The 143,183-nt window shown below is 47.6% G+C and overlaps 4 protein-coding genes across 8 annotated transcripts; 2 read left to right on the top strand and 2 right to left on the bottom strand.

Annotated features, from left to right (window-relative positions):
• Window positions 1-31,397: 31,397 nt before the first annotated feature.
• Window positions 31,398-39,091, bottom strand: NECAP1 (NECAP endocytosis associated 1). 3 transcript variants are annotated; one of them, XM_030538136.1, is made up of 9 exons: window positions 38,890-39,091; window positions 38,016-38,036; window positions 36,560-36,660; window positions 36,300-36,404; window positions 35,868-35,949; window positions 35,298-35,406; window positions 35,004-35,190; window positions 34,309-34,414; window positions 31,398-33,971 (listed from the first exon to the last, which is right to left on the bottom strand). In XM_030538136.1, exons 1-9 carry the CDS (start codon window positions 38,985-38,987, stop codon window positions 33,923-33,925), a joined length of 858 nt encoding a protein of 285 aa, XP_030393996.1. In that variant the 5' UTR covers window positions 38,988-39,091; the 3' UTR covers window positions 31,398-33,922. The 3 variants fall into 3 exon arrangements, with proteins under 3 accessions (XP_030393996.1, XP_030394004.1, XP_030394011.1); XM_030538144.1 differs by lacking the exon at window positions 38,016-38,036 and having other exon boundaries at window positions 38,890-39,090; XM_030538151.1 differs by lacking the exons at window positions 38,016-38,036; window positions 38,890-39,091 and adding an exon at window positions 37,375-38,000.
• Window positions 39,092-48,121: 9,030 nt separating this feature from the next.
• LOC115644516 (C3a anaphylatoxin chemotactic receptor-like) lies at window positions 48,122-49,401 on the top strand. The gene is given in 3 exon segments (XM_030548999.1): window positions 48,122-48,628; window positions 48,630-49,117; window positions 49,119-49,401. Coding segments are annotated over 3 exon segments (1,278 nt in total).
• Window positions 49,402-57,692: 8,291 nt separating this feature from the next.
• LOC115637156 (C3a anaphylatoxin chemotactic receptor-like) lies at window positions 57,693-65,292 on the top strand. The gene is made up of 2 exons (XM_030538125.1): window positions 57,693-57,773; window positions 60,952-65,292. The coding sequence occupies exon 2, from the start codon at window positions 60,964-60,966 to the stop codon at window positions 62,146-62,148; it is 1,185 nt and encodes a 394-aa protein (XP_030393985.1). The 5' UTR covers window positions 57,693-57,773; window positions 60,952-60,963; the 3' UTR covers window positions 62,149-65,292.
• A 7,208-nt stretch (window positions 65,293-72,500) lies between these two features.
• On the bottom strand, window positions 72,501-115,129 carry FOXJ2 (forkhead box J2). Of its 3 annotated transcripts, none has more exons than XM_030538116.1 (11): window positions 113,846-115,129; window positions 92,907-93,262; window positions 92,405-92,479; window positions 90,570-90,638; window positions 90,071-90,211; window positions 89,383-89,578; window positions 78,613-78,942; window positions 77,057-77,158; window positions 76,303-76,503; window positions 75,568-75,666; window positions 72,501-74,964 (listed from the first exon to the last, which is right to left on the bottom strand). In XM_030538116.1, the coding sequence occupies exons 2-11, from the start codon at window positions 93,237-93,239 to the stop codon at window positions 74,876-74,878; spliced, it is 1,635 nt and encodes a 544-aa protein (XP_030393976.1). In that variant the 5' UTR covers window positions 93,240-93,262; window positions 113,846-115,129; the 3' UTR covers window positions 72,501-74,875. The 3 variants fall into 3 exon arrangements, with proteins under 3 accessions (XP_030393976.1, XP_030393956.1, XP_030393964.1); XM_030538096.1 differs by having other exon boundaries at window positions 89,383-89,581; window positions 113,846-115,127; XM_030538104.1 differs by having other exon boundaries at window positions 89,383-89,581; window positions 92,907-93,259; window positions 113,846-115,127.
• Between the last annotated feature and the right edge of the window lie 28,054 nt (window positions 115,130-143,183).

The raw sequence follows: 143,183 nt of genomic DNA, 5'->3' as shown, positions 1-143,183 counted from the left end.
TCCCACTCCCAAACTCCCTTCCAGAGCCTGCACCCCTCACCTCTTCCTACACCCCTACCCCCAGCCCAGAGCCTGCACCCAAAGTCCATCCCAAAGCCTGCACCTCTCACCCCCTCCTGCACACCCACCCCCTGCCCCAGCCCGGAGCCTTCACCCAGCACCCAAACTCCATCCCAAAGCCTGCACCCTGCACCCCTCCTGCACTCTAATCCCCAGCCCAGAACCTGCATCCAAGATCTCCCCCCCAACCCCTCCCAGAGCCTTAGGCAGGTGGGGGCAGAGTTTGGGGGGACAGAGTTGGAGAGTGGGTTCTGGGAACCACCAAAATTTCTACAGACTTGCCACCCATGCAGAAGGGTGCACCTGTGGTCAGTGGAGCCCTTTACAGCAGTATTACTCAATAGGCAGCCCGCAGGCCCACCAAGTGGCCTACCAAGACTTCTTGTGTGGCCTGCCAGCTCACCTTAAAACAATGTTTATAATTACATTCATAAAGAGTGATGAGCTGCCTATAATTTGCATGTGACTTCCTTAGTAAGTAACTGAAATTTTTTCCCCCAGCACAAATTAAGCACTGGCTGGGCACCCAGCTTTGAAGGCAGCGCTGCTGCCAGCAGCAGTGCAGAAGTAAGGATGAGATGGGATGGGATGGTATTGCCACCCTTACTTCTGTGCTGCTGCTGCTGATTGTGCTTCCTTCACAGCTGAGTGGCCGGAGAGCGGTAGCTGTTGGCTAGGCACTCAGAGGTGCCAGGTATATGAACTGCCAAGCCTAGAGGTGCTGGGGCTCAGCCCTGGAAGCCCAGCACAAATTAAGCACCACTTACTGCATCTTAATTTCTCTCTGTAGCATCAGCTACAATTGAGCTAGGATGCTACCCATATTTTCATTAATGATGGAAATGGAACCAAATATGAATGTGAGTGGGAGTAAACGTCTCAAAGCCAAAAGTGAAAACTGAGATTTTAACCCAAACTGGACCACGAATTTTCTTTTTATTATGCCACCTCATTTAAATGCAAAACCTTTGTGTTTAATATGCCAAACCATTGTATCTATCTGTAAGGTCGTCAAAGTGAGGGGCCACTTTGAATCAAAGCACAAGAACTTCAGTGTGGCCTATCCTCCTAGCATTGTTGCAACACATGACAAAATTGAAAATCTGAAGTCTTTGTATCACACTTCAAATGTCATTCTCACAGCATCAGCGACTGTACAGGAAAAAGCAACAGCTGCTTCTTTTTGGATAATGTTGGTACTAGCTAAAAAGAAAAAGCCTTTCCTAGGTGTTGAGCTTGTGAAGGAGTGCGTGGTAGAACTGCTGGAGGAGTTTTTTTGCCAGAGATAAAAACAAAGATGACATTGTGAACTTGCTGCTGAACTGGAATTAATATGCAAATTAGACACTATCGACTTAGGCTTGACTAGAGACTGGGAATGGCTGAGCCATTACACACATTGAATCTATTTCCCCATATTAAGTATTCTCACATCTTTTGTCAAACTGTCTGTAATGGGCTATTTTGATTATCACTACAAAAGTTTTTTCTCTTAATTAATTAGCCTGTTAGAGTTGGTAGGACAACTCCCATCTTTTCATGTTCTCTGTATGTATATATATCTCCTCACTATATGCTCCATTCTATGCATCCAATGAAGTGGGCTGTAGCCCACGAAAGTTTATGCTCAAATAAATTTTTTAGTCTCTAAGGTGCCACAAGTACTCCTGTTCTTATTGTGAACCATGTGAAGCAAGTTCCCCTGTCTGATTCCACAGCAGTGTGAAGACTGGAGGCAATTTATGAGGATTGTCTGCCAGCACTGCTTTCCAATTTAAAAAATGTCTCTTGCAGTGGATGAATCAAGCAATTTAAGTGACACTGCCCAGCGACTGCTGTTTGTTAGATTTTATGAGGGTGAAATTTTCAAGGAAGAATATTTGTGCTTAATACCATTAGAAATCTACACCACAGAAGAGATCGTTTTTGAAAAGGTAAAAGGCTTTTCTGGGGAAAAAAATGGTTTAGATCTGCAGAAAGTAAACTTGCTGGTTATAGATGGAGTTCCCTCCATGACAGGGAAAGAGAAAGGCTTTGCTTCATGTTTGGCAGCGATCATCCAGGGCCATCCTTGGGCATACGCCGCATATGCACCCAAAAATTTGGGGCACCACTGGGCTGCAGGGCCCAGCCTGTTCCACTTGTGCTGTGCTCTGACCCCGCTGTCCCTACCCATACGGAGGCTGGCCAGAATTGTGTGCAGTTTGCACCCAGTGTCTTCCTCGGTGCACATGTGCAGAGTGAATCAGGACAACCAATCAGCAGCACGGTTGGGAAATTAAAAAAAAAGGGGGGAAGTGGAAGAAGCCCCCTGGCCCCCCCCCCACCCCCCCCCCCACTGCTCACTCCCTTCAGCTCACACGCTGGCTGCAGGGCTTCTCTCTGCCCCCTGGGAGCTCAACAAGGTAGATGCTGGCATGGAGCTGTGGGTGCCGGGAGGGAGCCATGCATGCTGAAGAGCGACATCTCCTCTCAAAGCTGGGTGTGTGTGTCGGGGGGGACCCTGGCCAGAGATTCCATCATTCCCCCATGCAGATTAACACAACGGCCAACAGGGCATGTGCCTGGAGTTGCCCTCCCCAGCCAATATGGGACCCCCCAGAAAACTTGGCATCCAAGCAGACAGCCCAAGCCATAGGGTGGAAGAAGCCCTGAGCTCGCTGGTGTGCCCTGGCAGAAGCCATGCCAGGTGGGCGGGCAGTGGAGTGAAGAGTGGCACCAGGCAGGGGGTGTTCCTGGGGCTCCGCAGGCAGGGATGGTGGCTGTGACCCCTTAACACACTGAGGTCAGCGGCGCTGGCTGGGGATCACCTTCAGTGGAGCCCCTGTCTTCCCATAACCGTCCCTCAATATCCCCCCTCAGGTAACTTGCATAGGGCCCCATAAATCCTAAGGAAAGCCCAGGCTACATCCTTCATTAAATACCTTTCACTGCATCATTCACCAGACTGTCCTGAGAGGTAACTTGTCTGGGGACTTGAAAAAAAACCACAATGATGAGATTAGTGAACTACATGCACTCAACTTCTAGCTTTCAATATTGTCTTTTTTAAGCTCTTTTACAAGACGCTTCAGTCAAATTCCTGTTGCAGCACAATGATGTTCATTGGTTAAGTAGGGGGCATGTTTTAGAGAGGTTTTGTGTGCTTCAAAAAGAAATAGAATTTCTTTTGAACCATAAGACCAACAGGCTCACAAGTTTCTGGAATTAATGAATGATGTCCTTTCTAATTCACAGGTAACTTTTCTGTGCGATATTATGATTATTTGAATTTCCTCAATTTGCAGCTCCAAGGCTGTGCAAGCAGTGTGGGGGATCTGTTTGAAAAAGTGTGTCTTTAGGAGAAATCTTGTAATCTTTCAGACAGACTTAACAGGAAAGATGTTGCACTTTCCTATATTGTGTGTTATTGCTACAGATGAAACTTCAATGAAAACAATGAAAAAATTCCTAAGCAATCTGATCAACATTTTTAAAATGCGATTTGAGATTTTTCAACTTCCAAAGGATCTGTTTTTATTTGTTCATGATATGTTTGTTCTCTCTCTTTGCCAATGGACCTTGCCCATCTGAAGCAAAGAACATTCTTGATTCAATAGATGAAGGTCCCTTTCAATTAGAAATTGTAAAGCTCCACAGCTCAGATGTCTTATTTATTTATTTAGCATATGCAATTCAGTTAAGCCAAGCCACAATGTTCTTAACAGCAATGTTCAAGGCACAAAGACCTCCAGGAAGTTGAGTCATTTTGCCGTCCTCAACAATGTGTGTCATGGTTTGTGGCTGCCCACATTGACAAAGTGGACTGTCTCTAAAACATCACCGAAAATGTCTTGAAGGCAAAATTCAGAGAAGTGGGACTTTTGTGGTTTCTGGACTCAATATGCTGACCAGTTTCAGAATAGCCAGAATCTGACCATTTACCTTTTAATGATATTCAGATCAAACTACCTCTGTGAATCTGGGTTTTCCACCATGAATATTATTTTAAAAAACCCACAATCATCTGATAGATGAGCATCTTCACCAGGGGATGTGCCTTGCCCTGACCTCCTACAAACGACTCTTCACTCTTCACAAAGCTTGCTAGAATAATAGAATCATAGAAGATTAGGGTTGGAAGAAGTTAATCACTTCCTTTGATCTGCTGGCAATGCTCTTTTATTTATATTCCTTTTCTGCAAGGTATTGTTTTTCTCCCTTTTCCTTCTCTCAGTCCTTCCCTCTGTTTAAGGCCTCATGTTACTCTATTTTGATTCAATGTCCAGCACAATCAGGCCACAGTCCTGACTGGAGCCTGTAAGAGATCCAACAAAACACTTAATACAAATAATAATGATGCTCCTGAGTAGGGGCACGTCTTTCTTTCTTTCTTTCTTTCTTTCTTTCTTTCTATTGGGTGGTAAAAGGGGAATTGAGATTTATTGAGTCACAGAGAAGGAGTTTGCAAGGAGACAATAACTGCATCAGGAGTTTAATGGAGTGAGGGAAAGAGGATCAGGAGGGCTTGCTCAGGAGGGAATATCAGATAATGGCTCTGGGGGAAGAGGAACAGGGCTTGTTTCAGGTGGATGGGGACATGCAGTTCGTTTTCAGGTTCATGGGGAGCTTAGGGTAGGGCGGGGGTTATCAGTGCAGGGGAGGTAGGAGAGGGCTCGGGAAGGTGCAAAGATTAGATATTAGAGGAAGAGGATGAAAGAGTATGAAAGAGCAGGGCCGGCTTTAGCCAGTGCGGGGCCTGATTCGTGGGGCATTTACTCTCCGGGCTGCACTTTGGAATTCTGCGCTCTGGCGGTGGTAGCAGGGCCGTGGGGTTGCGGGGCTTCGGCTGGGAGAGCGGGGCTGTGGGGCTCTGGCAGGTGTAGCAGGGCCATGGGATTTCCCGCCCTCCGACCTGCGGAGTGGCGCTGTGGGGTTGCGGAGCTCTGGCCACGGGAGTGGGGCCACGGGGTTGCGGGGCTCCGGGGTTGCAGAGCTCTGGCCGGGGTAGCGGGACCACGGGGTTGCGGGGCTCAGCCGGGAGAGTGGGACCGCAGAGTTGCGAGCCTCTGGCCGGGGTAGTAGGGCCGCTGGACTTTCCGGGCTGGGACTGGGGGAGCTGGACCTCGGGTTACGGAGCTCTGGCCGGGAGAGTGGGGCTACAGGGTTGCGGAGTTGCAGCCAGGAGAGCGGGGCTGCGGAATTGCGGGGCTCTGGCTGGGAGAATGGGGCTGCGAGGCTCTGAAAGGTGTAGCGGGGTGGCTGGACTTGCTGCCCTCCGGCCTGGGGAGCGGGGCCATGGGGTTGCGGAGCTCTGGCCGTGGGAGCGGGGTGCAGGGGCCGGGCCAAAAGGCAAAAGTTGACATTAATATTGTTTCAGTCTCTGTGTTACTTGACATTCTGTATTCAGTGTCACCATAGAAGGGAAGGGCTCTGCACAGACGGAAATTTGCCTGGGCATCAGTAGAAAGTGTTAAGTAAAATTTGCTTCAAGAATTAAACCTGGCGCTTTGTCATCTTGTGTCATCATTTTTATTTCTTAGCTTTCACCTATTTAAGTGAACTCTAAAACTTTCATCTGACTGTTCACTATCTGCCATTGTATCTCTCTAATCTCCTTCATAACCATCATTGACTTTTTTCCATTTTAATACTATCCCATAGTGTCAGAGACAGTGAGAAAAATAGCAAAGAAAGGTACATGACTATCTTTCTATCTCTATAGAGAATAATAGATATACATGCATCTGTCTCACATAGAGAGAGGTGATGTATTCCCTGCAGCCAAGGACCCTTCAGGCAGTGCAGGGCCCAATTCGAACAGTTTCGAGAGCCCAGCAGGGATGACTAAAAAAAGAAAAAATACATGTAAAAAAACATGTGGGGCTTGTACTCACTGGACAGTGCTCCGAGTCTTCTACTGCACTTCGGCAATGGGTCCTTTACTCGCTCCAGGTCCTTGGCAGCACTGAAGGACCTGTCGCCGAAGACCCAGAGTGAGCGAAGGACCCACCACCAAAGTGCCACTGAAGACCTGGAGCGCCTCCAGGTGAGTAAAAATAAAAAGGCGCCTCTAGCCAGGGAAGAGATTCTCACTGGGCATGGGGCCCTCTTAGGCACAGGGCCCAATTCGGGGAAATTGGTGGAATAGGCCTAAAACTGGCCTGAAGAGAGCATGGGGGGGCAGGATAGAGTTGAGGAAAAAAGTGCACACATTACAGAGAGGAAGGAGATGGGACAGAACACCCTTTCTGGAGAGCCTCCCCCAATCATGTAAAGCCCACAGCATCCAAAGTTCTCTGATTTTTATGACACATGCTTGTTTCAGTTCCTCTTGTTTGCACAGAGTGTGACAAAAGCAGAATTGGAAGGGCTGAGGAGACAGGGAACCACTTCAGCTCACATTTTCCTTGAGACGAGGTATGTCCTGCAGCAATCTCTCTGTATTCAGTCAGGAGAATACGAATAGGGCACTACACTCCCAGGCTGGATAAGGAATGGACATTCAAAGCTGGCAAGCAAAACACAGTTGCATGCTGCACAACATCAGAAAGTCCACTCAGACTAACCTTATTCCTGTATCCAAACCACACTGGACTGCAGAGTCTCTGTCTCACCAGATGGTGACTGGTTTTCTGACTAGATTTTAGTGTCTTCTCAGTTTCTGGCCACAGACAGGTTGGAGGTATCCTACCCTCTCCATCTCATTATCTGTTGTGGGTGTGAAAGTGGCAGGATGTGGGAAGAGGGAAGTTACTCTGAGATTACATATGGGTTTCTGGTCTAAAAAGTGATGGTAAAAACAGCACCTCTGCACCCCTACAGACCAGCTTTCTGTGTGAGCTCCCAGTTAACCTGCTGATTTTACTAAGGCCATATCTACACTACACAATTAAGTCGACCTATATTAGGTTGACTTACAGCCATCACAGTAATTACTGAAGTTTTTCATGCCCACACTTCCCTCCTTCTGTCACTAGTGCACGTCCTCACCAGGAACGTTTGCTTAAGAGGGGCAGTGTGGGAGGTGCTGGACCTCATCAGTGTTTGTGGGGAGGAAGCTGTCCAGTCCCAGCTGCACTCCAGCTATAGGAATTACGATACCTTTGGGCAGATATCAAGGACCATGACAGAAAGGGGCCATGACCAGGACACACTGCAGTGCAGGGTTAAAGTGATGGAGCTGCAGAACGCCTACCACAAAGTGCGGGAGGCAAACCACCGCTCCGGTACTGCCCCCACGACCTGCTGGTTCCACAAAGAGTTAGACGAGATACTTGGGGGCAACCCCACCTCCACTCTGAAAAGCACCATGGACACTACAGAGGCTGTGGCAGCCCAGAGTGCAACGAGGCAGGAGGAGGAAAGTGAGAGCAAGGGTGCCGAGGAGGAGGGGGGCCCAGAGCAAGAGAATGGCCTGGTATCCCTAGATGCCTGCAGCCAGGAGCTGTTTTTAAGCCAGGAGGAAGTTAGCCAGTTGCAGCGGATGGTGCTTGGGGAAGAACAAACAGCAGAGGAGGTGCCCAGTAAACAGCTTTTATTTTGAAAAGGGAGTTGTTGGCATTCTTCATCTGAAAGTTCTGCAGCCACTGCTTGTCATCCCAGATTTGCGTGACGATGTGATCCCACCACTCAGTGCTTGTTTCCTGAGCCCAAAAGCAGCATTCCACCGTGGTGTGCATGTCCATGAATGCCACAAGCAATCTCGTCTTGTATGCGTTATGCGAGTTGACATCATTGGATTCCTCACTGTCACTTTGTAGCTTAAGGTGTAATTCGACTGCAATTCGTGACATGCTGGCAAGACCCATCAGCATAATCCTCACAAGTTTGTGATCCATTCCCACAGACCAAAAGGGAAGACAGAGTGCGCAGTACAAAAAACGTTGAAACACAGCGCCAAATGTGGATGGAAGCATAGGGACTGCTGGGTTGTGAAGCGATGCATCACAGGACATTTGGACAGAATCCAGAATGCCCCACACCCCCTTTCTCCCTTCCCACAAGCCACAGCACCAGAATGGGAAGAGGAGCTTTGTGGGATAGCTGCCCATAATGCACTGCTCCCAGTGCCACTGCAAGTGCTGTAAATGTAGCTACGCCACTGTGCTTGCAGCTGACAGTGTGGACGCACAGCTGCGCTTTCTCTGCTGTGGTCTCCGAGGGCTGGTTTAACTCCTGGCGCTCTACATCTGCAAGTGTAGCCATGACCTTAGAAGTGGTAGATAGGTTGACAAGTGAATTCGTCTCTTGACTTAACACTGTCTACACTGGGGTTAGGCTGGTATTGTTCCATCTCTCAGGGATGTGGACTTTTCATGCCCTTGAGAGATGTAGTTATGTCAATGTTAGGCTATGTACCAATGCAGCTGCACCACTGTAAGATGTCCAGTGTAGTTGCTCTATGCCGGTGGGAGAAAGGTCTTCCATCAACATAATTAAACCAACCCCAATAAGTGCCAGCACAGCGCTATTCACACCGGCATTTATGTTGGTGTAACTTATGTCGCTCAACTGGATGGTTTATTCACCCCCCTGAGCTACATAAGTTATACTGACATAAGTGGTAGTATAGACATGGCCTAAATTTTGAGTGTAGACCAGGCCTAAGATACACGTTTACTCTTCTCACTTCTGTTGGCTCAGTGGAGCCAGCACAGTTCAGAAAAAGCGGGCTGGAGTCTAGTCCCAGTATCAACATCAGCAAAGTTATTGCTTGTTATGTAATTCTGTCCTAAGCTACACAACCCTGAGACACAATGGCAGTTATTCACACCTCCCTGAGGGCTGAATTTGCTTGGCAGAATCTTATTATTGGTGATGGCGAGTGAGGAAGAAAGAGCCCAAGGGGAATCTGCAGGGCTGGAAGTTAGAAAAATCCTAAAGAGCATTTGACCCCACAGTACCATTTTTACAGTCACTTTTCTAAGTAGACCCACAGCTTAGGCCTTGTCTACATTATAGAGTTTTGTCTACAAAAGTCAGCTTTCAAAACAGTGAAGGTGTGCACACTACAATGCTCCTTCCCCTGACAAAACCCTCCTGCTTTGCTGACAACATAAAACCAAATCAACAAGAGGCAGAGAGCTTTTTGAAGCAAAGCTATATCGATGAAGTGTCAGTGTAGACACTGCGCTTGGTTATGTCATTATAAATGGCCTCCAGGAGGTGTCCCACACTGCCTAGTCCTGACTGCTCTGGCCAGCAGTTTGAACTCCACTGCCCTGCACACAGGTACACAAGCATCCCAGCAGTCCATCTCTGGTGCACATGATGCAGGAAGGGAGAGCTCTGATTTTGAGTTGATGTTGCTCATTTATATGAGGTAGAGCTGTCCTTTGCTCTGTACATTCTAGCAGTGGGTGAAGGAATAGAAATGTAGAAGACAAGCTGTGTTTGAGTGTGCTCCACATTCCCCCGTGCAGCTAAGCAGTGAGGCAGAACAGTTTGCTAATGCACACTATGAGTTCATGGGGATCCTCCAGAGAGATCTCTAGGAAACTTTCCTGGAGGTACTTGCCAGTCCTCTGCCGAAGGTTCCTTGGCAGAGCTGCTTTGTTCCTTCCCCCATTGTAGGAAACTTTCCTGCACCAATCGGCAATCACTTGTGCAGGAACCAAAGCAGCACACAGGTGAGCAGCACAGGGACCCGGTCTGAAGCCACACGCATGCAGGAGATGAACCTCACATCCTTGCTTACCCTCAGGAGTGAGATATTGGCTTCAATGACCTCCACTTATGGAAAATGAATGGACAGTCATGGGCTAAACCCTGTAATGCTGCCCTGTGCTTTTTGAGTGTTAGGAGTTGTTTGTAGGGCTCCCTGGGGCCCTCATTCTTTCCCACTGGGACTTCCCTAAATATCTTACGCTCTTCCACAAAAAATCTCCCTCTTGTCACAGGCGCCGACTTTCTCATTTCCCAGGGATGCTCGACTCCTGCTCTGCCCCAGGCAGTACGCTACCCCTACCCGCCCGCCCTGCCTCTTCTCACCTTGTTCCACCCTCTCCCCGGAATGCACGCCACCCTCGCTCCATGCCCGCTCCTCCAGCACCTCCTGCCCACCACTGAACAGCTGATCATGGCAGGCAGGAGGTCCTGGGAAGGAGTGGGAAGAGCTTATCAGTGGGGCCACTGATGGGTGCTGAGCACCCACTATTTTTTTCCTGTGAGTGCTCCAGCCCCCGAGCACCACGGAGTCGGTGCCTGTGCCCCTTGTTATCTTTTACCGGCCCATTGCTACAAACTACTTCCCTGATGCCTAGAGCCCTGCAAATCTGCAGATATCTGCTTTATATCTGCAGATATCTGCCCACCATGTTTGCGGCACGTGGATCAGATGTGGATACAAATTTTGTATCAGTGCAGGGCTCTACTGATTGGGGCGGCTCCAGGCCCCAGCACGCCAAGTGCATGCTTGGGGCGGCAAACCGCGGAGGGTGCTCTGCTGGCGCCGTGAGGGCGGCAGGCAGGTTGTCTCCGGCAGTTTGTCTGCGGAGGGTTTGCGGTCCCGCGGCTTCGGTGGACCTCCCGCAGGCACGCCTCCGCAGGCAAACCACCGGAGGATGCCTGCCTATCATGCTTGGGGCGGCAAAATCCCTAGAGCTGCCCCTGCTACTGATGCTGTCTAAGACAGGGTCTGTGTCCTGATCCTTAACAAAGGCTGCTTGCTGCTGACTGAGCTGGAGGGCTGCCTCAGTAAAAGGAGCTGACATCCCCTCCGTGGGGATGTGTCCTTGCCCTGCAATGCAGACAAAGTGTCCATTGCTGTTCCCTCTCTCTCTTCCTCCCCTGGGTCAGGAAAAGGGGGTTTGGGGTGCTCACTGAGGGTTACTGCATCAGTAACTTTAGACTCAGATATGAGCTTGACATTTACTCTTTAGTCAGGCTCTTTGACCCTTCTAACCAAAGAAATCATAGCTCACCATGCCTGTCACGCTGGGCCATTAACCTCGGTATCATTCATGAACATCTTTGCCACCTCCATGGGTTGAAACCTTATAATGTTTGCTAACACCCCCTCAGGTACCTCTGCGTCCTGAGTTCACTACAGCTGTGTTAAACTGGGCAGGGTGACACTTTAGGGCAATATCTCCTCATGTGCTCAGTAGACCCACACTCTGAAGCATTTTCTTGGGCCCACATCATGGGCTAGGGAGGGGTGGGGTTGTAAGTGGGCTTACATGGGGGGCTTGTGGTATATTTGCCCTTGCCTACTCCCTCCTCCTTCCCTTGAACAAATCTGGGACCCCCTTTTACAATGGGCCTGTATACATCCCTTTGGCTCTTTCTGATCATCACATACAACTTGGCAGCCCAAGCAGTCACCTGCACTGTGTCTGGCAGCTCCGATTTCTCATATGGCAGCTCCGATTTCATCTGAGCAAGGGTTAAATAACTGTTCTTGGGTGAATAATTTCCCCCAACCCCCTTCTGCCCCTTTACCTTTCACCCATTTTTTCATATAATCATCCGTTTGATGCATAAACTCCTCATGACTAATATTGTCATGCTTCTGCAGTTTCTAACTTTACACAGTATGATTCTGGAGCAATTTGAAACCTTAGCAACACAGCTTCCTTATGTTTATCATAGTTCATTGCTTCCCTGTGATTCATGCCAGTACAGAGCTGGAAAACTTCATGCAAAATTCTGGGGACCAGTGCAGACCTTAGGGATGCCATTGGCCTGGTATGGTCTTTCAAAAGCAGCTAAATACTCTTCTATACAGTCTGAGGCCTTGTCTACACTACAAAGTTTTGTCAGCAAAAGTTATGCTGCTTTAATTAAAATTGCTGTTGCATGTCCACGCTAGCTTCTTGTGTCACTGGAACAGATCCACATTAGCAGCTCTTGCGTCAATATAGAAAGCAGTGCATGCACTGTGGGTAGCTATGCCACTGTGCAACTGGCTGCACGGTGCTTTGGGAAGGGTTTGCAGTGCCTCGTGGGGCAGGTATAGTGTCACATGATGCAGGTTTCTCAATTCCATCATTCTGGGAGCATCCTAGTAGATTATCAGCCGCTTTTCAACTGAAGTGTATATGGGGGAGGGAGAGGAGAGTGGTATGTGTGAGGCAGGGGAGACAGCAGGCTGACCGACCTATCCTGAGGCAGGAGGGAAAGGGGCCACCTCTCCCACGTCAGCCCCCGGCTCTGCACAGCACAGCAGTGCACTCTCCCTGCCTATGGTTCTGTGATTCCCTCATAGTTCTCCCACAGCCAGGAGCGGCATCCTGAGCAGCTCTGTGACCTCTCTATGCTGAGGAATGTCAAAGCAGCACAGCAGTCTCCTCCCCTTCTCCACCCCTCACCTTCACTCCATGCTCCCTGCAGCAGCCTGCCTACTGCTGTGTTCCTAGTGCAGGGCAGAACAGGAGCATTCCACACTAATGATTTGCTCTTCGTTCCCCATACAGAGCTGTCAGACACTTCCCGGAACTTTGAAAGGGGAGGGGCGCATGCCTGCAGTGCAACAGACATCCAAACAGTGAGCAGAGTGGGCATGGGGGGCATTGTGGGATACTGGTGGAAGCCAGTTATGTTGACAAAACAAACAGCAGTGATGCTTTGTCACTTTAACTTTGCCGCAAAAGGCTTTATGCCTCTCATCAAGGTGGTTTTATTTTGTCAGCAAAACAGCAGTTTTGCTGCCAAAAATATCTTTGTGGTGTGTACATCTCCCCTATTTTGCCGACAAAAGTTTGTAGACAAGTTCTGAGTCTTTAAATGGTGGGCACAGTCCTGCCCAGCTGGGTAAATGCTGGGGGCGATTATCCCCTGGCTGGGGAATACATTTCTGCAGCTCTAGCACTCAGCTGTACTTGCTGTGCCTCCATCTGCTGCTCGTATGCTCTCTCCACTGCTTCGATTACATCCTTTCGTCGCTGGTTGGCCTACTCCTCTGCCTCTTCAGTGGCTTTCTTCTCTTGCATTCTGAGCTCTGCCATCTGCATCTGGGCCTCAGACCTCTCCTTATCTCAGCAAAAGTGTAATTAGGTCAGCTGGTTCCAGAGGTGAAAGTAAGCTGGTACGGTTTGGTATGGCGGTACACTGCCGAGCATACCAGCAGGGGGCAGTTTCCCCAAGCTGGCAATTTAAAGGGCCCAGGGCTCCCAGCAGCAGCTGGAGCCCCGGGCTCTTTAAATGGCTACCAGAGCCCCGCTGCCGGAGCCCCCAGGTAGCAGCAGTGGCAGGGAGCCAGGGCTCTAGTGGTGATTTAAAGGGCCAGGGGCTCTGCTGTGGTAGTGGCAGCCGGAGCTCTGGGCTCTTTAAATCACTGCCAGAGCCCTGCTGCCAGAGCCCTGGGATCATGGCAGCGCCCCAGAGCTCCAGCAGTGATTTAAAGGGCCTGGGGCTCCCTGCAGCGGCTGAAGTCCCGGGCCCTTTAAATCGCCACCAGAGCCCCTCTGCCAGAGCCCCAGGGTAGCAGCAGCAACTGGGGGCTCCAACGATGATTTAAAGGGCCTTGGGCTCCCACCGCCGCTACCACAGTGGAACCCCTGGCCCTTTAAATTGCTGCCAGAACCCCGCTGCTGGAGACCCGGGGTAGGGACGGCAGTCGGGAGCCTCCGGGCTCCAGGGGCAATTTAAAGGGCCAAGGGCTCCGCTGTGGTAGCGGCAGACAGAGCCCTGAGCCCTTTAAATTGCTAACAGAGCCCTGCTGCCAGAGCTCTGGGGTAGTGACGGCCGTCTGGGGCTCCAGTGGTGATTTAAAGGGTCTGGGGCTTCCAGCTACCGCTACTGCAGCCGGAGCCCCGGGCCCTTTAAATCTTGATTTTAAAGGGCCTGGGGATTTAAAGGCCCCACCTCTTCCAGCTGAGGCCCTGCTCTGCTGCTCAGGACTCCCGCATACTGGTAAGTCCTTTAAGTTACTTTCACCCCGGCTGGTCCTGATTGGCCATCTCCTGTGGGGAAGTGTGGTCTGGCTGGTTTCTCAACCCTGGGTCACCTCCCACCTCATTCTCTTCCCCCCTGCTCAAAATACTTAGTGAGTGAGGCATTCAGTTCCTCTGCTCATTTCCTCTTGTGGGTCAGCCATGTTTCAGACATAAGTTCCCAAGTTGCTTTTCATCCATTGTGACCATGGAATAACTGGTGCATTTTCCCTTTTCCTTGTTCTATTTCCTTTAACCAAAATAAATAAAGGAAAATAATAAACCCAAAAGCTTGTTCTTTGCTCCCTTACTTTTGAATCTATTAGGGGCTGATTTTGCAAGTGCAACTCGCCACCATCCAGCCCAGGGTCTTTTGGAAAGTTTTGGCAATACCTGATAGGGCCAAAACGAGTTGTGCAGCAGTGACTGAGAGCATGGAGTTAACTTCCCATAATGCAGTGTTCTCCGTCCCATAATTTAATCTGCATCCCATAATATTTCGCACCTTCTTTTCAAAGTCCCCACAAACCTGCCTGTCCTTCCTTGCTGCAGCTGCACCAGTGTAACACTTCAGTGTAGACACTCACTACAGTGATGAGAGGGGTTCTTCTGTTGCTGTAGTTACTTCACCTCCCTGAGAAGCGGTAGCTTGGTCAGCTCTGTCCACCTAGCTCTGTCTACACTGGAGATGAGTTAGACACAGCTACATCACTGCGGGCACTGGATTTTTCCACACCCAATATAGCTGTCCTGATGTAAGTTTCCAGTGTAAACCAGCCCTTAATCCCAAAGAAAGACAGTGAAGTAAGGTATTGTGTGGTTTATAGAAAATTTAATGTGGTTACAGTCTGCTTACCTCATCCTTCATGTGGATGATAAGTTAGATAAATGTAGCAGATCTAACTATTTAACTACTGTAAATTTAACTAAGGGATACTGACAAATTCCCTTGGAAACTGAGTCATAGAAAAGAAGTCTATCTTCATTACCGATTGTGGACTTTTTCAGTTTCAGGTACCTCCCTTTGGATTGATTAATGCAGGGGCCACATTCTAGAGGCTGGTTAATCAGGTACTACAAGAGGTTCCAGGATTTTGTTCTCAGCTACGTTGATGATACTGCTATATTTAGCAATCCTTGTGAAGAACACACAACACATGTAGGGAACATATTGAAAAGCCTTAGGGAGGCACGACTCACAGTCAAGGGGTCAAAGCATACAGTAGTGGCAGGAGAGATCCTTGACCTGGGTCACTGGGTGGGTGGAGGCCAAGTCCACCCAGATCCCCTGAAAATGGAAGTTATTTGAATTGGCCTGTCTCCAAAACTAAGAAAGAGGTTCAATCTTTTGTAAGTCTGGCTAACTATTATCAAAAATGTGTGAGGTTTCAGTGATGCTGTTCCTTCTATCACAGATCTATGCCAGAAAACAAAACCAGAAAAAGTGGTTTGGTCAAAATGTCAAAAGGGTTTGTTACAGTAAAGCAAATTTTATCAGACACACCCCTTTTAGCCAGTACAGATTTTAACAAAATGTTTGAATTGTGCACTAATGCATGCAGCACAGGTCTTGGAGCTGCACTAATGCAGACTAGGGAGGATAACAAGAAATGCTCCATTGCATTTCTGAGCAAAAACTGCCTCCTGCTGAACAAAATTACTCTAATAGAAAAAGAGTGTTTCTCTTGTGAAACAACTCAGAACCAGGGCCACCTGGGAGGGGGGCAAGTGGGGCAATTTGCCACAGGTCCTGGGCCCCACAGGGACCCCGTGAGCCGCTCTGGGTTTTCAGCAGCACTTCCGTGGTGGGCCCTTCACTCGCTCCAGGTCTTCGGAGGCAGGTCCTTCAGTGCAGTGGAAGACTTGGAGCAAGTGAAGGATCCACCGCTGAAGTGCTGCCGAAGCCTCGGAGCATCACCTGGTGAGTACAAGCGCCGCCACAAGCGGCGGGAAAAAAAGATAAAAGCCGTTATTGGCAACAGCTCTACTGCCGCTGCTTCATTCTTTGGCGGCAATTCAGCGGCGGGTCCTTCCCTCTGAGAGGGACGTGACACTGAATTGCCGCCAAAGACCCAGCCCTGCCCCAGGCCCCCTGAGTCCTCTCAGTGGCCCTGATCAGACCGTACAGGTTCAATAGGCAGCTGAGGGTATTAACAGACCACTCACCATTATTATGGCTCCATAGAACAAAAGGAACCAACTCCAGATTGCTACGCTGGAGTAGAGCATAGCTTTGCAGGAGTATAGGGAGATTAAACATATTGCGGGGTTGAAGAACAAGGTAGCTGATGCCCTATCCAGAAAAGAGGATACAGAGGTGAAGCTTACACCATGGGAGAACAAGAGGTCTGAACCCACAAAAATAAGCAATAGAATCAACTGACAGCATACAATGTTATTGTGTATAAACGTATGTCAGGCAAAGCCTTTTATGAATGTTTGTAATATTCTGAATGTGATGGTCATGTGGAGATGTGTAGACAGGTTATGGTTATGAATGTATGCCTATAAAATTGTAATTGTAACTGTGGTGCAACTGCAGCAACAATTCACAACAGAGAGTGAAATAATTAGGCAGGGCTTACAGGAAATCAAATTCAAATACCCACCCTCCCCTTTGTCCTGCCAGGAAGACACAGTGGTGGACTATTAAAGTTAATGGAAAGACATTGAAACGGAAAAGGGAAGAAATCCCTAAGACTGGTATATGCTGAGTGTGAAAAATCCACCCTCCTGAGAGACGTAGCTATGGTGACTTAACTCCTGGTTAAGACAGCACTAGGACTATGTCTACACTACCACCGGCATAATTTGTGAAAGGGAAAGAACACTCATTTCCTTTCCAAGTACACACCAGGGACGGCTCTAGGTATTTTGCTGCCCCAAGCACGGCAGGCAGGCTGCCTTTGGTGGCTTGCCTGTGGAAGGTCCCTGGTCCCACAGATTTGGCGGCACGCCTGCAGGAGTTCCGCTGAAGCAGTGGGACTAGCGGACCCTCCGCAGGCATGCCACCGAAGGCAACCTGCCTGCCTCACGGCGACTGGCAGAGTGCCCCCCCTGGCTTGGTGCCCCCGGCATGCGCTTGGCATGCTGGTGCCTGGAGCCACCCCTGGTATACACACACCAACAGTGGCTTTCATAGATCAGCGTATGTGAAGCCATGAATTTCTTTAATGTTCCCCAGGTGGAGTGGTGGGGGCAGTGCACCAACACCTGATGCCACATGGAATGCTGAGGGGAGTATAGAGATGTCCCGATATTGAGCTCTCTCTGGGCTGCAGAGGGAGGCAAGCACGGGATTGTTGAACCTGCAGATCTACCAGAGTCTGCAGCATGTCTGTTTGCTGTCTGAGAAGCATAAGCATTTCCTGTTGTATGTGCTTCTCCTTTTCCTGTGCCTTTCTCCTCTCCACTCTTATCCTTCTTCTTGCTGTCTGCAAGGGTCATCCTCCAGGCCTTGTGCCCATTCTCTGAGGCAGCACTGGCTTGCAGGAGCTCCTGGAACATGTCATTCTGAGTGTCCTCTTCTTTCCTCTCCTTGTCTGGCTCAGGCATTCTGTGGATGTGGAGGGGGACACCTTGAAGGCCACAATACCAGCAGCTGAAGATATAGCATGCAGAGGTACCATTGTCAGTGTATTCATGACAAAAAGCAAAACTTAAGATGCTGAACTCACTCCCCGTGATCCTCCAAAGTTGTAATAATGACATTCTCATTTCTGGTAGGGACTGATGGAGCACAGCACCAGTCACAGCACCAACCATGGTGAGTATAGTCCTGGGGTAGAGGGTTGGGGAAATGAGTGGGGAATAGCTATCTGGCATGGATCTAGTTGTATAGGGCAATGGAATTGAATACTGGCACTATTTTCCACAGACAGTGGTTATTTTAGCTGATAACTCACTCCTGAAGGTAACAGGAGCAGAGATAGCGCAGCTTCTGATGATGTCCTGGTGCTACTCAGGTCTGTTTGCTACTAGCCTGTGTACTGCGATGCACTGCAATGTACTGCTGAAGTAATCACTGAGTAGCATGGGAAAATGCCCTACCGTGGCAGAAGAAATAAAGAAGCCTGCCCCAGAACCCTTCGGCAAAGGATTGCAGAGTACCTCCATGACACTTTCATTGAGATCCAGGGCCGGCGTTTCCATCAGGCGACCCTAGGCAGTTGCCTAGAGTGCCATGATTCGGGGGGCAGCATTTTGTGCGCTCCCCCACATGGGAACTTGCAGTTCCGCTCCCGTTGCACAGCCGAAGAAGGACCTTCTGCCAACATGCCGTGGAAAACAGTGGCAGGCAATTGAGCAGCTCAATGACTGCCGCTGTCACCTGATGCATTTCGGCAGAGGGTCCTTCTTCGGTGGCGTGATGGGAATGGAACTGGAAGCTCCCACATGCCCCATGGGGAGCACAGAAAATGCCGCCCCCTCCCCCCCGAATTCTGCCTAGGGTACCAGAAACCCTGGCACTGCTCCTGTTGAGATCTCTAAGGAAGATTCACAGGATATCCTAATGCACATAAATATACTGCTCCGCGCAGCCCACTCTGCCTAACTCTAGAGGGGAATGAAAAGCAGATAGCAACTCTACCTCTCTTGGTTGTTCCACTCCCTCTTCTAGCATAAGTACAAAAGAGTAAATCAACTCACGTGTCCTGCTACTTTGAGGGGTTCCATCCCTGTAGTCTCAAAACAAACTGCCTACTTACCAGAGGTTCCTTCCCCTGCCTCATGCTCTACTGTCATGATTGGCTGAACTCCTCTTCTTCCTTGTCCATCTCCTTCTCCCTGTTCACGGCAGGGGCCTGTGACTCAGTGTGACAGTCTGTACCCCTACGTACACCCCTCTCATAGAATTGGTACAAATTCTTATAAGGTATCATTTGTAAAAATTTGTGATTTTCTGATCATCATTGCCCTGGTAAAATATGTGTGGCACCATTATATGTACAGTTATGACATTCCATTGTGTGATGTTCCCCAGACATGTTCCAACATGTTCTGGAGGGTAACCACAAACCAGTTCCCCAGAGACAAAAGGCTAGCCATTGCCTTAGTCAGGTGTCAATGGCATTAAGTGGATCATCAGCTGATTCAGTGGCCACTATTCAGCAGAAGAGAGGGTGTGGGCAAAAAAATCTACAACTTGGACAAAGAAACAGCTTGAGGTTCTTGTCCACACAGACATTCTGTCTCCTGGACCTCAACTTGAGATGATTCTAGCACAAGAGAAAGGGCTATAACAGGAGATGGCACATGCCTCAAATTATCTCTCCCTTTCTCTCTCCCAACGGTATCAACAACACTTGATGAAGAAAGGAAGCAGCATCCAACTGGGGAGAGATCCCAACTGAAGGATTAAGCCAGTAAGACTGTTGGAACTTGTGGGGAGAGAGATCTTTGCTTTGAATTCACTTAGCTTGTTAACGTAGGGATTACCTGTGTTTTCCCTTTTATTTTCTTGTAACCAATTCTGACTTCGTATGACTCATTACTTGTAAGCACTTAAGATCTATCTTCCTACAGTTAATAAATTTGTTTTATTTGTACCAGTGTGTTGGGATTGAGAGTTTGGAAAACTTCATTTGGGATAACAAGAGATTTTTTTATTCATAAAATAACAGACTTTATGTGAGTGTGTATTCTCCAGGAGAGAGCTGCACATTTATGGGGGAAAGTCTGGGACTGGGAGTTTGCTGGTGTCTCTCTGCAGTGTAATTCATAAATGGCTGGCTACTGCACTCATACGGTATAAGTAGGAGTGATTTACATGCTGGAGGTTGTGAGAGACCAGGCCAGGAGTGGTTGTTCTCACAGTAAAGTAGTGTAAAAGGCACCCCAGGCTGGAGAATTGAGGGGACACAGCTGTCCAACAGTCCAGATTGTACCCTTGGGAAAGTCAAACCTGGGCTTCTTGGAAGTATCCAGGGTTCTCTTGAGGGGCGGAGGGGTCTCCACCGAGGATGGCATGTAGCTTTTTGTAAACACAGCAGGCCTGCAGTTCAACACTAGATTGATTGTTGGCCTCCCTGGCCTTCTGGTACTCCTGCTGCAGCTCCTTGGCTTTCATGCAGCATTGCCGATGGTCCTTGTCATACTCCTCCTCCTGCATCCCCCGAGCAGTCTGCTTGTAGATGTCCACATTTCTATGGCTGGTTCATAGCTGTTCCTGCACAGCCACTTCTCTCCACAGGACCAAGAGATCCACCACCTCCTGTCTATTCCAGGCAGGAGCATATCTGCAGCGTGTAGCCACTATGATCATCATGCACACAACAATGGAGAGCTGCTGGGTGAGCCCCAAAATGTCACAGATTTTCTCCCTTCATCATCCTCTCTGTCTTCCTCCGTCCATAATGCCCTGACCCCAGTCCCTCACTGTCATGGTATAATTCCCCACTCTGAACCTTAGGGTCCAAAAGATGGGGTACCAGCATGAATTCCTCTAAGCTCAATTACCAGCTTAGTACTTGTAGCGCTGCCACCAACCAGGAATTCCAGTGCTGGTACACTCTGGTCCCCCCAAAACCTTGCCCGGGGACCCCCAAGACCCAGACCCTCTGGATCTTAACACAAGGAAAGTAAACCCTTTCCCCTCTTTGCCTCTCCCAGGCTTCCCCTCCCTGGATTACCCTGGAAGATCACTGTGATTCAAACTCCCTGAATTTTGAAACAGAGAGGAAAATCCACCTTCCCTCTTCCTTCTCTCTCCCCCTCCCAGACTCTCCCTGAGAGAGAAAGTAATCCTAACACAGAGAGAAAATAACCTCTCTCCCCCTTCCCTCCTTTCTCCCCACCAATTCCCTGGTAGATCCAGACCCAGTCCCCTGGGGTCTCACCAGAATAAAAAAACAAATTAGGTTCTTAAACAAGAAAAGCTTTTAATTAAAGAGGGAAAAACAGTAAAAATTATCTTTGTAAATTTAAGATGGAATATGTTACAGGGTCTTTCAGCTTTAGACACTGGGAATACCCTCCCAGCCTAAGTATACAAGTACAAATTAAAATCCTTCCAGCCAAATACACATTTGAACTCCTTCCAGCCAAATACACATTTGCAAATAAAGAAAACAAACATAAGCCTAACTTGCCTTATCTACCTAGTACTCACTATTCTGGACATATAAGAGACTGTATCAAAGAGATTGGAGAGAAACCTGGTTGCACGTCGGGTCCCTCTGAGCCCCCAGAGTGAACAACCACCAAAATCTAATAGCACACACAAAAACTTCCCTCCCTCAAGATTTGAAAGTATCCTGTCCCCTGATTGGTCCTCTGGTCAGGTGACAGCCAGGCTCACTGATCTTGTTAACCCTTTACAGGCAAAAGAGATATGAAGTACTTCTGTTCTATTAACTCTTACTTATCTGTTTATGACACTCACCATGCCTCCCCTGACTGCTAGGGTGAACAGGTAGGAAGTGGGCCTCACAGATGTAAGGGAGGAGTAAGGTTCCCTGTGGCCTAAGGGAGTGGGTTAAGGTGCAAAGAATGTCTTTGGTAGCCTGGGACAATCTGGTCCCTTGAGGCCTTGTTATGGGCGACTAGCAGGTTCACTCTGGCCTGGGGGAAAGCTCCCTTGACACCTGTGGGAAATGGATCAGAGGGGTGTAGGAATTCCCTAAAGAGTGGTCGCTTGTGGCCTGGGGTCAATATAGTCATGTCCTGGGCCTGGTTTTCCTGCTCTGTATCAGGGTGGGGGGAGACTAGCTAGGTGGACAAACGGGAATGAAGGGGAAGGCTGTGCCTCACACAGTTAGGGTTGCTGGGTGTCCAGTTTTCGACCAGAACGCCTGGTTGAAAAGGGACCCTAGAGACTCTGGTCAGCCATTAGAAGTCCAGTCAACAGTGCACTGGGGCTAAGGCAGGGTCCCTGCCTGCCATGACTCCTTGTAACTCCCAGAAGCAGCAGCAGCATGTCCTCCCTTCAGGTCCTACACATAGGGGCAGCCAGGGGGTTCCGTGCACTGCCCCGTCCCAAGTGCCAGCTCTTCAGCTCCTGTTGGCTGGGAACCACAGCCAATGGGAGATGCGAGGGTGGTGCCTGTGGATGGGGCAGTGTGCAGAGCACCTGGCTGCACCTCTGCATAGCAGCTGGAGTGGGGACATGCCGCTGTTTCCAGGAGCTTCTTGAGGTAAGTGCTGCCCCAAGCCTGCACCTTTGACCTCCTCCCATATCCCAACCCTGACACCAGCCGTGATCCCTCTCCCATCCTCTGAACCCCTTGATCCCAGCCTGGAGCACCCTCCTGCACCCCAAACCCTTCACCCCCAGCCCCTGCACCCCTGCCCCAGCCTGGACCCCTTCCCACCCTCCAAACACCTTGGTCCCAGCCCAGAGCACCCTTCTGCACTCCAAACCCCTCATCTCCTGCCCCACCCCAGATCCCACAACCCCAGCCAGAGTCCTCACCCCCCTCATTCCCTAACCCCCTGCCCTGGCTCTGATCCCCCTCAGTCCCAACCTGGAACACCCTCCTGCACCCCAAACCCCTCATCCCCAGCCCCACCCCAGAGCCCACACCCCCAGCCACAGCCCTCACCCCCCTCCCACACCCCAACGCCCTGTCCCAGCCCAGTGAAAACGAGCGAGTGAGTGAGGGTGTGGAGAGTGCGCGACAGAGGGAGGGAGGATGCCGTGAGCAGGGGCAGGGCCTCAGAGAAGGGGCAGAGGCAGAGCCTCATGGGAGCGGCAGGTGTGGTAACAGTGTTCGATTTTGGTAAGTAGAAAGTTGGCATAGTTCAGCTGATCAGCTCCATCATCTCCTCCTGCTGTGCTGGGACAGTGCAACTGATGGGGGCAGGGACCAGTGCTGCGTGTCCACAGGCTCCTAGCAATATCAGGGAAGGATGCAGGAGGAGAGGGCCTTTATGGGAGCAGCCATGCCAAGAGTGGACAACCCCATGGCATGGCAGCACAGCGGCTGCCAGACCTGACCACAAGCATGAGACTGCAGAACAGAAGGAGACATCAGGGTATAAAAATAAGCATTCCTGGACGAAAGCGAGACTTGGAGGGAAAAAGGAAATGTGTAGGAAAGGAATAAACCCTAAGGGAGAAAGAAAGGGAGGAATTGAATGGAGAGAGGAAAAGAAGGGTTAGAGAGAAGGGTGGGATGGAGAGGAAGGGCCTTTTATTCTAGGCTGGCTTCAGTGAGTCACGACCCAGACTCCTCAGGGGCTGATTTCTCACTGCAGCCAGCTTGGAATTAGACCCAGTGCTCGCTGTTCTTACCACAGCCACCCAGAACTATATTCTTGATCCTCTGCCCTGACCAACAGCATCCATGGTGCACTCCTGGGTGTTATGTTCCCGGCATTCACACAGAAGTTAGATAAAAACACACCCTTGTCAGAAGGTTTCAAAGTAACTATTAGTCTATAAGCCTGTTTTTTGGCTTGAGATAGAATTTGGGGTTTGATTTTTGATACTTTTATATCCTTAATAATATGTGTGAACAAAGAAGAGAGAGACTCGGTGTTACAGCTGCCCACAAGCAGATCGGGTGAAAAGAGATAAGAGATAGAGCTGAAGTGTTGCTGGGGAGAGTGGAGTTTAATATACGAGCGCACACTTGAAGGACAGTCCTGCCTCAGCTCCTCTTCCAAGATAAGGTCAAGCAACCAGTTAAGAAGGGCAAGGGGGATCGGGGAAGGTATAAGAAACATAGGCGCCAACCCCATGGAAAAATTGGTGGGTGCAGAGAAGACAAGCTCCCCGCCCTGCCCCAGTTCATCTCTACCTCCTCCTCTGAGTGCGCCGTGTCCCTGCTTCTCCTCTCAGAGCTTGCCACCGCAAAACAGCTGTTTCACGGCGTAACAAGCTGGGGGGGGGAGGAGCAGGAACGTGGTGTGCTCAGGGGAGGAGGCGGGGATGAGGCGGGGCCGGGGTGGGGATTTGGGGAAGGAGTCCAATAGAGGTGGGGGGGACGGAGTTGGGGTGGGAACTTTGGGGAAGGGGTTGGAAAGCGGGGCAGGGTCAGGAGGAAGCAGGACGGGTGGAATCAGGCTGGGGGTCAGGGGGATTGAGCACCCACCGGTGCCAGGAGAAGTTGGCACCTATAATAAGAAACACTAAGGCCAAAGAAATGTCTGTCCCTGACCAAAGGACAACCTCACTCCTTACCTCTCCATGGGATACAGAAGCCCCCAGATTCAAGACCGTTCAAAACAGAACATGAGCATAAATTGTAAGGGGTGGGATCAAGAGCATGCTAAGCTAATTATGCCCGCTAAGGAGGGGAAAGAGGGACACTGGGAAGGCTCTGGGGGGGGGGGTCAGAGCTATGGATATGCTTGCTTGATTAACCCCAATAAACATTGCATTGCCTGCACTTTGGACTTCTGGTCTTCTGCTTTCTGTCTGCATGACAAGAACCATGGGAGGGAGAAAGGAAACCCCTTAACAATTACACTTCTTCATTTCTTAGGATTCAGAACAATACACACAGGAACCAAAAACAGACACAGAAAGCAGGCTACTCCCTAAAACAGCTAGCCACAACTCAATCTACCTTACTCTAAGTTGACCGGCTGCAGTTAGACTCTGATCACTTGCTTCCCTGCAGAGCCCCCTAGCTTGCAAACCGGACCAGAAAAACCCCAGTGAATTTAAAGTTTAAAAATTAGCAGTATTGGCAAAGCCTTTGTAGTGTAGACTAGCCTTATGTCACAAAGCCTAGTGGGCTACAAGTTGCACAGAAACCAACCTGCCAGGTGTACAAGGTGGAGCTAAGAGTGTGGGGGGTTCAAACTTGTTCTTTGCATGGTGGAGTTCAAATACTGTGACCATCTGTGGGGACAGGGTCCTAAAAATCCACAAGATAAACAAAGGCACAAAGAACTGCAGAAAGGCAGCTGGGCTTGAGGAAAGTAGGGGAGAGGAGGAAAGAGAAGAGGTCCAAATAGTCCAGGGAAAACTTCAAACTAATAGGGGAAGGGAGGTTCTAAACCACAGCCCTGTCCATTTATCTCATCTGTTTACTAGGGACTATTTTCCAGAGAAGCAGGCTACATTTCATTAACCTTCCCAATCATAATTAAGTTATAGCCCAAAGTCAATAATCCGCACCATGGAGTGCATTAGTCAGCCATTGTTTGCCTCCGGTCCAAACGTTACAGTTCACCCCTCTGTCTAACGGCCAAGTCAAAATGTGCCAGAAACTCTCACCTTGCCAAAGGTCTGTTCCAACCATCATGGTTGCCCGACCCCTCCTTCCTTGGGCCAAATCCATATCCTGGCTCAGAGCTTTCAGTCAGTTACAGTGACAGGGATAGGCTGTGAAGTTTGGATCCATAAATGAAAAATGTGACATTTGTGGAAGTGAGCTGGGGAGGTGCAGTTCAGGGAAGCCCAAATTAAACAATGTCCTGCTATAGCAATAACCCTTGACATTTCATCAGCACTTCCCATCCAAGGACTGTACAATGCTTTACAAATGTTTATTCATTTAGACTCAATCTCCCCCCTGTGGGGGAAGTAAGTATTATTACCCCCCATTTTATAGTTAGGAAAAGGGAGAGAGGGGAAGTGACTAAACCAAGCAAGTTAATGGTAGATCTAGGAATAGAAGTCAAATCTCTGGATTCCCAGTCCTGTGCTCTGACCACGCAGCCACTCCTCCTCTTAATGGGCTTATAAGAGTTCAAGTGGCACTAGTAAGTGTTCCCCTGTCTTCAGGGCATTCTCCGTTGCTACCGGGCTGACTACAGGCACAGTGACCCAGATCCTCAAAGCTATTTAAGCACCTAACTCCCATTGCTTTTTAGGCACTTTAAATACCGATCTGGGCCAGCAATACCAAGGGATAAATATTTGTAGGAAAACTGCATCTGTTATATTTACCCACCAGATGGCACTGCAAGAACTACAAAATCTCAGAGGCCTTATGTGCATTTACTTGGCACTGGTATTAAATGGTTCACTGTCGCCAAGATTAATCACAAGGATTATAAATGTTCTGCACTGACCCTTATCTTCTGCCCCAGCTGTATAGCTGAGTCGGCTGTATGCACATTCACTCTTTCCCTTCTGAATCCTCCTGTATTTTCCCCCATACTCTGGGCAGAGCATGTGCCACTATCCCCAGTTGCAGATTTTCTTAGGCAAATGTAGCTCCCTCCACATGTTACAGCTCACAGTGGTGCTACACAGCAGTTCGGGACAGGAAGTGAAGAAGAAAGCCAGCTCCAGTTACAATGGAAAGGGGGGACTGAGGTAAACTAAATACAGTTACTGTAGCTGGAATTTCCCATGCAGCCAAGGTTTAACACTCCACCTTTTATTAAACACGCTGTGGGGCTTTTCATGACAAGGGGTCAGCTCCCCAGTTTTAGATTTCACCCAGAATATGTCACCTCCAAACAACAGTCCCCCCCACGCCACACTGGGGCACTGAGGTTAGTATTGACACAAAGGGAAACACGCCCCCCTCACTATAGCACAGCCCCCCTCCCGCCATGCTTGAGCACTGGGCTCAGTACTGGCACAGGGAGCAGAACAGCAAACCCTGCAGAACAGTGCTCCCTGGCACCAGCCCTAGGCATTGGGGGTCAGTGCTGACACAGCCAGAAGAGCACCTTCTCCTGAGTCATCCCCACCACGCCCTGCAGCCCAGCCCTTCCTGACACTGACCTTAGGCATCGGGGGCAGTGCTGACTCAGAGGGTAAAGTGCCCCCTTCTGAGTCACTCACACCACTCCCTGCAGCACGCAGGCTTATTTGTATTAGACTAGGCCTCCAATGACACTTTAATTTGTTTTTAAAGTAACAGCAGGCTGTCCCCTTCCACTCTGCTGGCTAGTTCCCAGCAGAAGGGTAGAATCAGCAGAGACACTGGTAGAAACTGTTTCTCTGTTGAATATGTTGCTTAAATTTCTCTAGCTGGCTTTATTTCCCCTTTTGCCTACAGAATGTCTCTCTTGGGCAGGTGACTATCAACTTCTAGCCTCTTGGCAGGGGGTTAGACTAGGTGACCCTTGCGGCCATTTCTAGCTCTATGGTTTGGTGATTCTAAGGTTTTCAGAAACACTCAAGTTCCATTTTCAGACATGACTGAGGCCTGGTCAGCACCCACATTTTACACCAGCATAAGTAGTTCAGTTCAGGGTGCAACTGTGTCACCTCAATAGCTTAGTTTAGCCTTAACCGCATTAGCTTTCAAGGATACTTAAGTACCTAAGGGCTTGTCTGTGGCCAAGAGTTGTACTGCCTTAACTATACCAATCTAGTTAAGGTGATACAACCCCCCCACCCCCCCAGGGTAGCACAGTTGTATCAGTATCATTTATGCCCTTTCCAACATGGGAATTGGGCTTACGGATATAAGCACCTTCTATTGCTCCAACTGGGGGTAGTTGTAGTGCTTTAACTACACCACTATAGCTAAAGCAGTGCAACTTGAGTATAAACAGATACTAAGGAGTCCAAGTATCACTGACACTTCAGTGGGAATTATGCAGGTTAGGTGCCTAGGCACTTTTTGGTAAACCCTGCTAGGTACCTATTTGTACCTTTAGGCACCTAAATACCTTTGAAAATCTGGCCCTAAATCACTTCTATCATTTAGGCTCCTGGTCAGTTAAGCATTTTGGCAATTACCCTTACTGGAGTCCACCACGATTTTAACAGCTTCCACCCCACCATCAACCTCAGCGTGGACCAATCTACACGGGAGGTCCACTTCCTAGACACCAGAGTGCAAATAAGTGATGGTCACATTAACACCACCCTATACCGAAAACCTACCGACCGCTATGCCTACCTTCATGCCTCCAGCTTGCATCCCGGGCACACCACACAATCCATTGTCTACAGCCAAACACTGAGGTACAACCGCATCTGCTCTAACCCCTCAGACAGAGACCAACACCTACAAAATCTCCACCAAGCATTCTCAAAACTACAATACCCGCATGAGGAAATAAGGAAACAGATCAACAGAGCCAGACGTGTACCCAGAAGCCTCCTATGCAAGACAAACCCAAGAAAGAAACCAACAGGACTCCACTGGCCATCATATACAGTCCCCAGCTAAAACCCCTCCAGCGCATCATCAGGGATCTACAACCCATCCTAGACAACCACCCCACACTTTCACAGGCCTTGAGTGGCAGGCTAGTCCTCACCCACAGGCAACCTGCCAACCTGAAACACATTCTCACCAGTAACTGCACACCGCACCATAGTAACTCTAGCTCAGGAACCAATCCATGCAACAAACCTCAATGCCAACTCTGCCCACATATCTACACCAGTGACACCATCACAGGACCTAACCAGATCAGCCATACCATCACTGGTTCATTCACCTGCACGTCCACCAATGTAATATATGCCATCATATGCCAGCAATGCCCCTCTGCTATGTACATCGGCCAAACTGGATAGTCGCTACGGAAAAGGATAAACGGACACAAATCAGATATTAGGACTGGCAATATACAAAAACCTGTAGGAGAGCACTTCAACCTCCCTGGCCACACTATAGCAGACCTTAAGTTGGCCATCCTGCAGCAAAAAAACTTCAGGACCAGACTTCAAAGAGAAACTGCTGAGCTTCAGTTCATCTGCAAATTTGACACCATCAGCTGAGGATTAAACAAAGACTGTGAATGGCTTGCCAACTACAGAACCAGTTTCTCCTCCCTTGGTTTTCACACTTCAACTGCTACAATCAGGGAGGATGAGGCCCTGTTCAACTAATCTCATTATCTCTAGCTTGCCTGCATATATATACCTGCCCCTGGAAATTTCCACTACATGCATCTGACGAAGTGGGTATTCACCCACGAAAGCTCATGCTCCAAAACGTCTGTTAGTCTATAAGGTGCCACAGGATTCTTTGCCACTTTTACAGATACAGACTAACACAGCTACCCCCTGATACTTATTGGAGTCATCAGCTTGTTGGGAGATAGTGGGGAGGTGTGGCACTCGGTACCTCAAAGTAGCACTCTGGAATCCCTACAGTCACCACTGTGATATCATGGTATGTTCTGTACAAAGTATGCCTTGTGAGGTATCATTTTAATGATACCTGTTCAACATTAATATCCTCCTGGATTGGATGTGCTATCATTGTATGGGAAGTTATGAAGTGTTGTTATGTGTGTATGTTACTGAAATATGTTGTGTGGTTGGGAAATGCCCACAGCTGGCCTTTCAGTAGGAACAAAAGAGCAGCTGTCATTGGCCAGAAAGGCATTGACAGCGGATCCAACAGAATCCCCTCTCCCAGAGGCTCCTTAGGGAGGGTACGTATGCAATGGGGACTGCCTGACCCTCAAGTCACCCCCTCCTCCCCCCCCAACACATTTCAACACCTGGAAGATCCTCTGGAAGACAAAGACTTTGAACTGGGGAGATTAGTCCCAGGCTGGAAGGGAGTTCAGTCTGAATATTGAGAACTATGAATTGTCTTCCTCTTCTCATCCTTCAGAAATTCTATTCAGTGCAGGCCCAAGACCTTGTCCTGCACCAGAAAATTCGTGCCTGTAATTCACAGCCGATGCCGCACTACTGATGGCATCAACCAGGGAAGCCGGGGTGGAACCAGGACTTGGGTATTTTTGCCCAGCCTGCCCAAAGCAGGATTAGATGACATAATGGGAAAAATGCCCAGCTACACTACAGTTACCACCAGTGGAGTTGAACCATTTACAAATTATAGGTCCTAGTTTTGCCCAGGTGTCACAAACTCTCCCACATCATCTTTCAGACCCCATGTTCGTGGTGGTAGCATTCCCCTCTCATTCAGCCAATGCAACGGCTCACCTCCCACCCAGCTTCTCTGTTCACTGCTATGGGCCTAGAAGCAGCTATTCCCAGCAGACCAAGTAAGCCTGCTGGTTCATTCTGCAGTACAAAATAAATATTGTACTTGGGAGATAACCAGATCAAATCAAAGACTCATAGTCAAAGGCCTAGCCTTAATCCTTCATCTGGAGAGAGCTGCTGTGTATAACATCATGTGTAGGAGGAGGTCTTAACAGCCAGCCCTTTGCTTAGGCGGGGTTAGAAGACAGCATTTGCAATGCAAGGTGTGGGAGAGGGGAAGTGGGAGGTGCTAACATAGGGTCACTGCACCAATAACCTAATGCCAGAACTAAACCCTCTTCACTGCAAACAGAGAAGAGGAGCTGTCTCCCTGTCCTGCTCATAATGCATGTGGGGGGGGCAGATTTATAGGATGTTATCAAGATGATGCAATTCAAACTGGTTCCCTTACTAGTTCCTCCATGCTGCTGTACGTGCAAAACCAAGATCAAAGCTACCAAAGCAGTAGGATCTCCATTCCTCTTCCCTGCACTCCTCCTCACACATTCCCATATTGCTCCGTCCAATCCCCTTCTTTCTCCCCCTTTCTAGTACCTCCCCGCATTGTTACTTCCTTGAGGATTTGACTCTGGTGAAAGGAGCTGCTGTACATAAGCCTGCATTTACCCACAGAACAAGCAGAACTACATTACCAGCCGCCTCTGATACCATGCTTCACACCAAGACTAAGAGAAGGTCACTCCCCACATCGGCAGGGGTGCGTAGCCTCCAAGGCCAATCCTTAGCCTCTCTGCCATGTCTAACACTGGGAAAATAAGCATTTTGTGGTATGGGACACGTCTCCCCCCTGGTAACTGAAAGCCATCAAACACCTTTCAAATCAGCCACCATAGAAAACTGTTCCCAGCCGCTCCTATCTATACTGATCTGGGTTGAAGTTACTGATGACCTAGACAGCAAAGTCTCTAGCTCTCTCTAACAGTTACCAGAGCATTAACATAGCTGTTCATTTTCATTTCTACTTCAAGATTTTCAACACATATAACACGTTACTAGCCTTTCCCCTGAATATGTTCTAGGAGTGCAGAAGAACTCTCACACCATGAAGTTTGGCTGCTCAGTGCCAGGGGTTTATCGCTTCACTTTGTGGTACTGCTGCAGGTGCACAATGGTAGTGGGTTTCAGTGAGAAATATTCCCCATAATGCCTTTCATCCTAAAGCACTTCAACTACTATATACTCCTGCCATTGGTTTAAGACAAACAAGAACAAATACTCTTACACACAACGCACAATTAGCCTGTGAAACTCATTGCCAGGGGACGCTGTGATGACCAAAGGCATAATCGGATTCAAAAGATAACTTCATGAGTTCATGGAAGATAGGTCAGTCAATGCTTATTAGACAAGGTAGTGAGAGACACAACCCCATGCTTGGATGACCCCAAACTTGTACACTGCTCTGTACACTCCCCATAAAGCTCTGGTATTGTCCATTGTCAGAGACAGGACGCTGGACTTGATGAACCATTAGTGTGATGCAGTATGGTCAACAGGGCAGCTGCCCCAGCACAAAATTCACTTCATTTAAGACACATGCGTCTGACGAAGTGGGTATTCACCCACAAAAGCTTATGCTCCTATTCTTCTGTTAGTCTATAAGGTGCCACAGGACTCTGTCGCTTCATTTAAGAGAGAGTTCATTTTCCCAATTTTTTCTTGTTTTTAATTACCATTATTGCACCGTACATTTTATGCTTTATATACATACAACTTTAATTTTTGCTTCTTCAGCTTTGTAAATACATAATATATTATCTCCAGAATACTAGCTAAGACATTACACAGAGGAAGAGGCTCCTGGTTAGTTGCTAATTGATGCTGTGAACTTCCTTAGTTTTGGAAACTGATATATAATTGAAATGACTGGACCTGCCACTGATATGGAAGATATGAGCCAACAGCCAGGGCACATGGCCTGGGGTAGGGAACAGCAGAAGAGGAAGGGGTTAATGATTTACACTCACCCATGTAACAAATTCATAGGAGAAAGGGAAACCTCGGAGACAGGAAGCTAAATCAACAGTGAGATTCAGGAGCAAATATCAAGAGGGGAAAATACAGCTGGCGGTCAGGAATAGGTGGCTATTTAAAATCCATCCAACCAAACCAGCAGTCCGGTCCCCACCTCCACAAGTGGAACTGCAGCAGCTTTACAGAGACATGGCACTCCCACACGTCTCTCCAAAATAGTTTTTGCTCCCTAGATATACTCCAAGTGCAATTGGCCTCTCAATGCCCTCAGGACTAGCGAGCCTGCAGAGAGGTAGTCTGCAATCGCAACAGCGGAGAAGAGAGAAAAAGGGTTGGAGACCAATTGGAAGTACAAAAGTGCCCAATTAGCAGCTCTCCTTTTAGAACTTTAGCCCTGCGATTTTAGACGTGGAGGGCAGAAATTCAGTGAGCAAAGTTTTAGTGCTTCCAGGGTACATCTGAGGATAGACGTGTTGCCACTAGTTGAGTGTCACAAACAAGAAGACCCCTACTGCCTGCAAAGCCCATGTCTAGTGTTCTAGAAAGCAGATCCCAGCTACAGGAGGGTTGGGGAGACTGGCTGCTCTGCTAGGGACTCCACTGAAGCCCATATGGTGGAAGTGGGTAGGTGGCCAGGCTTCCCTGTAAAATGACCCAGATTAGCAAGTGGAGTTGCATGGCTACTTGGAAGCAGGGTAGGGGGGAATGAAAAGCAAGGGGCTTTAAGAGCCTCCCCAACAGAACAAGGAATGAGGTACAAGACCCCGCTGCCTCAAGAGACTTTGTATGCCCTTAAGAAGGGCTTGAGGGACAGGGGGGTTCAGATCACATTAAGTCATCATGGCAAATAAATCCCACAAGTGGAAAATTACACAGGGGGGGGTGGCACAAGGAGAGAGCATCCATTTCCAAAATGGCCTAGCTGTCATAGCTCATATGTCATGCAAGACCTGACCCTAATCAGGGTTCAGCCAGCTTCCCACCTGCTATCAATCTCTCCCCAAACAGATTGGATGTGGGGGGGTGTCCTATGGGATCTGTCCCTTTCCCACCCTCCTTCAGTGCAGCCTGAGCTATCTATGGGTGCAGGGAAACTGTTGTAATGCAAGTGATTTCGACACAGCATTGCCAGATGCAGGTGTCTCACCAGGACATATCCCAGCTGAGGCTAGGGAGATGAAGTGCTGATGGAGGTGGGATAATCCAGTCGCTAACCAGCCACACCACTAGCATGGCTGTTCAATTATAAAAACAGGTGTTTTTACATACTTCCAGTTAAAACAGCTCAATGGCATGTTGAGATCTCAGTGGCGGAGGAGGGAAACAGCAGAGTGCTTTGGGAGGGCAGGGAGGGAAGCAGCACCAGGATCAGCTTCTAAAAAGAACAAAGCAAGAAGAGAAAGTCATGATCATAAAGTGTCAGGTCTGTGGCCCAGAGGCAGGTTGGTCTATAAATGGACCTGTGTCTCCTCCCGCAAAGCCACAGGGAACACCCATCACAGGGAAGATCTGCATATCAGACCAAGGAGAGAGGACAAGAGAGTGGTTATGGCTCAGCCTGGACAGACATGCCATGATTAAGGATTAATGCACAAGATCCTGTTCCATGGGAGAGAGAAGGCAGACTGCTCCAATCTCCTAGCTGTTCCTATGTTAGGGCCATAGCTAACCCATCAATACAAACTAGTGCCCCAAACAAGGCTGCATGAAACCCTAACAGCCCTCAGCCCTGCAAGCCAAGCTGTAGTGATTTGGATCTTTACTGTAGAATACCTGTGAAAGGTTTTTAACAGTAGGAGGGAGCTGGCCCTTGCCAGAGGGAGAGCTTAAGAACACAAAAGCCTCTGACAACTTCAACCCTCCTCATGGGCCTCACATTACGGATTCTTGATTTCCCTGTACAGCTCAGAAACAATAGGATGCACCTCTCAATAGCCAGGTGGATAGAGAAGATACAACTCCCTTCATCTCCCTAGCTATCATATGGTGGAATTTTGAGATGGTTCCCTCAGGGTTTGGCAGTTTCACTGTGAGATCAAAAAAAATCAGTCTCAATTGAAGTGGAAACTTTAGAAGGAAAGATTGTCCAGGATTTTTGATTGAAGTCTTGAGAGGTTTGGAACCCTCTGATCCCACTTGATGCCCCTAGAGCCTCTTGGTCATTGGTCTGTTCCCACTCCACTGCCTTTGCCATTCAGAATTGGACCCAGTTGGACTGCTGAGGACCCTGATTGGGAACAGCGCTGAAAGGACAAAAGGACTGTTAGAGGGTACAGTTCCAGTCTTGGGATTGTTGTCCCACCTATACAGCTCTGCCAATGCCTCTCAGACCTCCCCTGCAGCCCCCCTGCTTTTCCAGTACTGAGCTCCCCACAGAGCCCAGCCAATGCCCCTCAGACCTGCCCTGCAGCCCGCCTCCCCTCACAGCCCTGCCAATACCTTGCAGACCTGCCCTGCAACCCCCCTGCTATTCCAGCGCTGGGCTTCCCACACAGCCCTGCCAATGCTCCTCAGTCCTGCCCTGCAGTGCTCCCTTTCTTCTCATGTAGTCTGTCTTCTGTCCCGTTCCCTGCTAGTTACCTGGATGCAGTGCTGAAGTCTCCCCAGAGGTCTGTGTTGGCTGGAACAGCAGCAAGTGCTGGTGCCTTAGAGATGGATGCAGGAGAGTCCAAATCTAACAGGATATCTAAGGGCAGGAAGAAATACATACATACCCAGAATTGTCGATAAAACAGGCTCACAGTGTTTAAATACCATTATCCTATAGGATATTTCCTCCCTGCAAGGTCACTGCTATTGAAATACATTGATCACCTGTAGAGACAACCCTGCCTTCAGAAGAAGTGACGTGAAGGTTCCAGGGCTATATTACTAGCTATTCTTGCTGGGTCTCCACCATGCTTCCAGCTATGTTTTGCTGCAACTACCTCAGGGATGCGTACCATCCTCGTGACCCAATTCAATATTTTCCCAACATTACAACTAGCAGCCTCATCATTTGCGTCATGAACACTAGCTCCAAAAAGACAGAGGACTGAGACCACCAATTCATTTCACACAAGACACTGAACAGACAGGAACTACTTTACATTAGTACTGATCAGGGCTGAACGCAAATGAGTGACCAAATGCGCAACTGATAGGGCTTGAGAGATTCACAGATTTCAAGGTCAGAATGGAGCACAGGCCACAGAACTTCCCCAAAATAATTCCAGTTTGAACTAGAATAAGTTGTCCTGTGCTCGTGACCCCTCCCATCCATACTAAGCACTTACCAGCATTGCCCATGTTGCTGGATTTCAGCACTGGTGGCGGCGTCACATGGTTGGAAATGGCTGTTGAAGATGGGGGAGGGATTGGAGGGGCTGTGATTTTTCCACCTGGAGGAGGTGGGAGCAGGTTCAGCCCCCCCAATCCAGCTGCACGGGGTTTGGGTGCCCCTCCTTTCTTTGTTGGCATGTTCTGTAAAGACACCAAAATGGATTTGAAGAGGATTCTCTAGTGGAATACAGCTGTGAGCCTGGAGATGGCACCTGGCTCAGAGTTGGCTAGGCTGGGGAGATCCTTACCCCAATGTTTAGTTTGATGGTCTGTCCTTCCTTGAACCCTAGGTCCAGTTTGGGGCGTGTGTCAGTTTCCTGTGACTCCTTGGAGATCTCAGTCTCCTGTTTCACCCATCTGGATTCAAGGAAGGAAGAAAAGGAGAAGCAGCTGAGAGCCCTTGATGAATGGGGGCCTCAAAGGGATCATGGGACATTTTCTACTGGGGACACATTGTCTGGCTTTATTACCAGTACTGCCTTGCAGTGTCAGCACTAGAGACAGGCAGCAGAGAGTTCAAGCTACATGTCCCCAGAAGGACAGTCCCTTTAACACTACAGTACATCCCAACCACCCCATTCCTGCCCTGCAGTGGCACCAATTGGGAGACCGCCATGTCAGAGGCAAAAACAACTCTGTGACCCAGGTTAACTTTGAGCCCATACCTTGGCTGACAGTGTCAACTGCCACTGCTGAAACTGCACAGCTGGGCTGCACCAGGGCCCAAAGGAATCCTGCCCCCATGGTGCCATGGGTGAGCACCCACCACATGCTGCATACCGGCAGAGGAACAATGCCCTAAGGAAGATGGGACTCACTTGAAGTGATCCTGCAGGGAGACATTGAAGTCAAAGGCGTCACCCCGATCTGAGAAGCCGATGCCAATGAAAGCGCTTCGCCCTGGTGGGAAACAGATGTCAGCAGGAGAGGGGAAGTCTTGCAGATTCCTTATCAGCCCAAGGTATCAACCCACTCCTCGCCCAGATGTCGCATACCTTCACTTGTCAATCCACAGACCTGCTCAGCCTACTGCAATCCCCCGCAGCAGCCCCATCCATGGACAAACTGCCCAGCCACCTCACCATTCCAAACACACACCAGCACTGAAGAGGGCAGCTAGCATCCATGTAACTCAGTCAACAAGCTATGGCCAGATCTCCTTTGCCCTGGCCAGAAGGTACCTCATTTGTATTCGCCTTTCCATGGCACACTCCCTGCTGCACCACATAGCATCTTCCCTTTCTACTCACCATTCCCATCCTGAATTCGGAGAACAAAGTACCGGCTGGAATCTGTCACAGTCTCCACTGCAAGGCCAGGGAACTGGTCTATGGGAGCCTGAGCAAAGAGCTCCCCTGGAGGATAAAGGGCAAGGAGTTAAGGAAAGGAACCCCATGCATTCTTTCCCACAAAGAAAACTGCTATACTAAGCTATTAACTAAGGCGCCCCCGCTCGGGTGAGTCAGAGGTAGCAGTCATAAAACAACCTCACACCCTCACCCTGCCTTACCTGAAATTTTATCCTCTAGCTTTATGTATGCAATTTTGCCTTTTGACGTGACACGGAGACGCCCTGTCCAGTCCGGCTGGTCCAGTTTCCAGTCAGATGCCCTGGGTGGGGAAATGAACAGCAAGGTATGTTCACTGACAGAACCTCAGGCCTGCCCTGCAGCCTCTTCCTATTCTGCACTTCCCACACAGCTCAGCTGATGCATCTCAGTTCTGACCTGCAGCACCCACTGCTCTCTTATTTCACATCTCTTCTGAAATTAAGTACAAGTCTCAGACTCTCAAATTTCTCTCAGCTGTTATTAGCTCCACACAGGAGACTTTGATGGCCCATCTTTCTTTATTTACTCCCCTGTGCAGGCAGAAATAGAAATAACCCAGAGAAAGGCATCGAAAGTTGTTAGAGGTACAGACAAGGGAAAGGGAAAGGGTTCAGTCCAAGGAGATGTTCAGAGTACAAGGCTGCTGCATTGAAACAGGGAAGGCCTGTAAAAATGATTAATGGCCTAGAGAAGGAAACCACACTGTTATTGCTATTTACCCCATTCTGTTCCAGGAAAACAATGAGACACTCTGAAATTAAACAGAGTGTGTTTAAAATGGATTAAAAAGGAAGTTACACTTTCACACATCCAAATACCATATCATTAACCACGGAACTCTCTGTTGCAGGATGTTACTTAAGCAAAGCAATTAAGGGATTTCAGAGACCAGATTATACATTTATATGACCGGGAATAGCATCTGCAGTGATGCTTGAGCTAAAAATTACTAGGGCTAGCAACACTTGCACTTCAAGGTGTAAGTCAGTCATACCAGTGACTTTGTAAGGATGGCATTGTAGAGTTTGATAATCATGTCCTGCAATTCCAGATGACATATGGTCCATCCTTAGGCAAGGAGAAAGATTTGCTAACTGCTGGCCCGGCAAACTCATCCCGGGATTTGAGGGTCAAGATGAATTCCTTCTGGCTCATACATCACTATGAAGCGATGTCGTGTAAGGTAAGCTCAACTTTTACTTAAGCCCATTCACTCTTGATGTCTGCCAAAGTAGACAGGTGTAACTGAGGACATAAGTTAGCCCTGAAATTTGACTAAATATTTGATTTTTATAATCAAAACAATAGTATAAAATCAGCTAGTCAATCCCCAAACCTCTGCAACATGGAAAGAATGTTTTCCATCCATAAAATGAAGAGCATGAGACTGATTTTGGTTCTGATTTTCGAAAAAGCTGAGCAACCACTACTCCAGCTGAAGCCACTGAAGTTGCAGATGCTCAACACCTCAAAGTCAGGCCCCAGTTGACTTGCTCAAGGCCAGAGGGGATCAGCGCAGGTACTAGTACCCAGAAGCATTTGCCCACCAACCCTCTGCTTATTCATGCAGAACAAGTCACACTGACTCCAGTCAAATCTGTGACTGTGCAAGAGCCAAAACAGAATCCAGCTCACTCTTCTGTAGCTGTCCTGGATCTGCAGGGATAATGGAAGGTAAAAGGTATTTGTCACTGAAAAGAGCAGGTATTGTATGACTCAGAGCACACACAGGGAGCAGAACTGTTGAGTAAGGTGCCATTTTTATATGGAGTCATTTTTCCTTCCCTTGTAGTGTCAGAAAATCGAACACCACATTGCCTATGACACAAGCATTAGGAAGTAAAACCTACTGGCATTGGGACAGTGAAACTAACCAGTCAGATGGGGGAAAATAAACATCTACAAATAGCAAAGAGATGCTGGCTTCGTTTGCATTTTCCTCATTTTAACAATCTGAGGGAGGGGGAGGAAGAAATAGCTTGGAGGATTCCCCCTCCCTACTAGTTTGCCTGTGCATTTTAGTACTGCTGAAGACTGCCAGGCGGCAGGGCAACCGCTGGAGACAAGGAGGCTCCATTTATCCAGAGAACAAGTGCAGCAAACACAGGGGCAGCACACGCGTCTCTCAAAGGCGACCCAGCCCTGCCCAGGGAGAGCCCGCTGGGGTGGAAGGGGCGGGGGAGCTCACTTGCCCCAGCACTGCCAGTAGAGGGGTCTGCGCAGCCCACGTGTGGGGGGCTGAGCGCCCCCAGACCGAGCGCCCCCTCCGTGCCCGCAGCCGGCCCGGCCCAAGGCTCCGCAGTCCAGTCTCCCCCCGAGGCTTTCGGAGCGCGGAGCCCCCGGGACGAGAGAAGCGCGGGACAGTCCCGCTGGGCGCCGGGGGCAGAGCGGGGCCCGGGGGCAGCAAGCGGGCCGGGGGGGGGGGGGAGCGGGTGAAGCTGCCCCAGGGAGCGGGACGGGACACGCCGGCCCCGCTCAGCCAGAGCACGGCAGGATGCGGCCCCGCTACCTGTATCCCCGGTTGGAGGCCCGCGGCGGGATGCGGTAGACGCTGACATCGGGCTTCACACACAGGATGGACTCGTACTCCGCCTCGGCCGCCGCCATCTCGAATCTGAGACCCCAGCGGGGGGAGCGAAAGGTCCTAGTAACGGGGCGCGCTTCCGACCGCCATTTTTGTTAAGGGCAAAGGCTGCTCGGTGTGAGATGGCGGCCATGTTGGAATCAGGCCCGTTGAAGTTGTGGCGAGAGCCATTTTGGGTCCTGGCAGCTTCATACCGGCAGAGCGCAGCCATATTGTCGTGTCAAGCCGTGACGGACGCTATTTTGGATCCTGGCAGCTTGGTCGCCGCTTTGCGTGGCCGTGGTGGAAGCGGGCCGATGAAGCTATGGAGGTCGCCACCTTTAATCCTGGCACCTTCTCGGTTTTTCGTCTTCAGCTCCATTTTGGAAACGGGCAGCGTGGAGCAACCACAGGAGGCCATCTTGGTTCCTGGCAGAATAGGCCGTGGCCCTGTGGTTCTACAGCGGGGCCTCCCAAGTGTGATGGCGGTGGCTGGTGCTGGCCCGGGGGCGGGGCTAAAGGGCCCTGTGAGATTTAAGGGGGCCTGTGTTGAGGTGGGGTGTGTTGATAGACTAGGGATACAGGGCAGTATGGGGGGGGATCTGGTTTGGGGTGCAGGGCAGCATGGGGCAGGTTTCAAGGCTGTGGTGGTTCAGGAGGGAGGCTGAGCTGCCAGTGCCCTAACATGGCGTGGGCAGCTGGCGCCCATAGGGCATCAGCCGCTCCTTGCCCCACTGCCCAGGGAAGGGCTAACATGAGCACTGCTAAACCATGGACATACAGGCAAGAAGAGCGCAGCGCCACCACTGCTGACCCAAGCGTTCCAAAAATCGAGTCAGGCCCCAGAAATCAGGAGATTTTTCTATTTTAAAATTATCTTTATGGGATTCTTTGCTGGTTTCTGAACAGTTAACATGCACTGGTCTCCCGTTTCCAAGCTTTTCTCTGTAACCGCAAGGGCTAGAAAAGGTTGTTTTAAATTAAAGCTGGAATTCTTCTGTAATCACATTAATCTAGGAGCTGAGTCTTTGAAGAAAAACACCAAGTACTACAAGATTCATGATAATAATTGTAAGATATGGCAACACTGACCAATCACAAAGTACCTGAGGGGAAATTGCCCACTTCCTCTCCTTGCCACCTGTCACTGTGATGAAGACGATGCACCCTAAAATGAACAAATCCAAACCATTCCTGCCACACAAATCTCTGTTAAAAATACTACCCCAATACCTCCATACAATGTAACCAACCGCTTTCTGCATGTCATACTACAATATGCTGATAAGGGGCAACTAAATATGCAAACAAGCCAAATGAATATGCAAGTGAGGAACACTTGACTATGCAAAGGAGCCATCTTGGTTTCTTTTCAGGGTTTGTTTTCAGGGTTCTCTGAAAGGGCAGGTGGCCTTCTGAACAACTTCCACAGACCCGGCTCTTGGGAACATCCCCTACAAAGTACTGAGTGGCACCCAGAGGGAGGGGATCTCTGCAGCTCTGTGCCACAGAAACCCAACTGATCATGGCTTCCTGGTCTTATCATTCCCATCCTGGGCAGCAGACAGAATTGCCGGCTAACTCCATGCTGAAGTCAGCTCTGGGATTCCCCACTTCTCTTGAGAATGCTCAATGATGACCACCTCCACTTAAAAAAAAACAACAACAAAAAAAACCAGTACCCTCCACCGTCCCTCAATTCCGAGATTGTCCATCTTCCCGACAAAGAACCAATTGGTTTTTCTCAACAGCAAATTATATAGCGATGCTAAATTATCTCCTCCACCCTTGGCATTTTGAGTCCCCATAGTGGTTTGCTTCAAACTTGGTTCCCCTCACCGATAAACAGGTGCTAGGGGCTTACAAAACAGAAAGAGAAAACAAGAGGTTTGACAGAACAGAGCCGCGCTAGAAACGGGGACAGCCAGGGGACACAGCTAGGGGAAGGGCAGCTTAATACCCTTCCTGCTTCAACAGCTCTTCTTCCTTCTTTGCAAGTGATCACACAGAGTCTGGATTTTGGTATGTGCCAGCCCTTCACTCTCTCTCTCCAGCTGACCTGTGAGGGGGTCTGACTCATCCTCCCCATTCCTCTCTTTGGCTGTGCAGTTTAAATATCTGACCCACACCTCCTGTCCTGTAATCTATGCTTCTGAAACATAACTGTGAAGCCTCATACCCCTTCAACTGGGGCGGGCGGGGAGGGAGGGAGAACTCCAATCTCTTACCTACAAGTCCCCAAATCTCCCTCAGCTTTGAGCAGTGGCTTCTTCTTTCCATCCTTGGTTTGCTCCCCAAATGGGCACCACTGACCGGGTATTTATGCAGATAAGACTCCCTTTGCTTGCATCCTTACACCACAGGCAAGGACAGTCTCCAAAGAAATTAATAGGGGGAATAACTAACTGAACAAGAACTGAGAGGGTAGGGAGAATGCTTCCTAATTTGCAGGTGTCTTCTTTGGAGATGCAAATAAAAGCCTTGCTGCATATTTGTAGGGAAGATGATGGGCTGTGGGGGGAAATGGTGACATTAAAAGCCCTGGGGAATGCTATTTGATGTGCTGTACCCGATCCCCCCAATGCTGGTGCAAAATACACCTGCTGAGCTTCCCCTACTTGACAGGTGGGCATCACAATCCCAGAGACTGCAAAAGTCAGCATAGAAAACAGGTCAGGTTCCCTCTGATCTCCTTACAAATGGCAGTGTTCTCTGAATCCCAAATGCATCTGTGCTTGAAATTCTCCTTTTTCTGCACTGAGGGCCTCCCTCTCCCAGCTCGGCCCAAATCCCAGCTGTAGCTCACCCCCCGCACCTTTATTTATCCTCAGGGTCTTCCCTCTTCCTCTTACCGTCCCTTACTGATGTGAGAATAGGGTGACCAGACAGCAAGTGTGAAAAATCAGGACGGGGTGGGGGGGTAATAGGAGCCTATATAAGAAAAAGACCCAAAATCAGGACTGCCCCTATAAAATCGGGACATCTGCTCACTCTATGTGAGAATGATCACAAAGCTAAAATCAACCCTCCAATGTCGCTTTGAGCCCCTGACCTTTACAACTTATGAAACAACATAATTACCGGCTCCCAGGGTCCACTAGGCTCTCTCACTCTGGTAGCCAATACAACAGATTCACTGGCAAAGAGGGATTGTTATCCATGAAAGGAGGGAGGCAGAGAAAGATACCCATGAGGTTTCAGCCTTCCAAGGACTTGTCATGGCACCAGGGAGCCATCTCTCCACCCTCTGCCCCAGGCAGGGCACCACGCAATGTGAGGGAGCCGATCTGATGTGTCCAAGGCCAGTGGGGGAGGGCCATGCTCGATTACTGATAATAATAATAATAATTAATAATTAATAATTAACAAAAGACAAAAAGAAGGTAAAACAGGACACAAGAAAGGATTATCTTTGGCAGCATCTTGCGGTGTCTTATCTGGTGCAGAGAGAGAATATATATCTACACACAGGGAGGCATGGGCAGCTGGACCTGCGACCTTTCATCCCATGCCCCCCTTCCCTCCCAGGTCCCTCACAAGGGACAGGCTCTCGAGCCGGTAACACGGTACGTGATTGAGTCCCAGTCGAAATCGTCAGGGATTTCCTCATTGGGGCCTGGAGGAGGGACTGGAGGCCGGGGGACCAGATGGTGAGCTGAGTGGAGGGGGAGGAGGGAGAGAAGGGGAAATAGATGGTTAGAGGAGAAGTCAAGCTCTGTCCTACTGGGTTCTTGGGAACAATAAAAGGGGAAGGACTCAGGTGTTGTGAACTTCCCCACAGCTGTGACCTGCCGAGACACATTCCCCCTCAGGCAGCACACATTGCCACCCCAAGACAGTGTCCTATCAGTGTCCAGATTGGGAGCAGGGGGTCAGGTGGTCTAAGAGTAACTGCAGCAATGGGAGCTTCCCCGTGAGCTGCCCTCAATGCTGTTCAGCATCTAACTAAGGCCTAACGAGTCTGTCAACATGAGCTCCCTCACAGCAGTGCCCAGTGAGCACCCAGCTATGGGAAAGGGGTGGGAATGGGAACAAGATGGGGGAGTGAGAGGAGTCGGGCAACAGAATTTGCTCTCACCAGTGCAGTGCCAGTGTCCTGCTGGGGGACCTCCTGCAGTCTAGGCTCCCTTAGCCCCACTCCAGCTCTCTGACAGCAGAGGGGAAAGGCCCTGCCAGCATGTGCTGCTGGACGGCTGAGACAGCTGGGGTGGGAGTCATATTACATGTCTTCATTTCACCCCTTACCTGGGCGATTATACCCTGGATTGTCCTGGGTGGAAATCTGGTACATAGGAGATGGCCCGGAGAAGAGATGAGAAGGCTGAGGCTGACCATAAGCGTTCACTGCCAAAGGAAAGGGAAAAGACCATGAGTGATCCCCTCATCCAGCTTGCCTGGCACTGACTGGGCTTCGCAGCTCAGCCGCAGAACAGACTGACTGACACACACCAGGGAGAATCAGGAAGTGTTCAATGGACAGCCCTGACAATGCGTTACAGCTCACCCACGGTACCAAAACGATATTGTTATTCTACTGGGTTAAAGTGGGGAATTTTTTCCCATCGCCCCCTCCCTCGACATGTCCCAAGTCGGGTGAAAATCAAGCTGCGGCAAGGCCATTATCTCTCCGCGCTGCCCTTATCAGCTCCTCATAGAACATTATCCAAACCATTCCTGCCCCACCAATCTCTGCTACAAAAATCACCCCAACACTTCATTACAATGTGATTAACAGCTGCTTCTCATAATGCAATCCTACTCTTCCTCAGCCCCACCCTTAGTCAGGGCTCAGCTAATGCTCCTCAGTCCTTCCCTGCAACCCCCCTGCTATTCCAGTCCTGGACTCCCCACACAGCTCTGCCAATGCCCCTCAGTCCTGCCTGTAGCACCATTGTTTCTTAATGACTGGCCCCCTAACATATAAGGAAATGAAGTGTTCAAATCCATTTCTTCTGATTGCTTCAGAACAGAAAACAACATCACTGAAAAGAGATGCAAATTCAGTTCCTTACAGTTCTGCTGGGGAAAGGGTACAGAGCTCTGTAAAGCTCATTATATTTTTCTTTCCTCTTTCATTAAGGTAAAAAGCAGAATAAAAGTAACAAGATTTGACACCTACATGACTCAGAAAGTTGTAGTATTTTCACTGATGCTACTTACAGTAAAAATGGCTGAGGCTAATAGTCCTCATGCTTCAGAGTGAAATCTTGTCATCAGTTGGTGGTTGGGAAGAAATTTCCTTGCAGTGAGGTGCATTACAGGATTTTATGTCTTCTTTTTGAGGCATCTGGCACTGACCTCTGTTGAACATGATATTCCATATTAGATGGACCAAGTTAACAAGAGTTAAAATATAAGATTAGATGGATGCAGTATACAAGATTCATGACCAGATGGATCAATGTTGTGATCTGCTACACCAGATAAAATAGACCAGTAATGTGAGATGGTCCAACAGGCTATGGGATGCTGAACTAGATGGAGCAATGATCTGTGTTATCATGGCAAGAGACAAAATCTACTGCTTTGATCTCATGCGATAAGTCAAATTTTCTTATGAAAACTATGATTTCTTATGCGCATATCTATGCTCCCTGACAACTTCTAGGTCTTCTTACTCTTCCATTCCTTCTTGTTGTTAGCACCATACTTGCCCACATGCTAGTGTTGCATTATCTCATCAGCATCAGGCCAGATGTTTTGCAGCTCATGTTATCTGCTAATGGAAGTGACTCATTCTTGCCCTTCCTCTTGGGTGCAAAAAATTTTAAGATAACGGACATTAAAAAAAAGTCAATTTCTAAACTGACCATATAAGTTGTTCTCTGGTGACTTCAGAGCCAGTGCTTAAGACAAGAGCTATGATCAGAGTGGTTCTTGCTCGCCAGGACTTATATATGTTGTGATGGTGTGGGTCTGGCGGGACTCAACTGAGAGTGCCAATTCAGGACCAATTGCTTAAACAAAGCAGTTACAGCCCTAGGCTGGGGTTTTTCCACCTCTAAGGCAAACCAAACCAGCCAAAGAGGACTTCAGTTTCACCCCACTGGCTAACCACAAATCACACAAGAAATTTCCTTAGACACTCCAGTTTCCCAGTATCACCACCAGTGCAACTCATCCTGGGGATGAATGGTTATGAAAACCAATACCCCAGTAAAAGAAAATGGTTCTCTCGATCCCAAAGGACCAAGCCCCAGACCCATCAGATCTTACCCACAAATCACGCTGTTGCCAATCCTTTAGAATCTAAAATCTAAAGGTTTATTCATAAAAGAAAAAAAAATAGAGATGAGAGCTAGAATTGGTTAAATAGAATCAATTACATACAGTAATGGCAAAGTTCTTAGTTTAGGCTTGTAGCAGTGATGGAGTAAACTGCAGGTTTAAATCAAGTCTCTGGAGAACATCCCCCGCTGGGATGGGTAATCAGTCCTTTGTGCGAAGCTTCAGTTTGTAGCAAAGTTCCTCCAGAGGTAAGAAACAGGATTGAAGACATAATGGAGATGAGGCATTAGCCTTATATAGGTTTTTCCCGGTGTAAGAACACTTCTTTGTTCTTACTGTGGAAAATTACAGTAAAATGGAGTCTGGAGTCACTTGGGCAAGTCCCTGCATACTTTGCTGAGTTACAATGCGTATCTGCCTTCTCTCCATGGGTCAGTTGTGTAGCTGATGGTCCTTAATGGGCCATCAAGCAGGCTAAGCAGAGCTAACACCAACTTGTCTGGGATGTTTCCCAGAGACACAGCACAAATTTGAAATACAGACAGCATAGATCTAATACTTGTAACTTCAACTACAAAATGATAAAGACATACAGACAGCATAATCATAACCAGCAACCCATAACCTGGTCTTAGACACCTTATATGACCCCCTTTACATAAGATTGGGTGCCACTACAGAACCTTGGTTGCAAACCATGTTCTATATGGTCCCAGTTTATATCAATGATGTCACATATGTATGTATCAAATTTACTCAGGTGACAAGTAAAACAATGTCCTTTTTTTCTAACTCCCAGCCCAACAAACTTGGGGCTTGTCTTCACATACAGTGCCACAGTAGCACCAGTGCATCTGCACCACCTCAGTGCTTATTGAGGATGCTCCTATACCAATGGGAGAGCTTCTCCTCCTGCGTAGTTAATTCAGCTCCCCATGAGGCAGCAGATATGTTGGTGGGAGAAGCTTTCCTATCGTTGTAGCATAGTCCACTTGGGGGACGGATAGCTCAGTGGTTTGAACACTGGCCCCCTAAACCTAGGGTTGTGAGTTTAATTCCTTGAGGGGGCCATCTAGGGAACTGAAGTAAAAATCTCCCACCACCCCTTTGTTTCCCTCCACTGGCTCTCCCTTCTTCACTGTATCAAATATAAACTACCAGTCTTTACTCTGAAGGCAGCTTAGCCCTCCCTTACCAAGCCTTTATTGGCCATTTTCCTCAAGCTCCTTCATGCTTTCAGTTATGCCGCCCTTTTCCTGGGAGCAGCTCCCCCATCACAGTCCATAGCATCCCTTCTTAAAACTCATCTCTGCTGTGATGCCTAAAGATATCTTAACATTGGGTAGGCAGCTGATGTGGTAAGACTGCTGTTTATGTTAATCATTATTTCATTGTTTACCTTGTCCTCCCCTCCTTGGTATTTCATCCATCTTTTGTCCCATCCTATGTTACAGACTGTAAACTCTTTGGGGCAGGGCCTGTTTGATTGTTTTTATGTGTGTTCATTGCCTCAGTGCAGCCTAGCTGCTAGTGTAACAGAAATTTATGATTGTAATAATAATAACAGAATCACGCTGGGTTCTCTCCTACTCATGCTTTCCCAGCAATAATGAAGATGTTGCATGCTGAATTAGACCCTTGGTGACCCCTGTGCAACTTCACTATCTTCCGATCATGCCCTCAGTGATACTTCTGCAACCTGATTCTCTTTATGGGTCTGACATCAGTCTACCTGCCTGGAACTTGTGAACAATTCTGTTAATGCACAGGAAGAAATAGAATGAAGTTGCCTCTCACTGAGCTATCTTGGCTCCATTAGGGGAACGTGAGTGAAAAGCAGTCAAAACTATTTTAGTCATTCAAGTGAGTAAATCTGTTCTGAACACATCCAAGGGCTGAGGGAGAGGTGTTGTTTTTACATTGCCATTATTCAGAATAAAACTGTACTTTAATCTCTCCGTGCCTCTTTCTTCATCTGGAGATAATCACAGAATCATAGGATTGGAAGGGACCTCGAGAGGTCATCTAGTCCAGACCGCTGCAATCATGGCAGGACTAAGTGCCATCTAATGACACTTTCTGATGTATGTAGAGGTCTTTGAGATCTATTAAATCCTGTTATTACTCCATATTCCAATTTCTCTTCTTCTCTCAATAGCTCTCTTTATTTACCTCTCTTTTTCTATCCATTTCTTACTCTTCATCCTACGTCTCTCCTTCCTTGGAATAGTGGGGGTTGGGGAGTGCTCAAGATTAAGCTGCATTGGCTAGGAAAGCAGGGGAAATGGAAGATTTACACAAGACTTTTGCTGACAATGTCCCCTTCTGTATGGAATCGCTGACTCCACGGTTCTAGTTGTTACATCATGGTAACAGTTGCAAATCAGAGGCTCATGGGAATACAAAAATTGCTTTCAGGGCATAAACCTCACCATCCAAGAGAGAGGAAACCACTTCTATTTTAAAGGAAAAAAGAACAAAGACTGATTTTTTCCAGTAAAAGAGAGAATTATATATATTTTATAGAGAGTTAAAAGGAGGTGAGGAGGGACAGCTGGAATTAGGGTAATGGAGAGTGTCAATAAAGGATAATCTCTACTAAGGATAGTGCTGGCATTAAAGGTGATTTTGGACATAGAGGAAGCTCAGTGCACCCACCCTTATACTGTGGCACTATGACCACATTTAGTGGCTAGACCACATAGAAATGTAGGATTTTGCAACAGCCTTTGCACTAGTACAGCCAGGTCTTCCTGTCCAGGCAGTAGGGGGGAATTGTGCTTTCATACTTATATGTTCTATCCTGAGTGCTGACAGCCCACACAAGGATGTTTGGTTACATACAGAAAGTGTAATCTTGAGGTTGGACACATACAGCAGGCAGTGGGGTGTGTTAATGATGTTAATAGCAAATGATCTTCTATTTTTTTCCCACCAGTATCTAAAGACTATGTCTCTGTTCCTGAGTAGTAACAGCACATACAAGCCAGATGATGGTGCCATACTACGGTACGCACCGGAAATCATTGGTTCCTTAATTATCTTCATTCTCACCTTTATCCTGGGCCTCCTGGGCAACGGCTTGGTGATCTGGGTGGCTGGCCTGAAAATGAAGCGGACCGTGAACACTGTGTGGTTCCTGCACCTTGCCATCGCTGACTTCCTGTGCTGCATGTCTCTGCCATTCTCCATCATTCACCTGATCCTCCATGAGTACTGGCCATATGGCTACTTCCTCTGCAAGGTTATCCCATCAGCCATCATCCTCAACATGTTTGCCAGCGTCTTCCTCCTCACTGCCATCAGCATTGACCGGTGCCTGATGGTGATGAAGCCAGTTTGGTGTCAGAACCACCGTAATGTGAGGCTTGCAACAGTGATGTGTGGTTGCATATGGCTCCTCGCCTCCATTATGTGCAGTCCTGCCTTCCTGTACCGTGAGACCGTCAAAGATGGAATTTGGCAAAACTGTATGCTGTTATCAGTTTGGAGATGATATGGATTATGGAGATTATATAGATTACGACAAAAATTCAGCCATGAGCTCTGGCATATCCTGTGATGAATATCCTGCAGAAGGCACAACTGATTCTGAGTTAACCAAATCTGCTGTCAGCTCACCTAATGTTGGCATATTTCAAATGTCAAGTGTTCTCCCTTCAGAGTTATGTGAGACTCCTGGTGGTTTCTCCAGTGCTAATATTCCTGGTAGCCTTTACAATTATAATGACTTACTGGGGGACTTCCCCATCTGCAGTCGGCCAACCACCCTACTGACCATAAATATTACCAGGATTATCTTTGGCTTCCTCCTTCTCTTTAGCATAATGGCAGTTTGCTACATCCTTATTGCCATCAGGATGCACGGAGCCCTATTTACCAAACCCCGTGATAAGACCCTGCGAGTGATCCTGGTTGTGGTGGTTGCCTTCTTTGTCTGTTGGGCTCCATGTAGTTGGGGCACTGTCTTTCCTAGCTATGCCAGGCACTGGATTTAATGAGGCAGTAGCACTGTGGGACCACCTCTCTATAGCACTGGCCTATGTGAACAGCTGCATCAACCCTTTGCTCTATGTATTTGTGGGGCGGGACTTCAGGCAGAAGGCACGCCAATCAGTGCAGGGCATCTTGGAGGGTGCTTTCAGCGAGGAAGTTACACGCTCCACTTCCTACTCACGGGACAGGACCAAGACTTCAGCAGACAGGGATATCAGCAGTAACACTCTCTAAAATGGGACTTCCAGGCAGCACTGCCAGAGCAAGGGGGAAGTTTGCACCTTCCATGGCAGTGACTTTTTGCTTTAGGTCAGCAGAGCCAGAACAATGAGTTTGACAATGTGTGGTGGATTATGTAGTTTCTCCTTTAACATTACTAAATAAGAATGTGGTTGCAGAATATCTATGTTCTACATTTATTAAGCATGTGTCACATCATTTGTACCTGCTAAATTACAGGGAGAAGTTACTTCGACATTTTTCCTTGGAATTTGTCATTATACCTTTCCCCACCCTTAACTCTGCTTCTACTGGGACCCTGAACTTTTTCACAGCAGTGCCCAGAAGGATTGTCCTCTGGGAATTTTAGTTTTCCTCACAACAGTGCATTGTAGCAGACATCCCCTACCTGGTCATCAGCATTGGAAGCTGCCTTTCAGGCCAGTATTCCTAGGGTCTTTTTGTTTCAGTTAACCATGGCCTTGCTCCCTACTATTCCTGTCCCCAAGGGCCACTTCTCTTATTTTCATGGCAGCTTAAGGAGATTTTCTACATCGCAGATAATACATCACTGTACAGAATCAGTAAGTGGGGCATAAGGGGCAATTTTCTGAAAAACAAACCTTATGCTGTCACATGGGTTCATTAGAAGTAGGACCCTCCTTTATGGCTTTAGAAGGTCCCCTTGATATTACAGCCTGAGATACAATGATGAGGCAATTGAGGTAGGTCCCACCAATCATGGAGATGTCCCTACTGCATCTAAAGCTGCTGGATATCCAAGTGATCAGCACAGTGACTGCCATCCAGCAGGTAAAGCTGAGCAGGCTGGAGCTGAGTCACCCCTTCTGTAAAATTTCAGAAGTGAGATGGCTTGGAAGGTGGTGTGCCTGAATTCAAACTGTATGCTTCCATTAGACACGAGAAAGGACTGAGAGATGTGGAAGGAAGTGGCCACACAGAAACACACAGTGCTATAAATACTCATGTATACAAACAGCCTGTTGTTTCCTTCAGTGCAAAATAGAGATGGGCCAAAGCCGCAGTTCTGATCAGATATGAACTTCCCCAATGCTTAGAGTATTCTAAACCTAGAATTCGACTAGATGTGCAAAGTAAAAGACGCATATGGAAAAGTTTTAAAGCAAGGGAGCGCTATCTATACACATGGACACTACCACGATCCCCTTGTCTCTGAGTGTAAATAAATGCTACACCAAACGCTTAGAGTATTCCAAATCTAGAATTTGGAAATCATGGCTTCCTGGTCATATCTAATATTCTACTGTGTATTAATGGCATGGGAATAACTAGTTACATAGTAGTACTGTAGAAAAGGATCTGGAGTTATAGTGGATCACAAACTGAATATGAGCCAACAATGTGAAGGCTAATGTTCTAGTGTGTATTAACATGAGTGCTGTATTTAAGACACAGGAGGTAACTGTCCCATTCTACTCAGCCCTAGTAAGGTCTCAGGTGGAGTACTGTGTTCTGTTCTGGGCACCACAGTTTCACTACTAACTGTGGTATGTAACCTATTACTTAAATCAGCCTCTGTACCAGATGACTGGAGGAAAGATAATGTGAAATTCTTTTTAAAAATTGGCATAAGTGGTGATCCTGAACACTACAGGCCGGTAAGTCTAATTTCAGTATCAGGCAAACTGGTTGAAACTATAGTAAAGAACAGAATTACCAATACAGAGATGAACGTGACATGGGGGAGGAAAGAGAAATCCTGCCTAATCAATCTACTAGAATTCTTGGAGGGGTCAACAAACACATGGGCAAGGGTGATCCAGTGGCTATAGTTTACTTGGACTTTCAGAAAGCCTTTGATAAAGTCCCACACCAAAATCTCCTAAGCAAAGTAACTAGTTATGGGATAAGAGGGAAGGTCCTCTCATGGATCAGTAACTGGTGAAAAGATAGGAAACAGTGTAAAGAATAAAAGATCAGTTTTCACAGTGGAGAGAGGTAATAGTGAGCTCTCCCCAGCATCTCTGGTGGGACCAGTTCTGTTCAACATATTCATAAATGATCTAGAAAAAGGAGTAAACAGTAAGATGGCAAGTTTACAGGCAATACAAAAATCACTCAAGACAGTTAATTCCAAAGCTGACTGCAAAGGGATCTCATAAAACTGGGTGACTGGGCAACAAAAGGGCAGATGAAATTCAGTGTTAATAAATGCAAAGTTATGCACTGCAGTGATAGGCAGATAATTAAAAACACAAATATTTCCCATTACATTTGGGGTAATTCCATGCTGCCTTTCTTCTGTGCATTATGCAATGGATAGAATGAACAGGCTGAGATTGTCTGACCTAAATGAAGTGTAAAGCTTCAACAGTGCAGCTCTTTCACTAGCTACTAGGGCTGTCCTTCCTACAGAGGGTCTTGATTTCATATCTGACTTTGGTGCAGGCAGCTCCTCCTCTCTCTCCAGGCTATGCAGGTAGGAGCCAAACCCTAACAATAAAGTTGATAAATCTTGTGTTTCACCTGACCAGTAGCCACTGAAAAATAACTCAACAGCAGCACCAAAAGGGTTAAACCATAAACATTCACTTTTTGTTTTTATTAAGAAAGCATGCACAAAAATAAACTCGTGAGGCCACACCCCCTCTCCTCTCTCTTTGACACAAAGCATCATGGGCCACACCACAGTGCAAGGGACTCCTCTCGCTTGCAGGCTGATCTCCGTTGACTGCATCCCTTCACTCCTGACAGGCTACGTCACCAGCTTGCAGTGCAGTTCCAGTGCGAAGCCCTTTGACTCCACGTGTCCAATCCAATGCCATCTTGCCCACAAATGATGCACGGTATTTCAGGGGTGGGGGGCGAGGCTGGTTTGCACACTGACCGGCATATATTTACATATGCAAACGATGCGCAACTGAATATGCAAACAAGGCAAATGAATATGCAAGTGAGGAGCACTTGACTACGCAAAGGAGCCATCTTGGTTTGCTTTCAGGGTTTGTTTTCAGGGTTCTCTGAAAGGCCAAGCGGCCTCCTGAACAACTTCCATGGGCCCGGCTCTTGGGAACATCCCCTGCAAAGCACTGAGTGGCACCTGGAGGGAGGGGATCTCTGCAGCTCTGTGCCACAGAAACCCAACTGAACATGGCTTCCTGGTCTTATCATTCCCATCCTGGGCAACAGAGCGAACTGCTGGCTAACTCCATGCTGAAGTCGGCTCTGGGATTCCCCACTTCTCTTGGGAATGCTCAGTGATGACCATCCCCACTTAAAAAAAACACAACAAAAAACAGTACCCCCCTCCCCCCATCAAATCCAAGACTGTCCATCTTCCCGACAAAGATCCAATTGGTTTATCTCAACAGCAAATTATATAGCGATGCTAAATTATCTCCCCCACCCTTAGCATGTTGAGTCCCCATGATGGTTTGCTTCCAACTTGGTTCCCCTCACCAAGAAACAGGGGCTAGGGGGCTACAAAACAGAAAGAGGAAACAAGAGGTTTGACAGAACAGAGCCATGCTAGAAACAGGGGACACAGCTGGGGGAAGGGAAGCTCAACACTCATTCCTGCTTCAACAGCTCTTCTTCCTTCTTTGCAAGTGCTCACACAGAGTTTGGATTTTGGGATGTGCCAACTCTTCACCCTCTCTCTCCAGCTGACCTGTGAGGGGATCAGACCCATGCTCCCCATTCCTCCCTTTGGCTGTGCAGTTTAAATATCTGACCCACACCTCCTGTCCTGTCATCTATGGTTCTGAAACATAACTGTGAAGCCTCACACTTCTTCAACTGGGGTGGGAGGGAGGAATCCAGACTCTAACCTACAAGTCCCCAAATCTCCCTCAGTTCTGAGCAGTGGCTTCTTCTTTCCATCCTTGGTTCACTCCCCAATGGGAACCACTGACCGGGTATTTATGCAGACAAGACTCGCTTTGCTTGCATCCTTGCACCACAGGCAAGGACAGTTTCCAAAGAAATTAATAGGGGGAATAACTAACTGAACAAGAACTGAGGGGGGGTAGGGGGAATGCTTCCTAATTTGCAGGTGTCTTCTTTGGAGATACAAATAAAAGCCTCACTGCATAGCTGTAGGGACAGTGGAGGGGGAGGGGGGATGGTGACGTTAAAAGCCCCGGGGAATGCTATTTGGTGTGCTGTACTCGATCACCCCAATGCCGGTGCAAAACACACCTGCTGAGCTCCCCCTACTTGACAGTTGGGCTTCACATTCCCAGAGACTGCAAAAGTCAGCATAGAAAACAGGTCAGGTTCCCTCTGATCTCCTTACAAATGGCAGTGTTCTCTGAATCCCAAATGCATCTGTGCTTGAAATTCTCCTTTTTCTGCACTGAGGGCCTCCCTCTCCCACCTCGGCCCAAATCCCAGCTGTAGCTCACCCCCGCAGAGATTCTGTTTTCTTTATCTTCAGAGTCTTCCCTTCTCCTCTTGCCATCCCCTGCTGGTGTGAGAATGATCACGGAGCTAAAATCACCCCTCCAATGTCCCTTTGAGCCCCTGACCTTTACAACACTTATGAAACAACATAATTACAGGCTCCCAGGGTCCACTAGGCTCTCTCACCCTGGCAGCCAATACAACAGATTCACCAGCAAAGAGGGATTGTAAAATGCAAAATGAGGGAGGCAGAGAAAGATGCTCTTGAGGTTTCGGCCTTCCAAGGTCTTGTCATGGCACCAGGGAGCCATCGCTCCACCCTCCACCACATGCAGGGCACCATGCAATGTGGGGGAGCCGATCTGATGTGTCCAAGGCCAGTGGGGGAGGGCCATGCTCGATTGCTGATAGTAATAATAATGAACAAAAGAAAAAAAGAAGGTAAAACAGGACGCAAGGAAGGATTATCTTCGGCAGCATCTTGTGGTGTCTTCTCTGGCGCAGAGAGAGAATATATATCTATATACAGGCAAGGCAGGGAGGCTTGGGCAGCTGGACCTGCGACCTTTCACCCCATGCTCCCCTTCCCTCCCAGGTCCCTCACAAGGGATGGGCTCTCAAGTCTGTAACATGCTAGGTGATCAAGTTCCAGTCAAAATCGTCAAGTATTTCCTCACTGGCGCCTGGAGGAGGGACTGGAGGCTGGGGGACTAGATAGTGAGCTGAGTGGACGGGGAAGAGGGAGAGAAGGGGAAATAGATGGTTAGAGGAGAAGTCAAGCTCTGTCCTACTGGGTTCTTGGGAACAATAAAAGGGGAAGTACTCAGGTGGTGTGAACTTCCCCACAGCAGTGACCTGCTGGGACACATTCCCCCTCAGGCAGCACACATTGCCACCCCAAGGCAGTGTCCTATCAGTGTCCAGATTGGGAGTACGCAATTGTGACGGTGCAGGACTCATCCCTGCGGCACCTCCTGCTGGTCTCTCAGGGAATTAGCACATCCAGTCTCCGGAGCACCCTCTGTCAGCCAGTGTCCTGCTGCTGCTTGGCCCCTATGTCCCTCCCAGGACCCCAGTGCCCCTTTAACTGGGTGCTGCCCCCTGGCAGTACCCCCATAGGCTAAGTCTCCCCCTCCCAGGAGAACCTCCACCCACTATCCCTGCCTTGCCTCAGTCATGGGCTACTGCCAGACACCAACTAGCCCCCATTCACTGGGGCAGACTGCAGTATAAGCCACTCATCACTGGCAAGGAGTGTTTTGACCTGCTGCCTCTGGCTACCCGTGGGGCTGCCCCTGCAACCCAGTACCTAATAGGCTTCACCAGGCCTGCAGTCCAGGGCTTTCCTAGGCTGGAGTTCCCCAGGTCCCTTGGCCTTTCCCCAGCCCTGCTCCACTCCAGATACCTGGTTAACCTCCTTGTAGCCAGACCCTTCTCTCTCTGAACCAGAGGTGAAAGTAAGCCGGTACAGTGTTCCGGTAAGAGCCAGTATGCCGTGCCGGACCACACCGGCTTCCACGGCAGGGATTTAAAGAACTCTGGCTCCCCACCGCAGTGGACAGCCAAGAGCCCTTTGAATCCTGCCTGCGGCTCGGGCAGCTGGGCTGAGGCTGGATTTAAAGGGTTCAGAGCAGAGCGGGCAGCCCAGAGCCCTTTAACCTACGGCTTCGGTGGCCAGGCTGGGGCCGGATTTAAAGGGCTCTGGGCTGCTGCAGCTGCAGGCAGCCCAGAGCCCTTTAAATCTGGCCCACGGCTCCGGCAGCTGGGATGAGGCCAGAATTTAAAGGGCCTGCAGCTCCACGGTGGCCGGAGCCCCGGGCCCTTTAATTTGCCCCTGAGCCCTGGCGGCTCCCAGTCAGCTCTTCAGCTGGGAGCCCTGGGTTGATTTAAAGGCCCTGGGGCTCAGAGCCACAGCCAGTGCCCCAGGGCCTTTACATTTTGAGAGGCACCGCCTCTTCTGGATGAGGCCACGCCCCCCCTCAGGACTCCCGCAGTACTATTAAGTCCTGTAAGTTACTTTCACCCCTACTCTGAGCACAGAGAGACTGCTGAGCTCCTGGCTCCCAGCTTCTTACGTACGGTCAGCTGAGGCCTGATTGGGGCGTGGCCCAGCTGCGGCTGCTTCCCCAGTCAGCCTAGTAGCTGCTTTCCCTGCCACAATCCTCTCCCAGGGCTGTTTTCACCCCTTCAGGGCAGGAGTGGGGTAACCAACCTGCTACAGGGGTCATGTGGTCTAAGGATAATTGCAGCAATGGGATCTTCCCCGTGAGCTGCCCTCAACACTGTTCAGCATCTAACTAAGGCCTAAGGAGTCTGTCAACATGAGCTCCCTCACAGCAGTGCCCAGTGAGCACCCAGCTGTGGGAAAGGGGTGTGGATGGGCAATGAGAGAGGGAGTGAGAGAAGTTGGACAACTGAGCTTGCTCTTAGCAGTGCCGTGGCAATGTCCTGCTCGTGGACCTCCTGCAGTCTAGGCTCCCTCAGCCCTACTCCAGCTGTCTGACAGCAGTCTTGGGCTCCCACACACAGTTCTGCCAATGTCCCTCAGTCCTGCCCTGCAGCCCCCCTGCTTCTTCATGACTGGCCTCCTCACATATAAGGAAATAAGTTCATATCCATTTCCTCTGATTGCTTCAGGGCGGAAAAGAACATCACTGAAAAGAGATGCAAATTCATTTCCTTCTACTTCTGCTGGGGAAAGGGTACAGAGCTTTGTAAAGCTCATTATATTTTTCTTTCCTCTTTTATGTAATTTATTTATGGTGATGGGGAGGGAGCTGTTAGAAAACAACGCATTTATATCCACAAATGGGGAAATGAGGGTGCAGTGTGGTTATATAGGGAGACCCGCTCATTTTTTCCCTAAGATATGTGCTAAGACGTGCTTCAATTCCCTTGGCTGCAAATCAAGGATCTGGTCTGGCTTGAGTGAAAGTTACTGGAAGGTCCTAAAGGTATTTTTCATGTGCTGGCTATTGTCATTAGAACGTCATATGCCATCGAGTTACAGACAGACAAACAGAACTTGCACTGAGGTGAGTGTAAAGTTTTGCACAGACAAACAGAAATACTGTTGAGTTGAAAGTAAAGCCCCACTGTGCTTGGCCAATTATTCTGTGTAACGTCTCACTGCATGATATTATTGAGATAAAAAGCAGAGTAAAAGTTACAAGATTTGACACCTACATGAATCAGAAAGCTGTAGTATTTTCAGTGATGCTACCTACTGTAAAAATGGTTGATGCTCATGCTTCAGAGAGAAATCTGATCATCACCTGATGGCTGGCAAGAAATTTCCTTTCAGTGAGGTGCATTATAGGGTTCTGTGTCTTCTTTTTGAGACATCTGGCACTGGCCTCTGTTAGACATGATATTCCAAATTAGATGGACCAGGTTAACAGGAATTAGAATATAAGATTACATGGATGCAGTATGCAGGAGACAGCATACACGACCAGATGGATCAATGTTCTGATCTGCTACAACAGGAAGTGGGATACTAGACAAAATAGACCAGTAATGTGAGACGGTCCAACAGGCTATGGGATACTGAACTAGATCGAGCAATGATCTGTGTTATCATGGCAAGAGACAAGAGACAAAATGTACCGCTTTGATCTCATGCAGTGAGTCAAATTTTCTTATGAAAACTTTGATTTCCTATAATCATATCTATGCTCCCTAATAACTTCTAGGTCTGCTTACTCTTCCATTCCTTCTTGTTGTAAGCACTATACATGTCCACATGCAACTGTTGCATTATCTCAGCAGCGTCAGGCCAGATGTTCCGCAGCTCATGTTATCTGATTACAGAAGTGACTCATTCTTCTCCTTCTGCTTGGGTGCAAAAAAAAATTAAGATAACAGGGTTAAAAAAAAGTCAGTTCCTAAACTGACCATATAAGTTGTTCTTTGGTGACTCCAGAGCCAGTGCTTAAGACAAGAGCTATGATCAGAGTGGTTCCTGCTCATCAGTGAATTGAGGAATCTGCTGTACCGGGGTATGTACAGAAGACAGACAGCATTCTGTCTTTCTGTTCTGCAATTTCTCCATATTGCTCTTTCCCTCCGTCTGTCAGTCTTAAAGCATCTCTCTCTCCTGGTCTTTGTAGTTGTTTGTTACTTCCTTCATGCCTTCTTAAAGCATCTCTCTCTCCCTATGCTGCTCTCTTTTAGGGATCTAGAAAACATTGCGATTCATCCAGCTCCCTGTCTTGGAGCAGGATTAATTTCAGTTTGTATAAAGCATCTTCTTTTGACTATCCACTGTATACATTCTGAGAGGCAGCTTGGTGCAAGGGCCAGGGCAGCGTTCTGTCTTGGCTCTGTTTGTGTATCAGCGAAGGAGGTTATTTCATAGCAGCACCCCCTCAGGAAGGATAAGAGACCTGCTAGTACAATAAGCAGGACAGGGGTGATCTTTAGCTGGAATAATAATGGTCTGTGATTTGGAGTTGAAGGAGCAGGTGTTTAGCCTCAGCCCTCCAAGGGGTATGTGGTTTATACAGTAACTTCTGCCTGCAGAACAGGGATTTGTTACAACTTGATGAGGAATAGTGAGCCCTGGGTTCTAGTCCATCTGTGTCACTGACTCCGTGAGGGACCTGGAGATGTCATTTAAAGTGCATTTCTGCTCTGAAAAGCGGCATTGTGAGTCTCACATTGACCGTCTCTCTCAAGGACTTATATATGTATCAAATTTACTCAAGTGACAAGTAAAACAATGTCCTTTTGCTCTAACTCCCAGTCCAACAAACTTGGGGCTTCTCTTCACGTACACTGCCACAGGGCCGCAGTAGCACCGGTGCAGCTGCGCCACCGCAGTGCTTATTGAGGATGCTCTTATGCCAATGGGAGAGCTTCTCCCCCTGCGTAGTTAATCCATCTCCCCACGAGGCAGCAGATATGTTGGTGGGAGAAGCTTTCCTATCGACATAGCGCAGTCCACTCGAGGGACTAGGTCTATATAAATACTTCACTCAGGCCTGTGGATTTTTCACACCCCTGAGCGATGCAGTTATACAGATATAGGTCTGTAGTATAGACCTGGCCTTGTTCTGGGATCTTGGAATGCACACCTCAAATCAATTCAAAATGCTACACTTCCTGAGCAGTCTCTCTGAGCACATCACCCACCACACCTTTGTTTCCCTCCACTGGCTCTCCCTTCTTCACTGTATCAAATACAAACAACCAGTCTTTACTTTGGGCTTGGCTACACTCACACTTTACAGCGCTGCAACTGGGGTGTGAAAAACACCCCCCTGAGCGCTGCAAGATACAGCGCTGTAAAGCGTCAGTGTAATCAGGGCAGCAGCGCTGGGAGCGCGGCTCCCAGCGCTGCACGCTACACCCGTAAGGGATGTGGTTTACATGCAGCGCTGGGAGAGCTCTCTCCCAGCGCTGCCGCTCTGACTACACTCACACTTCAAAGCGCTGCTGCCTTCCTTACTTATGTAGCCCTTCCTTACTAAGCCTTTATTAGCTATTTTCCTGGGAGCAGTTCCCCCATCACAATCTATAGTGTCCCTTCTTAAAACTCACCTCTGCTGTGATGCCTAAAGATCTCTTAACATTGGGTAGGCAGCTGATGTGGTAAGACTGCTGTTTATGTTAATCATTATTTTATTGTTTACCTTGTCCTCCCCTCCTTGGTATTTCATCCATCTTTTGTCCCATCGTATGTTACAGACTGTAAACTCTTTGGGGCAGGGCCTGTTTGATTTTTATTGTGTGTGTTCAGTGCCTGATTGGAGCCTAGTTGCTAGTGTAACAGAGATTTCTAATGATGATAATAACAACAGAATCACGCTGGGTTCTCTCCTTCTCATGCTTTACCAGCAATAATGAAGATGTTACATGCTGAATTAGACTCTTGGTGACCCCTGTGCAACTTCACTATCTTCCGATCATGCCCTCAGTGATACTTCTGCAACCTGATTCTCTTTATGGGTCTGGCATCAGTCTACCTGCCTGGAACTTGTGAACAATTCTGTTAATGCACAGGAAGAAATAGAATGAAGTTGCCTCTCACTGAGCTATCTTGGCTCTGTTAGGGGAACGTGAGTGAAAAGCAGTCAAAACTATTTTAGTCATTCAAGTGAGTAAATCTGTTCTGAACACATCCAAGGGCTGAGGGAGAGGTGTTGTTTTTACATTGCCATTATTCAGAATAAAACTGTACTTTAATCTCTCCGTGCCTCTTTCTTCATCTGGAGATAATCACAGAATCATAGGATTGGAAGGGACCTCGAGAGGTCATCTAGTCCAGACTGCTGCAATCATGGCAGGACTAAGTGCCATCTAATGACACTTTCTGATGTATGTAGAGGTCTTTGAGATCTATTAAATCCTGTTATTACTCCATATTCCAATTTCTCTTCTTCTCTCAATAGCTCTCTTTATTTACCTCTCTTTCTCTATCCATCTATTTCTTACTCTTCATCCTATGTCTCTCCTTCCTTGGAATAGTGGGGGTTGGGGAGTGCTCAGGATTAAGCTGCATTGGCTAGGAAAGCAGGGGAGAAGGAAGATTTACACAAGACTTTTGCTGACAATGTCCCCTTCTGTATGGAATTGCTGACTCCACAGTTTTAGTTATTACCTCAGGGAAACAGTTGCAAATCAGAGGCTCATGGGAATGCAAAAATTGCTTTCAAGGCATAAACCTCACCATCCAAGAGAGAGGAAACCACTTTTATTTTAAAGGAAAGAGGAACTAAGACTGAGTTTTTCCAGTAAAAGAGAGAATTATATATATTTTATAGAGAGTTAAAAAGAGGTGAGGAGGGACAGCTGGAATTAGGGTAATGGAGAGTGTCAATAAAGGATAATCTCTACTAAGGATAGTGCTGGCATTAAAGGTGATTTTGGACATAGGAGAACCTGAGTACACCAACACTTATACTGTGGCACTATGACCACATCTAGTGGCTAGACCACATAGAGACGTAGGATTTTGCAACAGCCTTTGCACTAGTACAGCCAGGTCTTCCTGCTCAGGCAGTAGGGGGGACTTGTACTTTCATGCTTCTAGGTTCAATCCTGAGTGCTGACAGCCCACACAAGGATGTTTGGATACATACAGAAAGTGTAATCTTGGGGCTGGACACATACAGCAGGCAGTAGGGTGTGTTAATGATGTTAATAGCAAATGATCTTCTATTTTTTTCCCACCAGTATCTAAAGACTATGTCTCTGTTCCTGAGTAGTAACAGCACATACAAGCCAGATGATGGTGCCACACTACAGTATGCACCGGAAATCATTGGTTCCTTAATTATCTTCATTCTCACCTTTATCCTGGGCCTCCTGGGCAACGGCTTGGTGATCTGGGTGGCTGGCCTGAAAATGAAGCGGACCGTGAACACTGTGTGGTTCCTGCACCTTGCCATCGCTGACTTCCTGTGCTGCATGTCTCTGCCATTCTCCATCATTCACCTGATCCTCCATGAGTACTGGCCATATGGCTACTTCCTCTGCAAGGTTATCCCATCAGCCATCATCCTCAACATGTTTGCCAGCGTCTTCCTCCTCACTGCCATCAGCATTGACCGGTGCCTGATGGTGATGAAGCCAGTTTGGTGTCAGAACCACCGTAATGTGAGGCTTGCAACAGCGATGTGCTGTTGTATCTGGCTCTTGGCCTTCATTATGTGTTGTCCTGCCTTCCTGTACCGTAAGACCTTCAAAGATGAATTTGGCAAAACTGTTTGTACTTATCAATTTGGAGATAGGGATTATGAAGATTATATAAATTATGGGAATGATTCAGCCATGAGCTCCAGCATATCCTCAGATGAATATCCTGGTGGTTTCTCCAGCACTGATATTCCTGGCACCCTGTACAATGATACTATCTTATTGGGGAACTTGAATGATTACTTCTCCTACAGCAGTCAGCCAACCACCCTACTGGCCATAAATATTACTAGGATTGTCTTTGGCTTCCTCCTTCCCTTTAGCATAATGGCAGCTTGCTACATCCTTATAGTCATTAAGATGCATAGAGTCCAATTTACCAAACCCCGTGGTAAGACCCTGCGAGTGATCCTGGTTGTGGTGGTTGCCTTCTTTGTCTGTTGGGCTCCGTTCCATGCAGTTGGGGCACTGTCTCTCCTAGCTATGCCAGGCACTGGATTTAGGGAGGCAGTAGCACTGTGGGACCACCTCTCTATAGCACTGGCCTATGTTAACAGCTGCATTAACCCTTTGCTCTACGTATTTGTGGGGCGGGACTTCAGGCAGAAGGCACGCCAATCAGTGCAGGGCATCTTGGAGGGTGCTTTCAGCGAGGAAGTTACACGCTCCACTTCCTACTCACGGGACAGGATCAAGACTTCAGCAGACAGGGATATCAGCAGCAACACTCTCTAAAATGGGGCTTCTAGACAGCACTGCCAGGGCAGGGGCGAGGGGACACATTTGCAGTTTCTTTGGCAGTGACTTTTTGCTTTAGGACAGCAGAGCCAGAACAATGAGTTTGACTATAATCTGTATGGGATGCCCATGGGGATTGCGGCAGTTCCGAGCAGGCCAACCTCCCACTGAATAGCCTCCTGTTAGACATGCCAAAAACAGGAATCTTCTGATGAGACATACAAGGGAGACAGAGAGCCCCTTATTTGAGAGAGAGAAGTGCACTTGTGAGATGTGTGGTGGGATTATGTGGTTTCTCCTTTGACATTACTAAAGAAGAATGTTATTGCAGAATATCTATATACTACATTTATTGAGTATGTATCACATCATCTATACCTGCTAAATTACAGGGAGAAGTTACTTCGATATTTCTCCTTGGAGTTTGTCATTGTACCCATCCCCACCCTTAACTCTGCTTCAGCTAGGATCCTGAACTTTTTTCACAGCAGTGCCCAGAAGGATTGGCCTCTAGGAATTCTAGTTTTCCTCACAACAGTGCATTGTAGCAGACATCCCCTACCTGGTCATCAGCACTGGAAGCTGCCTTTCAGGCCAGTATTCCTAGGGTCTTTCAGTTTCAGTTAACCATGGCCTTCCTCCCTACTATTCCTGTCCCCAAAGGGCCACTTCTCTTATTTTCATGGCAGCTCACGGAGAGTTTCTACATCGCAGCTAATACATCACTGCACAGAATCAATAACTGGGGCATAAGGGGCAATTTTCTGAAAAACAAACCTCATGCTATGGACATAGGTTCATTAGAAATAGGACCCTCCTTTATGGCTTTAGAAGGTCCCCTTGATATTACAACCTGAGATACAATGATGAGGCAATTGAGGTAGGTCCCACCAATCATGGAGATGTCCCTACTGCATCTAAAGCTGCTGGATACCCAAGTAATCCAGCAAGTAACCCTAAGCAGGCTGGAGCTGAGTCACCCCTTCTGTAAAATTTCAGAAGTGAGATGGCTTGGAAGGTAGTGTGCCTGAATTCAAACTGTATGCTTCCATTAGACACGAGAAAGGACTGAGAGATGTGGAAGGAAGTGGCCACACAGAAACACACAGTGCTATAAATACTCATGTACACGAACAGCCTGTTGTTTCCTTCAGTGCAAAATAGAGTTGGGCCAAAGCCACAGTTCTGATCAGATATGAACTTCCCCAATGCTTAGAGTATTCTAAACCTAGAATTCGACTAGACGTGCAAAGTAAAAGATGCGTATGGAAAAGTTTTAAAGCAAGGGAGCGCTATCTATACACATGGACACTACCATGACTCCCACGTCTCCAAGTGTAAATAAATGCTGCAACAAACAATGCTGACATCATGGTAGGGCTCTACTATATACCACAGAGCAGGAAGTGGGGTGGATGATGCACTTTTAGAACCCATAACAGAAATATCCAAAACATGAAACTTTGTAGCAGAGGGATTTTTACTATCCTGGTATTTGTTGGGAAAGTGACACAGCAAACCACAAAATTCCCATAAGTCTTGGAATGTACTGGGACATCTTTTTGTTTCAGAAAGTGGAACAAGTAACAAGTGGGGCAGCTACTTTAGCCTTGATTCTGACTAACAGGGAGGAAATTGTTGAACATCTGAAGGTAGAAGGCAAAATGGGTGAAAGTGATCATAATATGCAAGATTTTATGATTCAAAGGAAGTGAAGGAGTGAAGCAACGAACTTCCAAAAAGCAGCCTTTAACTAACTCAGAGAACTTGTAGGTAAGGTCCCCTGGGAAAAAAATCTAAGGGAAAAAGGAGTTCAGCAGAATTGCCAATTTCTTAAAGAGACAATATTAAAGGTACAACTGTAAATTATCCTGATAGAAGGAAATATAGGAAGAATAGTAAGAGGCCAATATTGCTCCATCAGGAGCTCATTAATGACCTGAAAACCAAAAAAGAATCCTGCAAAGAGTGGAAATGTGGATAAATAGATACGGATGAATGCAAAAGAATAGCACAAGCATGTAGGAACCAAATCAAAAAAGCTAAAGCACAAAATTAATTACACCTAGCAAGGCACATAAAAGGCAATAAGAAAAGGTACTACAAATGTATTAGGAGCAAGAGAAAGGTGAAGGGAAGTGTAAGTCCACTACTCAGTGGAGACGGAGAGCTTATAACTGAGAAATTAAGAAAGCAGAAGTGTTCAATGACTATTTTACTTCAGTCTTCACTAATAAGGTTAAGCGTAAGTCAATGTTTATTAATATTAATTACAAGGAGAAGGAACACAAGTCAGAATAGGGAAAGAACACATTAAAGATTATTTAGGTAAATTAGCTGTGTTCAAGTCAGAAGGGCCTCACAAAATTCAAATTAGGATATTTAAGTAACTAGTTGAAGCAATCTCTGAACTGCTAGCAATTATCTTTGAGAACTCATGGAGTGCAGGTGAGGTCCCAGAGAGCTGGAGAAGGGCAAACATAGTGCTTATATTTAAAAAGAGGAACAAAAAGGACTCAGGAGATTATAGACCAGTTAGCCTAACTTCAATATCTGGAAAGATAATGGGACAGATTATTAAACATCTAGTGGATAATAGGGTGGTAAGCAACAGCCAACATGGATTTGCCAAGAACAAATCATGCCAAACCAACCTAGTTATCTTCTTTGACACTGTTATTAGCCTAGTGAATGGAGGGTAAGGGAGGGATAGCAGTAGATGTGATATATCTTGACTTTAGTAAGGTTTTGACACGTCATGTGACATTCTCATAAGCAAACTAGGGAAATGTGGTCTAGATTAAGTTACTATAAGACAGATGCACAAGTGGTTGAAACACTGTACTCACTCAAGGAGTTATCAATGGTTTTCTGTCAAAATGGTGAAACGGAGGGAGAGCATCTCATGGGTACCAACTGGGGACAATCCTAGGTCTGGTGCTATTCAATATTTTCATTAATGGCTCGGATAATAGTGTACTTATGAATTTTGCAGATGACATCAAGCTGAGAGGCGTTGCAAAAACGTTAGAGGACAGGATTAGAATCCAAAATGACCATAACAAATTGTAGAATTGGTCTGAATTCAACAAAATGAAATTCAAGAAGCCAAATGCAAAGTACTTCATTTAAGAAAGAAAAATCAAATGCACACCTACAAAAATGGGAATAACTGGCTACATGGTGGTACTGTAGAAAAGGATCTGGAGTTATAGTGGATCACAAATTGAATATGAGCCAACAATGTGAAGGCTAATGTTCTAGCGTGTATTAACATGAGTGCTGTATTTAAGACACAGGAGGTAACTGTCCCATTCTACTCAGCCCTAGTAAGGTCTCATGTGGAGTACTGTGCTCTGTTTTGGGCACCACAGTTTCACTACTAACTGTGGTATGTAACCTATTACTTAAATCAGCCTCTGTACCAGATGACTGGAGGAAAGATAATGTGAAGTCCTTTTAAAGAATTGGCATAAGAGGTGATCCTGAACACTACAGGCTGGTAAGTCTAACTTCAGTACCAGGCAAACTGGTTGAAACTATAGTAAAGAACAGAATTACTAAACACAGAGAGAGAAATCCTGCCTCACCGATAAGACGGTTACTCACCTTTGTAACTGTTGTTCTTCGAGATGTGTTGCTCATATCCATTCCAGTTAGGTGTACGCGCCGCGCGTGCACATTCGTCGGAAAACTTTTACCCTAGCAACTCAGTGGGCCGGCAGGTCGCCCCCTAGAGTGGCGCCACCATGGCGCTCCATATATACTCCTGCCGGCCCACCCGCTCCTCAGTTCCTTCTTGCCGGCTACTCCGACAGTGGGGAAGGAGGGCGGGTGCGGAATGGATATGAGCAACACATCTCGAAGAACAACAGTTACAAAGGTGAGTAACCGTCTTTTCTTCTTCGAGTGATTGCTCATATCCATTCCAGTTAGGTGAATCCCAAGCCTTACAAAGGCGGTGGGGTCGGAGTGAAATGTGGCAGAATAAAACTGCCGAGCCAGAGGCTACAGCCTCTCTTGACTGCTGAACCAGGGCATACTGCGAAGCAAAGGTAAGGACCGAGGACCAATGGAGCTTCGCGACAGGTCTCGTGGGTAGAAACACGAGCCAGCAAGGCGGCGGATGAAGCCTGAGCCCTGGTAGAATGCACGGTGATGTGGCTTGGGGAAATATGAGCCAAATCATAACAAGTGGGGATGTCCGCCATCACCCAAGATGAGATCCTCTGAGAGGAAAACAAGCAAGCCCTCCCTTTGGCCCGCTACCGGGGCAGAGCTGGGGCACCTTAGGAAATGATTCTGTCAGCACAATATAATGCGAGCACTCCACAGATGTCCAAGGAGTGCAACGGTTATGCCCATTGCGTTGAGCTGTGGGTAACATGAAAGGCCAAAACACCTTAGGGAGGAAAGCCGGGTGCGGTCATAACTGCACCTTGTCTTTGTGGAACCTTCGTAAGAGCTCTGATCTCAGAGACCCGTCTGGCCAAGACTAGGTTGAGGTCCCAGGGCGGGGCTGGGCGGCGCACCCGAGGGTGCAAGCGCTCCAAGCCCTTGAGGGACCTCGAACCCATAGAGCGTGGGAAACTGAACGTCCATCTTAGCCTGCTGGAAGGTAGGGATGGCCACTGAGAGTATCCTCAGCGATGATACCGCCAGATCCTGCCGCTGAAGGCCAGAGGCAGGCCAAATAGAGGGGATCGAGACCTCAGCAGGAGCAAGATCGAGCGTACTGCAGCTGTAAAGGAAACGCTTCCACCTGGCTCGGTACGTTGACCAGGTGGAAGGCTGCCTGTCACCCCGACTCAGGTACGCAGGAGCCACCGTGAGGCGAAGAGGCTGCAGGTCCGAGTGACGGAGCCTGTCATTGCCCTGAGTGATGAGGTCTGGGCTGACAGACCGAGCAACGTGGTATGTCAGTGCTGCCTGGACCACTCTGGAGTGATCATGATGATGCACGCTCTGCCCCTGCGGAGTTTGAGCAGGACGTAACGAACCAGTGGGAACAGTGGGGAGGCATAATGCAGTTGGCCGTTCCACGGCATCAGGAATGCGTCCAAGATCGATTCCGAGGAGAGACCTTGGAAGGAGCAGAACACCTGGCATTTCCTGCTCTCGCGGTGAGCGAACAGGTCTGTGTGAGGAAACATCTCCACTTCCGGAAAGCGGGACGCCTCACATGGGGCAGAGTGATCACTCGTAAGACAGGAAAAACCTGCTGAGTCAAAGAGTTAAGACGTTCCGAACGCCTGGGAGAAAGGACGTCGCCAGCTCCATCGAGTGGGCCATGCAAAAGACCCGGAAATGGATGGCCTCCTGACAAAAAAGGGGGGAGGACTATGTCCCCCCTGAATACTTATGAAGCACCTGGCCCTTGTGTTGGCTGTAAACACCGAGATACAACGGCCTCGCAGCTGCCGCTGGAACCCCTGGCATGCCAGGCGGACTACTCTCATTTTTGGGGCATTAACAAGGAATGCCAGCTTCTTAGAAGACCAAAGGCCTTAAGCTCGGAGGCGACCATGGGCACTCGAGCAGAGAGATGATGCGTCCGCCGTCAGGGGCAGTGAGGGCTGGGGCGGATGAAACCGCATCCCTGTCCACACCAAGGAGGGAGTTAGCCACCACTCTAGGGAGCCTAAGACGTTCGAGGGAACAGTGACTACCATGACCATTGGCTCCCTATCCAAGCGGTACGCCGAGGTGGGCCGGACTTGGAGAGGACGGAGGCGGAGCTTGGCGTGTTTGGTTACAAACTTGCGGGCAACCATGGACCCAGGAGACTGAGACAAGAGCGAGCTGAGGTCGTTGGGAAAGCCTTCAGACCTCAGATGATTGTTGCCCTTGCCTAAAACCGCAGTTGTGATAAGCAGGCTCCGGCTAGGTAGGAGACCAGGATAGCCCCTAGGAAGCCCAACCTCTGCGTGGGAACCAGAGTGGATTGCTCTATAGTAATCATCAGGCCTTGATCTGTGAATAAGACCGTGACGATGCCCACGGCTGAGCGGTTTGTGTCTCAGAGTCTCCTCGGATAAGCGAATCGTCCAGATACGGAAAAACGCATATCCGACATCAGCGACGGAAGGCGGCGACTATGGCCGTAAACCGGGAGTATTCACCGCTGGCTATAAAGCGGAGGCATCTCCCGTGTGGAGGGAAGATGGCACTGCGAAAGTACGCGTCCTTCATATCCAGGGCGGCATAGTAGCCCCCAGGAGGCAAGGATGGAATAATGGTTCCCAGGGATACCATGTAGAACTTCAACCTTATCCTAAACCGGTTGAGTCCATGCAGGACCAGGGAGGTCTGAGACCTGTGTTCGAGTGGGGGACTAGGGCATAACGGGAGTAAAATCCCTTGCCCCTTTCGTCCGCTGAAGGGGGACAGGGCTGGAGCAAATTAAAGGTGGTACCTATGCTCCATCGTGCGCAGGACCCAGCGATCTGAAAGTAACTGGGGCCATGCCAGGAGAAAGCGGGATCGGGATCCCGTCCTGCGACTGGTACACCGCCCTCCGGCGAACCTTGGAAGGTCCGTCTTTGGTCCCAGTGGTAATTGCGAGGGACCTTGACTTTGGCTTTTTAGGGGGCCTGACGTTTGTCTGCAACCACCTTGGCCTTGCCGTTTTCCAGAGTTCTGCCTCTGGCTAGGCACAGAGTATGGCGGCTGGGGCCCTAAAGGCCTGCGTTTGGTCGCTGGCGTATACATGCTGAGACGCATTAGGACCCTATTGTCCAGCAGGCTTCGCAGTCTGGGGCTGTCTCTGCCGCGAAGATGCCTTTTCCAACAAAGGGTAAATTCTTTCCCCCGTCCTCCAAGACGGCAGCGAACTCCAGGTGGGAGGTTCGAGGGAGAAACTCCTCCACCCAGGTGCTATAATTATCGCAGCTAAGCAAGGCTTGTTGCTTTGCTACCCAGAGGTGCAGGGCCCCTGCAGAGTACACCTTGCATTCGCCAAGGCTCTTTCTGCTTCGGGGCTGGCGCCCGCTGGCCATCATATCAGGATCGTGGTCCTGAGCATAAAATCTGCGCATATGGCTGACACGAATGCGTGTCCGGACGGCCATGGAGGTACTAAAAGAAGGCATGGGCCGAGTCTCTGACTCACTCGGACCTTGCCCAACTCGGCACCGGGGACCGGCATCGGGAGGCGTATCGGTACCTGGAACGAGATCCAGACCCGCAACCAGAACGGTGTTGGGAGGTCGACCGAGATCTCGAGGCTCGGAGAAGAGCTACAGGAGTCAAGGTACCTGCCCCGGTGCCAGATGTAGGAACGGTGCCGATAGCGGGTCGGCGAACGGGATACCGACCGGTGCAGCGAGTGTGACCAGTACCGAGGAAAACAGCACCGGGACTGCCAGTGGTGTCCGGCGTGCCGACAGGATTTGGAGTGTCTGCGGGACCGTGATCATGAACGGTGCCGCTCTGCTGTACTGACAGGGGACAGTCCCTTGAAGAGACTGTATTACCCGTACCGGCGGTGCCCGGGTCAGGCAGCACTGACTCTGTCATGGCACTGAGAGCCCTCGCCGTTGGTAACATCTCCGGCGTGCAGGGAACAGCAGGCTCAACCACAGTGCGTACTGGGGAGCTGTCAGGCACCGGATTCGACGGCCCTCGTGGGGCCGGGATCCACGGTACCGAGGTCATCAGAGCTTCGGTAGGAGCCGGTGCCGGGCGAACCGAGTTAGATAAGCTGTCTGGCTGCGGTGCCGTCAGCACTGAAGCAGCGGGAGTAATACGCTCAACCACGGCGCGTGCCGGGGAGCCGTCGGGCACCGGATTCGATAGCCCTTGTGGGACTGGAATCGACGGTGCCGATGTTGTCGGTGCCTCAGAGGCTTCGGTTGGCATGGAAGCAGCCGGAGCAGGAGCTCAACCACGGCGCGTGCCGGGGAGCCGTCAGGCACCGGATTCTACGGCCCTTGCGGGACCGGGATCGACGGTGCCGACGTCATCGGTGCCGCAGCAGGTGTCGGTGCCGGGCGATCCGACTTAGACTAGCCCTCTGGCCGCGGTGCCGTTGGCACGGAAGCAGCCGGAGCATTAGCTCGACCACGGCGCGTGCCGGGGAGCCGTCAGGCACCGGATACTACGGCCCTTGCGGGACCGGGATCGACGGTGCCGACGTCATCGGTGCCGCAGCAGGTGTCGGTGCCGGGCGATCCGACGTAGACGAGCTCTCTGGCTGCGGTGCCGCTGGCACGGAAGCAGCAGGAGCAATACGCTCAACCACGGCGCGTGCCGGGGAGCCGTTAGGCACCGGATTCTACGGCCCTTGTGGGACCGGGATCGACGGTGCCGACGCCATCGGTGCCGCAGCAGGTGTCGGTGCCGGGCGATCCGACGTAGACGAGCCCTCTGGCTGCGGTGCCGCTGGCACGGAAGCAGCAGGAGCAATACGCTCAACCACGGCGCGTGCCGGGGAGCCGTCAGGCACCGGATTCTACGGCCCTTGTGGGACCGGGATCGACGGTGCCGACGCCATCGGTGCCGCAGCAGGTGTCGGTGCCGGGCGATCCGAGGTAGACGAGCCCTCTGGCTGCGGTGCCGCTGGCACGGAAGCAGCAGGAGCAATACGCTCAACCACGGCGCGTGCCGGGGAGCCGTCAGGCACCGGATTCTACGGCCCTTGTGGGACCGGGATCGACGGTGACGACGTCATCGGTGCCGTAGCAGGTGTCGGCTCCGGGCGATCCGACTTAGACGAGCTCTCTGGCTGCGGTGCCGCTGGCACGGAAGCAGCAGGAGCAATACGCTCAACCACGGCGCGTGCCGGGGAGCCGTCAGGCACCGGATTCTACGGCCCTCGTGGGACCGGGATCGACGGTGTCGACGTCGTCGGTGCCGGGTGAGCCATCTTAGACGAGCTGTCTAGCTGTGGTGTAGCTGGCACAGAAGCAGCAGGAGCAGTAAGCTCTACCACGGCGCGAGCCGGGGAGCTGCCAGGCACCGGATTCCATGGTCCTGGGGGACTGGAATCGACGGAGCCGAAGTCATCGGTGCCTCTGCAGGTGACGGTGCCGGATAACGCAACTTAGGCGAGCTCTCTGGCTGCGATGCAGGTGGCACGGAAGTAGCGGGAGCAGGGGGCTCAACCACGGCGCGTGCCGGGGAGCCGCCAGGCACCAGCAGGAATCGTAGACTCTCTCGACCTCAGAAGAAGGGAGCGGTGCCGAGTCGACATCGGTGCCGGCGACGGTCGGTGCCGAAAGGCCTTGGTGGTACCGGCGGGGTCCGGTGCCGAGGAGGTGCTTCTGCCCGCCGCTTGAACATCGCTCGGCGCCCAAGGTGGAGGGATAAGTGAAAGTCCCGCACCTTTTTGTTCTCGGCTTAAAAGCCTTGCAAATGGGGCACTTATCTGTCAAGTGTGATTCCCTGAGGCACTTCAAACAGGAGTCATGTAGATCTCTCTTCGGCCGCGGCTTCTGGCAAGCCGGGCCCCTTTAAAAACCCCGTGAGCCATGCATGGCTCCGGCACTGGGCTCATGGAAGGGGCTACTTCCTGAACCTCGCTAACTAAACTAACCATGTTAGCAAAGAAAACACGTATAACCATACAAATATATATATAAAAGTGTTATAACTGCATAATTATATACGAGAAAACGAGTAGCTAGGGAAGTGGAGGTCAGCTAAGCCGCGCTCCACTGTTCCAACGACCGACACGGGCGGTAAGAAGGAACGAGGAGCGGGTGGGCCGGCAGGAGTATATATGGAGCGCCATGGTGGCGCCACTCTAGGGGGCGACCTGCCGGCCCACTGAGTTGCTAGGGTAAAAGTTTTCCGACGAATGTGCACGCGCGGCGCGTACACCTAACTGGAATGGATATGAGCAATCACTCGAAGAAGAACTACTAGAATTCTTGGAGGGGGTCAACAAGCACACAGACCAGGGTGATCCAGTGACTACAGTTTACTTGGGCTTTCAGAAAGCCTTTGATAAAGTCCCACACCACAGTCTCTTAAGCAAAGTAAATAGTCATGGGATAAGAGGGAAGGTCCTCTCATGGATCAGTAACTGGTTAAAAGACAAGAAACAGTGTAAAGAATGAATGATCAGTTTTCACAGCGGAGAGAGGTAATAGCGGGGTCCCTCCAGCATCTCTGGTGGGACCAGTGTAGTTCAACATATTGATAAATGATCTGGAAAAAGGAGTAAACAGTAAGATGGCAAGGTTTGCAGGCAATACAAAAATCACTCAAGACAGTTAATTCCAAAGCTGACTGCAAAGGGTTACAAAGGGATCTCATAAAACTAGGTGACTGGGCAACAAAAGGGCAGGTGAATTTCCCCTGACCAGCTGCCACTGAAAAATAACTCAACAGCAGCACCAAAAGGGTTAAACCATAAACATTCACTTTTTGTTTTTATTAAGAAAGCATGCACAAAAATAAACTCGTGAGGCCACACCCCCTCTCCTCTCTCTTTGACACAAAGCATCATGGGCCACACCACAGTGCAAGGGACTCCTCTCGCTTGCAGGCTGATCTCCGTTGACTGCATCCCTTCACTCCTGACAGGCTACGTCACCAGCTTGCAGTGCAGTTCCACGTGTCCAATCCGATGCCATCTTGCCCACAAATGATGCACGGTATTTCAGGGGTGGGGGGCGAGGCTGGTTTGCACACTGACCGGCATATATTTACATATGCAAACGATGCGCAACTGAATATGCAAACAAGGCAAATGAATATGCAAGTGAGGAGCACTTGACTACGCAAAGGAGCCATCTTGGTTTGCTTTCAGGGTTTGTTTTCAGGGTTCTCTGAAAGGCCAAGCGGCCTCCTGAACAACTTCCATGGGCCCGGCTCTTGGGAACATCCCCTGCAAAGCACTGAGTGGCACCTGGAGGGAGGGGATCTCTGCAGCTCTGTGCCACAGAAACCCAACTGAACATGGCTTCCTGGTCTTATCATTCCCATCCTGGGCAACAGAGCGAACTGCTGGCTAACTCCATGCTGAAGTCGGCTCTGGGATTCCCCACTTCTCTTGGGAATGCTCAGTGATGACCATCCCCACTTAAAAAAAACACAACAAAAAACAGTACCCCCCTCCCCCCATCAAATCCAAGACTGTCCATCTTCCCGACAAAGATCCAATTGGTTTATCTCAACAGCAAATTATATAGCGATGCTAAATTATCTCCCCCAACCTTGGCATGTTGAGTCCCCATGATGGTTTGCTTCCAACTTGGTTCCCCTCACCAAGAAACAGGGGCTAGGGGGCTACAAAACAGAAAGAGGAAACAAGAGGTTTGACAGAACAGAGCCACACTAGAAACAGGGGGACAGCCAGGGGACACAGCTGGGGAAAGGGCAGCTCAACACTCATTTCTGCTTCAACAGTGCTTCTTCCCATCCTCCCCATTCCTCCCTTTGCCTGCGCAGTTTAAATATCTGACAAACATCTCCTGTCCTGTCATCTATGCTTCTGAAACGTAACAACTGTAAAGCCTCACACCTCTTAAACTGGGGCTGGGGGAGAGGGGGTAACGGGGGGACAACTCCAATCTCTAACCTGCAAGTCCCCAAATCTCCCTCAACTCTGAGCAGTGGCTTCTTCTTTCCATCCTTGGTTCGCTCCCCAATAGGAACCACTGACCGGGTATTTATGCAGACAAGACTCGCTTTGCTTGCATCCTTGCACCACAGGCAAGGACAGTCTCCAAAGAAATTAACGGGGGGAATAACTAACTGAACAAGAACTGAGGGGTAGGGGGAATGCTTCCAAATTTGCAGGTGTCTTCTTTGGAGATGCAAATAAAAGCCTCACTGCATATCTGCCAGGGACAGTGGGGGCGGGGGTGAGGGGGAATGGTGACGTTAAAAGCCCCGGGGAATGCTATTTGATGTGCTGTACCTGATCCCCCCAATGCTGGTGCAAAACACACCTGCTGAGCTTCCCCTACTTGACTGGTGGACTTCACATTTCCAGAAACCACAAAAGTCAGCATAGAAAACAGGTCAGGTTCCCTCTGATCTCCTTACAAATGGCAGTGTTCTCTGAATCCCAAATGCATCTGTGCTTGAAATTCTCCTTTTTCTGCACTGAGGGCCTCCCTCTCCCAGCTCGGCCCAAATCCCAGCTGTAGCTCACCCCCGCAGAGATTCTGTTTTCTTTATCTTCAGGGTCTTCCCTCCTCCTCTTGCCATCCCCTGCTGGTGTGAGAATGATCACGGAGCTAAAATCACCCCTCCAATGTCCCTTTGAGCCCCTGACCTTTACAACACTTACGAAACAACATAATTACAGGCTCCCAGGGTCCGCTAGACTCTCTCACCCCAGTAGCCAATACAACAGATTCACCAGCAAAGAGGGATTGTAAAACGCAAAATGAGGGAGGCAGAGAAAGATGCTCTTGAGGTTTTGGCCTTCCAAGGTCTTGTCATGGCACCAGGGAGCCATCTCTCCACCCTCCACCACATGCAGGGCACCACACAATGTGGGGGAGCCGATCTGATGTGGGGGAGGGCCGTGCTCGATTACTGATAATAATAATAATGAACAAAAGAAAAAAAAAAGGTAAAACAGGACGCAAGGAAGGATTATCTTCGGCAGCATCTTGCGGTGTATTCTCTGGCGCAGAGAGAGAATATATATCTATATACAGGCAAGGCAGGGAGGCACGGGCAGCTGGACCTGCGACTTTTCACCCTATGCCTTCCTTCCCTCCCAGGTCCCTCACAAGGGACGGGCTCTCAAGTCTGTAACATGCTAGGTGATCAAGTCCCAGTCGAAATCATCAGGGATTTCCTCATTGGCGCCTGGAGGAGGGACTGGAGGCCGGGGGACCAGATGGTGAGCTGAGTGGAGGGGGAAGAGGGAGGAAAAGGGAAAGAGATGGTTAGAGAAGTCAAGCTCTGCTCTACTGGGTTCTTGGGAACAATAAAAGGGGAAGGATTTAGATGGTGTGAACTTCCCCACAGCAGTGACCTGCTGGGACACATTCCCCCTCAGGCAGCACACGTTGCCACCCCGAGGCAGTGTTTTAAGCCCTTCAGGGCAGGAGTGGGGTAACCACCCTGTTACAGGGGTCATATGGTTTAAGGGTAATTGCAGCAATGGGAGCTTCCCCATGAGCTGCCCTCAACACTGTTCAGCATCTAACTAAGGCCTTAGGAGTCTGTCAACATGAGCTCCCTCGCAGCAGTGCCCAGTGAGCACCCAGCTATGGGAAAGGGGTGGGAATGGGAACAAGATGAGGGGTGAGACGAGTCAGGCAACTGAACTTGCTGTCCCCAGTGCTGTGCCAGTGTCCTGCTGGGGGACCTCCTGCAATCTAGGCTCCCTCAGCCCCACTCCAGCTCTCTGATAGCAGAGGGGAAAGGCCCTGCCAGCATGTGCTGCTGGACGGCTGAGACAGCTGGGGTGGGAGTCATATTACATGTCTTCATTTCACCCCTTACCTGGGCGATTATACCCTGGATTGTCCTGGGTGGAAATCTGGTACATAGGAGATGGCCCGGAGAAGAGATGGGGAGGCTGAGGCTGACCATAAGAGTTCACTGCCAAAGGAAAGGGAAAAGACCATGAGTGATCCCCTCACCCAGCTTGGCTAGCACTGACTGGGCTTCACAGCTCAGCTGCAGGACAGACTGACTGACACACGCCACAGAGAATCAGGAAGTGTTCAGTGGACAGGCCCTGACAATGTGTTACAGCACAGCCATGGTACTGAAACGATACTGTGTTCTACTGGGTTAAAGTGGGGAATTTTTTCCCATCACCCCCTCCCTAGACATGTCCCAAGTCGGGTCAAAATCAAGCTGCTGCAAGGCCATGATCTCTCTACACTGCCCTTGTCTGCTCCTCATAGAGCGTCATCCTACTCTCTCTCGTACCACAGGTTCTTCAGTGCAGGGGAGATGGTCTTCTTCTCTCCAGGGCTTAATTTGTGCCAAGGCTGGTCAGGGCTGAGCCCCGGCACCTCTTTCATTACAAATTAAGGACTGGGTGGTACATAGTCTGTATGAAAGAGACTGCCAAAGACTGAGTATTTTTGAGCAGCATCGCACTGGGGTGTTCAGTGCCCTGGTGCTTAGCATGGTGACAAGGTGTCCATCACCTCTACACAACTGGGAATCTGCCTCATCCATTTGCATGGCATCCTGTGTCCCCCTCCTGCCCACCCTGCTGTGTACCTTGGTTCATGGACTGCTCCTGCTTGCCACTATTCAGGGCGCAAGAATCAGAGATTCGGGGGGGCTGCTGAGGGCCCCCCAGGTGAGGGAGCTGACCAGTCTGGGTTAGAAAGTGATTGAGGGAGTCGCAGAGGTTGGCAATGTGGTGCTGATCCAGGGTCCAGTTCTTCCGCTCAGCCTGGCGCAGGCTCTCCATCAGCTCTGCAAGGCCAATGGGGGGGGGATGAAATCCAGTTACTTCATGCATATTGCTCCCTCTCCTTGCCTAATCCCTAACCCTATGGGTACTCCCTCGGGAATCCTCCTTTCTTCACACTCAGGGGCTCACCATTTCCTTTCTCACAGCTGTATACCCTCATAAAAGTCCCTTTCTTTACACTCAGGGCTTCCCCACCCCATGCATGCCTCTAATCTCCGCTGTGCACTCTCTGGGGAGCTCCCTTTTTCTAGTTGCAGCGTATCGTCTCTGACACATGAGTGGGATAAGCAGCAGAAGGGACTGGGAAGTCATCCATCTATCTTCTAGCTGCCCCCATCAACACTGTATCTGAGGGCCCCAAAAACCTTGAATGGATTTCTCCTCCCCACAATCCATGAGGCAGGGTAATGCTATTATCTCCATTGTACAGATGGGAACTGAGGCTGAGATAGGCTGAGTGACTTGCCCAAGGTCACACAGGAAGTGTGTGGCAGAGCAGGGAATTGAACCTGGGTCTCCCACTGGGTCAAGCAAGAGATGGGATCTCCCACTGACCTGAGAATTGGGAGTGTTCAATGCTAGACCAGTTCAGCCGGTTCACCATCTTGAAGCTTTCCTTCAGGGAGTCAATGTTGGAGCACCACTCAGGGGGGAATGCTGTAAAGCCAGGCAGACAAGACATTACAAAGGAGTAACCTCCCTCTTCTCCCACCAGTACCAGGTTTACAATTGCACCAGTGGCGCCAATCCCATCCACAAAAAGGGGCCTTGGCCCAGCCCACTCCACTTGTGCTGCACCCTCAGCTGCTGGCTCCTCTCCACCTCTGGCCACTGCTCACTCCTCTCGGCCGGCCCACGGCTGAGTGCTCCTCTCCGGCCCCAGTGACTGTCTGCCAGTGATGGGGCAGAGAGGAGCCCTCAGCCTCTCCCTGCTACTCTGCAGAAGCAGTGGGCTGGGGAAGCCAGTGGCTCCTCCCCCTCTAGCCACTGCAAGGAAACGCCTCCTCCACTGCAGGCACCAGCGCCAGGCAGGCAGGGCCAGGTCAGGCCCCGGGGGACAGGACCACTCTGTGCTCCTGCGCTTCAGCGGTCCTGCTCCCTAGCACTGTGATGGGAGGGAGGATTCCTGCTCTGAGCTGGCACAGCAGGGCCAGTGAGTGCACCCAGGGGGCAGGGTGTGAGGAAGTGGGTCTGTTGAGGGGTGCTGGACAGTGTGGGAGGCTTGTGTGTTTGGAGTGCTAGGCAGTGAGGGGTCTGTTGCGGGGGGTGCCGGGCAGTGGGAGGAGGTCTGTGGGCAGTACTATGTAGTTGCGGTGGTGGGGCTGTGGGGAAGGACACTGGGCAGTGGTGGGCGGGGGAGATCTGTATATGCTGGTGCATTAGGGAGTGAGGGTTCTGTGCCGGGTGCTGTGCATTTGTGGTGGGGGGTGGTGTTGGGCATAGTGGGTCTAGGAGGCACTGGGCATAGGCAGTCAGGGGGTGTTGGGTGGGAGGAGTTGGCTGTGTGGCATGGCATGGGCCCGCCCCGGAGGGGAAGGGGCAGGCTGGCAACACAGGGCCAGGCAGGCCATTGTGCATCTGGCGACTACTGGTTTGTAAACAGTGTCCTCGCACTGGCATGGACAGAGCAGGACCACCTCTGCCATGCCATGCCCCGTTTTCCTGGGCCAGCCCCTTCCTCAGGAACCAACCTCCTCTTGCCATGCTCCATTGCAGCCCTCAAATATGTTTGGCCCCAGGCCCATAAAAAGTTAATCCGACCCTGTCTCCCCCCATGTAATATAAAATAAACAGAACCTGGCCCTGTCCATTACTTGCCAAGAGACCCTAAATCTGCACTGGACAGGAATTTAGCTTCCCTGGTCATTCAGTACTCAACTTCCCCCTCATTTCTGCACCCCATGCCTTGTGGGGCTGGATCCCCCTTTGCTGGAGGCGAAAGGGGAATGGAGTTTCCAAGTTCACTCAGACCCGAGTTTCAGCCTCTCCCCACTCTTTGTATCTCATCTTCTGTAGTGCATGGGCGCTGCTGTGGGGGAGCTCACCACTGAACCCAACACTATCCCAGCCCCCTCTGCCCCCAGCAGCTCCCTTCATTGCCTGCAGCTCACCAAAGCCAGTGCTGTTGATTGAAGCCTGTGACTGCTGCTGCTGCTGGTGCTGCTGGTGTTGGTGCTGCTGTTGCTGTGGGTGGGTATGCGGGTGGTGCTGCTGGTGCTGGTGGTACCCTCCATGCTGCATCGGGGGCGGGTGCATGGACATCACAGGTGGGGGGCCATAGCCATCGCCACCCTGCTGCTTGCCCCCCTGGGGTGGACAGCCCTCTGGGCTTGGGGTGTGGAGTGGGGGAGCAGCCCCCACTGATGAGGGGCCCTGCTGCTGCTGGTACATGTAGTAGTTGTGATTGGAGGGCTGCATGTCGCCAAGGAGAGAAGAGAAACCTGCAGGGAGAGGGTAACAGGAGTTAAGAAATGTGGATAAGGTGGCTGCCAAGCTCAAACACCTGCCTGTGTGTGACCCCATCCCACTTTCCCTAATAACGCACTCAGACAGCACATGACCCAGGTCTTTCCATAGTCTAAGTCAGTGGCTCTCAAACTGTTGTATTGGTGAGCCCTTTCACACCGCAAGCCTCTGAGTGCGACACCCTCCTCCCCTTATAAATTAAAAACTTTTTTATACATTTTAACACCTTTATAAATGCTGCAGGCAAAGTGGGATTTGGGATGGAGGTTGACGGCTCATGACCCTCCATGTAATAACCTTGTGACCCCGAGGGGTCCCAACCCCCAGTTTGAGAACTCCTGGTCTAAGTAATGGCCACGTTTTTATTTAATGCAGTTTTACCAAAATTGAACTCATTCTCCTGAAATATCACATACGTGTGGTTCTGCTAGAGGAGACCGTGTTGCACAAAGCTGAAGTTAGACAAGACATTTAGATGACGTGAGTGTTGACATGTGAGATTTGGTTCCTTTTCCCCCCTGAGTTTCCTTTTGTGGGTGTGGTATGGTTTTTGTTGTTGTTGTTGTTATTGCATTTGTAGCTCAAAAACACTTGGGCTAGAAACTTTGCCACTTCTCTAATGTAAATAACTAGAGGGTTGCACACTTTGTTGTTTCTGTCGGCTGAGTGCATTGCACACATCAGGGCAGGTGTTGGCAACCTTTTGGAAGTGGTGTGCCGAGTTTTCATTTAGTCACTCTCATTTAAGGTTCCACGCGCCAGTAATATATTTTAATGTTTTAGAAGGTCTCTTTCTATAAGTCTATAACATATAACTAAACTATTGTTGTATGTAAAGTAAATAAGGTTTTTAAAATGTTTAAGAAGCTTCATTTAAAATTCAATTAAAATGCAGAACCCCCCGGACCAGTGGCCAGGACCCGGGCAGTGTGAGTGCCACTGAAAATCAGCTCGCGTGCCGCCTTCGGCACCTGTGCCATAGGTTGCCTACCCCTGCATCAGAGGCTTCTTGCCTTCCTCTATGCCTTCCATAAACTCCCTGTGTGCCACACTTCCATCTCCTCTATTTCAGGACTTGGCAACCCTTCCACACCATTCCCCATGCCAGGGGGCTCTGTGTACCCCCATGCCTCACCTAGAGCACCAGTTTTGGTCCAAGAGGGGAGGAATAGCTCAGTGCTTTGAGCATTGGGCTGCTAAACCCAGGATTGTGAGTTCAATTCTTGAGGGGGCCACTTAGGGATCTGGGGCAAAATCAGTACCTGGTCCTGCTAGTGAAGGTAGGGGGCTAGACTTGATGACCTTTTGGGGTCCCTTCCAGTTCTATGAGATAGGTATATCTCCATATATTATTATTGTCTCCTCCCCACAATATCACTGTTCCCCATCCTCTCCCCCCATGCTAGGGGCTCTGTATTTCAACCAGGGCCTTCGGTTCTCCCCTACACTAGAGTTCCCCATCCCCACCCCTCAAGAATTCTGTGTGAAGAGAAAGTTACTCACATTGCAGTAACTGAGGTTCTTTGAGATGTGTGTCCCTGTGGGTGCTCCACTCTAGGTGACGGTGTGTCCCGGCGCTGTCGACCGGAGATTTTCAGTAGCAGTGCCTGGTTGGGGCGCACGCACACAGATGGTATCTCTCGTCTAGTTGGAATCTTCCTGAGTGCATGCGTCCCACATCCTCCTCAGTTCCTTCTCTACTGTGGAGCATCATACTAGTACTCCAAAGCAGAGGGGAGGAGGGCGGGGAGTGGAGCACCCACAGGGACACACATCTCGAAGAATCTCAGTTACCGCAAGGTGAGTAACTTTCTCTTCTTCTTTGAGTGCTGTCCCTGTGGGTGCTCCACTCTAGGTGAATGTGTAGCAGTACCCACTAAGGTTGGAGGGACTTTGGAGATGCGGCAGGGAGTACTGTAGATAGTACTGTATGGCCTACTATTGCGTCTGCATGGTGTCTTGCGTGAGAGCACAGTGTTCTGCAAATGTGTGTTCTGTTGACCATGTAGTCGCCTTGCAGATATCAGGAATGGGAACATTGCGTAAGAAGGCAATGGATGCCGACATGGCTCTAGTGGAATGAGTTCTAATGTTATCGGCCGGTTGAAGATTCTTCGCACGGTAACAGGATCTGATGCAGTCAGAGATCCACTTGGATAGACGTTGTTTAGTGATAGCCGTGCCCTTTGATCTTTTGGCAATGGAAACGAAGAGTCGTGGTGACTTGAGAAATGGTTTAGTCCGTTCTAAATAAAAGGCAATTGCTCTCCTGACGTTGAGAGTATGCAGGGTTGCGTCCTGCGGAGTTTTGTGAGGTTTGGAATAGAAAGTAGGTAGGTATATAGGTTGGTTGAGATGGAAGGTTGACACCACCTTAGGAAGAAATGTAGGATGTGGTCTCTAAGTGACTTTATCTTTGGAGAAGATTGTGTAGGGAGGGTGGGCCATGAGGGCGCTCCTTTCACCAACTCTCCTCACTGATGTTATGGCAACTAGGAAAGCCACCTTCCTGGACATATGGAGGTGAGAGGAGGTAGCTAACGGCTCAAATGGAGGTTTCATGAGGGCATGAAGTACGAGGTTAAGATTCCATGTAGCCACTGTTGGGTGAATTTCAGGGTAAAGATTCTGCAGGCCAGTGAGAAAGCGTTTAATGGTGGGGTGTGTAAAGAGTGAGTACCCATCTAACAGGTCATGGAGAGTGGTAAGCGCCGCCAGGTGCACTTTGATGGAGCTGAGCGAGAGTCCGTCCTGTTTTAGTTTCAGGAGGTAGTCTAGAATGTTAGGGAGGGTCACATTGTTGGGTGCTAAATGGTTATGTGAGCACCAAAGAGTGAAATGTCGCCACTTCTGAAGGTAGGTTTTATGAGTGGAGTCTCTCCTACTTTGCAAGAGGACATGTTGGACCTGTTTGGAACAGACTAGTTCACAGGTTTGGAACATGAAGGAACCAGGCTGTGAGGTGGAGCTTTTGGAGCTGGGGGTGAAGGACCCGTCTGTTGTCCTGGTAAAGGAGGTCTGGTCTGTTGGGGAGAGCCCATGGGAGGACATGCGGAGAAGGTAGGGGTACCACGTCTGTCTCGGCCAAGCTGGGGCAATAAGGATAACCTGGGCCTTGTCGTCCGCGATCTTCCGAAGAACCCTGTGTAGTAGAGGGATAGGTGCGAAGGTGTACAGGAGGCAGTTGTTCCATGGGATGAGGAATGCATCCCCTAAGGATGCAGTCCTGAGTCCTGCCCTGGAGCAAAACAGAGGGCATTTCTGGTTTCAAGTACTGGCAAAGAGATCTATGGACGGCGTGCCCCAGTGGGAGAAGAGCTGTTGGAGTACTGCAGGGTGCAGTTCCCATTCGTGTTCTGTCGAGAAGTGTCTGCTGAGTGCGTCGGCAGTCGTGTTGTGACAGCCTGGTAGGTAGGAAGTGATGATTTGTATTCGATGTTGTATGCACCAATTCCACAGTCGAATGGCTTCCATGCAGAGGGAATGTGATCATGCTCCCCCTTGTCTGTTTATGTAATACATACATGCTATGTTGTCTGTTAAGACTCGCAGGTATTTGTTCTTTATGAGGGGAAGAAAGTGAAGGCATGCTCTCCTCACTGCTCTGAGCTCTAAGAGATTTATGTGTAGATGTGTCTCTGATGCAGACCACCGGCCTTGTGCCCTGTGTTCCCCTAGATGCACTCCCCAACCAATCAGGGAAGCGTCCGTGGTGAGCATGAGCGTTGGGGATCGTTGCTGAAAGGAAACCCCTGTGCAGAGGTTTTCTGGACTTGTCCACCATTGTAGAGAAGTTATAACATGAAGTGGAGGAGTTAGCAGCATCCCTAAGGGATGTCTGCTGGGTTTGAAACTGGAGTTGAGCCAGCCCTGGAGACATCTCATACGTAGCCTGGCGTGTTAAACCACGAAGGTGGTGGCTGCCTTGGTCACAAGGAGCTGTAGGCAGATTCTTGCTTGCGTCCTGGGACGAATAGAGAGCGTATGTATGAGCTGCGTGATAGCGAGGAATCTGTTGTATGGGAGCAAGGCCCTGCTCTGGGTTGAGTCGAGATGAGCTCCAATGAATTCGATCTGTTGCGTAGGTATCAGTGTAGATTTTTGAATGTTTATTTGGAGGCCTAGGCTGTGAAAAATGGAGATGGCGAAGCACGTGGCTTGAAGTGTCTCGCCATAGGAGTCGCCCCTGATGAGGCAATTGTCCAGGCAGGGGAAAACTGTGACCCCATGTTTGCAGAGGTGAGCCACAATCACGGCTAGGGTTTTGGAAAAAACCTCTTGGAGCTGTGGAGAGTCCTAAAGGGAGAACTCTGTATTGGAAGTGATCCTGACCGATTGTGAATCGTAGGAAGCGTCTGTGAGCTGGATGTATTGATATATGGAAGTAAGCATCTTGTAGGTCGAGGGCTGTGAACCAGTCCCCTTGATCCAATGCAGGTATTATTGTGCCCAATGTGACCATCTTGAATCTCTGTGTCCTCACAAATTTGTTCAGTCGGCGTAGGTCTAGTATAGGCCTCCATCCCCCGGTTTTCTTCTGCGTTAGAAGTAATGGGAGTAGAACCCTGTCCCTTGATGTTGCGCCGGCACAGGTTCCACTGCGCCTAGTTGCAAAAGGTGTGCCACTTCTGTGCGAAGTAACTGTTTTGAGAGGGCTCCCTGAAGAGGGACGGGGAAGGGGAAAGGGTAGGATATGAACGGGATGGAGTAACTGGTCCGAACTATTTCGAGGACCCAACGGTCCTGTGTAATCCGCTGCCAAGCATGTTGGAAATACTGGAGGCGGTGGCCAAATGGACAAGTAAGTGGTGGAATCAAGTGGTGGTCGTGTAGACCTCGACCAAAGCTTCAAAACTGTTGTTTTTTGCCTGGTGGACGGAAGGTGGTGGCTTGATTTTGATTTTGTCTGCGTTTGGGAGGTCTAGTACAATTTCTAGTTGCGTCATATGGTCTGGATTGAGGGCAATAGTACTGATGTGTGCGTGGTCTTTGGTATGGTTGGTATCTTTGTCTCCTGGGAAGTGATGGGTGAATGCCCAGGGTGCGCAGTGTCGCTATCAAATCTTTCATGGTGTGGAGGAGTTCATCAGTTTTTTTCGAAAAGAGTTTGTCCTTATCAAAGGGGAGGTCCTCCACTTTGGTCTGGAGTCTTTAGGAATGCCTGACGCAGAGAGCCATGAGGATCTGCGCATAAACAGCAGTTGCCGTGGTACGGGCTGCTGTGTCCGCCGTGTCTAAGGACGCCTGTAGGGCCGTTCTGGAGATCAGTTGTCCCTCAGACAGGATTGATTTGAAGTCTGCTCTTCTGCCCTCTGGGATGTATGAGGCAAATTCGAGAAGCTTATTATAATTATCAAAATCATAGCTGGCGAGGACAGCAGAATAGTTTGCAATCCTGAATTGTAGCATAGAGGATGTATAAACCTTGCGGCCCAGGACATCAAGGCGTCTAAGGTCTTTGTCTTGTGGGGTTGGTCGATATTGTGACTGTTTAGTTCGCTGTGTAACTGCATCAATGACAAGAGAGTTTGGTGGTGGATGAGAAAATAGGAAGTCTGTGTCCTTTGCAGGAATGTAGTTTTTACGTTAGATCTTCTTACAAGTTGGTACTAGAGAAGCTGGGGTTTGACAGAGGTGTCAGCTAGCTCCATGAGTGCTTCATTTATAGGGAGTGCGATTTTCGAGGGCGCAGACAGTTGAAGAATTTTGAGGAGTTTGTGCTGATTCTTCTGAACCTCTTCTAAGGGGATATCCTGACTAAATGCAACTCTCCTGAAAAGTTCTTGAAATTGTTTGCAGTTATCCACGGACTGTGGCGATGGAGGGAGGATGGCTTCATCTGAGGCTAATGGAGAGTTAGGATTAGGCGAGTCAGGATATGGTGCATAGCTCCCAGACTCTGGAGGGGGCTCAGGCACCCTGGAAGTGGATGGAGCACGAGATTCAGGCACCGAAGGAAGATGATTGGTTGGAGGATTCTGCCACGGGTACCACTGAGGCCAAGGCATGGGGTAGGAGAACCCAGGCATTGCCCACGGGGGGGCAACGTAGGGAAACTGAGGCTGCTGGGCTTGAGCTGTGACCTGAGATGGTAAAGGTGCCTGTGGCGGAGAAGCAGGAGGGGAGAACTCAGCTTGCTGCCGTAGCTCAAGGTCACCGTGGGTGAAAACCAGTTCAGGTGGAGAAAGTGGCAGGTCAAGAAAGGAGTCCTCTGTGTCTAGGAATGGAGATTGAGGCTCAGGTGGCACTAGAAGGTCACTTTGAGTGAGAAGCTGTTCTTCCTGCTCTCTAGGCTGATCTAAGCCTGCTCTCTGCTAAAGCTCTTTAGTAGGAGAGAGTGGCAGAGAGTGTCCTGCTGTGTTGAGCCTAGAGGTGCCCTGCAGGAGGTCTGCTGCTGGTGTGTGGGCAGACGAGTGGCTGGGTGCTGACCCTCTTCGCGGTGCCGAGGCTGATCGTGCTGTCGGCACCGCAGCTATTTTTGTCACTGAGGCAGAGCACGCTGGCGGGACCGTGGCCGCTTTTAGTGCTGAAACTGACCAGCCTGTAAGTGCTGTTGCTGGTGCCGAGGAGGAACGTGGTGCCGGTGCTGTAGCCCCTCTCGGTGCCGAAGAGGAGTGAGTTGTCCGAGCCGCAGTCATTTGCGGCACTGAGGGGACCAAATCAACAGGTGCCTTCCCTGCACGGGAGGTCTGGTCCCTGCCTCTAAGCTCTGTCAGAGTGGTTGCTGAGGCATTAGGAGAGGCTGAAACAGCTGTCTTTCCGGGGGTAGGGATCTCGCTGGAGACCCCCTACCCTTGTTAGAGTCTCATTTGAGAGACTGCTTAGCTCCTTGCCTCGCTCCAGGGAGGGTGAAGCAACGCTCCCCACCGGTTCCGATCTGGCTGGAGAGCGTGTGGGAGCGGGTTCTACCTTTCCCGTCTCCGACAGCGGCTGCAGGGATTTTTCCATCATAATGATCTTGAGGCACAGATCCCCGTCACGACGAGCTCTTGACTTGAGGCTCGCACAGTGAAGGCACTTCGCTGGGATGTGGGTGTCCCCAAGGCACTTCACACAATGAGAGTGGCCATCTGAGCGTGGCACGGAGTCCTGACAGGAGATGCATCTTTTGAAACCTGAAGGTCCTGGCATTATGAGTTAGAGATGGCCGAGGAGAGTGTCTCCATGGGAGACAGCCTGAGGGTTTTTGTTTTTTTTTAAACTAAGTAACTAACTATGTAACTATACTAAAGGAAGGGAAACAACTGGGAAGTAATTAATATATATTCCTATGTTCTTTGTTACCGTTTCCTATAGAGATCAGGGAAGAGAAGGCAGCACTGCCCCAAGTCCCGTCTTCAGCCCGAGGACAGTTGAGAAGGCACTGAGGAGGGTGTGGGACGCACGCACTCAGGAAGATTCCAACTAGATGGGAGATACCATCTGGGTGTGTGTGCCCCAACCAGGCACTGCTACCGAAAATCTCCGATCGACAGCGCCGGGACGCACCGTCACCTACAGTGGAGCACCCACAGGGACAGCACTTGAAGAAGAACGTTCATTCTTGCCCCTCTCCTCCTCCCTCCCCTTCTCATTTCTTTTCTTTCTGTCTGGGACATGTCATTCAAGATGTCAACATTTTAAAACTGTATTGGAAAGAAGGGAAGAGCTGAGATGGGGAGATTGTTTTGCAGGAAGGTATTAATAACTGTCATCAACTTGTCCTTTGATCTCTAGACAATTACAGAAGTGGCTGAAACGGCTGGATCTGCTAACCAGATATCAGAGGCTCTACATGCCTGCCATTTTTTCCTTTTGGTTTTCCAGTCTTCACCAAAATCTACAGAGTTCTGCCCATTAATGCCTAGAACATTCCCTGAAATCTTGCAATTGATTAGATGCAGCATTCAAATGTATTGTGCTGCTGACAAACATCCCAACACAGAAATGCCTGCCCTCAAGCTGAATGTGAGATCTTGCTTTGGTTGGCCAACAAGCAAAAAACCCCCAACCCCATCTCAATTTCTCAGGCTTTTTTAGGACACTGTAAAAGTTGCGATAAAAGGGCACATGCTCACTTGGTTTTGCCTTCCGATGTCACCTTCAAGTCACTGCTACAAAGGAATAACCTCCATTTTTTTTGGTCTGGGTTTTCTAATACTACTCTAGCCGCTTTCATCCTAAAGTGCTCTACAGAGTTATATACAAGGGTCACTCTCACACTGCTGAAATGCAGCTGCCTCTGGGGGGAAGGCAGCAACCGTTTAACAGCCACACAACACAGAAGAAGAGACAAAAAACTGCCTTTGACTGAAGCTGTGAAAGGAATTTAGGGCAGCATAAATATTTACCATGCTGTACTTTGGCGTGGAGAATGGAGATAATATTCCTAGTCAAGATTTTCAAAACTGGCTGCCAAAAGTTAGGCTATGCCCATAGCTCGCCACCTAAATAAGGGGCCTAATTTTCAGAAGAGCTGAGCACTCAGAAACTTCCACTGATTTCAAAAACCCTAACATGAGTGAAAGGGGAGCTTAGTCTCCCTGGCTGGTTCAATCCTTTGGCTCTCCGCTAAGACTGCCAGGGGAGGATTAGCTAGTTTTGGCAATGATGGGAACAGAACAGAGAACAGCCAGACAAGTCACATGCATCACAATTGTTTTCAGTCAGTATCAACAGGACCTGAATTTGAGCAATCTAAATGAAAGGCCCAGTATAACACTGCCAAACCCCCGAGCTATCCATTCCCTGCAATGGGGCTCCCGAATCTATCAAAAGTAGGCTTTGGTTTTACATCTTAACCAACAACAGCACCTCTGTGAGCACAGTACCCCTAGCGCTGAGGTCAGTGCTGACTCAGAGGATAAAGTCACCAGCACCACTTCTTGCAGCACTATGAGTTTCCCTTTGGTGTCCAAATACTGACAAAACCTGATGCTGCTTAGCTTATGAGAGCTGCTGGGCTCCCAACAGTTTAGGGGCTGGACTTTTTGTACAGCACCTAGCACAATGGGGCCTTCCTCTATGACTAGGGCTTGTTGGTGTTAGGGTAATACAAATAATAAATCATTATTACTGTTGTCACAGAAGAGTTGTGACCCACTGAAGTCCTTCTGCTTGTAGGTTTGTTTGATCCTGCTAGAGCAGCAGAGTTTGACTGCAGTGTGGAAAGACTGACTGACTGAAAGTTGAGTGATTATTGATATATGGTAGGTCCTGGTTTAATAATACTGCCCTACCCATACCAGACTGATCTTTTCAAGGATGTCTCGCTTAAATATAGGTTCCGCAAGCTGAAATTGTTCAAGGTTTTCTGCATCCCCTATTCTTGTCGCAAGTGTGACACTGCCCTCTGGTGGCTGTTCCCTGAATCACAGAATCCAGAGGAATTCAAGATGAGAATGGATTAGTAGGTTATATCTTGTCCACTCCACCCTATCCCTTCCCCTACAGTTATTCTCTAGGGCTTTGTCCAGTCCTACTTTTAAGTGAACCAAGTGATGGGAACTTGCACCTCCTCCTTTGAAGAGACCCATCCACAGCCTAATTTAATCCCACTACTTCTAGATTATGCCAAATAACTGTCCGTCTCCTGCGATTTACAACCAGACAATACTTGCACCTTTAGATGGTAATTCACGACCTCAGACCTCCACATATTTATCTTTTCAAGCCTTTATTCACAAGCTGATCCCTCTAGCCCTTTAGGAATTTTTCTTGTTCCTTTTGATTCAATATCATATATTTTAAAAAATCATTGTTAGTCCTACAGAAAGAGAGAGAAGGGTTGACAGTAGGGTGACCAGAAGTCCTGATTTTATAGGGACAGTTCTGATTTTTGGGTCTTTTTCTTATACAGCTCCTATTACCTCCTATCCCCATCTCAATTTTTCACACATGTTGTCTGGTCACCCGAGCTGACAGCCTGAGAATGGAGAATTTCTGGACTACACATTGTGTGTGTGCAGGGAGGGCCTAGAGCAGGAGTTAGCAACTTTCAGAAGTGCTGCGCCGAGTCTTCATTTATTCACACTAATTTAAGGTTTCACATGCCAGTAATACATTTTAACATTTTAGAAGGTCTCTTTCTATAAGTCTATACTATATAACTAAACTATTGTTGTATGTAAAGTAAATAAATGTTTTTAAAATGTTTAAGAAGCTTCATTTAAAATTAAAATAAAATGCAGAGCCCCTCGGACCAGTGGCCAGGACCCGGGCAGTGTGAGTGTCACTGAAAATCAGCTTGCGTGCTGCCTGTGGCATGCATGCCATAGGTTGCCTACTCCTGAGCTAGAGCATTTGAAAACAGGGGAACCCTCTTTTCACATGCTGCTAGAAAGAAGAAATGACTGAGAGATGCTGGGAGGGGCATCACGAGGGGATTTCACAGGGTCTCACATACAATGCGTCAGGCATCTAGGTCTGATACTCACCGTGCTGGGAAGAGGATGATTTCTCCAGCATGGATTTGTAGAGGTTTCGGAAAGACCAGCTCAGGTCCTGGAAGTTGATCTCAGAGTAGGAGAACTTGAAGTCGTGGTTAGTACTGTAGAGTGGAGGTGGCACATCTGCCCCTTCACGGCCCTGCCCTCCCGCCACAGTGGCTGCCACATCCACGGGCCCTGTGCCCTGCTAAAGACCAGACAATAGTATGGAAAAAAAAAACTATATAGACCTTAAAGTCTGTGATTGTTGGCTTTGTAACTTCAGGAATTTGAGGGGGAAGGTAGGGGGTTGCTCCCAGAAAAAGAACACCCAGCAAATCCCATATCACCTGTCTGTCTCCCCTTCAAAATCCTCACAACTCTCCTACCAGAATGGGGGACTCCATCCTTCTCTCCCTCCCCAGAACATACTAGTTCCAGCCCATCCTCAAGCCACTTCACACCCTAATGGCTTTATCCCTGCCTCGTCTGCTCCTTTCCCCTGTTCCACTCCCTCCCTACTTCCCTGCTGGTCACTGATCTCCCTTCTTCAGCCCCTCTTTCGCCCATTGTTTCCATTCTTCCCTATAGCCCTCCCCATCACTGATTTACTCTTCCATCTATGCCAGCCTGTCCCCCTTTCTCCCTTACCCCGCCTCCCCCTTCGCCCATCTCCGCCCCCTCCTCTGCCACTCACCTGACTGTAGCTGGCAATGGGTGTGGTGCTCTGCAGTGATAGCTGAGGGGTAGCCTCAGGGGGCAGAGAGGCTTCTGTGCTGACTGGGACAGCCCCCCGTGGGCTCTTACTTGCCTCTTGTTCTGGGGAGTCCTGTGATAACTGTGAGCAGGGGGAGACAAGAAGAGGAGAGGAAATCAGAAACAGGCAGAGAAGGGAAGCAGCAGATGAGGAGCCAGCTCCCACATTGTACAAGCTTCTGCTAGGAAAGCGAAGTAATGGAAGAACACTCAAGAGGACAAAGCCGCTCTTCAGACAGGACTATATGGTGCTATTGGGTGACAGCAATGGAAGCCACATGGTGGGGACAAGAGGAGAATTTAGACTCCATGTTCACCTCCCTACAGAGACGTCCTGTTCCCCCATCAGGACCCCAAGCTAGCCCTGGAAACACCCCCTTCTGGAGTAAGAGCGGAGTTCAGCCCTCCCTCATCTGCTCCCGGAAAAGAATCACACTCACATCATCGTCTGGAGGGTGCCGCCTCTTGCGGGAGATATCTGGACAGGAATCTATTGTCCAGTAAGAACCCTGGAAAGAAAACCCAATGGTGAGAGGAACTCCCTGCTGCAGGATGTTACTGAGACCCACAGAGCACAACATCAATTAACATATTAATTGTCAGTGCCATCAAAGTCCATGCTACAACGCATGAACTAATGCCAGCTAGGCATCAGGAAGATGTTTTCCTCCTGTAGTATAGGACTGCACAGTGAAGTTCATTGCTATGGTGGGAGTTTCATGCCTTCCTCTGAAGCTCCAGGTGCCAGCTACCTTGAGAGACAGGTCAAGAGAAAACATAAACGGAGGGTTTGATCCAGCATGGCAGGAGATGGCCTGGCTTAGCACGTCCTTTATGCCAGCACACCCCATCAATGTCCTCTGCCTTTCATGGAATTTCTTTGTTAGGAATAAGAATATAGACCAATTCAGCTATTTTTAATGATCAGAGTGGGGAAGATGACCTAAAAGCATGTTTGCTAGGAAATTTCTGAAGACCCAGTTCCAGAATGTGGTTTGGTGCTTGGCTGGCTGGCTCATGGTCTAACTGATAATATATGTGGGGTTGGGAAGAAATCTTCCTCCAGGTCAGATTGGGAACAACCTTGGGTTTTTTTCACCTTCCTCTGCAGCATGTAGGTACAGGTCACTTGCCAGGATTATCTGGGTCTCTCTCACTCATTTCAATGCCACTGCAGGGCCATGGGGCTCTTGTGCACCTCAGTCCCTTCTATTCTCTGCCTGTGGTGCACATTGGTTTGGTCTCATTTTCATTGCTGGATTTAGCAAGAGGCCAATTTAGCAGAGGCCAATTTAGTGGCCTCTGATACACAGGGGGTCAGACTAGTTGAGCTGGAGGCCCCTTCTGGCCTCAAACTCTAGGACTGTTACTAACCTCTGATTGTGATTTAGACTGATCATTAGAGGCAGGACATGGTGGCCTTAGAAGTGAAGGCCAACCCGCACACGAGCATGCAGTCAGTCAGGATTTACTGAAACAGGGCATTATAACTAACTAAGCCTTATGAGCTGTGATCCCCAAAATAATGATTCTGTATTACCTAGATACCTAAGTGATGTCAACTGAGCACCCAGTCCCTTAAAGATGATCTGCAATGAAAAAAAAAAATCTAGACTTGGACCCTTTTCTGAAGCATTATGATATAGAAAAAAAGACTCATGAGGTTCCTGTCAATATATTTACATTAGTAATATCAAAAAAAATTTTCTTTGGGAACTCAAAGACGCAGCTTGGGCATTTCCTCTTTAGCCCTTACTGAAGGTGCAGAGATGCTGAATTTTTAGCAAAGCGAGCTTTTCTTACAACTGTTTTGGGGTATTTGAGTTCAGTGGGTGGGAACAATTGTTTTTAAAACCCAAAACTATAAAACAGCTTTAAACAAGTATCAGTTCTGCTTTCTGGTGCTTGGATTTCATTTCCCCGGTACTCATGATGCAATAATCCTACCAGGTCTTTAGTCACCCATGACGTATTTTAGGCAGAACAGGTTATACAAGATCAGCATTTCTAATATTTAAGAAAAAATCTTTGAAAAAATATTTCAATCTAATTGAAGACACAAGGCAAGGTGAGAAAAGTGGGCTGAAAGCCATTTTCATTTCTTTGCAGGTCCTTTAAGCGAATGTTTCTGGAGTCATCGAACACAGCAGTACATCTCATTGCTTTAACATGTATACTACATATTTCAAAGTTTTAACCACGTGGGCAGAAAGGGCAACATTGGCTTATTCCCTGTGGTTTAAGTGATTCATCTGGGAACATGTCAATTTCTTACCTTCCCAGGATCGTCCCTCGGTCGAGGCACCTTTCGAAAACATTTATTCAGAGACAGGTTGTGGCGAATGGAGTTCTGCAGAGGGACAGAGAGAAGTAAATACATGCTACGTAGGAAGGATAACGGCTGCAAAGGAAACTGAAGATGGCTGTGTTTGCCCAGGATGGGGTAAGAAATCATTCAAAGCCAAAGCTGTCTGTGTACATGCAGGATGGGCCAGGATAGAGGCTAAGGAAAGGAGAGGGAGGGACAGGTCTGGAGGCCAAGGCTTTCTCTGTATGCCCACAGAAGGTACAGTGAGGATGGTATTTGGGCCAGGAAGGGATTGACAGAGAATACTTTTGTGAATGGTCACCTGACTCTGCACTTCCTCCAGCTGGTAACTAGACCTTTGCCTTTACACCTGGCTCTTTTCTTTGCTTAGTGGGAACGTTCTGTATTGAAAAGAACGAGCTTTCTCTTAAGATGGTGGAGACTATGCTCCAGGTACAGCATTCCTCACCTTCCATCCGATGCCAGCGTTCTTGTAGTAGGGGAAATTGTCGCAGATCCAACGGTAGATCTCGCTAAGTGTCATCTTCTTGGCAGGCGACGAGTTGATGGCATAGGTAATCAGAGTGGCATAGCTGTAGCGTGGTTTCCCATCCTGGTGCACTGCAGCCTCATCCTTACTCAGCGTGGCGTTGGGGTCAGTGGGGGAACCTGGGGGGCATTTCCGGGCAGCCCCTGGGGGCCCCGCCTGCGAGGAACCCCCTAGTTTCTCAATAGTAGCTCGCAGGGTGAGCTGGGGGAGCCAGTCTATGGAAGTGAGACTGCTTTCCAGGTCAGAGGCCATGATGCCGGAAGCTGGAGTGTCTGCTGGGGAGAGAGAAACAAATGGGACTACTGAGATACAAGCAAATTGTACCTTGATAATGGAGGGAAAGATGTACTCCCTCACATCAGCGTACCTTGCTGAAGAGCGTCTTGCTCATTGGTCACAGCTAGGGAAGGTTGAGTCACTACAGACCTGGGATTGTACCCCTGGGAGGACAATCCTGCTTGCTGATAAGGTTACACAGTTTGTCCTGGAATAGTAACCTAGCCCTGCTCTGTGTATCGCAGTCAGACTCAGGTAAGATAAAGAGGAGAGGAGAGGGATCTATCCTGGGGAGTGGGGCCATTCCACTTGCCCAGGCATGCATACCATGATAGCATCACCTCAGCAAGCCAAGACTGGGTATGGTATCCAGGGGGACCATCACTCTCACCATCTCCCAGCTGTAGCCTGATAAAGTCACCTCCTCAGCTCAGGAGTGGGATCATAGCTAGGGAGGAATGTCCCTCATATTGTATCCAAGTCACACCTAAATAAGATCACCTCTATGGGTCAGGACTGGCAATATATTCATTCGAGGTGGAGGGAGGAATTTCTTCCCCAAGGCCCGAGGTAATCTCTCCCTACATCATATCACATTGTATCCAACCCAGTTTGTAAACTCCTTGGGGCAGAGATCATAAAAAAAATCCCCCCCATAGACACACCTACAGTGGTATATACACATAATTGTATCAAACACATCAAGGAAGGACTGAGACTGGACTGAAAACAGTATCATTATAATTAAGACTTTGCTCTTCTTTAGCCCTTTTTTTCCTAAGGATCTCAAAGTATTTTACTGAATTAAGCCTCATGAAATGTACGTAAGTATTACTATCCTCAAGTTGAGAAATCTGAGGTACAGAGAGGAGAAGTGACATGCCTAATGTTACACAGTGTCAGGGATGATCTAGATAAATTTAGTTCTGCCATGAGTGCAGGGGACTGGACTAGATGACCTCTCAAGGTCCCTTCCAGTCCTATGATACAGTGAGTCTCTAGTACGGTAGAGAGCCGAACTGGGGTCGAATTGAACTGGGGTCTCTTGACTCTGATCCTTGCCTTAGTCACAAGACCATATATCTCCTCACAAAAATAAAGCACCCCTGCACAGTATGCGCAGTAATTATACCCAAGCGTTCAATTCAAGAGGCTACATTTTTACAATAAAACAATATATTTGGTAACCTGTGTGAAATGGGCAGGTATATCACCATCCAGGTCCTAGGGGGTCACATCATCATTAAAAAACATCACCACAACTGGCACTAATTGGCTGCACCAAGGACTGAATTTCCCTCTCATCCCTGCCAGTGATGGTCCCTTTGAATCTGGGCTGGGATAGTTAGTTTGCATGACTGCAGCCTGCACTGTATCTGTTCTGGAGCTAAAGAGGGGAATTAAGTCTTTAGGGGCTGCAAGTTCTGCACCTTTCACCAGTATGAAATTCAGTTTTAAAAAGATCGCTGTGTATAGATGCATGTCAGCACACATGAAGGCAACAGTCGAACACAAACAACACAGTCCGATAACAGATTAATACCACACACACACCTAACATGAACATACCCTACTCAGGAAAAACCATCAGGTGGCGCCTCCTACTAAGTGCATCACCCACACTGACTGGATCAGCTGAGGCAGGAAGACACCCATCTCGGTGAGTGTAACCAGTAGATACCGTTTCTAAATATAGATACTCCAAGACGACACTGCGTGCACACGTACATCCAAACATGTATGCACCTAGCACCTTTGTACACAGACACAATTCCCAGCTTCTTTCACACAACACCCTGCGCTCACATGCCACAGTGTTCTCACAACACAGAAGCACATTAGGTTCTACACTCAGCCTTCACTCCCAACACACACACAACCACAGGCTTTCACATACACACACACAGGGCTTGCATTTTCATACACACACTCAACTCACTACATAGAATATTCAGGGCTCAAATACCCATGCACCCAAACAATCAGACATTATCTAGCACTCAAATTAAAGACAACAACTAACACTGTCTCAAACACCCAGCACTCGGATAACACCTCTCTAATCACACAGCCAGCACACACACACAAAAGTGAAACTATGCCACCACCCTATCTGTAGCTGGTGGAAACATTATTTTGCTTCTGGAGCGGAGGGAATGAGGAAAGGAAAGGCCCAATCGCAACTTACTTATCTCCCCAGCATAAGCCATTCCATCAGATACAACAGTGATGAGCTAGGGCAGGGGTGGGCAGACTTTTTGGCCCGAGGAACATATCTGGGTGGCGAAATTGTATGCAGGGCCATGAATAGGGCTGGGACATGGGGTTGGGGTGTGGGAGCGAGTGTGGGGTGTGGGAGGGAGTGTGGGGTGCAGGAAGGGGCTCAGGGCAAGGGGTTGGGGTGCAGAAGGGGTGCGGGGTGCAGGAGAGGGCTTAGCGCAGGGGTTGCAGGAAGGGGTATGGAGTGTGGGAGAGGGCTCAGGGCAGGGAGTTGGGGTGAAGTAGGGAGCTCAAGGCTGAGGGTTGGGGTCCAGGAGGGATGTGGCAGGGGGTGCAGGAGGGTGCAACAGAAGGCTCAAGGCAGGGGGTTAGGGCGCACAGGTTAGGGGGTTGGGATGCAAGCTCTAGCCCGGTGCCATTTATCTCAAGCGGCTCTGGGGTGGTAGTGGCGTGCATGTCCAGCAGTGGCTCCTGGGGGTGGGGTTGGACTCCGCCGCATGCTGCCCTTGCCTACAGGTACCACCCCTGAAGCACCCATTGGCCGTGGTTCCCTGTTCCCAGCCAATGGGAGCAGCGGGGGGTAGTGCCTGCAGGTGAGGGCAGCATACGGAGCCCTCTGCCTCACTGCTCCCTCAGGAGCCGCAGGGATATGGTGCCGACCGCTTCCGGGAGCAGCACAGGGCCAAGGCAGGCACAGATCCGGCCCGTGGGCCATAGTTTGCCCTCCCCTGTGCTAGAGTAATACAGTAATCTTGACAGGTAGGGTTGCATCAGGCCTACCATTGCAAGCCCATTTTCAGCTGCACATATCTCATTGAAAATACCTCTTCTCAGGCTGAAGACTGAAACTGGTCTCATCCCAAAGAATTTTTTTTTTTTTTTTTTTAAAGGTTGAGCAGAATCCATCCACCTCTTTTTGGAATTATACAAGGGTGAAATAACTATAAATTTTCCCGGTGTAAAAAACCAAGCAAACAAACAAAAAATGTTCTTAGTGTCGATATAACTTAAAAACAGCAAAACTTCAATAGCATGCAACTTTCCACATAGTCTGGCCTCATTAAGGACTAGACTCAAGGCCAACTCGGGAGAAAAGAAACAAAATAGATAGCAACTAAATATTCCATTTTGTAAGTGTGCATTAAAAAACCTCAGTCGCGTTAATATGTACAGGACTATAGAATAACAAAACTAATATGGAGCTGTGATTTCATGCTGCTATTTCATTATGGAAATGAATATTTGTGTAAAATTTTAACTATGCACCCTGGAATTATAAAATAAAATAAAAACAGAGCTTAAAAAATTCTCTCTCTCTTTTTCAATGTTATGCTACTTTAGGATTCAAATTTGAAACATCTGAAATTCAGCAAATGCAAAAGTTACAATTTTCACAGGAATTTCAATTTGTTTATGGTGCATAGATGGAGCATTCTGGATTATTATGTATATAGTTAAATGTAAGATTAATGTACAATACTGTTATAAATGCAAGCACAACACCCCTGCCTTCATTGGGGGACTCAGGTCAGGGTAGATTTGGATTTTACATACACTGCATACACAAGTTAAGTTTCTTAACTTTTTCATATCCTAACTTTTGAGAAGGTTTTTTTTTTAATATAACTTCAATATTGCCCTCAAGCTTGCATTAGTGACTCCTAAATTATCTCCATAAGTAATGCAAGTTCTGAATTTATATATACACGAAGATCATGCACTGCTTAAACACAGCTGCCTCTGGGGTGAAACACAGAATTGTTTAAGAGTACACAGCCACACTAAATAACAGTTTAGGATGGGAAGTGAAGAAGAATCCTGTATCTAATAGTAAGTGTATGGAAAATTTGGGGGAAAGAGTATAATTTTCTAAGATGAAGCTTGGCCACAATGTTGCATTTATTGTTCTGTCTCTTATGAGAGGTGCTATGGGATATTTAATGACCAGGAGCAGTCAGGCTGATCAGGTTCTCAGTTTGACAACTTATCTTAAGATCGTACCTCCAGCAGCACGGTAACTCTAGAAAAGGCGTGGGCAAACTTTTTGGACTAAGGGCCACACTGGGGTATGGAAATTGTATGGCAGGCCATGAATGCTCATGAAACTGGAGGCAGGGGTGTGGGAGGTGGTGAGGGCTCCTGCTAGAGGTGCAGGCTCTGGAGTGGGGCCAGAAATGAGGAGTTCAGGATGCAGGAGAGGGCTCCTGGTTGGGGTACAGGGGGGGTGAGGGCTCAGGGTTGGGCTGGTGATGATGGGTTTGGGGTGCAGGAGGGGGCTCCAGGCTGGGATTGAGGGATTCGGAGGGCAGGAGCGGGATCAGGGCTGGGGCAGGGGGTTGGAATATGGGGGAGTGGTGTGAGTGCTCCGCTGGGGGTGTGGGCTTTGTCATGGGGCCAAGAATGAGGGGCTTGGGGTGCAGGAGGATGCTCTGGGCTGGGATCAAGGAGTTTGGAGGGCAGGAGGGAGATTGGGGCTGTGGCAAGGGATTGGGTCACGGGGCGAGGCTTAGGATTGCAGACTCTGGGCAGTGCTTACCACAAGCAGTCCCTAGAAGCATGTCCCTCCTCTAGCTCCGAGGCGCAGCCAAGTGGCTCTCTGAGCTACCCTGTCTGCAGGTGCCACCCCTGCAGCTCCCATTGGCTGGGAACCGTGGCCAATGGGAGTTCCGGGGGCAGCGCCTGCAGACAGGGTGGCACGCAGAGCCACCTGGCTGTGCCTCCGCATACTACATAGGAGCCAGAGGACAGTCATGCTGGCTGCTTCCTGGGAGCTGCACGTAGTGGGGCAAGCCCCTGACCCCGCTCCCCGGCTGGAGTTGAGGACCAGATTCAATGGTGTGATGGGCCGGATGTGGCCCGTGGGCTGTAGTTTGCCTGCCTGTAGTTTGCTCTAGAATCAATCTGTACAATTAAGTCATTGCTGACTTGTAGGGAAGAGTACCCTCACTCTACTTTGGGAAGCACACTGTGTTTTCCTTAGATGTCTCCTATCCAAATAATAAACCAGCTCAACACAGCATAGCATGTAACATCTGACATCACAGTGTAAACCAGAACAACTACAACACTCACGGTTCTTTCAACTTCCACTACCCACTCAGGCCTTTGTACTGTCTGGCAAATCTTCCCTCTACTACCTCTCTTATTCTCTCTCTCTCTCGACTACAGAAAAAGCTGCTACCACAGAATGAACTGGATGAACCCAAATCAATGTGTTTTTGTAGGCCCTACTACATTATCTAGCCAGTTAGAATTAACTGTATATATCCATTTTACGGTCAGTCAAGTACCTACACTAACACTATTCACATCACCTATAGGCATAAATGTAAAGATGTACAATCATAATATCAGACAGGATTGAAAATGGGATAGAGTCTTTCACCTCTCGGGCACTAGTTTCAACATAACTCCAGCTCAGGAAGAGTCAGAGAGATGGGGTCTAGAGCCTTTTCCTTCTAGAGCACTCATCCAAATCTGTACTTAAGCAAACAGTGGTTTGTGTGGTTCAGACAGAGAGAAAATGACTAAGAAATATCCCATAATCAGTTGACATTGAATAACCACAAATTCACTCAGGACAAATGATACTTTAAGGCAAGACAGCAGCTTGTTCAGTGCGCAGTAATAAACATCCCGGGTGCGGTGACTGACCAGCATGTTCGACCTGAGGCTGAAAATGGAAGCTGGCCTCCCCCATCTCAGGTTCCCTGCACTGTACATGCCACTGACTAGCTGGCAGAAGAAATTATTATTTTGCCTGTTCTGCTAATTTGCAAAGTTCTTCCACTCAGTCAGTCATGCCCCTCCCTGCACCACTGCTAACTTCCCATGGCAGGGCTGAAAAACATATTAGAGGTGGTGCATGTAGCTTTACGAAATGTGCAAATATGTGGTTACTGCCCCTTTATGGTCTGGAATACTCTTTGAGGCAGGGCTCAAAAGACTTGTCAGTTTAGAATCAGGTGCAGCTGGAGTGAAACTATGAATAAAATGAGGCTGAGTGTAGCTTTTAAAGGACCCTATACTGTACTAATTAGATACTTTATTTTCATTTTGATCATTAAAATCAGGTGCCAAAATACTCAATCCTAGGAGCCTAAAGTTAGGCTGCTAAATCTGTATTTTAGAAGTGACCTGATTTTTACAGGTGCTGAGTACTGCAGCTCACACTGAAATCAGTGGGAGCTAAGGTTGCACAGCACCTCTGAAAAACAGGCCACTCCTACTTAGGTGCCTAAAACATAGGTACAGAAGGGCTCCCTTGTCTGAAAAGTTTGGGCTCAGGCAGTAAAAAGGTACAGTCAGCTTTTGGGAGAAAATCACTGTTGACAATGCCAGGATCACCTTATCTTTGAAAGAGCAAGATGATCAGAGTGACAGCAGTGAAGGAGGAGGCCTAGGAAAAGGAAGAAAAAGAAAAGATAAAACTGGCTATGTATGGAAATATGGATAACTTCTACTCCAATGAAAGAAACGAGGATTTTGAAGTGTATGTGCAAAGGTTGTGCAATATTTTTATACCAATAACACTGAAGGGAGTAACATGGGGGAAGAATCAATTTTCTTAAGTTTATCTGCGAGACACATTTGCAGTTTCGAGAGATTTTTGTTTTCCTTCAAGAACCAGGAGATATGAATGAGGGAGACTAGAATGAAGTGCTTAAAAATGTTATCTGCCCCAAACAAACTTCCTCACTGAGAAAGAGAGACATTTCACTTAAGAAACCAGAAAGGAAAAAGCATATCTGATTTCCTGGCTAGTCTCAAATCACCATCAGTTACCAGTATGGCAGGTTATAATCTGTGACACTTGGGAAATTGCTCGGTTTATGGAACTAGACATCCAGAATAAAGAGAGAAGCTGCTGTGTATTATTCACAAATGAAACTTAACTGGGAAGGAGTAGTGGACACGCTATTGGTATCTGAGTCAGCCAAAAGAAAGCATTGCCCTTTGAGAGTGCACTTCTGCCTACATGCCACATGAAAAAAGGAAAGGCAGCCCACAAGGAGCTGACAGGAGTCATTGTACCCAGGAGTCGGTGGTCTCATTGTTTAGGACTAACCAGCAAGCAGAGCAATATATTTTCCAACAAGCTGAAGTGCTGGAGATGTGGTTACAGAGGACATGTAGCTTGTGCTGGCCATAAACCACAGAGGAGAAAGGAATTCAGCAAAAGGAAGTTATTGTCACCTACAAGAATGAAGTACACCAAAGTAGCGAATATAGAAGGGCATGGCTGCTACTCTGAAACCTGTCATAGAAGGGCCTGTTACAAATTCTGAGCCTGCCCATAATAAGATGGCTACTCAGAACTGTTTGCAGTGCAAGATAGAAGGGATTCAAATGTTTTATTCTGTGTTCATGTAAATGGATAAAAGTAATGCAGTAGTTCTGATTTTTTGAACGGGAACTTTGCTAATGTTACACTAAGAGAAACTAACATAGCACTTTAAAGCTATAATCAAGGGACAAGTAAAGTTTTAGGATGTCTACAAATAAATGTAAACTACTGGGGTACTTGTTTGCTGCTGCTGTTGTTGTTGTAGGATACGGACCTTCTCTAATTGGCACAAACTGGCACAAAAACAAAGTATACCACAAGTTAGGTTTGGTGGCGAAAGAAAAAGAAAAATCTATTTTTGGTACAATCACAGGTTTAGAGAAAGGGATAACTGAATATATTTTTAAAAGCCAAACCAACATTTTTTAAGGCTCATCCAGTGCCTTATGTTTTGTGAGAACCTGCAGAAAGGCAATTAGAAGAATTGCAGGAGCAGGGAATAATTTCATCTGCTGAGTTTAGAAAATGGGCTGCACTGTCTGTGTGTGTTCCTGAAACTGATGAAGTGTGAGGATTTGTGGGGACTATAAAGTCACCATAAGCCCCAGGTTGCAAGCAGATCAGAATCCAATTCCAAAACCACAGGATTTATGTGCTAAACTGTCAAGAAGGGTAAAGTTTACAAAGCTTGACCTGCCTCAAACATATCATGAGGTCATGTTAGAGCCAGATTCTAAAATACTCTTACTATGGAGACATATAAAAGGCTGTATAGCAGGGGTAGGCAACCTATGGCACGAGTGCCGAAGGTGGCATGCAACCTGATTTTCAGTGGCACTCACACTGCCCTAGTCTGGGGGGCTCTGCATTTTAATTTATTTTTAAATGAAGCTTCTTAAACATTTTAAAAACCTTATTTACTTTACATACAACAATAGTTTAGTTATATATTATAGACTTATAGAAAGAGACCTTCTAAAAATGTTTAAATGTATTACTGGCACGCGAAACCTTAAATTAGAGTGAATAAATGAAGACTCGGCACACCACTTCTGAAAGGTTTCCAACTCCTGCTGTATAGGCACAAAAGGCTACCATTCAATGTAGACCAGGGGCAAGCAACCTATGGCACACGTGCCAAAGGCGGCATGCAACCTGATTTTCAGTGGCACTCACACTGCCCTAGTCTGGGGGGCTCTGCATTTTAATTTATTTTTAAATGAAGCTTCTTAAACATTTTGAAAACCTTATTTACTTTACATACAACAATAGTTTAGTTATATATTATAGACTTATAGAAAGAGACCTTCTAAAAATGTTAAAATGTATTACTGGCACAAGAAACCTTAAATTAGAGTGAATAAATGAAGACTCAGCACACCACTGCTGAAAGGTTGCCGACCCCTAGTGTAGACAGTGACCTGCCAGATTTAAAAAAAAAAAAAATGAATAGATCAAGTTCACTAAGGTTTTTATTTTCTTGTCAGCTGTTTAGACACATGGTAGAAATGTAGAGGATCACTTGAGAAATGTTGAAGGGATTCCGAAAACTTCGCAAAAAATGTGGTTTTAAAGTGTAGAAAAATAACCGAGTTGCTTATTTACGGCCTAGCAGAGGTGCAGGGAAAGACAACAGAACTCTTATAAGAAACAACAAAAGTTATTGAGAACATGGCTCTACTTAAAAATGCTTAACAGCTGAGGTAATTTTTAACTTTGTTAAAACTACTATAAAAGATTTATCCCAAATATATATACAATAAGCCTAATGTTTTCACTTTTACAGAAAAAAATGTAAAATGGTTTGGAGCGAAGGACAAAATAAGGCTTTTGAAGATGCACATTGAGGAATTCTACTGTGCTGGTACATTTTAATCGAGAACTTTACTCACTGTTACTAAGTGATGCTTTACAAGTAGAGGTAGGAGCTGTAATTTCGCACATATGCAAAGATGAGCAAGAGAAATCCACCATATTTTCTTCAAGAACATTAACAGAACAATTACTTTTATACTGAGGAAAAGGCATTGGGTATTATTTTTGGAGTAACTCAATTTTATGAGTACTTATTTGGAATGAAATTTACTTTGGAAACCAATTGCAAACCTCTGATAGGAAAAGTAATTCCAAAAGAACGTATTCCAGGCCTGGAAGCATCTAGGATGCAGAGATGGGTTTTAATCTTAGCTGCATATCAGTATAATATCCAGTGCAAATCTTTGGTACAATGCATGCTAACACTGATATGCTATCAAGATTGCCTCTGAAATTAGAGACAGACTCAGAAGTAGATAGATCACTATACAGAATCACCCACTCAGAAGATCTTACCATTACTGCAAAAAAGATAGCCACAGAAATGAAAAGACCTATTGGGTTAAAATAATGTAATATACTCTTTCTGCCGGACTGCTGGTATAGGAGAAATTTAGTTCTAATTCCTGTAACAAACATGGATTCATTGGTGAAAAATGACTGTTCGCTATGGGGTATAATAACAGTAATACAAGGCTTACATAGCAGGAGTCTGGCTGAGTTACATGAACTTCACCCTGGCATAGTGAAAATGAAAATCTGACTAGAAGTTGATTTTGGTGGCCAGGCTTTGAACAAAACACTGAAACTGATTAGTCAATGTGAATTCTGAAGTAGTCACCAACATATGTCACAAACTGTTCCACATCGTCCACAGAAGTTGGTTACTACAGCTATACTAGAAAGTTTACAGTGGTGCAGCTGCAACTCTGTAAGCTCTCTAGTGTAGCAGCTCTAAGCTGACAGGAAAGAGCTCTCTCATCATCTTAATTCACCCCACATGAATGGCTGTACCTATGTCATGGGTAAAAGCTCTCCCCCGACAGCGCTGTCCAAACCGGTGCGACATAAGTTATACCGACCTAAGTGGTAGCATAGACATAGCTTAAGACTTGGCAAAGATTCCATGTTCATTTTGCACATAATAAGCAAATGGACTTCTATGAAGTTGATGCTTATTCCAGGTGGACAGAAGGACATACGACAAACACTTCTACTGCTAAGATTACTGAGACATTTGTGGAATGTGTTCACTGCATGTGGTTGCCCAAGGAGTTTGGAAGCAGATGTGCTGGAGCTGAAGCTGGAGACTGAACATAGGAATGAAGGGATGCTAGACGTAGCTTGTAAATAAGGACTCTCTGTCTTTTTATTTTTGTTATTATTATGATCCAGTTAAAGTCACTCCAATTAATTACAAGAAGCACATTTGATACATTGGATTTTGGGAGGCATAACACCCAACACCCATCAGCCAGACTTCCTAGCCAAAAGTTTATATGAAACCTATGAGGAGGATGGCCAACAGCAAGGCCAAGAAGCAATGTTCTAGTGGAAAGCCTACACCCTCTAACAACTCTCTATGGCTGGAAGCTAGAATCTCTAATGGGAATTCTGCATCCTGCAGTTTGGGGGATACATTTTTCATACCATGCTCTGAATAGTAGCTGTCTGATAAGATCTTAAATCCCCCTTCCAGTCCCCTCTAGATGCTAGAAGGAGCCTTTTCTCTCTTCCCAACCCCACAGAGCCGCCTGACCACTGTGACAGGGATTCTCTGTTACTCTAACCCATCTCTCATCTTCCTGGTTGCTTTGGGGGGTGGGGTGGCAGGGTGTCTCTACTTCTCCAGCCTCTTTTTTTTTTATCCTCCTCCTGTATAAGGGAAACAGGAAGTGAGGACAAGGGTAACAAGCTAATAATCTGAACTTTATGAATAATTTCTGAATACATAAATATATGATCCTCATTGGCCCCTGCTTGGCCATTACAGGTTGGCAGTTTCCTATAGGTATCATGGTAGAATGAGCTGAGGGGGTATTTGAAGGAGGAGAAGGTAATGGCTTTTTGGACTGGCTAGAGTAGGAGGGCATTTCACAAGCATGGTGTGGAAGTAAGTACATCAGATGTTTCTGGAAGAAGAGAACAAGCAGACGGTCATACTGGTCATGCGGTTTGTAATCTATCATTTACATCGGCTTCTGTACTAGATGACTGGAGGATAGCTAATGTGATGCCAATTTTTTAAAAAAGGCTCCATGGGCGATCCCAGCAATACAGGCTGGTAAGACTAACTTCAGTACCCGGCAAACTGGTTGAGCTATAGTAAAGAACAGAATTATCAGATACATAGATGAACGTGTTTTGTTGAGAAAACATCAACATGGTTTTTGTAAAGGGAAATCATGCCTCACCAATCTATTAGAATTCTTTGAGGGGGGGGGTCAATGAGCATGTGGACAAGGGGGATCTAGTGGATATAGTGTACTTAGATTTTCAGAAAGCCTTTGACACGGTCCCTCACCAAAGGCTCTTAAGCAAAGTAAGCTGTCATGGGATAAGAGGGAAGGTCCTCTCATGGATCAATAACTGGTTAAAAGATAGGAAACAAAGAGTAGGAATAAATGGTCAATTTCAGAATGGAGAGAGGTAAATAGTGATGTCCTCCGGGGGTGTGTACTGGGACCAGTACTGTTCAACAAATTCATAAATGATCTAGAAAAAATGGTAAACAGTGAGATGGCAAAATCTGCAGATGATATAAAGCTATTCAATATAGTTAAGTCCAAAGCAGACTGCGAACAGTTATAAAGGGATCTCACAAAACTGAGTGACTAGACAACAAAATGGCAAATGAAATTCAGTGTTGATAAATGCAAAGTAATGCACATTGGAAAACATAATCCCAACTATACATATAAAATGATATGGTCTAAATTAGCTGTTACCACTCAAGAAAGAGATCTCGGAGTCATGGATAGTTCTCTGAAAACATCCACTCAATGTGAAGTGGCAGTCAAAAAGCTAACAGAATGTTGGGAATGTTTAGGAAAGGAATAGATAATACCATATTGCTTCTATATAAATCCATGGTACACCCACATCTTGAATACTGTGTGCAGTTCTGGTTGCCCTATCTCAAAAAAGATATACTGGGTTTGCAAAAGGTACAGAAAAGGGCAATAAAAATTATTAGGAGTATGGAACATCATCCATATGAGGAGAGATTAATAAGACTGTGACTTTTCAACTTGGAAAAGAGACAACTAAGGGGGGGGATATGACTGAGGTCTATAAAATCATGACTGGTATGGAGAAAGTAAATAAGGAAGTGTTATTTACTCCTCATAACACAAGAACTAGGAGCTACCAAATGAAATTAATAGGCAGCAGGTTTAAAACAAACAGAAGGAAGCACTTCTTCATACAATGCACAGTCAATCTGTGGAAGTCCTTGCCAAAGGATGTTGTGAAGGCCAAGCCTATAACAGTGTTCAAAAAAGAACTAGATAAGTTCGTGGAGGATAGGTCCGTAAGGGGCAGGGATGCAAAACCATGCTCTGAAGTGTCCCTAGCTTCTGTTTGCCAGAAGCTGGGAATGGGCAACAGGAGATGGCTCACTTGATGACTGCCTGTTCTCTTCATTCCCTCTGAAGTACCTGGCATCGGCCACTGTCGGAAGACAGGATACTGGGCTAGATGAACCATTGATCTGACCCAGTATGGCCATTCTCATATTGGCACTGACTCAATAGAAGACAAGGGAAGATAAGAAGGGAGACACAGAATTGCAAAGGGCATTAAGTGAGGAAAATAAGCTTGAACGTGATGGGGGTGGACAATGGAGAGCCAACAGATGGATATGATGAGGCGGATGACATGGCGAGAACAACAAGCCAGGAAGATGATTTTAACAGCAGTGTTATGCAGGGGCTGATGTTGTTTCAAGGAGGTCAGTGAGGAAGTGGCTGAAGCAATCAAGATGGGAGATGATGAGGGCCTGGACTGGAATTTTAGCTGTGTGGATAGAGAGAAATGGCTGATCTTAAGTTAAGGAGGAAGAAACAGCAGGATATGGACACAACCTCCATTTGTGGGGCAAGAGTGGGGTGGTCAGAAAGGATACATAGATTGTGAGTCTGGGTGACAGAAGTGTGGTGGTGGTGTAAAAAAGGGACGGAGGGGGAGGGGGAGACAATGGAGATGGTTTCAGAAGGAAGTTCAAAGTTCCATTTTGGCCATGTTGAGTTGGTTCTGAGTCATCCAAGGGAAGATGCCCAAGAGATAAGCTAAGATGTATGACTTGATGGAGGAAGACTGGTCAAGAGTGGAGACGTAGATTTGCAAGTCATTGGCATAACAATGGAAGTGAAGCCAACTGAATAGATGAGATCACCAAAAGAGTGTGTACATAAGAGAGGAGGAGTGAGCCAAGGATGGAGCTCTGTGGTATTCTTATGGAAAAGGGGAGAAGGGAAGAGGTCAGTCTAGTGAAAAAGACACTGAACAAATGACCAGAGCAATTAGGAGGGGAACCAGGAGACGACAAACATACAAAAGTCAAGAGAGGACAAGATGAGGATGGAATAGAGACCCTTAACACTTGGCCAAGAAAAGGTGACTGGAGATGTTAAGGAGAGAAGTTTCAGGAGACCCAGAATGTCTTTGCTCGTCACTTTAAAACATATTTAAACAACTTAAAACTAGTTTAGTTTTAGTTTACTTTAGTTTAAAACAACTTAAAACTACACTGACAAGCTATGGGGCCTTTCAGCTTACAGATGACCTGCAAAGTAAAAAAAAAATGAGTCTGTGCCCTCTATTTGCTCCTTCATGGGGCATAAACAAGGTCTGAAAGGCTTTTTGTTTAATTTCACAAGGCTTTTCCTCATATTCATTACCTTAGATACCCCCTAGCTATTAGATAGCACTTTTCATCCTTAAATTTCAAAGTGTTTTATAAAGAATCAGTTTCATTCCTCACATTTTACTGGTGGGGAAACTGAGGCACAGAAAGGCAAAGTGATTTGCCCAAGGTCCCCCAGCAGACCAGTGGCAGAGCTTAGAAGATACTCCAGATCTCCTGAGTCCCAATTCAGTGTTCTATATACTAGATTTATCTTTTCTGGGGAGTGTTTTGGAGGTCAAGAGACCTGGAAGAGATTTTTAAACAGATTATTTAATCTCTGTTTGTTTTTTGGTGCAGGTGGTGGTCGTGGTGGGGTGATGGGGGCTTTTGGTTAATAAAAATTTGGAGGAAAACTTGTTTTGTGAAAAATTCAACATCCTTACTCCTTCAGTGAAGGACTGCAAAAGGTCAGAATCCCTTCTCAATTGTTCAAGTTTCACTCCCTTGAGAGTTATGTTATAAATCCTACTCGTTCTACAATCATCCACAGAACTTTTCATATAAAACTGTGTAAATAAGATCTGAATTTCTAATGTAAAAAATAAGCAGGAAAATAAACATTTTGGGGAATTAAAAAATCCCTAGTTGGTCCCCTGCAAAAAAATTCAGACTCCAGTATGTGCACAGAGAAGCAAAAGAGAGCACAAAACTACTCTTCTTTCTTTTGTAGGTTACTGGCTCCAAACCGGCAGCACATCAGAGGAACCGGCTGGCTCAGGGCGATCAGGAAATGGGATATGGAACCTTGCACATGTCTTTCACTTCTAGGGTTCCAATGCAAGCTAAGATCCTGGAGAGCTGGCAGGAATCATGGAGAATCAGAGAATATAGTGTGGAACCTTTTAATGCTAGATCATCAGCTACAGCCCAGCCACACGTGGAGGGGCAGTTAAACAGGAAGGGTGGGAGACTGGATGAGTCAGAGAGATTATGTAGTCGTTCACCTCTAAAGCACTACTACCCCACGCTGGTTGGACCGGATAGTTCAGCAGAATCAGAATGATTATTCATTATATATCTGCATTAATGGATGTGGTATTTGATATAACTCAAAATAAAACAAAGTCCCTGCTCCCATATGATCTAACAAAGGCAAAGGCAAAGCCAAGACAGGGTCACAACACCAGTGTGGAAGACCACTGATGAGGGCTCACTGCGCTGCAGCTAGGAAAGATTCCTGGAAGAAATGGGTTTTAAGGAGGAGATGGAGGATGCTTGGCATATGAGGACAGAGAGAGTGTCCTAGGCATACAGGGCAGCAGGATAGAAGGCCCAAAGAAGAATAGAAAAAAAGAGATGCAGAGATCAGTAAAGAGAGAACTGGGAGGAGTGCAGGAGAGTAGGAGGAAATCAGAGCAGAGAGGTAGGTGGAATGAAAATGCACAGGGCTTTAAAGGTGCACAAGCAGAACTTAAATTTGATGCAATAACAGATAGGAAGCCACTGAAGGGATCTGAGGAGAGTGCTGACATGGAGTGAGAATCAGCAGAGGAAAACTAGTCACAGCAACAGGATACTGAGGGCTTGTCTACATCACAAAGTTGCAGCGCTGGTGAGGGGGTTACAGCGCTGCAACTTAGGAGGTGTACACATCTGCAGGGCATCACCAGCGCTGCAACTCCCTGTTTGCAGCGCTGGCCGTACTCCCGTTTTGTCTCGGGTGTAGAGGATCCAGCGCTGGTAATCAAGTGTAGACACTTACCAGCGCTTTTCTTGACCTCCGTGGAATAAGCAGGTATCCCAGCATACCTGAGGAAGCCTCTCTGGTAATCAAGCAGGTCTCCTTCCCCGCGGTTTGCTCCGGTGTTCTCCGAATCCCCCCCCTCAAGCGGTTCTCCTTCCCCGCGGTTTGCAGGGGGGTTCGGGGAACGCGAGAGCAAACCGCGGGGAAGCAGGTCTCCTTCCCCGGTTTTCTCTCGCGTTCCCCGAACCCCCGTGCAAGCAGGTCTCCTTCCCCGGTTTGCTCTCGCGTTCCCCGAACCGCCGTGCAAGCAGGTCTCCTTCCCCGGTTTGCTCTTGTGTTCCCCGAACCCCCCTGCAAACCGCAGGGAAGGAGACCTGCTTGCTCGGGGGTTCGGGGAACTCGAGAGCAAACCAGGGAAGGAGACCTGCTTCCCCGCGGTTTGCTCTCGCGTTCCCCGAACCCCCGTGCAAGCAGGTCTCCTTCCCCGGTTTGCTCTCGCGTTCCCCGAACCCCCCTTGAAGCCGCCCAACAGCGCTGCAGTGTGGCCACATCTAACACCACTTGCAGCGCTGGTTGCTGTAAGTGTGGCCACTCTGCAGCGCTGGCCCTATACAGCTGTAACAACCACCGCTGCAAAATTGTAGATGTAGACATACCCTTTGTCTTTCACCTCTAGGGCATCAATTCCAATCAGGCCCCAGGTTGTGATGGGAGAATGGATAATAAGCTTTTCACATTTCAGTAAAGCCCCAAGAATTCCTTAACAAGATGGCCCTGAACTTTACTACAAGGTCTCTGGATTGAGCCCTTTTGGATATTCTGCACCAGCTTCATTTACATTTTAAAATGGAGGTTTTAAAATGAGTTAAATATGAAAATGAATAGTGCATTCAGTACAGTCTCCCCTATGTTATTCATTTGCATATTAAATGCAATTTATTTTAAACTGTCTCCACATTTTCATTTTTTTAATATGCCACAGATTTTTGTGCTTACAGTGCATAACTGTATCATAGACATTTTCATAGTGCAAGCTGAAGATTTTGAGAGCAGGATAGAGAACAGCTGGGGCTATTGGTACATAGAGAGGTGTGGGAGGCAGTTTGGGAATGGGAAGAGCACATTAGCTAGATGTTTCTCTTAAATAATCAGCAGTGAAACAGTTAGTGATTATTGACATTTAAATGGTTATCTTTAGATTTCCAGGTTAACATCCAATAGAGATGAATGGGCAGTTCACACTTCTTAGAGCCTGAATGAGTAGCTTCTGCAGACTCAAATATCTGAGTCATGTTTTCAAGGTTATCTTCAAAACCATTAGGCCTAGAAATATAATTTATTTTAAAATGAAAGCTGAGATTCTGAAGCACTATTCTGCAGCTGGAGAACTCCCAGGGCTCTGCCTGTAAGGTAATGGTTACAATCCGGCCCTAGATTAGGGCGACTAGATGATTACTAGGGAGAACTGGGGAAATGAATTACTTGTCTTAGTCCAGTTCTTCATGGACAGATGCCCATATCACAAATGGCATTAATAGGTCTCCCTGCTGACATTCTCAGCAGAGGCCTAAGGTCTGAACAGGTCATGGAGACCGAACTCCCCACTATAGGTGGCTACACAAGGCCAGGGCTGAGGTCCATTGGTGGGAATAGTGTATGGAAGATGCCTACATTGCTGTGGCCCCTGGAGTTAAAAAGAGAACCAAGGAACAGACTCTAGCATTCAAGGTCAGTAACATTTCTTAAAGCAAAAACATTGAATTTACAAGTGTCCCACCTCCCTGAATTCAATAATTTTCACAAGAATCAGGGATTGCAACCTGATTCCAAATTGGGTACTAACATTCAGCCTCCTTAAATTGTCCCTGTTACTTCAATTCAATATGGCATTGCCTGATCCCTTATCCTGATCCCAGGTACTGTGCATAAAACCATGGGTTTTAAAACAAAATCCAAGGAACTAACAAGACATGATGAGAGTAATGTTATATGCTATCATTAATTTAGGTAATCCTTGTCCTGCCCCTTTAATCTCTCTCATTTAATGTGAAATCTTTTTTAGGGCCTGACCCTGAAAGGTACTGTGTACCCTCAACTCTCACTGACTTCCTTGGAAATTGAGGACACTCAGAACCTCAAAGGATTATATTGCTTATATTGTAAGGATGAGATTTTCAAGCCTGAGCGCCTGAAGTTAGGCTTCTAAGTCAATATTCAGGCAATTAAATAAGTAGCCTCATTTTCAAACTGCTGAGCACCTAGCAGCTCTCATTGAAGTCAACTGTGGGCTGATGGACACTTACGACAATCAGGTCACTTATTTAGGTGGATTTAGAAGCCTGACTGGCACCCAGGTTTGAACATCTTGGTTACACTCCTAAGGACATAGACCTGTTATTTGTCTGTAAAGCACCTTACACATTCATGGAGGTTAATATTCTTCCCTTCCCCTCCCACCTTACCCCTTTATGTAACATCCTTGGTGCAGGATGGCTGCAGCATTCCACCCCAGAGGCAGCAGCATTTCAGCCTTGGTTTAACAATCACAGAACTGTAGAATCATAATAACTGGAAGGGACCTTGAGAGGATATCTAGTCCAGTGTCCTTCACTCATAGGCAGGACTAAGTATTAAGACCATCCCTAACCCAATCCACGTAAATAAGTAGCAACAACAACAAAAACCAGCAAACCATACACCCCTCAAGTTACTCCCTCCCCTGGATTTACCAGCATGTCCTGGCTTCTGCATATCTGTCTTTCAGACTGCCAGCTTTTCAGGGCAGAGATTGTCCTAATTTGTGTGTCTAGAACAGCACTGACTACTCTGTCAGCAATTAATGAATAAATAACAAACAATTATGCACAGACCCCACACAGCATTCCGTCTTGCAAAACTTTCATATTTACCAGGTTAGCCACAAAATCTAAAAACTCATCCTTTATCACAATGACAGAGAAGAATGAAAATGCAAATCTCTTATACACCCCTCAAAATATTACTTGCTGTGGACAAGCAGAATTTTGCATGGCTGGCATACACATTCAGTAAAGTGCTGTGGCATCCGACTGAACCAAAGGCACTAGAAAAATGTCAAGTCATTATTGTAAGAGCTGGGGCAGAGGAAGGTAAATTAACGCCAAGAGCAGGAAGAGTCAGTAAATCCCTTTGAGTGTACGAAGCCCAAATTGCCTCAGTTATTGCCTTCCTTGCACTAGACAAGGAATTCTACTCAAAGCAGATGGATTGCAAAACTAGAGAGCAACAAGTGGGAGGGCATCTTACAGCACCCCCAGAACACAAACATTATGGTTTCAGTCTCCCTCTGTAAAATCCACTGTGCCACCCTAAGACTCACAGAGAGGTCAAAATGCAATGGCAAAGGTGGGGAGTCATCTGGGGGTGACCTCACACACTTTTGTCTGAGCTTACTGTCCAGTTACACCAAGGAATCCCTCTTGATCCTCATTCTTGGCTTTCCCTGTTACTATGTATTTTCCTACTGGAGTCCGAGTTGGTATTTGTCACAGCAAGGGATCCTTTGGCCTTGGATTTCCTTGCGACTGTCTCAGGAGAATGAATTTATGTCAGTATCTTGAACAGGGAAAGGGATACCTCAGGCTGAGATTTATACGGGATTGTCTTTGGGGTGCTGCATCTGCTAAAGGAATCTGAATTAGTCTCTTTTGAGGTGATGTCTCTTTTGGACTTGATTTCCCAGTAAATGACCCAGGGCAAGTGTGTTTTCTGAGGAAGGAGAAAGAGCACCGTGCTAGTGTCAGAGGGCTCCCTTGGTGTGGGATTTAACTATCCCATTTTCTCAAGGCAGCAGGGCCTGTACCCCATGAAACAAGCATCAGGATTCACATCCCCAAACCCTAAATAGAGCAGGATCCACATGTGAAGGGTAGTAGCAATGGAATGGATCCTCATAGTTCTGAAAGGGGGTTCCACCAGCACTACCACAGAGATTTTCATTCCTAGACCCTGGGTACGATGGAATTCACACCAAAGGGCACCAATGCCAGGATTCATTCCCATAGCCCCTGCATACAGTGGGATCTACATCCGAGAGTACTAATACTGATATTCACACAACTCCTAGTCCCAAGCACAGTGGGTTTCTCCATCCCCTAGGATACTAGCAGCAAGATTCACACACATAGCCTTATGAGCAATGCATAATACACACCCCTAGGGCACAAGTGCTAGGATTCACCCTTCCTCTCCAGTCTTTTCAATCAACATAATCCTATAATCCTACGTATTGCCCCCTGGATGACAGAAATGTATTTCATGTCAGTGATGAAGGCTGAGTCCACAATGAAGTCAATACACTAATGACTGATGGTGGATGGGGAATGCCAGAGGGACTTGGATACAATTCCCTGAGGCTAGGGTCTCCAAAAAGCAATGCACTGGAACAAAAATCAGGCCAGCTCTTTATAATGAATAAAAGGAGACAATTAATTCCAGAAATAAAAATGGATAAAGGCACACCGAGAAAGAAGGGTGGGGAGAATTCAGAAATGGGAAGACAGAGAGAAGATGAAAAGAGCTACAGAGAGGTATAGACAGAAGAGAAAATTGATGGGAAGCGAGGATAGAGAGGAATAGACAGAAGGAGAATGAGGGGAAAAGAGGAGTGATGTAATGTGGTCACTCACTCTGTCTGGAAGGTTTTCTGTAGGGAGGAGGGCGTTATCTCCAGCACTGGTTTTGGGGGTGCTGCCCTTCACACTCCTCCACTGGACTCCATCCTCAGAGCATTGCTGCCAGCTATTCCAAGTTCTTCAGATTTTGAGAGGGAAGGGGTTGTGGATGAAGTAGGGACCCTGAGAGGTAGAATGATCTGCTTGGGGCTGTCTGCCCTCTAAATTGCTGGGTGGTATCCTAGGATAGGGATCTCCTCCTTTCTCTCTTCTTTAATAGCTAAGATACTGTTTTCTTCTCCCCACTGGCTCTCTGGTTATATGGGAGTTCAATTCTCCCTTCCCTCCCTAACTGGGGGTCCCTTTTCTCTTCCCTATAGGTTCACATCACCTTTTTGGGGCAGGCAAATCTCCCCCTTCTCTGGGGGAGTTCCTCTTACTAACTGTGGATATTTCAAGGAAGTCTCTTTTCTCTACCCTGGTGGCTGGCTGACAGGTGTTTCTCCCTCACCTTACATGGGATATTTGGGATAGTCTTTTTATAGGAGTGTGGGGCTATTTCCTCTTTCAGGGGGGAGTGCCCCTTGCTAGGTTGGTATCTATAACTCTGTTCTAGGCACTGCCAGTCGGTGAGGGGTGTCTCTTCCCCGGGCCTTTCTTTCTTGTTGGGTACTGAATGGGTGTTAATTAATTACTGGGTAACTATTTGGGGTTTTGCTTCTTTCTGGATAATTATTTGAGGGCTTGCTCTGTCCCCGATGGACATAAGGGGTCTCTCTCCCGGAGGTTCCCCACTGACTGTCTGGCTGGGCTTGGGAAAAATGGGGGAGGGGGTGTCTTCTTGTCTATTTTAGATCTGGAGGGATGGGGGAGGGTGTCCCTCTGTGCCCTCTGACGAGCTCCTGGGGAGCTGAGGGTGGCTCGACACCGGATGGGAAGGGGGCTGCAGAGAGTCTCACCCCAGTCAGTGGGCTGCGTCCGCCGCTTGGCAGATATTTGGGGCTGGGGATTGGGGTCTCGCCCCCGTGGCTGGGGATCAGGGAGCTGCCTATGAGGCTCTCTCCCCACGGCTGGGATCTGGGGTCTCTCCCGCGGGGGGGGGGGGACGGGGCTGTCCCTGGCTTCCCTCTCCCCAGGCCCCAGCTCCTCTCGCCCGGGCCCGGCTGCCACTGGAGGCCGCGGCGGCTCTTGGGCCTGAGCTGGGCTGGGCGGCCACCTCCCACCGGGCCTCGGGCTCGTTCCTGGGGGGCTCCCCGGGCTCCTTGCGGGGGGGCCCGTCCGGGCGGCGCTGAGTCTTCCCGGGCCCCGCCGCTCCCACGGCTGCTGCGGCTGCTGCTCCGGGCTGCGGCTCCACTGCAGGCCCCGGCTCCTCCCCGGCCTCCGCTCCGCCTCCCCCGGCTCCCCCCGGCCGCGGCCACCCCCGCCTGCCCGGGTTAAGGAGGCTCCTAGAGAGGGGGGGATACCCAGCCTACCCCGGGAATACCCCCCCCGCCCCAACACGCCTAGCGAATAACCCTCCTAAACCCACCCCAAGGAATAACTTCTTAAACCCACCTGGAAATTACTCCCCCCGCATCCGTTTGGGGAATATCGCCCCGATCCATAATCCCAACCCACGTAATATTCCCCTACACGATCATCTTCTTAGTAACACTAGCACACACGCATCAGTATCCCTGTGACAAATCAGGCAGTAATCAGGCTTGGAAAAATTAGATTTTTATCAGTAAATGTTGGTAAATGTCAATTTCATACACACACACAAACCAATGAAAAAAAATATTTCCATGATAATCAAAATGTACAGTTAAGCAAAGTAAAACAAATGCTATTTGTGAATTAATTAGAGTTTGATTTAATAATACTGTATATATTGACGTGATGTTGACTATTAGTTGTTAATGGTTATAAAGCTTTAACTTCTTGAATCTCAGCATCTACTGTCATTAAATACTATTACACCCCCTAATTTCCCACAGCCGTAAATTTTTAAATACAAATCTAAAAAATGCTTTAAAGTAAATATTGATATTATCCATCAATATATAACTTTCCTGCAATCCTGCATGTAATAATGCCCCTCCAACCCAGATGATAATTTTATCTCAGTGAGATAATTCAGATATGCGTGATAAACTCACCGAACCCATGTAATGTCCCAGTTCATAATGATCTCTTACCATCCCTGAGCCTATGTGGCTGTTAATCCTCTGGTGCTATCCCCTCACCCTGAGATAATCTTTTAACCCTACCATTTGATTATCTCCCCAAAACCATTAAATCTGGTAAGAATCCCCACAATCTATTTGATAACCTACTCCCAATCTTCCACGTCCTCATGGGGGCCTCAACTCATACGATAATCTCCCCCCAACCCAGATGATAACTTTCCTAACCCTCTAAATCTTGTGGTAATCCCCTCCATCAAATCCCAGTCGGTGTAATAATCTTCCTTCCGTCCCAGACCCTATTGTGCAAGGTTCTGAACAAACAGAACAAAGTGATGGTTGCTGCCCCCAAAGAGTTTACAATCTAAGCGTAAAACAAGACAAAACAGAAGGAGACAGAAAAAGAATAGAGTAGTCCTTGTGTAATTTATTTTTATACTAAATTCAATTTATGATGCCCCTATATTTTCAAGATGTCAGTAGGTTTTTATGTAGAAAACGCTTGACTGAATGGTGAATATATCTGGGAAAGCTGGAGATTTTGACGGATGGTCAGCACTTGTGGTTTCTGGTATCCAGAGAGGTGAGGGAGGTGGCTTGTTTTTGGCAGTCAGGACCCCACAGCTTTTGATAGTGGGATGGTGGTTAATTTCTACATCCTAGCCAATAAAGGCCTGTTTTCTCATTCACAATTAACAGTAGTGGTAAACAGATACCTTTGTAATCTAATGTGACCTGAAGATACTGTCATATTTTTATTTCCCCTTAACTATAGTTTTTCAAAACCACGTGTTTCTTCGGGTTTTACTTTACTATTCCTGAAAAAAATGTACAAATGAAAATTTCCTAAATACCATGTTCCCAGTCTCATTCTTCCTTATTAAAATACCTACTGTATATCCCTATGTAATATATTAGCTAGTGCCATCTATTCTTTGGGATCTGGATCAAGATTTTCAGAAATAGGAGCCTAACACTGGGCACTTTAAATCTGTGTTTAGGTACTTGCCTGATTTGCAAAAATGCTGCGCGCCCAATAGGTTGCACTAGGGTCAATGCCTAAACATGCATTTAGGAACCTAATTTTACACCACTATTTCATCAAGTGCCATCTCTTACCTGTATAGTTTCTTGTGTCTTAACACATAAAGTTCCAAGTGACAAACTCCTATCTCCCCATATGATAAATTCTTTTCCTTTGGTGCAATACATCTTCCCATTTGGTAATCTTATGCCCAGCACTGTGATAGCCACGTATCCTGAGTAATACTTTAACAAACACTATATGATAATTTTATACCTTTCTGGCATGATATATCCTACATGTTAATTTCATAATTTTGTATTTTATAATCTAATATACCTCTTTAAGATAACAAAAATAATCTCATACTCCCTTAGAATAATTCATGACCCCTGTGATTATCTCTTATTTCCCTGTGGGATAATTTAATTTTCCAATGATAATCCCACCTGAAATAATCTATGTCCTCCACTGAATATAATAAAAGATAACCATTTAATAACATAAATTATCATGAAAGAATATCTCCTCCAAACAATAGATCTTTTCTGCAGCTCCACCCCCCGCTCCACTCCAAATGCCTTGTTCCATATAATAATTGACCACTTTACCACAATGTGATAAATTTACATTTTCCTGCTGTATATAACACACAGCTCTCATATGTGGTCTCATGCCATATACCTATGTGACTCTCCAGGATATAAAATACCTACCCTCTTTAACCATCCACAGTTGCACAGACATATTTTCATCCATGGGGTGACAAGGGGGCTGCAGGGCATGGCCAAGGGACATTGGCCAGGCACTGTGGGTGCCCAGGACTGGAATAGCAGGGGAGCTGCAGGACAGGACAGAAGGGCATTGGCAGGGCTGTGTGGGGAGCCCAGGACTGGAATAGCAAGGCTAAGGTTCCTGGGGCTCATTTTGTTTAACATCTTCATTAATGAACTGGATGATGGGATGGATTGCACCCTCAGTAAATTTGCGGATGACACTAAGATGAGAGGAGCAGTAGATACACTGGAAGGCAGGGATAGGGTCCAGAGTGACCTAAACAAATTGGAGGATTGGGTCAAAAGAAATTTGATGAGGTTCAACAAGGGCAAGTGCAGATTCCTGCACTTAGGATGGAAGAATCCCATGCACTACTACAGGCTGCGTACCAACTGGCTAAGCGGCAGTCCTGCAGAAAAAGACCTGGGGTTTATAGTGGATGAAAAGCTGGATATGAGTCTGAAGTATGCCCGTTGCCAAGGTCAATGACATATTGGGCTGAATTAGTAGGAGCATTACCAGCAGATCAATGGAAGTGATTATTCCCCTCTCTTTGGCATTGGTGAGGCCACATTTGGAGTATTGTATCCAGTTTTGGGCCCCCCACTACAGGAAGGATGTGGACAAATTGGAAAGAGGCCAGTGGAGAGCAATGAAAATGATTAGGGGGCTGGGGGACATGACTTACGAGGAGAGGCTGAGGAAACTGGGATTGTTTAGTCTGCAGAAGAGTGAGTGGGGATTTGATAGCTGCTTTCAACTACCTGAAAGGGGGTTCCAAAGAGGATGGAGCTCAGCTGTTCTGTGGTAGCAGATGACAGAACAAGGAGTAATGGTCTCAGGTTACAGTAGGGGAAGTCTAAGTTGGATATTAGGAATCACTAGGAGGGTGGTGAAGCACTGGAATGGGTTACCTAGGGAGGTGGTGGAATCTCCTTCCTTAGAGGTTTTTAAGATCAGGCTTGACAAAGCCCTGGCTGGGATGGTTTAGTTGGGGTTGGTCCTGCTTTGAGCAGCAGGTTGTCACTAGATTACCTCCTGAGGTCTTGGCCACCCTAATCTTCTATGCCACGGGCCAGGCTGTGTGGGGAACTGGGAGCACAGAAGGGGGAGAGAGTGGCAGGGCTGTGTGAGGAGCCGCGGGGGGGGGGGTGCAGGGATGTGCGAGGACTTTCTGGCCAATTGCGCGGATCCACCTTAAGGAGCTGACTAAGCCCCACACGCAGCGCCCAGGCGGCTCCTCCCAGGCCCGTGTCCAGCCCAGCCTGGGAACGTGTGGTTGAGGCGAAGAGCCGCAGGGGAAGCTTCCCGGGAAGCGCCACGGGGCGTCGCGTTATCGGGGCTCCAGGCGGCGGCTCCCCGCCCCGGGGTTGGGGCTCGAACCCTCCATGCTCGGGGGCGGGGGAAAGCGCTCGACAAACGCTGCAGCCCAGCCCGGCCCCGCCCCCTGCGCGGGCGCCCAGTCGGCCTACGGGAGCACCGCGCTCTGGGCAGGGGCCTGCCGCGCGCACTCTCCGCCCCTCCCCCCTTATCAGCGGTTCCAAGGGGGATTGACACCCTCCCCCCTTCAGGCCCGTTCCCGCTACCTCCCTCATTCCTCAGTGCTAATTGGAGGGGGATAAAAATCCATCCTCCGTCGCTGATTGGCTGGTGATCCCATCCATCAGCTGGCAATGGAGGGCAATCCGCCGTCCGATTGGTCAAGGATGGGAAGGAGGCGGTCCAGAGAGCGAGTAAGAAGGAGCTCCCATTGGTTGCCAACTATATGTCAATCAAGTGGCGTGTCGAGCGTGGCTGTGCGGGTTGGTTGCGGCTCAGGGGACAAGGTCCGGGGATGAAGAAGGGGGTGGGGAGCGGTTGTTGCTTGTAAAACAGGGGCGCTTCCTGTCCAGCGTGACAACTTCCGGCGAACCTTGAACGGGTTGCGGGGGTGGGGGCGACGCAGACGGTGTGTGTCGTGTGGGCGCCTTGCCTGCGGGCTGGGCTGTTCTCAGGTGTCCACGTCAGCACCGGCCCGTCCCCGGCTCCGCCCGCGGCAGGCTCGGCTGGGGCCGGGGACACGTGGGCGGCAAAGCCTCTCAGCGCTGCGGGTCAGGCCCGGCTTGTTCTGCTGGGCCTGCGCGGCGCATGGGCTGGTGCTGCTCTGTGCCTTACCTCAGTGGTCAAGCCGCGTTTGTAAGTGTGTTTCCCTCAGGGCCTGTTTCTGTGCAGCACTTGCTGTGGCCGCAGTGTTTCATGCTGTGGTTGTAGCCAGGTTGGTCCCAGGGTATCAGAGAGCGAGCGAGGGAGTGATTGCTTTGTGAAAAGTACTCGCCCACAAAGCCGTCTCTGTAGCTGACCTGTCAGGCCTCAGCTCCAAAGGAAACCTGTACAGTGCTTTCAAAAGACCTACCTGCAAGCTTAAATTCATAAATTTTCTAGATACTAAAAATCATGGACTGAACAGAGACATTGGCTTTATGGCTTATTACAACAGTCTATAATCTATTAACAATCCCAGTTGTTTTCCTCCTCTCTCCCTCCCTCGCTATGACTGGAGGGGTGTTAACAGGACATTCCACCTTGAATGGTCCCTTGAAATATGTTTTAACTACTTATGCTAAATAATAGTCTGTTCCACCTTGTATTTAGCTGTGGCACTGTGAGGGTAAGCCTGCACTAAATGTTGGCATACAGGTGCCCAAGTAATTACATCACTTGTACATGTCTACACTTTGTCCCTGGTGTCTGTAGTGCATGTCGTGACCAGGCATGCTTGTAGTGATTGGATTGTCAGAGTGGGATGGTTTCTGAAAGCCAATAACTGTTTATGGAAGCCAGGGGTTCCCAACCTTTTTCTGAGGCCCCCTAACATGCTATAAAAACCTCCACGGCCCACCTGTGCCACAATAACTGGTTTTCTGCATATAAAAGCCAGGGCCAGCATTAGAGGGTAGCAAACAGGGCAAGTGCTTGGGGCCCCATGCCAGTTGGCCCACGCAGAGCTGCGTTACTTCAGCTTCAGCCCTGGTTGGTGGGGTTCAAGGCCCTGGGCTTCAGCCCCATGCAGTGGGGCTTTTGTTTTTCAATGTTGAGTCTAATGCTGACGGTGCTTGGAGGGCCCCCTGGAACCTGCTCATGCCCTCCCAGGGGGCCCTAAAACCCTGGTTAAGAACTACTGATGTAAGCAACACAGTGTTTACAATGACACTGTATCGACCTAATTACATTGACATTGATTCTACAGCTCTTGTGAAGGTGGCATTATTAAGTGGGCATAGCACAAGAAAAAATGGATGTACTCTGGCCATGAAAAAATTCAGGCGGGAAACAAGAAGGTTTCTTACTATCAGAAAAGTGAAGTTCTGAAAAAGCCTGCCAATAGGAGCTTTGGGAGCAAACAGTTTTAAGAGACAACTGGACAGATTTATGAGTGGGATTGTATGATGGGATTGCTTGTGCTGGTGGGGGATAGGTCTCGGCAGCCTTAGAGGTCCATTTCGGTTTATGTCGTATGCTCCTAAAATCTCATGCTTCATGGCTTCAGCTACTCGCTTGCAGAGGTCAGGAGGAGATTTCTTCCCTGCACCCCTAATGTATTCTAAGGTTTTTGCGGTGTGTGGGGTTTTTTTCTCCTTTTTTCCTCTGAAGCATTAGAGATAGCCACAGCTGGAGATGGGACATTGGACAGGGTGGGCAGGTGCTCTGAGGTGGCATCTCTCTCTCTCAAGTATGTGACTAGCTGGGTCTTGCTCACATGCTCAGGGTTTAACTGATCGCCATATTTGGGATCGAGAAGGAATTTCCCCTCAGGTCAGATTGGCAGTGACAGGGGCTGGGGATGGAGAGGGGCTGTCCACCTTCATCTACAGCTTGGGATGTGAGCCACTTGCTGGGAACATCTGGGTATATCTCACCATCTAAGTCACTTTGTGGATTCAGGCCTTAATCTGGATCAGATCTGGAGACTGTTTTCCAGGAGGAACAATATTAGACTACCCTCTAGCTTTGTTATTAGGTATGGCCTGTGTGAAGGTTTGGTTTTGTATTGCTCCTCCCTATAGGTGCTTACTAAGTTTGAGCTTCTGGAGTCTGGTGGTAGCACAGTTAAAGACTCCCCACCGAGAGTGCTCTGTTCCTGGCTCCCATGAAGATTCTAGCTGACCACAGTTACTGCAGTGGGGTGCAAAGAGAGGGTCTTTGAGACAATACAGATCTTGCTCATTAATAGTTTTAACAAGAAGAGACCTGGATCTTACATGGATTTAGAAGAGAAATTCTACAAACTAATAATTAATAATGTGAGACTTTCTATCATGCACAAATCCCCATCTCTAACCCATTCAGGACTGCACAACAAAATAAAAACCAAGTGCAGTATCAATAACACATTTTGAAATGCCACTGTCTAATAATACAAACACTGCAAGACAAAGAGAGGGATCCAAAACGGGGAGGTTAAGGATCATAGGGGAAAGGAATTAATATAATGCCATCAGTGGTTCTCCTAAAAAACACCTTTGTAAGGAAAAAAAAATCCTTTCAAGTGAGTATTGCCACTAAAAATGGCATCATGAGGCTCCATGCTGGTGTCTCAGCAATCCCCACATTAGATCTGTTCAGTTTACTAGTAAAACGGTGTTTTCTCGAACAGCTGGTCCTGCAAACACAAGGTAGGATCTGACAGTTGGGCTTGATTCTTCTGGTTCATGCATCACAAACAATAAATATTTTGCATTCAGAACTCAGTTAAAAGTTCTTCTGTTGATGCATGAGTGAGAAAAATATCCCAGCAGTCATTATCCCTTAGCTGTGTGGACTCTGCAGGGTAGACAGGAGTGAAATAGCTGTTAAAATCTTGTTTTATTCACTGAAGTTAGCAGATATGACTGAAAATCACACAGGGTGAAATCCATCTCTTCATAGAGGGGTAGCACAAGGCCTATGCCTGCTTAAGTTCAACTCATGCCCACTGCACAGGGATATATTTCACCCACAATGAGCGGACCTGAGTAAGAAGTCATTTTAATACAGTCACTTCAAGGTAGAGCTACCCTTTAAGGTGTTGGTAAACCTTAAGAAGAGAAATGAAGAGCAGAGTGAGGAACGATGGTAGAGTGTGGTTAGGGCATTAAAGCTTGATACTTGTGTGATGCAGTTTTAAGTCCCTGCTGTGCCACAGGCTTCCTGTGTGACAGTCATACACTTCACAGGTTTCTAAACTAACTGTAGACAGTTCAGTAAAACTTCTGCTCAATGTGCACATGCAGTCAGAAAAACATATGATGTTAAGATACATAAGGAATGACATGGAGGTTAGTACAGAGAATTTTATAGTGCCTTTATATATCAGTGGTGTGCCCTGATCTGGATACTTTGTGTAGTATTAGTCACACCATCTCCAAAAGGCTATTGCAGAACTAAAGGGTGCTCAGAGAAGAGCAATGAGAATGATCTAGGACCTGGGAAATCTCTCATATGAAGAGAGATGATTAGTATTGTTACTTTAGAAAGGAAACAGATATGAGGGGATGTGATAAAAGTATATAAAATAATGAAGGGCTTAGAGAAGGTAGATCAGGAACTTCTGTTCTCCTTTTCTGATTAACCAAGAACAAGGAGATATTTTGTTAAATTAAAAGGTGAGAAATTTCAAACTGATAAAAGGAAATATTTTTTCACACAACGTGTGATTAAACTGTGGAACTCATTGCCACAGGAAGTAATTAAAGCCAAGAACTTAGCAGGATTCCAAAAGGGACTGGACATTTATATGGATATCAAGACTATCCAGAGTTATAATTAATAGTGACATATTTTGAAGAGATATTAAACCTTGTGCTTCAGGGTTTCAGTCAGTCTCTAACTATTAGGGACCAGGATGAGACGTGGGAGAGGGCAGATTAGCTCCCATCTGCCTACTAGAGGATCCTGACATCTCCCTCTGAAGCATCTGGTACTAGCCACTATCAGAGGCAGAATGCTGGATTAGATGGACCTTATATCTGATCCACTATGGCAATTCTTGTATTCTTATGTGTCCTTGGGCCAGTCACTTGGGGCCAGATTTTTAAAAAGATTTAGGTGTTGCTTGGCTGAGCGGAGTAATGCCTACCCCTTGGTGGCCCACAATCCAATTGGAATTTTCAGCCCTGTGTGAGGTAGCTTTGCCTAGGCTCCCTATAGAGTGCATGAGGATAGTTAAATGCCTAAGAAAGGCATTCTCAGGAGCCAGATAGCAGGGTGTGAAGCCGCCTAACCTAGCCAAGAATGAAATGCTAGAGAGGGAAGATGGGGTGTGGGGGGAGGCTTAGGTGCCTAAGCAGCTGACTTAGTGTGCCTGGCTGGTCTACTTGGGATCCTCAGCTGTGAAAGCTCTCCTGGAGTCTGGCACCTAAACCAAGTCAGCTGCTTAGGTAGCCCATGCCCTAGTAGCCAGTCATCTTTCTCTGTCTGTCTCCAGCTCATGCTTGATACCTCTCTCACATTTGCTTTATGTTCCCCTGTGCACCCAGCTGTCTTCCACCCACCTCCCTCTGTGGGTTCTGATGAATTTTAGGCAATCTCAGAGTACATCTACAGGATTGGGCACTTCTAGCAAAATAGCTGTTCCCTCACCTAGTTTAAAAATCCTGCTTTGAGCTTGTGGCTTGAGCTAGGGCACTGAGCAACTCATTCGCCTTGGGGCAGCAGCAGCAGCGCTTAGGTCCGTGGTTCTCAATCTATTTAACCATTGTGGGCCATCTATGTAGCTCTCTATGCATGGGCGGCAGGTCACATAGGCTGGAGGAGGCTGTGCCTCCCCAAACAGCCAGGCATGGCCCTGGCCCCCTGCTCCCAGCGTGTAGTGGCTCTAATCCTGCTCCAGCCCCCCAGTGCTCCGGCTGGGGCCGCATGCTGCCTGCGCTCCAGAGCTGGGGAGGCTGGGGCCACCCGCCTTCCTGGCGCTCTGGGTCTGAGAGGACTGCGGCCACACGCTACCCAACCTCCCTCCCACGCTCCAGGGCTGGGGAGGCTGGGACTGCATGCCGGCCGCTCTCCCGGCGCTCTGGGGCTGAGGGGCTAATCTGGGGCAGGACCAGGTTGGTGGCCACAGTGTGGCAGGGGGCTCTGGGCTCCAGCGGGGAGGTTTGTGTTTGTGTGTGTGTGTGTAAGGGGCAGGGCTGGTGGCTAGCCTCCCCAAGCCAGTAGTTCATGTGTTGCCCATGTCTCTATGTGTTATGTGGGCCACATCCACACAATATATATACTACCTGTATGGCCCTGAGAAAGTCACATGAGCCGCAGCTGTGTGCTGATTGGGCCACAAGCAGGCTGTGAGTTGAGAACCACTGACTTATGCTCTTTTAAAACTGTTGACTGGTAGAACCTTAAGCACCTACGGAGTGAGGCAGTGCCTGAGCGACAATATTGAAAATGTCATGGCACCTACATGATGGATTTAGTCGACTATTTGCCTCTTTAGAAGCCTAATTCCCTTTAAAAATCTGATCCTTGGTGGCTGATCCAAAGCCCATTAGAGCTGATGGAAAGACTCCATTGACTTCAGTAGGCTTTGGATCAGGTCTATAGTTTCTGTTCTGCAGTTCCCCATCTGTGAGATGTGGATAATAGCACTTTCCTACCTCACAGGGGTGTTATGAAGATAAATACCTTAACGCTTGTGAGGCACTCTGATACTATTGGGATGGGAGCCATGTAAGTATTTCAGATAGATAGTGAGCCTCAGATGGTAGGGCCCAGAAGTTTGCTGAGATACAGTTGTGTATGGTGTGTCAGTAAAGGCTCAAAGAACAGATCTCAATTATAGCCCAGTCCTTTCAAAAGTTACTATATAAAAGAGGTGCCTTCTTACTCAGCAGATATGTTCCCAGGATGTGCTCTGACTAATCTGCTGACTCAACTGATTAAAATAAATTTTTACTGTTTTTATGCCCATTCGCCCTGCTGAGTCAAAATAGCTCAGTGAGCGGAAGCTGAATTCTATTCCTTCCTTTGCAACAGCAACAGAATTGTGTGCTACGTTTCAATCAGTTGTACCTGTGCAAACCCATTGAAGATTGTGCAGTAGTATAGGTGTCACTGAGGGCAGATTTTGGCCTGCAGAACTTTGTTATTGGCAATGATGCACAAGAAGGAAAGGTTGATTCTGAGGCTGAGGTGGTTGGTCTGGTAGTAGAAAAATATTTTTTCCTTTTTTTGCTTGAGCAGATCTGATTCAGGAGTGGCTGTGAAACAATAAACACAGACCCACACAGTGCCATATTTCTGGTAACTTTTCAGAGAAGAGCCACACCTCACAGACTCTATAACACAGCAGTACTCGTTTACAGTCACTTTTCCACTTTGGAGGCGGCCAGTCTGAGAATTAGGCTGGACGTAACATTTGATCACAATAGCTCAAACTGGTGAAAAGTTATGCCATTTTATCCTGAATGAGAGGCAAGCACATCAAAAAGTAAAGGACGTGAAATCCATTGAAGTTGCACGTATGCTACTTAAAAAAAAAAAAAAAGTCTGAGAAGATATGCTGAGCACCACTGAGCAGAAAGGGAACCAGGAAGGTAAGGAGTAAGCTAATATGGCTAAATGGCAATGTCTGAGAGGCTATTTGAGTCAGAAATTCTTCAAAATTTGGAAACCTGACCCTAGTTAAGCCAATAACCAGGAATGCAAATTAAAGCAGGCAATATGTAAGAGGGCAATTGTGTGCATGTGTTGTGTGTGCATCTGTGACCAACTTGTCATTCCATGATGTTTCAGTGGGTGGTGCTTTTGTCTTGATGGTACTCATCTCCTCTCTGGGAAGTATCAAAATGGAGTTTGAAGAACAAATAGCTAAAGGTGTAAAAATGACTAAGTCTATCAGAAGCAGAAAGACTGTGAAAGAATCCGTGGGTCTTTTGGATCACCAGAGGTTAAAGGGAGCAATTAAGGAAGATAAGGACATTGCTGAGAAGCTAAAGCTTTATTTGCACAGAGGATGTTGAGAAGATACCTACTCCTTCTTGCTCTTTTTTGGTAACCAAGCTGAGGTCTCAGAGGACAAGGTGTCAGAAAAAGAAGTACGGGAGCAAACTGATATTTTGTAGGGCTGTCAGTCAATCACAGTTAACTCACACGATTAAAAAAATTTAATTGTGATTAAAAATTAATTGCAATTAATCACACATAACAGTAGAATACCAATTTAAATTTATTAAATATTTTTGGATGTTTTTCTACATTTTCAATATTGATTTCAGTTACAACACAGAATAAAAAGTGCACAGTGCTCACTTGGTAATATTATTTTTTATTAGAAATATTTGCACTGTAAAAATTATAAACAAAAGAAATAGTATTTTTCAATCCACCTCTTACAAGTACTGAAGTCCAATTTCTTTGTTGTGAAAGTGTAACTTACAAACACGGATTTTTTTTTTTTGGTTCCATAACTGCACTCAAAAACAAAACAGTGTAAAACTTTAGAACCTACAAGTCCACTCAGTCCTACTTCTTGTTCTGCCAATCGCTAAGACAAATAAGTTTGTTTACATTGATGAGAGATTGTGATGCCTGCTTCTTAATTACAATGGCACCTGAAAGTGAGAACAGGCGGTCACATGGCACTTTTGTAGCTGGCGTTGCAAGGTATTTACATGCCAGATATGCTAAACATTTGTATGTCCCTTCCATGCGTCGGACATCATTTCGGAGGACATGCTTCCATGCTGACGATGCTCATTTAAAAAAAAATGCATCAATTAAATTTGTGACTGTACTCCTTGGGGGGAGAATTGTATGTCTCCTGCTCTGTTTTACCTGCATTCTGCCATGTATTTCACATTATAGCAGTCTCGGATGATAACCCAGCACCTGTTTGTTTTAAGAACACTTTCATAGCCAGTTTGACAAAATGCAAAAAAGGTACCAATGTGAGATTTCTAAAAATAGCTACAGCACTCAACTGAAGGTTTAAGAATCTGAAAAGTGCCTCCAAAATCTCAGAGGGATAAGGTGTGGAGCATGCTTTTAGATGTATTAAAAGAGCAACACTCTGATGTGGAAACTACAGAACCCAAACCACAAAAAAGAAAATGAACCTTCTGCTGGTGGCATCTAACTCTGATGGTGAAAATGAACATGCATCAGTCTGCACTGCTTTGGATCATTATCATCAGCATGGAAGCATGTCCTCTGGAATGGTGGTTGAAGCATGAAGAGACATATGAATCTTTAGTGCATCTGGCAAATATCTTGCAACGCCGGCTACAACAGTGCCATGTGAATGCCTGTTCTCACTTTCAGGTGACGTAAACAAGAAGCAGGCAGCATTATCTCCTGCAAATTGTAACCAACCTTGTTTGTCTGAGCGATTGGCTGACCAAGAAGTAGGACTGAGTGAACGTGTAAGCTCTAAAGTTTTATATTGTTTTATTTTTGAATGCATGTTTTTTTGTACATAATTCTACATTTGTAAGTTCAACTTTCATGATAAAGAGATTGCATTGCAGTACTTGTATGAGGGGAATTGAAAATTTTTTTTTGTTTTTTACAGTGCAAATATTTGTAATAAAAAATAAATATAAATTGAGCACTACACTTTGTATTCTGTGTTGTAAATGAAAATAATATATTTGAAAATGTAGTAAACATTCACAAATGTTTAAAAGAAATGGTATTCTATTGTTTAACAGTGCAATTAATTGCAATTAATTTTTTTAATCATGCAATTAATTGCAATTAATTTTTTTAATCACTTGACAGCCCTAATCATCTGAAAATCAATAAGTCACAAAGCCAAGATGGGATATATCCAAGTGTTCTGAAGGAGCCCAAGTATGAAGTGGCTGAGCAGCTGCTAACAAAAATATGCCATCTCTCATAAAAAAAAACCTAACCATCGGTCCGGAGGATTGGAGGGTAGCAAATGTTGTTTCTGTATTTGAAAAAGGGGCTAGCAGTGATCTGGCAAATGATTGATCAATAAGGCTTATACCTGTACCTAGAAAATTGGTTGAAAAGATTATTTAAAACAATAACAAAACACCTGGAAGATGATGATGTGATAGGGTCTAACCTGTACAGATGCGGCAAAAGAAAATTGTGTTTCATAAATCTCTTACATTTCTTTGAATGTGTCAGTAAAGTAGTGGATAAAAGGGAACCAGTTCACAATTTATTTAGACTTTTAAAAAAAACATTTAACAAGGTCTTGCACAAGAGGCTAACAAAGAAACTAAGTTGTCATGGGGTGAGAGGGAAAATATTGACATGAATCAAAAACTGGCTATGAGACAGAAAGCAGAGAAGGAATAAAAGGTCAGTTTTCATTATGGCGAAAGATTAAGGTGTGGGTATCAAGGTTCTGTATTATGTCTCATGTTGTTTAATGTATTTATTACCCGGAAAGGTTGGGGGTTGAGTAGTGAGGTAGCAAAATTTGCAGATGACCCAAATGTATGTAGGTCAGGCAGGAGCAGAAAAGACTGTGAGGAACTTCAGAGAGACCTGCCGTGCTAGGTGAAAGGGAAACACGATGGCTGAGGGCAGGATGGTGGCCATGATATGAACTGGAGTGGCTAACCTTTTTCTCTTAACGTGGACTCCCAGTGTGACACTGTGGCCAAAACAGCTAATACGATCCTGGGATGCATAAACAGGGGACTCTTGCATAGGAGTAGAGAGGCTATTTGACCTCTGTATTTGGCACTGGTGTGATTGCTGCTGGAATACTGTGTCCAGTTCCAGTGTCAACAACTCAAGAAGGATGTTGACAAATTGGAGAGGGTTCAGAGAAAAGCCATTACAATGATTAAAGGATTGGAAAACATGCCTTATAGTGTTAGCCTCAAGGAGCTCAATCTATTTAGCTTAATAAAGAGAAATTTAAGGGGTGACTTAATTACAGTCTATAAATATCTATATGGGAAACAAGTATTTAACAATGGGTTCTCAAAACTAACAGACAAAGGCGTAACACGACCCAATGGCTGGAAGTTGAAGTTAGATAGGGTTGCCAACTTTCTAATTACACCAAACTGAACACCCTTGCCCCATCGCTTCCCGAAGGCGCCGCCCCCCGCTCACTCCATTCCCCCCTACCTCTGCTGCTCGCTCTCCCCCACCCTCACTCGCTCATTTTCATCAGACTGGGGAAGGGTGTTGGGGTCCGGGAGGGGGAGCCATCACTGGAAAGGAGTTTGGGTTCAGGAGCGGACTCAAGGCTGGGGCAGGATTTAGGGTGCAGGAAGGCTGCATACTCTAGGTGGCTCTTGCCTCGGGGGTCTCCCCGGAAATGGCGACATCCCTAGGCTTCTTGGTGCAGGTGTGACCAGGGGGCTCCGCACACTGCCTCTCGCAGATGCTGCTCCTGCAGCTCCCATTGGCCAGGATTCCTGGCCAATAGGAGTTGCGGAGCTGGCAGTCAGGGTGGGGGCAGTACGTGGAGCACCCCTGGCTGCGCCTATGCTAGGAGGAGCAGAGGGACATGTCGTTACTTCTGGGGAGCCACGTGGAGCCAGGTAAGGAGTCTGCCAGCCCTGCCAACTGGACTTTTAACGGCCTGGTCAGCAGTTCTGACTGGAGCTGCCAGGGTCCCTTTTCAATCAGACATTCCGGTTGAAATTAGATACCTGGTAACCCTAACGGTAGACCAATTCAGACTGGAAATAAGGCATAAAGTTTTAAGAGTGAGGGTAATTAACCATTGGAACAATTTACCAAGGATTGTGTTGGATTCTCTGTTACTGACCATTTTAAAATCAAAATTGGATTTTTTTCCTAAAAGATCCTTTCTAGAAAATTATTCTGGGGAAGTTCTATGGCCTGTGTTATACAGGAGGTCAGATGAGATGATCATAGTAGTCTCTTCTGGCCTTGGAATCAATGAATCTACGATTCTAACATTTCTAACAAATTTGACCCAGAATAAGAATAACGTGGCAACTTTATTCTTGGTGCAAATAAAGATGAGGGTCTGAGAAAGAACCTTATACACAGAATACACAGAATAAGGTTTCTGGAATGAAGGGAAAAGAATGGAGCTTTTCTAAAGGAATGGATAGGAAAGTATAGGGAGAAAAATCTTTTGTATTTATTCCACCTATTCATCAACTAACCACCAGATGGCAATAAATATCTATGTGAACATATTCATTGGCAGGGCATATATTACTTCTGTATTTCAATCACTTTGCTGGCTGAAAGAGTGATGCTAACCAGATGGGCACCCAGACACAGGAAATCAGAAACAGCAAGGGGTTGTTTCAGGGCAGTACTGAAATGTATCATCACAGCTTTGTGAGGCCTCCCCGGACTGAAGTAGCGGGGGGGGGGGGGTGCTGCAGGCCAGAATTTAGGTGTATCTGCAAAGCTGTGTAGCGGGTCCCAAGACTGGATATCAGAGGCAGCTGCAGGGCAGGTGGTGATCCCAATGGCCTCCCTAGATTTTATTATCGGATTTAAACTAATTTGCTCCTGTATTGTCAATTGTCATTTTGACCTCCAACCAGTCAGATGACTGCAGCTGTTGCCATAGCAACCGGCTTGCCCTTCCCTCATTCACATCAAGCCCCTGGGAAGCAATCAGCTCTGAGTCAAGCTTTATGTGGGCCGTCTATCTCCTCCTGGTGTCATTCCAGCCTCTGCTGCTGCTGCTGCAACAGTCCCTGTTTTAGGTGCTTAACTCAGGCGCTTTTGAAAAAACCCACAAGGAACCAATCTGCCTCTTTAGATACCTCAATCGCTTTGTAAATCTAGCCCTTAGGGATTTTCTACACAGGAAAGTCAGACTGGTATAAGCAAATATGTCAATTTAAACACCTTTATAGCTACACCAAAAAACTCCCTGTGTGGATGCTCTTTTTCCAGAATAAAAGTGCTTTTTTTTCAATTTAGCTGCTGTCGCTTTGGAAGGCACTCTGATACTGGAACAAGAGTGCCACATGGAGGTTATAGTAGTGTAACTATTGTGGTTTACCTATACCAGTATAATTATACTAGTACAACTGGAAATACCTCCCACGTTGACAAGCCCTTGGGCTCTGTGTTCCTCAGTTCCCCAGCTGTAAAATGGGATAATCGTACTTCCTTACCACATGGTGGTGTTATAGGGAGAAATACTTTGAAGACTGTGAGGTGCTCAAATGCTACAATAAGGGGGGTGGGGAAGCATATATGTACCTTCAGCATTAGATGGAGGTTTAGCTCGGTAGCAGGAAGAGAAGCAACAGCATAAGGGAAAGGAAAGAAAATGGAGGGAGTAAATGAATAAAAGAGCCAAACTGAAACTGGTGAAACAGAGAATGGAGAGAGATTAAATCTGTAGTAACATGACAAGGAGGCTAGAGTGAATCAGAGAGAGAGACCACTGCTTAAAATGGGGTGACAGATTGTAGTGGAAAATGCAGAAGAAAAACTAATGTAGAAAAAGGAAAAGAGATGAGAAAAAACCAGAGCCAGACCTTTCTCAGTGATTTTCTGGAACATAGTTTGCTGATTATGTTAATAGAGGCTCCCATGTGAAATAAATGTTTTACTCACATTGGTTTGGACCTCACATTATGAGTTCGTTTATCATGTCCCAGCAGAGGTTGGTTGATTGGAGAGGATCCTCTACTCACCCGCAGAGATTTGACTTCAGTTGACTTAACTTAAAGAAAGAAATAAAAAAGCCTCACAAAGTGAAGAGAAGTCTGTTTCTTCGGTGGTGGTTTTTTTGTTTTTGTTTTTTAATTTAGTTGGTCTAGAAAGCCTCTGAAGACTCAAAGAGCCTCACACAGCGGCACAACTAACAAGAAGCATCACTGCTCCTCTGATTGAAAGTATCCGTACAGATCCTGAGCACAAGCAGCAACAAGCCACAAAACTATCTTTTCAATCCAGGGAGAGTGGATTCAGTAGTCTGCATAGCAAGAAAAGGGTTTTTGCTAAGGGGAGATCAGTCAGATGGCTGAATTCCAGTGGGCAAGTTAACAACTTCTCCTGAAGAAACTTCAATCTATACAGTCCATCTTGTGCACCAAATGAGGCTGGAATGGAATGGAAAAAATAGTTTGTGTCCATGTAACTAAAGATTGTATCATAATGCAGGAGCAGAAGGGAGCAGAGTTAAAGTTGTCCTGTTCCCTGCCCCCAGGAGCTGCCTCCTTGCCCCCTCCCCAGATATCCCCCTCACTGGGTGCAGGCTGGTCCCTGCCCCCCATAGCTGCCTCCTCTGCCCCCACCCCCTCCGAATCCTCCTCACTAGATGCAGGCTGATCCCTTCTCCCCAGAGCTGCCTCCTCTGCCTCCCTCCCTCCACTGTGCATTACCCCACCATGTAGAGAAGACCTTAGTGCATAGCAGGCTCATGTGAGGTAGATTTATACCCTGGCTTTAGATGCAAGAAGTGTTGCTATAGACAAGGCCTTAGCGTAGTGCCTTATGTACCAGACAATGCAGTCATTAATGAACATGAGTCATGTCCATCTGATGCTTAGTGGCATGGTCTTTGTGAAATGAATTGGTGAGTCTCAGTCTGGTCTCCAGAAGGACAGACACACACCCACATCATAAAATAACGGTTGAGTTTTATCATCACGCTCCTTTCAGTTAGCACTACTGAATCACTTGTCTCAGCTACAAAGACTAAGAGGCAAAGGTCTGAATGAGCTATGGAGACTGAGGTCCCCTCTAACTGCTCCAGGGCAGGATTGAAGCAAGGGTTGCCAGGCACCTGATTTTTCAACTGGAATGCCAGGTCAAAAAGGGACCCTGGAGTCTCTGATTGGCACTGCCGATTGGGCCGTTAAAAGTCCAGTCGGTGGCACAGCGGGGACCCAGGGCTAAGGCCCGCCCTAGCTCTGTGCAGCTTCCGGAAGCAGCCTCCAGGTCCTTGCGGCCCACAGGCGCCAGAGCAGCCAGGAAGGCTCTGCGCGCTGCCCCCACCCTGCATGCTAGCTCCACAATTCCCATTGTTCGAGAACCCGCAATCAATTGGAGCTGGAGGGGTGATGCCTACAGGCACGAGGCTGTGTGTGTAGCATCCCTGGCTGCTCAGGTGGCTAGGGGCTGCAGGGACCTGGAGGCTGCTTCCTGGAAGCTGTGATAAGCGCCACTGGAACCCTGAACCTTCTGTCCCAGCCTGGAGTCCTCTCCTGCACCCAAACTCCTTCCTGGAGCCCGTACCCCCCAAACACTCCAACCCCCTACCCCAGCCCAGAGTCACCTCCTGCACCCCAAACCCCTCATCTCTGGCCCCACCCCAGAGCCTGCACCCCCAACCGGAGCCCTCACCCCCCTCCTGCACCAACCACCTGCCCTGGCCCAGTGAATATGAGTGAGGGTGGGGAGAGTGAGCAAGGGAGGGAGGAGGGATGGAGCAAGCAGGGGGCGGGGCCTTGGAGAAGGAGTAGGGGAGGAGTGTTCGATTTTGTGTGATTAGAGAAAGTTGGCAACACTAATTGAAGCATGCTGGTGGGGGTAAGGGAGAGATTGCTTTGCTGCTGCCCGTTCTGAACCAATCTGGTAGCTAAGAGAAGGATTCAGCATCAGGGCTGCTGATCTGTCACCTTTTGGCAGGAACAAATTCACTTTAAAGAAGAAAAAGGGAGAGAAAGAGATGAAGGAGGGAGACAGGAGGAAGGATAAAGAAACAGATGGGAGACAATAGGGGAACTCAGGAAAGAGAACAGTGGAGGGGACAGGGAGAGAAGGAGGAAGATAAGAGAGAGGGAGAGATGGCCAGCACCACCAACCAGGCCATTAAAAGTCCTGTCAGTGGTGCTGCTCAGCTAAGGCAGGCTAGTTCCTACCTGTTCTGATACTGCGCTGTGCCCTGGAAACAGCCAGCAGCAGGTCCAGCTCCTAGGTGGGGGGACCACGGGGCTCCACATGCTGCCCCCATGCCGAGCACCAGCTCTGCACTCCCATAGGCCAGGAACTAGCCAATGGGAGCTGGAAGGGGTTGTTTCCTGCGGATGAGAGCTACGTGGCACCACTTGCGTGCCTCCGGCGAGGAGCCAGACCTGCTGTTGGATTCTTCTGGGGTGCAGCGGGGTCCGCAGTGCCAGGACAGGCAGGAAGCCTGCCTCTGAACCCCTGCTGCCCTGCTGACCAGGAGGTCAGCCTGTGGCCCAATCCTATGCCCCAGCCCTGAGTACCACCCCCCCAAACCCGGAGCTCCTTCCTGCACTCCAACGCCCTCATCCCCAGACCAACCCTAGAACTTGCACCTCCAGCCCAGTGCCTTGACCACCTCCTGCACCCCAATCCCCTGCCCCAGGCCAGAGCCCCTTTCCATGCCCCAACCCCCTCATCCCCAGTTCTATTGGGTCATGGATATTAACAATTTTCTTCAACTGGGTCACCAGAAAAAGAGTTTGAAAACCACTCGCTATACTAGACCAACTTCTGCTGGTGGAAGATACAAGCTTTCAGTCACACAGAGCTCTTCTTCAACAACTGGGAAAAGTACAGAGGTAGTCACATGAATGACATGATGCGGCTGGGAGAGTGAGCAAGAGGGATGCAGCGACTGGAATTTACTCTCATCCAGACACGCCTGGAATGTTCCCCTCCCACCCCGCATTACACTTCCAGGCCTGGTTCACCAACTTCCTTTCCCTGTAGGTTTTTACTCTGTGTTTTCTAATGACGTGAAGAAGTTCATCTGAACACACTGGAGCTGCTTCCACATACCTCTCATGGGGCCCCTGGCGTTTAGCCAGAGAAAAAGAGGATTAAAATTGTGACTGTACAGGATCTCCAGATGAAGGTGTATCTGCAGGGCCGTCCTTAGGCATAGGCAACATAGGCAGCTGCGTAGGGCACCTGAACATTTGGGGCACCACTGGGTCTTAGTGTCCACCCTCTTGTTTTCCTATCCCTGTTCTGACCCTTCCTGCAGGCTCCCACAGATGGCTGCTCTAGCCTGGTGAGTCTTCCTTGGGAGGGAATCTAGTAGTTAAAAGTGAAAAAACCTCCAGCCTGCCAGACCTATTAGCACAACATTGAAACTGTTAAAGAGACATTCAAGGGGTAATAAAGCCATTTAACAGGCATTTGCCAAGCCCAAGGTATATACTGACAGGTTTCAGAGTGGTAGTCCTGTTAGTCTGTATCAGCAAAAACAAGGACGAGTCCTTGTGTCACCTCAAAGACTAACAAATTATTTGGGCATAAGCTTTTGTGGACTAGAACCCATTTCATCAGATGTCCACGAAAGCTTATGCCCAAATAAATTTTTATACTGTCAGTTTCTGACTTTACTGACAAAAACAGTTGTGCATTAATGTAATATTTACACAGAACATGTCAGTCTACAGGACCTTAGTTTAAAATTTGCTTTAAAAATATTTCATTAGTGAGCTGGTGAAGATTATAAAATCACATTTCTAAAAAATGCTTGCATAGAGTTTTAGAATCACAATCATCTTTAGCCTTAAATGTGTGGATCTTCACACATAGTTTTTTAAATAAATCCTTCAAAAGACCTCCCTTATCTAAAATACACATTTTAATTACTATAGTTAAAAAAAAAAAGTGCTTCCAAGTCTTCCTGTCCTTTCTGTCCATCCCTTCACCACCTCTCCCCCCACTCCCCACTGAAGAGAGCCCTTAAAGGGACAACAGTCCTTCCCTTCCAGATAGCTGGACAAAGAGTTCCCTTTCTTTACTTCTGACTATCCGACAAATTAGTTTTAAAAGAACCCTCCAGCAAAATCAGTACCTTAGTAAGACAAAATCCTTGTTATACCTAAAATCTTTGGAAACATATTTTTTTAAAGTTGGTGAAATTTCATAACCATGTCTCTTGTTATGGAGATCACACAAAGTAAATTACTGTTCCCTTTTTCTAAAAGCAATGAACATTGTTATGAACACACTAAACCTCTCTGATTAATTTAAAAGAATGTCTTTGTTTCAGTGAGTTAAATATGTAGTAATCTGGAATGCTGGCTTAAGATTTGAGTACATTTAAAATATAAATTCAATTTAGAAATACTGACGAAGAAAATGTAAAACAGAGAAGAACTGCATCATGTATTCCATTATATGTAATGTTGTATTCAGCAGAACAGCTGACTCACCCTTACTATGAAGTTTTTGCAAATAAATCTCTGACAAACTTCAGGGCATATCAAAAAACCTGTGATTGACATTTTTTATTCCCAAATTTTAGTGCTTTTAATTAGGTACTTTCTTCATGTCCATTCTGCATGAGGGAGAGGAAGTCTCTGCGGGGATCTGTGACTCTCTGCCACCATGAGGCAGGCTGGGCATCTCATTATCCTTTGCTGTCAAGTCCCTCCTCCCCCTCCCCCACCAGGCTGTGAGCTTGGGTTGCCATCCGGCATAGGGGCACCAGTTTAATAATACTGCCTAGGGCCACATAAATCCTAAGGACGGCCCTGTGTATCTATGTGGGGAACCCAGCACTGGAATAACAGGGGGTTGCAGGTCAGGACTGAGGGGCATTGGCAAAGCTGTGAGGGGAGCCCAGAGCTGGAATAGCAGGGAATTGCAGGATAGGACTGAGGGACACTGGTAGAGCTGTTGGGGGAGCCCAGGACTGGGATAGCAGGGGGGTTGCAGGCAGGATTGAGGGGCACTGGCAGAGCTGTGTGGGGAGCCCAGGACTGGAATAAGGGGTGCTGCTGCAGAGCAGGATTGAGGAGCATTTGACAAAGCTGTGTGGGTCAAGAAGAGGTCATCAAATTTTCTTTAGCTTAACAAAAAAAAACAAAAACAAAAACACCTGTGCATTTGATTATTCCTTCATTATGTGTAGTACATTGCATTTATCTTTACTGAATTTTATCTTGTTGATTTAAAACCAATTCTCCAATTTATCAAGATAATTTTGAATTCTAATCCTGTTCTGCAAAGTGCTTGCATCGCTTCCCAGCTTGAGGTCACTTGCAAAATTTATAACCATATTCTCTACACTATCACCTGTGTACCAGACCCCAGACAGACACCTACAGAACCCCAGTTGATATGTCCTCCAAGTTTGATAGTGAACCATTGATAACTACTCTTGGAGAATGTTTTTTCAACCACTTGTGCACCCACCTTATAGTAATTTCATCTAGAATGTATTTTCCTAGTTTGCTTATGAAAATGGCATTTGGGATTATATTAAAACCTTACTAAATTCCAGATATATTATGTCTACAGCTTCCCCAGTATCCACTAGGCCAGTTGTCCTGTCGCAGAAGGAAATTATGTTGGTTTGGCATGCTTTGTTCCTGACAAATCACATCTTATTATCCTCTAGGTTTGAACAAATTTATTGTTTAATTGTTTGTTTCAATATCTTTCCAGGTATCAAAGTTAGGCTGACTGGTCTCTAATTCCCTAACTCCCCCCACCCCCCTCATTTAGAAGATAGGTACTATACCTGTCCTCCATAAGTTCTCAAAGACAATTGCTAATGGTTCAGAGATTGCTTTTGCTAGTTCCTTAAATATTCTATGGTGGATTTCATCGGACTTGCCAATTTAAATACGTCTATCTTATTTAAGTATTCTTTAACACGTTCTTCCCTGTTTTGGCCTGAGATTCTCCCCCTCTGTTAATATACATTGTGTTAAAGATCTGGTCACAATTAACCTTTTTAATGAAGACTGAAGCAAAAAAGGCATTAAGTACTTCAGCCTTCTCTGTTATACATTAATTGCTCTCCCCTTTCCTTCAGCTTTCTCTGAATGCATACTCTGTCTTCATTGTTATTTACCTACCAATTTTTGTGTCATCTGCAAATTTTATCAGCAGCTATTTTATATTTACTTCCAGATGTTTGATGAAAATGTTGAATAGTGTTGGGCCTAGTACTGATCCCAGTGGAACCCCACTAGAAATATCCCCCTTTGAGGAGGATTCTCCATTGGCAACTACATTTTGAGACAATTTTGAGAGTTCTGTCTATACCAGTTCTGAACTGTGGATGGTTTTATGAAATTGTTTTATGAAGTTACTGTGTCATGGAATGTCTATATAGATGTGTGGATCCCCCATGAGTTAGTAGGCTTGTGTCATATCTCTGCCAGACCAGAGACAATGGTGAGTGATCAGCACTCAACAATAGTCTATTCGGAATAAAACACCTTAGGACAATGAGTTTGCTCTAACTGGGAGAAGACACTTCCTCCTCGTGTCTGAAGGTTTGAGAGTAATGGGAAGTGACCAGAAAGAGAACAAAAGATGCAAGGGATCCCAGCAGGAGTCTATAAAGGGACTCACAGAGACATGTTTTGCACCAGATTAATATGAGGAAGGCTGCTGCATGGGGTAGACAAGGGAATGAAAGACCCTGCCTGCCTGCCTGCCTGATGGAACACTAATGAGCCCCCAAGAATTCCCAAGGGACAGGTGAGCTAATGAGGGACATTGTGTTTAAGATGTTTTATTGTTCAGTATGATCTGTACTCTCTTGCGCCTTACACGATTAAATATAAAAGAGCATAGAGATGTTAGACAGAGCAATGGGTGTGTGAGTGTTGATTGCTTTACAACATCTGTGGGTCCCTGAGAGAGTTAAATTGTAAACCAGAAGCTTCACACCTTTGGGTGGAGGTCTGGGAGAGGGTATGATTAAGTATAGAGGAGTCTAAAGGGTCATCACTGTGCCCAGAGGGCTAGGTGGTGGGACAGTGGGTTCCAACACTTAGAGGAAGGTGCCAGATAGAAGATAGAGCAATAGGCATGCCTAGGGACTGTGAGATTAGGGCAGTGGCTGGGCTCTGTTCAGATTCCAGGGACTTGAAAGACCCTGTGGAACCAGAGCACAGAGGCTTGAATTCCCTCACAGCAATCCTAGTGGGTGGTCAACAAAGGGCACTCACTAAGAACTGTGACAACCCCTATCTCCTTTTCCAAGTCACTGCTTCCCAGGATCCAGTCTCCCATTCTGTAGGTATGGCCTATATTCCTTGTTCCTGGATGTGTAACCTGGCATTTAGAAATACTAAACCACATTTTTTCTGAGCGGGCCCAGTTTACCAAGCCAACCATATCAGTCTATATGACTGCTTTGTCCTCACCTTTATTTACGGCTTTGCCACTCTTTCTGTCACTGCAAATTTTATCAGCAGCTATTTTATATTTACTTCCAGATCACTGATGAAAATGTTTAATAGTGTTGGGTCTAATACTGATCCCAGTGGAACCTCAGTAGAAATATCCTCAGTTGAGGATGATTCTCCATGACAACTAATTTTTGAGATCTGCCACCTAGCCAGTTATTTAATCCATTCAATGTCTCCTCTAATCATGTTGCATAATGCTTATTTTTTAGTCAGAATGTTTTGCAGTACTGAGTCAGATGTCAGACAACAGTCTAAGTACATTACATCTGCAACATTATCTTTATCAACCAAATTGAAATCTCCCCAAAGAATGAAAACAGATTTGTTTGACAAGACCTATTTTCCATAAAACCACATTGATCGGCATTAATTATATTCCCATCCTTTAATTCTTTATTAGTTGAATCCTATACCAATGTTTCTATTATTTTGCCCAGGACTGAGGTCAGGTTAACCAGCCTATAATTACCTGGATAATCCCACTTGCCCTTTTTGAATATTGGCCTATTAGCACTCTTCCAGTCTTCTGGATGTCCCAGAAGTAACTTAGGTGGGCCAAAGATCTCCTTACCTAGCTCTTTGCAAATAATCCAGGCCTGCTGATTTAAAAATGTTTATCTCTAGATGTTGCTTAACATCATTTTTAGTTACTAATGGATTGGATGTTCTTCATCATCCTCATATGATATGAGGATGTCATTCTCTTCTTTATAAATACGGAACAGAAATATTTATTGAAATATTTATTAAAGTCTCTTCTGTACCACTATTAACAATTTGCCATCTCTGTCTAGTAATGAGCCTATACCAGAGGTTCTCAACCTGTAGTCTGTGGACCACCAGTGGTCCGCAAGCTCCATTCAGATGGTCCGCAGATAGTTCCATCTAAGGTGTGTGCGTGGGCAGCCGCACAGTAGAGAATGAAAGGTCACACACTAATTAGGTGCCTGACCCTGGAGAAGACACACATGTAAGGTGAGGTGGTGGCCTTGGGGGGAATAAGGGGAGGTGGGAGGGGGCAGTGGCATGAGAAGAGGGGGTGGGGGGAATTTGGGATGTGCAAGGTTGCGGCAGCCAGAGCAAGAGGCGCCTTTCCCCAGCTCCAGGGTTGCAGCAGCTGGGGAGAGAGATGGCCCTCCTTCCCAGCCTCAGCTTGGAGTCTGCCACGGCAGGAGAGAGAGGGCACATCCATCACATTAGAAAGGTAGGACTACTGACATTAAAATATGAGTTGTGTGCTTTTATTTGTAGAACAAAAAAAGTTTATTACTATGAAGTGTTTTTTTATATAGCGCTTTTATCCAAAGTGCTTTACAATAGTTATCTAACGGTACAAACAACATTTGGAAAGATCATTAAGTGGTCTGACAAGACCCTCAGCAATTTTCAAGTGGTCTGAGGAAAATAAAGTTTGAGAACCACTGGCCTATACCATTGTTAGGATTTATTTTCTTTATTAATATATTTTAAAAATTCCGTATTGTCCTTAGGTCTGCAAGCCATGGATTTTCCCCTCATGTCTTTAGCTTCCCTTTTTAATTTTTGACACTGCCTAACTTCTCATTCATATTGAGTGCTATCAATTTCATCTTTTTCCATGTTATTTATTACATTTTAATTCTAATTACTTCCTTCATTTCACCACTGAACCAGGATGGTCTTTTATTCAAATTTGTTCTGTTGGTTGACTGTGGAATCAGGGCTTTTTGGCCATATAATAAATTCTCCTTAAAGAAGTCCCAGTTTTCATTCAAATTTTATGTCTAAATTTTTACTTTCAATTGGTGTTCTTAATTTCCTCAGTTTTGGGAAATTAGCCCTTGTGGAGCACGAAGCATATGTGTGGACTTTAACTTTTCCCCCGGGGTGTTCTACCCCTGCTCTGCCCTGAGACCACACCCCCTCCCTCGAGGCCCTGCCCTCACTCTGCCTCTTCCTGCCCCCGCTCCATTCTGTCCCTGAGACCCCTACCTGCCCACTGCTTGCTGCTGTCTACCCTCTCCCAAGCCCCTCCCTGAGCCACCAAACAGCTGTTTAGCAGTGCCACAGATGGGTGCTGTGACTGGTGGGTGCTGAGCACCCTTTTTTTTTTCTGTGGGTGCTCCAGCCCTGGAGCACACATAGCGTCAGTGCCTATGGCACCAAGTACATATATAACTGATTGGCACTGTCCTCTGCCCATGTTGAGGGCAATCAGGTCATCATCAGTGGTCCCTTGACAACTTCCAAAATCCAGTCCAGTGATTGATTCATCTTTATTTGTCATAATGAAGTCCAAAATAGTTACTGTGCATTGAGTGCAAGGCCTTGGGTATTAGAATATTATTATCTATATGTTTTTTAAACTCTGACATTTTTACTACTGACTGTATGAGCTATCCTGTATATGTCTCCCAAACGGATGTCCCCTATAACACATTTTTTCTTTACACACATTATATGCAGGTGCTAACTTATCCTTTGCTCTGGTTTGATTGGATGGCTTCTGATATACCCACCAGTACCCACACCTTGGGTTTCTTAGTTATTACACTGATTCCTGTGCATTCAAGATCTTGTGCTTCTGAGTTATTAATAACTTTAAAGCAGGCAAAGGTGTCTTTAATGTAGAGTGCCACCTCCCACATCTTTTACCAACTCTCTCTTTCCTAAACAGGTTATTACCGGTGATTTTAACATTCCAATCATGCAAGTCATCCCATCAGATTTCAGTAATGCCAGTTATGTCAAACTTCTTCTAATCAATGAGAATTTCCAATTCCTCTTACTAGTTATCCACGCTCCTAGCATTGAAAAATCTCGTCTCTTCATATTCTTTGGCACTTTGGTTCAGTTAGTTCATGACATACTCAGTTTGTGTTTGTACTGCATTTGTCTTCTTAGCACCCTCCCCTTGCATTGTTTGTTTAATGCCCTGCTGGCTGCTCCAGCTAGTCTCCAGTCAAGAAGATTAGCCTCCCATCTATGCGATGCAGGCTTCCCCATTTATACAGTGCCTGCTCTCTCTGGAACCATGGACCAATGTTTCACAGATCCCAAGTTGACAGTTTCACCATAGTCACACAGCCAGTAGTTCACCCCAGCATATTCTGCCTTCTACCTAATCATGATCATTGGTCCATCAGGATATCTAAGCATACCACTAGAACTTTCCTCTTCTTCAGCTCCCTTCCACGATCCCTGAAGTCTTCTACAATTGGTGTAGTTTCATGTGATGTCAAGTCATTAATTCCAGTATGTATCATCACAGGTGAAGAGTTGCCAGACAACTTCGTAATCCTATCCAATTTTATGGTGAGTGTGACACCCTGGCACCCCAATATTCATCACTGTCATGTAATTAGGATATG

Source organism: Gopherus evgoodei, chromosome 1, assembly GCF_007399415.2.
Source record: "Gopherus evgoodei ecotype Sinaloan lineage chromosome 1, rGopEvg1_v1.p, whole genome shotgun sequence".
Taxonomy (NCBI): Eukaryota; Metazoa; Chordata; order Testudines; family Testudinidae; genus Gopherus; species Gopherus evgoodei.
Note: the sequence above shows the minus strand (reverse complement) of the source record. Positions and strands in the feature narration are given on the sequence as shown.

Bases quoted from the DNA above. Each gene is read 5' to 3' on its own strand.
- NECAP1 (XM_030538136.1), bottom strand. From the start codon at position 38,987: ATGGCGGCGGCCGAGGCGGAGTACGAGTCCATCCTGTGTGTGAAGCCC. The intron at 35,191-35,297 runs GTAAGGATCTCC...GTGTCTTTACAG, and splicing joins CCATCAAACTAAACATTGGG to AACATGCCAACAAAGAAAGG. The intron at 33,972-34,308 runs GTAACTAGCAGG...TTGTCCTTTCAG, and splicing joins GACTTCAGCACTGCATCCAG to CGCTGTTCCCAATCAGGGTC.
- LOC115637156 (XM_030538125.1), top strand. From the start codon at position 60,964: ATGTCTCTGTTCCTGAGTAGTAACAGCACATACAAGCCAGATGATGGT.
- FOXJ2 (XM_030538096.1), bottom strand. From the start codon at position 93,239: ATGGCCTCTGACCTGGAAAGCAGTCTCACTTCCATAGACTGGCTCCCC. The intron at 92,480-92,906 runs GTGAGGAATGCT...GTCCCTCTGCAG, and splicing joins ACGCTGGCATCGGATGGAAG to AACTCCATTCGCCACAACCT. The intron at 89,582-90,070 runs GTGAGTGGCAGA...TCTGGTCTTTAG, and splicing joins CCATTGCCAGCTACAGTCAG to CAGGGCACAGGGCCCGTGGA.